This window comes from Heptranchias perlo, chromosome 27, assembly GCF_035084215.1.
Source record: "Heptranchias perlo isolate sHepPer1 chromosome 27, sHepPer1.hap1, whole genome shotgun sequence".
NCBI classification, from domain to species: Eukaryota; Metazoa; Chordata; class Chondrichthyes; order Hexanchiformes; family Hexanchidae; genus Heptranchias; species Heptranchias perlo.
Genome location: NC_090351.1, coordinates 31,503,327 through 31,634,441, shown reverse-complemented (window position 1 = coordinate 31,634,441; position 131,115 = coordinate 31,503,327). Strand labels below are relative to the sequence as shown.

At 41.2% G+C, this 131,115-nt stretch overlaps 1 long non-coding RNA gene across 1 annotated transcript; it reads left to right on the top strand.

Moving 5' to 3' along the window:
- The first annotated feature begins 22,725 nt into the window (after positions 1 to 22,725).
- LOC137344528 (uncharacterized) lies at positions 22,726 to 87,513 on the top strand. Its single transcript, XR_010968377.1, has 3 exons — positions 22,726 to 22,861; positions 23,556 to 23,630; positions 87,399 to 87,513. It is a non-coding gene; the product is annotated as an uncharacterized lncRNA (long non-coding RNA).
- Positions 87,514 to 131,115: the final 43,602 nt, after the last annotated feature.

Here is a 131,115-nt window from a genome sequence, read left to right as displayed (position 1 = left end):
TTCCAGATTTCCACTGCTCTTTGTGTGAAGAAGTGCTTTCTGACATCATCCCTTAATAGCATAGCTCTAATTTTAAGGTTATGCTCCCTTGTTCTGGAATCTCCCACCAGAGGAAATAGTTTCACTCGCTCTACCCTACCAAATCCTTTAATCATCTTAAATACCTCAATTAGATCACCCCTTAATCTCCTACATTCATGGGAATACAGGCCTAGTCTATGCAACCTGGCCTCATAATTCAACCCTTCTTGCCCCAGTATCATTCTGGTGAATCTGCGCTGCACTCCCTCCAAGGTCAATATATCCCAAAGACCCGGGATTCCACTCCATGAATGTGCAGTTGGAGTGTGATTACAGCCAATGGAGAATGCAGGTCTGTGCTTGGTTTCATGGCAGGTGTCATGATGCCTTTGTCCTGTGCCAGTCCTCAATCCCCCTTCTCTTCCACCCAGACTTTCGGGTCAGAGGCTGGCTGCATGGGGACTGAACATTTGGCTCATGACTCCTGTCAGGAACCCAAGCACAGACGCTGCCTGGAGTGATCTGGATGGGTCCTTCAGTACAGCCCCAAGAGAGTCTCCAGAATTGTCCTGGCCTGCAGCATTCTCCACAACTTCTCCCTGCAAAGGGGGCAGTCCTTGGAGCCACCTTGCGAAGAAGATGTGGAAGAACAAGCCGAAGAGGAAGACCAGGCAGCCGAGGACAAAGAGGAAAAGCAAAGGGCCAACAATGATACCAACTACCACAGTTCTGCGTCAGAAAGTAACCAATGAAAAGTTCCATTGAATCATCCCTCACCCCGCAATCTTCACAACCACTCCTTACACCCAGCTGATTAATGCCCTAATCTTGAAGACGAAAATCAATGCAAAGAAACTGAAGCACAGCATCAAACTGGTTGGTCACGGTTCATTGCAAGTTTGTTTACAATGATGCTTGAGAACTAAAAATCACCCACATGCAAACCCCCAGTGCCTGTCTTCTGTGCTCGTTTGCCTATTCTGGTGTTCCTACGAGGTGCTTCCCCAGTGGCAACAGCATGAGATGTGGAAGCTGGTGATCCTCTTCCGACGGCACTTGACATGGGTGTGGTGGGTGACCTTGAGGAGCTTTGGTCTTAGCTGGGCCTGGCTGCAGACTGCACCATCTCGGACATTTCTCCCGGCAGTGATGAGTCAAACAGTGGACTACCTGTAGCTAGACATCATGGGAGGGTGAGGTGCCCACTGCGGGAGCTGCCTCTCTGCTGTAGGTGAGATAGGGATGGCTGGTGGCTGAACTAGTGGAAGTGGGAGAGGGATATCAAAGTCAGGGCAGAGAGGTGGCAGTAAACCTCACTGCCCGGTTTCCCTGCTGTTTCTGCTACTATCCCACCTGATTTTGGTTGGGATAGCGCAGGAAAATCCAGGTCCATGTAATTGGCTACACTATGGAACACATAGCAGAACTGATACAAATAGTCCCTCTGTGCCATCAACAGCTTTACGTTTAGATTACTTTCCTCCTTTCTGCATTCTGTGTGTCGTGTTGATTCAACCAAATTGTGGAAGGGCAAACACAAACAAAATTTGTGACTTTAACTTTTGATGGTGGCGGCAAACGGACAGCAGCAGTTGGCCACCCGTGATTCACCCCACTGACTTTCCTTTCCATTGACTGCAATGTCAATGGGCGGGGTCCGTAACAGGTGGTCAATCCATCACTGCCGAAGGTTACAACCAGTCCTGAGTAGTCGTGGCCAACATTCCACCTCCCTCAAATACACAGAATTACATTGTATTTACAGCACAGAGATAGGCCATTTAGCCCGTAAGTTTTTTGCTGGTGTTTATGCTCCACACGAGCCTCCTCCCACCTTGCTTCATCTCACCCTATCACCATATCCTTCTATTCTTTTCCCCTTCATGTACTTATCTACCTTCCCCTTAAATGCATCTATGCTATTCATCTCAAACACTCCTTGTGGTAGCAAGTTCCACATTCTCACCACTCTCTGAGTAAAGAAGTTTCTGCTGAATTCCTTATTGGATTTCTTAGTGACTATCTTATGTTTATGGCCCCTAGTTTTGGACTCCCCCGCAAGTGGAAACATCTTCTCTATGTCCACCCTATCGCATCACTTCATAATTTTTAAGGACCTCTATCAGTCCACCTCTCAGCCTTCTCTTTTCTAGAGAAAGGACCCCCAGCTTGTTCATTCTTTCCTGATTATTGTACCCTCTCAGATATCAGCAAAAACAGGTTCTCTGGTCATTCATTTGCTGTTTGTAGGGTTTTGCCATGTGCCAATTAGCTGCCAGGTTTGTCTATATAACAAGTGACTGCACTTCAAAAGTACTCCATTGATTATAAATTGTTTTGGGACGTCCTGTGGATATCATAAAGTGCTACATAAATGGAAGTTCTTTCTTCTTTAGTGAAGAGAACACTACCCCTGTAATGGGGTGTTGCTGTTTTGAAATCACAAATGAAAAACGGAAACATAACTCACTAATGCCTGTGATAGTCATGGGTTATTTCTTTCTGTGTCACACTCAGGAGTTCAAGTGAGTGACACACTACCATGGGTCTCACAGACCTTTATATATGTTTACAGCGAGGCTAATTAAGAACTTCCTATTTCCTTAAGAAGAATGTTGTTATAAGTTTGATGTTCTTTTAATATATGCAGAGCGTGCTATTTCCTCTAATGTGCAGTGAAATAAATCTCATTATCAATGCAGTTATGATAAGGGCTGTAATAGCACATGAGGCCCAATCATGTGAATTGATTCATAAGGCCAAGCATCATTGATTTCTGTTATGACAATAGACATCTTGACAAAACTGGAAGAAGACTATGCAGCTATGAACTCTACTTGTATGCTATGAGATGACACTTACTTAATCCAAGATGCATTGGTTCCTTCAAAAGGTTTTCCAATGTACTGCTACGAGACACAAGTAGAAATTAGGAGTTAAAAAATGGTGACAGCAACAATGTTGTTTGGAAAAGTGTTCCTTGGTACTGAAAGCTTATCAATATTTTGTTGGAGGTTGGTGGAAGTGATAACATCTGTGAATTATAGGGTAAAGTTAGACTCGAAGGGAATAAAATTGTTAGAGCTTTCCTGACAAACATTTTATCATACCCAGATAAGAGCTTAATTTATAAGTTGGCACTTATTATGGGTATATTTTAATGTAATACTCAATAAAATATACACCAATAAATACTGTTGAACTCAAATGCATTCATCTTTTTCCCTGAACAGAGACTATTCAGACAGTAAACAATTTACTTGGATCTACTGTTCATCTTTATCTTCACATCTACATTTCAAAACAGGTTAATTAACAACAAGGTGCATTTATAGAGCGCCTTTAACGCAGAAAAATGTACCAAGATTCTTCACAGGAGCGTAATCAGACAAAAATGGATTCTGCACCAAAGAAGGAGATAATAGGAAGGGTTGCTGAAAGCAAGGTCAAAGAGATGGGTTTTAAAAAGAGACTTAAAGGAGGCGAGGGAGGTGGAGAGGCAGAGAGATTTGGAGGGGGAATTCCAGATAGTGGAACCTAGTCAGCCAAAGGCATGGCCACCCATGGTGGAGTGAAGGGAGGGTCGAATGCATAAGAGATTGCAGTCATGGGAATAGTGAGTTTGGGGGAGGAGAGGTGGCCATGGATGGGAAAGACATCAAGGATGAGAATTTTAAATTTGAGGTGTTGGGATAACCAGACCTGTGGGCAATGTCTGTTCTTGAGTCACTGCAGCTTAGAGTGGTTGAGCTGGAGCGTGAGTTAGAGACACTCCGACACAAGAGAAAGGGGGAGGAATATCTGGATAATTTAGTCCAAAACACAGTCACACCACATAGAGAGATACAGGTACAGGTAGAGAAGTGTGTGACTGAAAACATGGTGGGGGGTTGGGGGCAGTGGGGGGTGGGGGCTGCAGGGCTGGAGGAGGTTACAGGGATAGTGCAGGTGAGGCAATGAAGGGATTTAAACCTGAGGATAAGAATTTTAAATTTGTGGCATTGGGAGACTGGGAACCAATCTAATTCAGCAAGACAGAAGTGATGGGTGAGTGGGATTTAGTGCCGGATTTTGATACGGGCAGCAGAGTATTGGATGAGCTGAAATTTATGTAGGGTGGAGGATGAGGATGATCCAAATACAGTTTAATAAAAAAGTGTGTGCGTATGCAAGTCAGCTGCATACACAGAGATTACTTCCTATCAATGTAGTCGCTAGCAAGAAACAATTTGATTACAGCCCCGCCCTCATAAGACTGCCTGGTATGTAGCTATTTCTGTTAAAGGGCTATTGGTCCTTGGATTCTTATTTTTTGCATGTTACGTTTTATGTTGGCAACTAAAATGCTTAAAATGTAGTCATTGACTGTGTTTTAGTGTAACAGGTAGGGTTCTTGTAGGGGAGGGAATCCAAAATGCATCAGTTGTAAAGTGCTTTGGGATGTCATGAGGATGTGAAAAGCTGCTGTATAAAATGCACTCTTTCATATTCAGTAAAGAGAATGTTACATTTGTCATTCATTGTTGATGTTTTGAATTCATGAAAGTCATTCAGAAACATGGCTCACTCACACCTGTGACAGTCATGGGTTATTTTTCTTTGTGCCAAACTCAGGAGTTTGAATGTGTGAGACTCTGCGATGGGTCTCACAGGCCTTTAGGTAATACAGGAGTTGGGATGTCTTGTTGAAGTTGTAAGGCCACACTTGGAATACTGTGTACAGTTCTGGTCACCCTATTATAGAAAGGATATTATTAAACTAGAAAGAGTGCAGAAAAGATTTACTAGGATGCTACCGGGACTTGATGGTTTGACTTATCAGGAGAGGTTGGATAGACTGAGACTTTTTTCCCTGGAGAGTAGGAGGTTTAGGGGTGATCTTATAGAAGTCTATAAAATAATGAGGGGCATAGATAAGGTAGATAGTCAAAATCTTTTCCCAAAGGTAGGAGAGTCTATAACGAGGGGTCATAGATTTAAGGTGAGAGGGGAGAGACACAAAAGGGTCCAGAGAGGCAATTTTTTCATTCAAAGGGTGGTGAGTGTCTGGAACGAGCTGCCAGAGGCAGTAGTTGAGGCGGGTACAATTTTGTCTTTTAAAAAGCATTTGGACAGTTACATGGGTAAGATGGGTATAGAGGGATATGGGCCAAGTGCAGGCAATTGGGACTAGCTTAGTGGTATAAACTGGGCGACATGGACATGTTGGGCCGAAGGGTCTGTTTCCATGTTGTAAACTTCTATGATGAAAGGTCATCGACCTGAAATGTTAACTCTGTTTTTCTCTCCACAGATGCTGCCTGACCTGCTGAGCGTTTTCCAGCATTTTCTGTTTTCATTTCAGATTTCCAGCATCCGCAGTATTTTGTTTTTGTTTTCCTTTAGATAATATGTTTACAGTGAAGCTAATTGAGAATGTCCTATTTCCCTAAGAAGAATGTCCTGTAAGTTTGATGATTTTTATAACAACATGTTTACACGACAGCTTGTTTTTTTTATTTGTTCATGGGATGTGGGCGTCGCTGGCAAGGCCAGCATTTATTGCCCATCCCGAATTGGACTAGCTTGGCTTGTTACGGAGTGGTAGGAGGTGGGCTTCAGGTCTGTAATTCCTCACGTGGTGAGTTATCACTTTTGCCTGGGACTCTGAGGAGTTGTGGGACCCAGGGTCGGCACATGTCCATACGGAGGGAGAGGTAATTGGAGGATGGTTGAATTTTATCTGTTGTTAACTTCTGAGTGGTCACCTCAAGAGCAGGATTGGCAAAGGTAGGTAACTGTGTGCCCTCTTGGTAGGGGAAATGTGCACACCAACATGGGAAGAGATTTAAAAATCAGGGGACAAAGGGAATAAGGAATTAATAATTAAATAAATAACAACACACACTTCAAGATTTTACCAAGTCTACAATAACCTAGCTATTGGAAAACAGGAGCAGACTTGATCTGACACACAAGTCTTTAGGAACTTGCACATTATAAAAATGAGCAGTTAAAGCGAGTATTAACTAATGGTACAGACAAATTCTGTTGCGAATGGCCAAACCTGGTGCCTGCATTGGGATCAATTGCTTAGCCTCAGGGGTATTTCTGAGACGCCATTACACATCCGGGGGCCACAAAAGCCTTCTTTATTCATTCTCGGGATGCTGGCGTTGTTGGCAAGGGTGGCATTTATTGCCCATCCCAAGTTGCCCTGAGAAGGATGTTTTAATTTGCAGAAAATATTTTTGCAGATGTTCTATATGATTGGAAAAATTGAAAGCTTGCGGAAAAATTAAGTGCATGAAGAGTTAACGTCGCAGTTAGTCAAATTGTAAAACGTAAGGTCACAGCCTAGTTTAACAAAATTATTTTTCTTGTTAGCCAGATTGCAAACTCAGCGGCTTCAGTAGTCACTTAAGACAGCGGTGTTTGCCCAAAAATGTCTGACTAATTCTTTCCCATCCAGGTTATCAAAAATACCAATGATCTTTACCGACAATTAAAACAAAAGCACTTCTTTGAGCAATTAAAAAGAATTTCTGCATCAAAATATTTCTTGAAAATGCTGAGCTTACTTATGTAAGTTACTCACTTAAAATATTATCTAACATTTGCATTTCTGTGATACTACTTTATGATAGTCTGTATCAGAAACGTGTTGTGCAGATAAAGTTTTTCTGATGTTATGTGATTGAAATCTGTATTTTGGAACATTGCAAAGTACCTAAAGGGCTAATTTATTCTTTTGCAATTATTATTTTCCCTTCTACAATGTAGTGTTGGATATCCACTTTCACTTGCAAGGACATTCAGTCAGCTACAAATTACCTTAGGACTGATCCTAGTCCACATCCTTCTTAGCCAACATGAAATTTCATGAGATGCCCTATGGATTCTCATGCTCCTTAATATCACAGAAGAGCAAGCTTCTTTTGTTCGCTATGTGCCAATGACATTGTATAAGTGGTAGAAAAATTTAATCTGATTGCTATTACAAGTGAAATCATAAATGTATTTGTTTAATGTTTTATGATTTCACTAGAAGTAGTGCTGCCCATATCCCAACTCACACCAAGTCCTATTCACCCATCACGCCTGTGCTGGCTGACCTACATTGGCTCCCGGTCCAGCAACGCCTTGATTATAAAATTCTCACCCTTGTTTTCAAATCCCTCCATGTCCTCACTCCTCCCTACCTTTGTAACCTCCTCCAGCCCTACAACACTCTGAGATCTCTGAGCTCCTCCAATTCTGGCCTCGTATGCATTCCTGATTTTCATCGCTGCACCATTGGCGACTGTGCCTTCAGCTGCCTAGGTCCTTAGCTCTGGAATTCTCTCCCTAAACTTCTCTACCTCTCTAGCTTTCGCTCTTCCTTTAAGATGCTCCTTAAAACCTACCTCTTTGACCAAGCTTTTGGTCACCTAGTATCTCCTTACGTGGCTCAATGTCAAATTTTGTTTGATAATCGCTCCTGTGAAGTGCCTTGAGATGCTTTACTGCATTAAAGGTGCTATATAAATGCAAGCTGTTGTAGTTGAATATAGGAAATCTTCTTACTATGTTTACAAAGTTGTTGACACATAGCAACCAGAAGAAATCTTCCCCCTAAGTATTACCTGATATTTGGAGGAGATAGTGTTTCAACTCTTTTTCCAACTGTCTCTTATTCTCTCCTGAAATAGTCCAGTGTACGGTTTTATGATGCCAGATACCCAAGTTAACAATCAGACAGTAATGGAACATCTTGCAAATAGTGACCATAATATGATTTAATTTGATATTAAGTTCAAGAGGGAGAAGGGAGAGTCACAAACTAAGGTTTTAAATTTATCTCAAGGGGGTTGGAATACAAAAGTGAGGAAGTGATGCTTCAATTGTACAGAGCCTTGGTCAGACCCCAACTGGAGCATTATGTTCCGTTTTGGGCACCACACATCAGGAAGCATATATTGGCTTTGGAGGGGGTACTGCACAGATTCACCAGAAGGATACCAGGGCTTAAAATGATAAATTATAAGAGGATGCATAAACTTGGTTTGTATTCCTTTGAGTTTAGTTGGTTGAGGGGTGATCTAATTGAGTTGTTTAAAATGATAAAGGGATTCAATAGGGTAAGGTACAGAGTGACTATTTCCTTTGATGGGGGAATCCAAAATAAGGGGGCATAATCTTAAAATTGGAGCTAGGCCTTTTAGGAGTGAAATCAGGAAGCACTTTTTCACAAAAGGGTTGTGGAAATCTGAAATTCTCTCCTCCAAAAGAGAAACCTTGCTTAGTTTCAAATATTTTCCACAGAGAAGAAATAAGTTATATTAACTGAAATATCATGATTAAGGTCATGTTCATACATGATCATGTAAAATCAGGTTTCCTACTCTTCCTATAATGTAATCAAATTGCCTTGTTAATAGAACATGGCTTCAAATGAACTCTTTAACATTTTTCATTGCAAAAGGAAAATTGCTAGTGCTTAGGTGGTGACCTTAACATTATCATTTGTTTCTTTTACTTCCATTCCTTTCCTACTCTGTCCTTTTGTGTTTTTTCTGCTATCTGCTGATAAAGCTCTTCAAACTGTGTGCAATTTAAGCTTGTGGGTGACAACATTTTGGTAGTTTTTTGGGGGAGATAGAATTGTGGATTTAATTACATCTGTGATATCAGTTTTCAGATGGCTGTTGAATTCTTTTTCTGCCTACCACAGGGGTCCTATAGGGACCAGTCTTGGGACATCTGCTATTCATAATGTTCATTAGTGACCTTGACCAAGGTCATCAATAATATTAAAATTGCAATAATTCTTTTAGGCACAACTTCCCTTCCATAAATCCATGGTGGTTTTTGTTTATTATTTTCAATCCCAATAATGACGCTAAATTGCTTACTTAAGGTTGGATTTTTCCCACATTTGAAGTGAACTGACCTATGTGTCCCAGGATTATGCTCCTGATTTTTCTTGAACTTGGGAACCACACAATCAATTAATAATAAATAATAATGTTCTGTTTTGTAAAATACATAATTAAATATTGTGATAAAAAATCACAATATAATTCAAGATAATTCAGACAGCCCACCTCAAAATTATGCCTACAGTCATGTAATAGAGCCCATAATTCTGTGTAGCAAAAAGATGATGTCACAGCCCAAAAGCTTAATCTTAAGTAATATTTTTAGCACTTTATATCAATTGCTTTCCAGTTAATAACACTAAGTGCTATTTTCTATTCAATTGCCCAGGCACTTAATAAATCTATTTAAGTAATTTCCAACTTCTCAGCACATCTTGACAGCCTACACAACTTAGTATCATCAGAGAGCTTAAATATTCTGCTTACAATCTGCTTTCTAAGGTAAAATGGAATGGAAGAGGCCCTTGGACTGATCGGTGTGGAATTCCACTACTTCCGAGTCCAATTCAAATAATTACTATTTAAAACCACTTTCTATTTTCTGTTGTCAAGCCAAATTTCTGTCCATACTTGCAATGCTTCTCTTGATCCTTGTAAACAATTTTACAACACCAAGTTATAGTCCAACAATTTTATTTGAAATTCACAAGCTTTCGGAGGTTTCCTCCTTCCTCAGGTGAATGTGGAACATTCACCTGAGGAAGGAGGAAGCCTCCGAAAGCTTGTGAATTTCAAATAAAACTGTTGGACTATAACTTGGTGTTGTAAAATTGTTTACAATTGTCAACCCCAGTCCATCACCGGCATCTCCACATCATCTCTTGATCCTGTCAGCCTCCTTTTTAGCGATGAAAGTTTTGCAAGGAACTTTGCAACGTGCATTCTGAAAGTGCAAAATAAATAATAGTCCACATTTCCTTCATTCATGAACCTAGTTTCATCCTTCAAAAATTCTAATGTTTGTTAGGCAGCACTTCACATTCATAATACCATGTTGGCTTTTGTTTATTATCTTCATTTTTGATTCATAGTCTGGAATTGCTTCTTTTACAATTGCCTTTTCGCCATGACTGATGTCAAGCAAACTAGCTTGCCTGCGCTTCTGTACTTTGCTGAAGATTGATATCACATTAGAGATTATCCACTCTTCGAGTATTAACTCTGTTCCAAGGAACAATGTAGGACTGCAGCCAAAGCAATCTTTATCCTTTTAATTTTTAAAGCTTATTTTCTCCCCAGATAAGGGATTTTTCCATTCCTCTTTAAGTTCCTTTTCCCACCTATGTCACAAACAATTCTCAAAATGAGAGGTCAGGGAAGATCTTAGCAAGGCAACTTAATTTTCCATACCTTCTTATAGTTTTGCCTCTCAATATTTTCCCACTTTTCTCTGTGTGGTATGAGGCATCGATTCAGAATTTAGAGCAAAGTTATCAGCAAAGGGTTTAAAATGCCTTTGGAGAATCTCTTGCTAGTGCCGATGATTAATAATTTATTTTGTGTGACCTTGTGGCATTAAAGTATTGTGCCAGCTACAGCCGCGATACTGGTGATGGGCGGTGATGGGATGAAAGGGTTACTCTTCTTCTGTTTCTTCTCATTAGATTTGTTGAAAGATGCACAGAATTCTTTGAATAGTAGAAGGTGCCTTAGAGAAAAATATGGAAAAAAATTGAAAGGACTGAAAAAGTTTCTATTCTTAAATTGCCCATCTGACCCTGACCAGCACAACTAAATCGATAGTTCACACTGCACTTTTTTTGATAGCTTAGTTTTGTCACATCAAACTTTTGGTGAAGTGGTGAAATGCAGGAGTTCATCATATACTGTGTAACTAGAATGTTAGCTCAAGTTTGTCTCACCATAATCAGGTTCATGGTTCAGTCATTTTTCAGTCAGTAGAACAATATACAGATGACAAAACATTTGACAAAACCATTACTGTATTAACAGCTATCAAAATAATAAATACAAGTGTTTGTAAATGCTAATAAAACCACAAAGGTCAAATGGGTTTGTTTATAGATCATTAATTTCTTCACAACAATGAATAATGGAACTCCAACCTCATATGTCAAAAATCTAATGAATGAAAAAGGTTTACTGTTACAACCCTATCAGAAGATGTTGGAAGCATTGGTCAACATTTTAAAAAAGGATCTTAATGATTAAGGAAGATTTTTGGTCAGTTTTATTCCAGTTCCTAGTGGCTGTTGGTTCACAGTACAAAATACCCTTAATTCTGTGCTAATTGACACTAAATGAACCCCATAAACTTGAGATCATCCAAAACTCTGCTGTCCATTTCTTAACTTGCACCAAGTCCCGTTCACCCAACACCCATGTTCTCGTTGACCCACATTGTCTCCTGGACTGGCAATGGCTCGCTTTAAAAATTTTCATCCTTGTTTTCAAATCCCTCCATGGCCTCGCCCCTCCCTACCTCTGTAATCTCCTCCAGACCTACAACCCTCCGAGATCTCTCTGCTCCTCCAATTCTGGTCACTTGTGCATCCCTGATTTTCATTGCTCCACCATTGGCGGCTGTGCCTTCAGCTGCCTAGGCCCTAAGCTCTGGAATTCCCTCCCTAAACCTCTCTGCCTCTCTACCTCTCTCTCCTCCTTTAAGACGCTCCTTAAAACCTACCTCTTTAACCAAGCTTTTAGTCACCTGTCCTAATATCTCCTTATGTGGCTCTGTGTCAAATTTTGTTTGATAACGCTCCTATAAAATTCCTTGGGATGTTCTATTACGTTAAAGGCACTATATAAATGCAAGTTGTTGTTGTTGTATCATTCAAACAGGACAAGTGGGAAATTGAATAGCTATTGCAGTGGGGACTGACTTTTGAAGCTGAAGTTAAAGGACATGGTCCATGTTTTTGCTCTGGACAATGTTTCTGCTTGTGCTTTTGTCATTTTTAGAATGCAGCAACAAATAAGGAAAAAGTTAGGTTAACCATTCAGTCCACTTGTATGCATGTGGCCTGGCTAAACAATCTGGACATAATGTAGTTAATATATTGACAACTCTCTATGAAGGACAACTCCCCGGAAAAATGCATCTCCCTAGAAAATGTTTTGTGTATTTGCTTAAAGCCCGGCCCCAAGGCAAAGACAAAAGAAATTCTTTCAAAAGCAACCAACGGAACTCAATTTTAAACTCACAGCACATGGGTCTAACTAAAAATTTATATGAACAGGATATGATATAGAAATATTTACTGATATAATACTGGATGGAGTCTGCATCCATCAGACCGAAGTATATTCTAATTTCCTGGTTAATGGCAGCAGAGGAAATTCTGGAAAAAAGGCGGTAATAGATTTATTTCTGTCAGTAACCTACTGCAAGCAAAATGCAGACCATAGTTGAGAATATAAGGGGTGATTTTAACCCTGTCTGCCCAGTGGAAAACAGGTGGGCGGGAAATTAAAATCGCCCCGGACACTTATATGCCCTGCCCCCTCCCACAGCCTTCAATTTTAACCTGTTGTTTACCAGCAGGTGAGAAGGACACCTGCTGTAACCTGGCGGGGTCCTTCTTTAGATATGCACATCGGGCTCCAATGACACCATCAGGGTCCGACTGCCATTTTGACCAGTGGCCTGAGCAGGGAAGCCATTGTGACTTTCCCGCCAGACAAAGCCAGTGGGAGAAGAGTTGGGCCCAGAAGAGGCCCAAACAGGTAAATTTTAAAACTTTTTTTTTCCCTCTGGACCCCACAAGGGACTTTAGGTTGCTCCTGCCCCGGGCTTCCTCCCCCACTCCCGATTGCAAGGCCCTCCCAAATCCCCTTCCTCACGACTTACTTGAGTGCCGGGCACCATTCCTTTGGTCCCAGACGGTGGCTTCCCGCTGCCTGACATTCCCCTCTCACCCTTGCCAGACAGCTGTCGCTTTCCACAAATTTCAGGTGGGCAACTGACTGGAGACATGCAGATGAGGCCCAGGAATTAAAATCGCCCAGATCTCCCTGAGGTCAGGGGTGGGGCGGGGGGGTGGGGGTTGCTGCACACTTTGTTCTCGCCCACTTGATTCCCACCTGGAGTTAAAATTGGGGCTATAAAGGGAGCTATACCCTACACCAAATTCATTTTCTGCTTGATTTCAGGAATGGTCCACGCTGAATGCATAAAATAGGAAAATATTTCATTCCACATCAGATGCCCTGGGACTGCTGCCTGGTCTTAGTGTGGGACTCCAAGATAGGCATTGTTTGCTGTGTTTTCTACATTACAATAGTGACTACATTTCAGAAGTACTTCATTGGCTGTAAAGTGCGTTGGGACATCCTGAGGGCATGAAAGGCGCTATATAAGTGCTCTTTCTTTCTTTATAATATCATAAAATGGGTCCAGAAGTCTTTCTATTCACAAACCCTTTTATATCTCAGTGGTAGAAAGAAATCTGACACATACTCAGCCATCTTGCTTGCAACCATTCTGCACTATCAACTGAACCTCTTTCAATCCGAACCATAAACACCTTTGCATATACCATGTGTAACAAATCTCAGTCCACAATCATGAATAATCAGGATATTTTAAAAACTTGTTTTTTTAAAAACACATTTGCTGTCGTTATATTGTTTTGTTAGAAACTATCCAACCTTGCCCTTGGATGCATCGATTTTATGTGCATTTGCTAGTTAATGCTTCAGAAAGTCTGGGTCAATTCAACCAGAACCCAGACTTAACTCTTTATAACCCACACTCTTCCTCAAATGAAAAGGACCGACAAACATCTGTCTAAGGTCCTCTAACAGACTTAAAAGCTGCAGCAGTTGCTTGTTCACAGGTCAATTCAGGCTTTCTTCACAACTCATTAAATATCCAATAATCTTGCTTTAATAGGAATAACATCAGAAGGTACCTCTCAGGAGTTAAAATATTGGAAGTAAGTTTAAATGCCTTTGCAAACAAAATAGATTTGGATTAAATTTAAAGGCGGTGAAATTTGTCTTTGACAGCAGCGCAAAAACAGGCGATAGCGAATCGGCAGCCTGCTCTACACCCCAGCTGATTTTCTTTTCCATTGACTTCAATGCCGATTTGCTATCTCTTGTTTTGCATTACCGCGGAAGACCAATTTCACCCCCAAAAAGTTTAATCCTTGAAGAGTGGACAATAGACTTTGAACATGGATAAAACGCTCAAAAGGTGAGATACTGCAACTTCAGAGTTATGTGGAAATATCATACATGAATCCCCAATGCTCACATCTCGGTGACTTGCTACATACAGATAATCTCACTTTCAGTGGCTGAACACCCTCAGAACAAATTGAGGACCTCTCTGACTTCCTTGTGTTGCTAATAATTCTGCTATTGGATGCTTTAAATATTGTTTCACCTCTTCCCCCTCCCCCCCTCCACCTCAACGAAATTATAGGAAAACTTTTGGTCATATGGTTTGTTGTAATGGAGGACAGCAACTTGATTGAAAGACTCAGCCTGTGGTCTTGCCCTCTGGTCAAACTGCGTCTCCTCAATTGCATCCAACTGTAACGCAATTGCACATGCAGTGCTATTTAATTCATATAGTATGGTCTTGACCTGTGAAGTCTTAAAATGTTAGTGGAGTGGTATGGTTTCAATTTTAATGTTTAGTTCTAAAATTAATTTTGTACCTTCATCCATCTGGCGTGCAATTCATAAAATGTATTTTTGAATGATTTTTGTTTTAAATTGTTACAATGTACCTCTCTAACCCAGCTCCTCTCAGATTAACTGTCGTGATAAACCCAATAGTGAGCTATTATGCCCCTTTAGGCAGACTGTGAACTGGGTGTTAGTTAGACTGTCTAATGGACATGCAGCTCCACATGTAGAAAAGGTTGGCACTTGCATGATCGTAGAAATTAATTTAAAACATACCTATAGATTTTAACTCAGAGATTTTTAATTGTCAGATCACTGATAGTAAGATTGGAGTTCTACTGCCAACATTGCCAATTAAAGAATATTGGTCCTTTATGTATGTAATATGATTATAGTGTAAAAGAATAGCACAGATTCTATACTGGAATAAGGAAAAGTTACAGAGCTGATTAAGAACAGGTTGATAGACTCATCTTCAATCACCTCCGGGTTCCATGCTTTAGCAAAGAACCTGGATTACCTTTTCTACAGCTATTTGATAGTTTGAACTGAATAGTCCTTTTTAGTAATGTAGGTAGTACACTTTGATATTTAATGACTATTCTAATAATACAAGACTACCTACTACCTACCAATGAAATAGATGTTAATGGAATATATAAAATTTATTCTGAACCTACTCTAATTGGGATGTAACTTGCACCTATGTGCAACATATGTGCTGAACTTGCAAATGGTAAGTATCTGGTTTCACCCATATAATCCATTTTAGAGATTATAGGGTACATTTTTGATTGCATACACTAGGAGCGTGAGCTTAGTAAGTTTGCAGATGACACCAAGATTGGTGGCATTGTGGACAGTGAAGAAGGTTATCTAGGATTGCAACGGGATCTTGATAAATTGGGCCAGTGGGCCGATGAATGGCAGATGGAGTTTAATTTAGATAAATGTGAGGTGATGCATTTTGGTAGATCGAATCGGGCCAGGACCTACTCCGTTAATGGTAGGGCGTTGGGGAGAGTTATAGAACAAAGAGATCTAGGAGTACAGGTTCATAGCTCCTTGAAAGTGGAGTCACAGGTGGATAGGGTGGTGAAGAAGGCATTCAGCATGCTTGGTTTCATTGGTCAGAACATTGAATACAGGAGTTGGGATGTCTTGTTGAAGTTGTACAAGACATTAGTAAGGCCACACTTGGAATACTGTGTACAGTTCTGGTCACCCTATTATAGAAAGGATATTATTAAACTAGAAAGAGTGCAGAAAAGATTTACTAGGATGCTACTGGGACTTGATGGTTTGACTTATAGGGAGAGGTTGGATAGACTGAGACTTTTTCCCCTGGAGAGTAGGAGGTTTAGGGGTGATCTTATAGAAGTCTATAAAATAATGAGGGGCATAGATAAGGTAGATAGTCAAAATCTTTTCCCAAAGGTTGGGGAGTCTATAACGATGGGGCATAGATTTAAGGTGAGAGGGGAGAGATACAAAAGGGTCCAGAGGGGCAATTTTTTCACTCAAAGGGTGGTGAGTGTCTGGAACGAGCTGCCAGAGGCAGTAGTTGAGGCGGGTACAATTTTGTCTTTTAAAAAGCATTTGGACAGTTACATGGATAAGATGGGTATAGAGGGATATGGGCCAAGTGCAGGAAATTGGGACTAGCTTAGTGGTATAAACTGGGCGACATGGACATGTTGGGCTGAAGGGCCTGTTTCCGTGTTGTAAACTTCTATGATTCTAGGCTCCAAGCTGGGAGTGGTAAAAATTGCCTTGATATCCTAACAGCTGGCACAATGTGAGTTGTACTCAACCAAGTCTGTAAAAAGGCAGAATTTTTTTTACCAACTCTTTTGGTTTCCCCTACCTTTTCTAAAGGCAGTGACTTATGGTGGGGCATTGCTTCATGGAAGTCAGCAGTCCTGTCGTACCTCAAGTAAACTGTGATCCTGGAAAGTGAGTATTGGTTGGCTATTTATTGTTTGGGGCGGAGGGACCTGATCCTGTCTTCACTTAGCATCCACGTAATCACTTTCCATCAAGGAGGTGTGGCAGTTTTTTTTATTATGTGAGGGTATCAAGGGATATGGATCAAAGGCAAGAAAATGGAGTTGAGATACAGATAAGCCATGGTCTAACTGAATGGGGAAAAAGATTTGAGGGACTAAATGGCCTATTGTTGTTCCTACTTTCCTAAAGCCTGCTGCACTTTTACTATTACATTCAGGTAATATTTAATGTAATCTGAAAATAATTCAAATATAAAGAGAAAGAAAAATGTGTGAATCTGCAATAAGACAAATTGGTTCTTATCATTACATGTTTGACTGCTGAAGTAAATATGTGGTCTATACAAATTTGTCCATTAAAACAATGATCTAGATTCCCTCCTCCCTTCTCAAATGAAGATGTTTATCCTTTGAAGGTATGTTTGGCTGAAAAGAAAGTAGTGATGCATAATGCAAGACAGCCTCTAACAGTCAGGTGTAGTGGAGCATGGGATATTGTTTCAGTGTGCAGTCAGCCTACAGAGAGGAGAAACCAAGCAAATAAAAAAAAACACAGAAATCGTTGAAAACCCCAGGAAAAAATAACAATGTGAATTTGTGAGGCTATCTCTTTGTTAAATTGAAGAATTACCAATTGTTTCTCTCTGCCAGTGTGTAATGTGCAACATATTGTAATACATCTGAAACTTTAATAGTTATATTTACATACTATAAAAAAACTTAATTTGTTCATAGTATAAATGTGCAATATTAATTTGAAAAAATAAACAGCAGTTCTTTGGAACTGTATCATCCCTTTCAGTGAAGTTAGGTTCTTTGATCATAGAACAAATGATAAAATTGGATATTTTTAAATATGTTCAGAATATAGAAATATAGTATATTCCTATCCTACAAATCCAAATAGCATGTGGATTAGATCTTTTTAATTACTGTCACTTTAAGTTTAATTTTCAATCCTGATATCTGCTATGCAATGCACTTATGGATATATATATATTATTTTATAAAACCATGCTCTTGTGCATCATTGCTGGAAGTGCAAACTTCAACCAAAATGAAGTTAACAAAATATTTTTTTAAAAATTGCTGTGTCTTTAGAAATTCCAAATAAATTAATATCCATTGGATGTTAGAGAATGGACATAAACAATTTTAGTAATTACACTCTTTAGTGAAGAGAAGCTAAACTTGGTACTTTATAATTGGTTAAATAGTGTGCCATGATAGTCCTTCATCAAACCTTAGGACAAACTCTTTAACACAGCATCCTTCTTGATTTTTTTCAAATATCATCCATCCTATCAGAACCTGCAGGGTAAACTGAATCCCATATGATTTTAATAGGATAACTTGTAAATCGTGTAGAACTCTTTTGAAATGTAATAAATCAAGACTCGTCACAATCGCTCATATTCTTACTCATTCTTGCACAGGACTCAAAATTGTCGAGCTCCTTACCTCCTTCGGTCTTCCCTTCCTCCTAAAGTCTACAGGCTTGATGTCATCTAATCATTACTGCTCGAATTATCTTGTCTTCTACTCCTTCCAACCTCGGTGATGTATTGAACTATGAGCACAAGGCCTTCATCGAGGTTTCTCAATTAAAAATAAAATTAGACTTAAATCCAAAGAAGAACTGTCATACTATTCTATATTTTGTACTTTAACTCACTGTTACTGATGTTGATTCTGTGGCTGGTAGCACTTAAAAGAGTGAATATCACTCACTGTCTGTACCCCCTTTAGAAAAATCAAACACTTATCGTTAATTTTAACATCGTTATATTTATTTCTGTCTGTCTGTTGACTTTTTTGAATATTTTTGTTTAAAGGCTGTATGCTGCTGACATCACTGGACCATTAAGTGGGAGGAGTTTTAGTGTGTGTGTGTGTATGGGGAGTGGAGATGAACTAATGCATAAAGATGATCCTGAAATAGCCTCGATTAATGGAAGCTGTTCATTCAGCTCTTTCACACCATTGGATTCAGCAACTCCTCCCAACAAATCTTTCATCTCGCTAACCCTCAATACTTAAATAAAATCACCTTTTTAAAAAGAAATAGAAAGACAGGATTAAAGCAAAGTTTAATGTTAATTTTTAAAGTTTGTTTTTAAAGGAAACTTGCTCTTTAAATATATACCTTACTACAAAACTGTTGGTTTTATAGATAGACAGATGAATATAAAATAACTGGTTTAAAAGATGATTAAAAATGGAATATTGACCCTTATCTACGGTACTTTTTTTAAGTTAAGATCTATTTTTGAAATACTTTCTCTTGTGTGCCATAAACCAGCTGGTCTTTCCTCCTCACAGATTAGTTCAAGTGACAGACATGATAGTATACCTATCACATCTGTTCTTGTGGCATATGCTCTTTAGGGACATGGGGTCAAACTGTGGTTGAATGGGATCAAATAGCTGCAGTCTGCCAAACCTACCAGATTCAAAACACTGGCACTCACAGGGGAGTAGGGATGGAATTAAAAAGCAAAGATTATTATGAATTGTAGGTTTTTATTTGGCATTGATTGTAGGATCACAATATTCATGATTCTGCTACTGGCAGTGCCAATTGAGCCAGCTGTTCCTTCAACTGGCTGAGTGAATGCACCGTTTAAATGAGGAACTACTCTCTACTGCTTTACAGCTGATCAAAATAAACGATGTGCTGTGTAAAACCCTGCTGTACAGTCCGGTCGTACTTAGTTGAGCCCAGTAGTGATATCGATCCTATTATGGTGAAAAATGAGGTACGGTCATTTAAAAGATAAAGTAAATCTTTAAATATCTTTAATTACTGAGTAACTCACATTACTATTGTTGTTGTGGGCTCGATTTTGAAATGGTGGTGGGTTGGCAGCGGGGGGCAGTGGGGTGGTGAAGGTGCCCGTGGCAAACCCAAATAATCAAAACTTACCGTTTCCGACGCGATCGCATGGATTGCTGATGATTAACGTGTTCTCCGGGTTTCGCGCCCGGCAGCCAGCCTGATTGACAGGCTGGCTGCCGACAGGAGCTGCAACGCGAGGTAGGGGGAGAGAAAGAGAGCGAGACGTCATCCCGCGCTGGAATGAAAGATCGGGGGTCGGGGGGGGAGGGGGGAGAGTGGAAGATCGGGGGGGGGAGAGAGTGGAATATCGGGGTGAAGAGGGGGAGATTAGGGGCATCGGGGGGGGGTGAAGAAGGGAAGATCGGGGGGGAGAGAGGGGAGGATCGGGGAGGAGAGGGGAAGATCGGGGTGAACAGGGAGAGATTGGGGGCATCGGGGGGGGGGGTGAAGAAGGGAAGATCAGGGGGGGTGAAGAAGGGGAGATCAGGGGGACATTGGGGGTGAAGAAAGGGAGATCGAGGGGACATGGGGGGTAGATGGGGAGATCAGGGGATATCGGGGGTGTAAAGGGGGGGAATCGGGGGGGTGAAGAGGGGGAGATTGGGTGGAGATCAGGGCGGGGTGGTGAAGAGGGGGAGATTGGAGAGGGAGGCATGAGACATCAGACATCGGAGCAGGGTGGAAAGGCAGGTTGATTTTGTGTTTTAACTTCATGCAATGGTTTTTTATTTAATTTATTTAGTTTCTTTTTGCCTGATCCGGCCCTTCACGCCTGGTTTCAGTTGGCGGTTGGAGTCGGCTTCTGATCCCAAAGGGAATTTCCCTGATTTTCGGAGCCCCCCGCCCCGAACGCACCCGCAATTTCCTGGGAAAATCAAGCCCTATGTGTTGTTTCATGTATGTGAGTTATTATTTTATAATTTGCATACATATCAAATGTGGATTTCATTCCATCATCCCAGGCTGGATTGAAAGCCATGTCCCAGAAGTGAAAAGACAGTGTGCTAGTATTCATGAATCACCCTGGTGTGGAGTATAGAGGGTGTTACATCCAAACAATCTGCAATAAACATTAGTTAAGACAACATCTACTATTGTTTGCTCTTTCTCTTCAATTTCCTCCTCTCTCCTCCTGAGGATGCTGACGCCTTGTTGTCTTGACCTCTTGCCTTCATACCATCATCATACTGCAGCCTTCATACTGAAGTCTTGTCTGTATTCACCAGAAGGGTGTAACTTTGAACCACATTCGGTCAGCACTCAGTTAGCTGCTCCAAACAGCCCTTTGCCAACATTTTTATGTTTAGTTCTAAACCGTGGCAGCAGTCTTGGATGCAGCTACATTTTGGAGGCTTGTTCCCTCTATTTCTTGGTTTTGCAACCCTGTTTCTGACAACTTCATGCAGGCAACGTGATACTTTTTAAAATTAAAGACACACCTTTTGCACTTTCCTAATCAAATTTGTTCCTTACGTGATTCCTGCCTGACCATTTCACTCTTGCTGTAAATGTTTAAATGCTGCATATTTGCACAGAAGAGATACAAGAAGTAATTAATAATGACAAGCTATTCCCATATTACTGAAGTAATTATGTTAAATTCTGTGGTAGTTTGTAAATTCAATTGGTAGAATTGTGGCGAATGAGCACAATTTTTGGATATTATTCATGAATCACCCTGGCATGGGATATAAAGGGCATTACATCCAAACAATCTGCAATGAGCATTAACTATGACAGCATTTACTATAATTTTCTCTTTCTCCCTAATTTCCTCATTTCCCCATCTCCCCTGAAAATGTTGACTCCTTGCTCTCCTGACCTCTTTCCTTCATCATACTGCAGCCTTCATACTGAAGTCTTGTCTACATTCACGAGAAGGATACTGCTTTGAACCACATTCAGTTGTAGCCTTGGAAACATCAACCCCCAAAACAACAAACTATCATTTTTTTTCTCTTGTCAATTTCGTTCCCTTTCCTTCTCTCCCGCAGCCATTGACTCCTTGCTGGGATGTGGTCCCATGGACACTGACTACCCTCTGGTACCCTCTCCCAAATGATCATTATTCAAGTGTGAGCCTCAATAGTGGGTGTCAGCCAGCTATACAACCACAGGACATCATAGCCAAGCCTGATCCTATCCTCATCTGTGCATTTCTGCCAGAGATCACTGGATCAGGAAAGGGAACCCTAGCTGATTTTCTACTCCCTAATGCAAGGGGCATTGAGACCAACTACAGCATAGACTTAACTCAGTACAAATCAACCTGCAAGTTTCTTGGTCTGCATGGTTTATCTCACTGAATAAACTAATTAAGCCATCAGTGGAGCCACAAATTTTACTTCAATAGATGAAGTTTTCAGATGTGACTTTAAATCGAAGCCCTGTCAGCCTGTTCAAGTACAGGGAAAAGGTTCTATTGCACTTTTTCGAAAGAGAGCCACAAGTTCTCTCGGTGCCCTGGCTGATATTTATGCCTGAACCAACACTACCAAAACAGATTAATTGGTCATTCATCTCTTTGCTGTGACTACACCTCAAAAATAATTCAAAAATACTTTGGGAAGTCCTGAGGATATGGAAGGTGCTATATAAATGCAAGTCTTTCTTTTTCTGACATTACATTGAGGTGACCATTAACAGTGAAGTTAAGTATATCAAAAATTGAACCATTGCCATGAACTTTACTGGTCTGTTAGAATTTATAAAATGATACAAACTACTAAATTCATAATTTTTACCTTACTCCCACCCATGTATACATTATCATGTGTAATAACGGAGTGGATTCGATGATATATTTGAAACTGTGCTGTTTCTTTATCTTGTGAGGCAGGTCACTTGTTCAGTGTGTGCCTGACTTTTTATTCCTAAACTCTTTTCAACAAGCAATAGCATTGTGAAGAAATAAACAGAGGGATAGAAATAAAAACCCGAATAAGATGTAATGAAATTTGAAAACATCAGAATGTTTCTGTTTAATATTAACGTGTCTGGTTTCCTCTTAGCGCACTGCGAGTGCATGAACATTAAAAAGTTATTTGCTGCTCCTGTTTCTTTAAAGCAATGCCTGTTCTGCATAATTTTACATAAAGGACTATCTTTGAACTCGGATGTGTTAGTCCCAATGCAAAATGGGGCAGCCAGTTTGATCACACCTGCTACATGATTGTTTAATTGCTCTTTAATCAGAACAATTGGGATGTAAGAGTTACAAATACTGCACAGTGAGTAACTAAAGATGTGGAACCAGTAAATTTGAAATGCAGTGGAGAGACGAAGTGTGAAAAGGCCTGCAGATTATGTTTAACAGTGTGAAAGGGAAAAGGAATATCTTTTAGGGGTCTGAAGGGCATCCAAAAAAGCAAGCAGTGGGTCCAGAAGGCGTGGAAATTAATCGACAACAGGAGCCATGTGATTTCTCACAGCCACTGCACGTGGGAGGTATAAGGAAGAAGGCAACTGGTCTGAAGAACAGTACCAAAGTAAGTATGACTGTCGATTATCTTACACTACTGTGGGGTAACAATTCCTCTGATTATTTTGTGTAATGATGCAGTAAATCTGTTCACGACAATTTTCTCTGTTTTGGCACTTCGCACAAAGTGATAAACACGTTCCTTTTCAGAGTAACTTATCATTTCGCTAGAAATAGTAAACAGAAGAATTTTTCTTGAATGGATGTATGATATCGCTATTTATATAGTGACTAGAGGAAATTCCTACCCTCTATATATGGGTCTGAGTCACAATTATTTTACTTAGTATTATATATGTTTCAAGGATAATCACCTTATATTGCAATACATGGATCTGATTTACAATTAAGCAACATAGCTATATTAGGGCATTGCACATATTTGTCAATGGCAATCCAAAGAGATAACAGGTCTCAGCTTTGGTTTAATGATAAGTTTCATTAAAAATTATTTTCAACTTGACATTATCTGCTAATATAATGCAAATGCAACACAAAAGGCAGGTAAGGAAGATATTGCACAAGAAGAAACATCTTATAAAAAGCATGCATGCAAGCTATCTATACGTTTTTGATTTAGTATCTGCAGGTAGTGAGGTATTTCATGTAATTTACTAAGGCTAGCAATACATACAATGTGGTGCCTTCTCTACTCTCTGTTAAGATTTAATCTCATACATAGTATTCTAATCTTTTTGCAGGAAAAGATGTGATTCATCGGACAATATCATCAGACCCATCATCCTTTACGAGCATCCCTGACTGGAGGTCATTGGGTAGGTGACAGTACATAGCCTGGGTGATACAGAACTTCATGTGCACTCTGACATTCAAGGTTTGTGCTACATTAATTACATACATGCCTCAGGAAATGTTGAGTCCTGAAGATTTGCCTCCTATGCCATAGCCAATATTTATCCCTCAATCAACATCACTAAAACAGATTATCTGGTCATTTATCTCATTGCTGTTTGTGTCACCTTGCTGTGTGCACATTGGCCATCACATTTCCCTACATTACAACAGTGATTACACTTCAAAAGTACTTCATTGGCTATGAAGTGCTTTGGGACTTCCGAGGTATGAAAGGCAAGTTCTTTTCTTCTTCTACCTACAACTTTGGACCTGCCTGGTGATGGGTTCCTGCTGTTCCCACATGTCCATCAATAGAATTGCTGATACACCCACACTGCTTGAAGTCTCCTATTGCCAATAGCCCTGTGCTATGTGGAAATTCTGCATGCTGCCTCCACTGCTTTAACTCCAGATTGAAATGGAAATAAATAAAACAACTTAAGAAGCAGTAAATCTGGAGGAAATGTGCATGTTGCTCTTTCATTGCTACTTAACAAGCAACGAATATGAAAAAGAAAACTGAGTTAACACCAGGTCTGTACATTACTGTGCATTACACTATTTTATTTTCAGGTGGTACTTTTGGAACTTGTGCCAAAGTTAATGTACAGTACTTTGATGCAAGCTGTTAAATTTAACAATCATTTAGTGCATACACTACCACTAACTCTCGGAGATCCTAAAATCCCTCCCATCAACTCTTTTGCTCTCCTCGCCTGAAGATGCTGATTCACACTGGGATGTAGTTCTGCCAGTGTCAGCTGCCCTTCAGAACCTTGCCCAAATGGCAATTATAAGCCTAGATAGTGAGTGTTGGCAGAGTATTTGACTGTGAAAGGAATGACAGCCAAACCCACTCCTGTTCTCACTCAAAGTTCATATGCTTTCCAGCAGGAGTTTTAACCTGTTGAAACAATCTATTTATTTAATTGCATTCGAAATGCATATTCTATCCAGATTCAGTTAGAGCTCGTCATCATATGGATTGCTATAGGACAATAGGTCTTGCCTTATTTGTGTAAATCGAGTGATCAGGTGATTAATCCTGTTCGTTTCTGTGTATTCACATGTCAATACGTGTGGGTGTTTTGCATGCTTGTTAGTGTGGGAGTGTGTTTGTGTGGGTGGGAGGGATATGCTTGCATGTGTGGGTGGGGGGGATATGTTTGTATATGTGTGGGAGGAGGCAGAGGTTGGATTTGTGCATCACAGCAGGAAATCTCTATAGTTTCACAACTGGGAGATAATATGCAGAAATAAAAGTAATTCAATCAATATATTGTTTAGTATTGAATTGGAGAGGCTTGTCAACGTAGAGCTAATTTCAATTTCAACATCGAGCTAATCTCAATTTAAAAAAATTCCGTTAAACCGGTTAAGTTTGCAGAAAATTTGGTGATAAGATCATGAAACTGCAAGGAAAGTGGGTGGAGAATGATGTTTTACAAATACCTCTAATTTATTCATGTGGAAGTACAATCTTGATGTATAAGCAAATAAGGTAAAGCCACCTTATAATTCATCAACAACAACAATTTGCATTATATAGCGTCTTTAATGTAGAAAAACGCCCCATTGTGCTTTGCAGGAGCGTGATTCTAGAGACCTTGTGAGGCCCAAGATGTTGGAATGTGTTAACAGTCCATTTGTATCACTGTGAGTCTTGCTCCTATCTTAAAATGTGTTCAAGAAAACCAATGAAAAAATGTCTACTTTAAGGCCTTGTCACAGGCCAGTCAAAAGAAAATGATGCAGAATTTGCAGGAGAGGTAAAGGGGCTAATTTTAATGCTTTGCATTCAGAGTAGGTTTAGTTCCCAGGCACAAAGCAGAGGAACAAAGGCCAGAGACCCACCAAGCTGGGACTCTGCCCCCTTTGCCCTTCGCATGTGCTTGTGGGAGTTTTTTTGAGAGGGGGTGTGGAGTAGGGTTACCATCCCTCCAGGATTGTCCTGGAGTCTCCAGGAATTGAAGATTAATCTCCAGGACACTGCTGAGAGCAACCCAGGAGAAAAATCATAGGAAAATCAGGGGTGTTTAAAAAAAAAAATTCTTTCAACACTTTAGTTTACTAGTTATAAAAATGTTGGAGATGGGAAAGAAGAGGCAGTTTAACTGACAGTCAAGAATCATCTGATCAGGTCATGATGAATCTGTTCACTTTCCAATTGGCGTGGGAAGGCAGTGCGCCATGAGAACAGACATATCGGACGACCAATGGGGAAAGCATGGGGTCAGGGCAATTGAGGGGAGGAGGTTGTGTGATGAAACTGCTAGGAATACATCCAGCCAGAGTTCGCAACCCTAGTGTGGAGTGCTTTTGCGTGGAACAGGAAGAAGTCCATAAATGTGATGGTAATGAGGTGGGAATAATGTCAGCACCCATCCTGCTTCATTTTCCTGGGTCCCTGCCTGGCAGAGGCCAAAACAGAGCTGTGTCCATAGGAAGCGAGCCTCAGTGTTTCCATCCAACGCTCTCAGTCTGCAATAACACTACAATTTCCTCCCCCCACCCACCCCGCCCAACCACTCCCCTTTGACTGCAAGCCCTTTCCAAGGAGTGTTCCTGTCCTCGGGGAGCTTCTGGGCCATTATAATTCCCGAACCCACAAATGCAGGTGGATTCAAGTCCTGTCAGGTGGACGCACGTCGGGTGCACGTTGTTCAACGTAGCCTGAGGAAGAGGACGGGAGGGGAAGGAAAATCGGCCCCTAAAGCAAAAAGTGAGTTGTGGACTCCAGATCAGACCTGGAGTTACTGCTACATCACCTTGGTTGAGATCAGCTAACTCAGCGCAGATTGGCGATTGAACCTGCGACCTTCTTGCTCTGTATGGCTCATTTCCACATTAGGTGGTGTTTGCATTTACAAAACTGAGCCACTGAGCTAAACTCAAGAACTTCCTTTATAGAAATAGAGAAACCCCTGAGGAGAATCAACTGTTAAAAACGTTGTTAGAATTTTAAAAAAAATTTACTTTGAGGCAGAAGGGAAAACAGAATCATACTATTGCGCAGACAGGTATACAAATCTGGTACAAAAAACACACAGATGAAGGGCAGAGAATACCACTTGCATCGCTAAATGTCACCAATGCTTGCACTCAAGGTGATGACTAGTTTTCAGGAAGTAAGCACGTGTTTAAATGCTCACATGGCCCTAGCCACAGAAGAAGTTGACTGTGTGGTATTTAAAAAAAAAAATCATGCTATAATTGAACAAAAACAAAAGCTGGAAATCTGAACTAAAAAGAGAAAATACTGGAAACACTCAGCATGTCAGGCAGCATTCGTGGAGAGAGAAACAGATATAAGGTTTCAGGTCGATGACCTTTCATCAGAACTGGAAGATGTTCAGAGATAAACAGCTTTTAAGCGAGTACAGAACCACGGAAAAGTGGGGAGGGAGGTGGCGGTGGGAGGCAGGAGTGATTAAATGACAAAAGTGATGGTGGTCTGAAGACCAAAGGAGGTGATAATGAGACAAGTAGAGAAACAAAAGATGGGTCCAGAGGATAGGTAAATGGTTACAGCAGAAAAGGAGAGGAGGAGAAATCTGGCATAGCGGGGAAGGTTCCCGTGGCCCAGGAATGTAGTGGAGGAAAGGCAGGTAGACCACCCTGCCGGCCGTGTACCGATAGGGGATTCCCACCCCAAGCACCGGCCCACACCTTCTCCACTCCCAGTGGCTCTGGTGCAGAAGCTTCCATTACTAGCACCTGCTGTCTGAGAGAAAATGGGAGCGGTGGTTAAGGTCTAAAGTTGTTAAACTCAACGTTAAGGCTGAAAAGTGCCTGGTAGAAAGATGAAGTGCTGTTCCTTGAGCTTGTGTTGAGCTTCATTGGAACAGTGTAGGAGGCTGAGGACAGAGAGGTCAGAATGGGAGTCGAATGGAGAATTAAAGTGGCAAGCGACCGGAAGCTTAGGCTCACACTTGAATGAAGGTGTTCAGCAAAGCAATCATCCAATCTGCGTTTGATCTCCCCAGTGTAAGGGAGACCACATCGTGAGCAGCAAATACAGTATACTAAGTTGGAAGAAGTACAAGTAAATCGCTGCTTCATCCAGAAGGAATATTTGGGGCTCTGGAAGGTGGGAAGGGCGAGGTGAAAGGGCAGGTGTTGCATATCCAGTGCTTTCATGGGTAGGTGCCAGGAGAAGGGAAGAAGGTGATGGGAGACAGAACTGGAGTGTCACGGAAGGAATGGTCCCTTCAGAATGTTGAAAGGGGAGGGGAAGGTTGGTGGTGGCATCACATGGAGGTGACCAAAATGGCAGAGGATGATCCATTGAATTGTGGTTCTGGGAGGGGGGGACAAGGGGTGAGGGCGCAAGTGCAGAGAATAGGACATACATGGGTCGAGGGTCCTGACAGCCACAGTGGAGGGGAATCCTTGGCTGAGGAAAACGGAAGACATTTTGGAAGATTTGGTGTGGAAGGTGGCATGTGAAGGTAATGGAGTGGTGGATGTTAGATGCAAAGTTGATGAAATGTTCAGTGGTGGGGTCATGGCTTGCTATAATTGAGTTTTAGAGCAAAGAATTGGTAATACACATGTTTGCTATAAAATACATACAAAATGCTAATACCCAGCATAAAAAAAAATTCATACAGGTGTTACCTGATAATATAGCAGAGACGACATTAAAATCCAATAAATATGATTATTTTAAAACCACAAAGGTTTTGCAGTGGTTGATGGTTCCACTCTCTCAAGTGACATTAAAAAGCAATGCTGATTGGGATAAGTGGGTGTTTATCAGTGGTAATAGCTCATGAGCAGTGAGATATTTAAATTGTGTTTGGTGATCTAAAACCAAGATAAACACCTACAGCGTCAGCTCGATCATGTTCCCAGTGAATTTTTCACAATCTACTTGTCGCTGTTAGGGATTAGGGGACCTACATTAATACTGAACCAAGCCAATATACAGAGTACTACAGGACCCACACACTTCACAATGAGGTGCTTCACAAGGATTTGTTGGGTTGTAAGAAATCAGCTAAACTAGACTGGATATGTTCAATCCAGTGTAAATTCATGGCCGGGGGAATCTTTAGGATATTTACTGCTTCTTTTGTTTTTTTAATTCTCAAAAACATTGACTTTCGAGAAACAATAGTCACTGTATCCTGAAAAATATTATTGAGGCTTTGTACTTTGAACCCTGTAGGCCCTCAGTCCCAATTTTGTGCCAACCAGTTGAGTTGCAGTATAGATTTGTTGATGTTTTGTGACCGGGACCCTAATTTTGGAAAAAAAAATAGTGCAGTGCAAACAGAACTTGCATTTGGTATTTTGGGGGAATTTACATCTATTGTGAATCATTTGATACTTCCATTTTCTTAGATAAATATCCACTGCCTCTGATTTGTCACCCTGCTTGTCTGACATCCAGTACTGGATGAGCAGAAATTTCCTCCAACTAACTGTTGGGGAGACCGAAGCAATTGTCTTCAGTCCCCGCCATGAAATCCGTTTCCTAGCCATTGACTCCATCCCTCTCCCTGGCCACTGTCTGAGGCTGAATCAGACCGTTCGCTCCATTGATGGGCTGACATAAAAGGAGGCAAGGGGTGTGCCACCTTCTTAAGTCCCGCTGCTACTGTCTCGTTTGCTCCAAGCCACCTGAATTATTGGCAAGCTACTGCTGGCCAGGTCACCAGAGGTGCGTGTGTCCAGGCCTAGAACACCTCCAATTATTGGCTGGCATAATGAAAGTGGCCTTCTTTTATAAGGAGGGACAGAGTTCCAGATTTGAGACATCTTCAGTCTGTCCCAAAAACTTCTCCCTAGATGCAGCATTTTGCACCCCTGCCCCTTCTAGCAGGCGAACAAGATGCACTCATACTGACGCAGTCACCTATCAGATTTATTTAAATTACGCCACCCCGGATACTCCAGTGTGTTCAGGAATACACATCACCAATGAATCGCTATTCCTGCTCTGCCACAATTACATAGTGGGGATCACAGATTTTCTGTTCTAGCATCTGTTGTTGCATAAACTTGGTGTGATAAGCTTAAATGATTTAGTGGCAGTGGTATTTTCAGAGCAGGGTACTTGCGGTTGTTCCAGGAACCAACTTGAAAACTTACCATTTATGGCATGAAGAGGCAGAGAAGACCCATGAGACTCATCCCAAGCACCAGAGGACTGAGTTATATGGCTACTTGGGCTTTTTGGTCTTGGAAGGAGATGACTGAGAGGTGACCTTTTAAAGGTATATAAGATAATAAATAGTATAGAAAAGGTTTGACTGTTACACAACTTATTTAGCTTCTCAAGTCTGTTCCACCATTCAGTGAGATCATGGCTGATCTGTGACCTAATTCCATATACCTGCCTTACCCCCAAAACCCTTAATACCGTTGGTTAACAAAAATCTATCAATCTCAGATTTAAAATTAACAATTGAGCTCGCATTAACTTCCATTCGTGGAAGAGAGTTCCAAACTTCTACCACCCTTTGCGTGTAGAAGTGTTTCCTAACTTCGCTCCTGAAATTTCTGGTTCTAATTTTTTTAGGCTATGTCCCCTAGTCCTAGACTCTCCAACCAGCAGAAATAGTTTCTCTCTATCTACCCTATCAGTTCCCCTTAATATCTTGAAATCACCCCTTAATCTTCTAAATTCCAGGGAATACAACCCTAGTTTGTGTAATCTCTCCTTGTAATTTAACCCTTGGAGTTCATATATCATTCTAGTAAATCTACACTGCACTCCCTCCAAGGCCAATATATCCTTCTTAAGGTGTGGTGCCCAGAACTGAACACAGTACTCCAGGTGTGGTCCAACCAGGCCTTTGTATAGCTGTAGCATAATTTCTACCCCCTTGTATTCTAGTCCTCTAAATATAAAGGCCAGCATTCCATTAGCCTTTTTGATTATTTTATGTACCAGTCCATTGACATTTTAATGATCTATGTACTATGTCACTTAGGACCTCCACTGTTTCGAGCTTTTCACCATTTAGAAAGTACTCTGATCTACCCTTTTTAGGTCCAAAGTGGATGACCTCACATTTGCCTACATTGAAATCCATTTGCTACAGTTTTGCCCATTCAATTAATATATCTCTTTGCAATTTTATGCTTCCATCTACAATGCTGCCTATCTTTGAGTCATCGGCAAACTTGGATATCTATCCCGTCATCTAATTCGTTAATAAATACAGTGACTAGTTGAGGCCCCAACACCGATCCCTGTCACATCCTGCCAATTTGAGTACCTGTCCATTATCTCTACTCTCTGTCTCCTGCTGCTCAGCCAATTTCCTAACCTGGTCAATAATTTGCCCTCAATTACATGAGCTTCAACTTTAGCTAACAGTCTCTTATGAGGGACTTTATCGAATGTCTTCTGGAAGTCCATATAAACAACCTCCATAGACATTCCCCTGTCCACTATTTTAGTCACCTCTTCAAAAAATTCAATCAGGTTCGTCAAGCACGACCCACCCTTTACAAATCCATGCTGGGTCTCTCTGATCAGCTGAAAATTTTCAAAGTGTTCAGTCACTCTATGCTTAATTATAGACTAGTAATTTTTTAACAACAGATGTTAGGCTAACTGATCTATAATTCTATGGTTTCCCTCTCTCACCTTTCTTAAATAGTGGAGTGACATGTGCAATTTTCCAACCTAAAGGAACAGTTCCTGAATTGAGAGAACATTGGAAGATTATAGTTAGGGCATCTGCAATGTTCTTATCTACTTCCTTTAAAATCGTGGGATGGAAACCATCTGGTCCTGGGAATTCGTCACTTTTTAGTGCCATTATTTTCTTCATTACTGTTAATTTGCTTACGTTAATTATGGTGAGTCCCCAACCCTGATTCAAAATTAGTTTCCTTGGGGTGTCCGGCATGCTATCCTCTTCCTCTACTGTAAATACTGATGCAAAGTAATTATTTAACATGTCCACCATTTCCTTATTTTCATTTACAATATCATCATTATCAGTTTTTAAGGGGCCCACATTGCTCTTGACCACCCTCTTTTTCCTAATATAATTGTAAAAAATGTTGATGTTGATTTTGATATCTCTTGCAAGTTTCTTTTCATACTCCCTTTTTGTAGCTCTTACTATCTGTTTTGTCACCCTTTGCTGTTCTTTGTATCTCTCCCAGTCACCAGGATTTGTGCTATTTTTTGCATTTTTGTATGCTTTTTCTTTTAGTTTTATGTTGTCCTTTACCTTTTTTGTTGTCCCTGGCTTTTTTGGCAAGTAGAGCTCTTGCCTTATAGGGGTATAAACTGGTTCTGTATGACGTTAAATTCGTTTTTGAACACTTCCCACTGATCTTCTGTCGTTTTACCCATTAACTGATTTGCCCAGTTTATTGTGAACAGTCTCTGTCTCATCCCGTTGAAGTCGGCCTTACCTAAGTTTAGAATCTTAGTAGCTGATACAGGTTTCTACCTTTCAAACAAAGCGTTGAACTCTATCATATTATGATCGCTATTAGATAAATGTTCACGCACTGTTAGGCTGTTAACTAAATCTGGCTCATTACTCATTATTGATTGGCACCCCATTCACTCCCTTCACCAAAGGCGCACAGTGGCTGCAGTGTGTACCATCCACAGGATGCACTGCAGCAACTCGCCAAGGCTTCTTCGACAGCACCTCCCAAACCCACGACCTCTACCACCTAGAAGGACAAGAGCAGCAGGCACATGGGAACAACACCACCTACACGTTCCCCTCCAAGTCACACACCATCCCGACTTGGAAATATATCGCCGTTCCTTCATCATTGTTGGGTCAAAATCCTGGAATTCCCTTCCTAACAGCACTGTGGGAGAACCTTCACCACACGGACTGCAGCGGTTCAAGAAGGCGGCTCACCACCACCTTCTCAAGGGCAATTAGGGATGGGCAATAAATGCCGGCCTCGCCAGCGACGCCCACATCCCATGAACGAATAAAAAAAAATTAAATCTAATATGACTTGCCCCCTTGTTGGTCATCAGGTGGAATGGACTTTTAGGAAGAATAGAGGAGGTGAAAACACTGGAATTATTTACAAAAGAGTCAGATGCCTTGATGGAGGGGGTTGTGTTCTTTTTCGACGGATGAGCTGAGATGGATACAATGGTCTTCCTCAACTGTGAAACAAAAAGCAAAATTTTGCAGATGCTGGAAATCTGAAATAAAAATTAAAGTGCTGGAAACACTCAGCAGGTTAGGCAACATCTGTGGAGAGAGGACGATAGAGTTAACGTTCAGGTCGATGAAAGGTCATCGACCTGAAACATTAATCCGATCTTGCTTTCTCTACAGATGCTGCCTGACCTGCTGAGTGTTTCCAGCATTTTCTGTCCTCTACAAATGTACTTATCTTGTGATTTTTATGAAACGTGCTCAAATTACCTGGAACAATCAAAGGCTTTAATTTGTGGACTTAGTTCTTGACTGGAACAAAAACCTAGAATGTGATCATTGGTAATCTAAGTGTGAGCGTTTTTAAAAAAAAAAGTTGAAAGACACATCTCATTCTACACTCATGTTCAGCAATGATCTCTTCTTGTAGTAAGGGTGACAATCTAAGAAAGTACATATAGGCTAATCCCTGATATCCATACTATATTTTATAGTTGAATTGTTTGAGTCCTTCTGCGCAGGTTTGTGGGTAGGTAGGTGCTGCACTCTATCTAACACAGTCAATACCTGCACCTGGAGCCCACCAATCTCAACAGCATCTCAAGAAGAAGGCATAACAACATTTTCCAAGACTTTGGGAGCTGGTTGCTGATTCCAGTGGTAGTAGGTTTATGGTTAAGGACTATAAAAGCCACCTCTTAGCCTGAGCCAACATGAAATTATACTTTTTTAAAAGGGCAGAGTCATCTTGTGGCTGGCCTGGAGATGTGAGTATGGTGTTTATAGTAAATTGTAAGAGCCCAAAATCTTACTGTGCTGTCATTTGCTATGCTGCCATGTACAGTCTACTGAGTATAGGCACATCTCGTCCATGCTGTGACCTGAGATGTAACACACATACCAAATGACACGATGACACCAGACGTTCGAAGGTTGTAAAAGAAATGTCTGAATTGCAGGTTTAAAATTGTTGACATCATAGCCCTCTCAATCATATAGTCACAACTGATGAACTTAACAATTATTTGAATTCTATTGTATGAATTCTTGACCAATAAACAGGAGGAAAATAAATGGATTTTAAAATGATTTCCAAAATATTTTGTTTTATTAGATCCCATGGTACTTAAAATAGAGACTTGCCTCCAATATAAAGCAGTAATTATTTATAGAAGGGAAGCATATGATGTATTGAAGGGAGTGGTGACAGATTTCTACTTGACAAGTAATGATGGTTAACTACATTTTATGGATAGTGTGGAATTTTTCCCACAGTTTTGTGTTACCAGGTTCAGATTTGATAGGAATTTAAACTTTGTGTGTGAGGCTTTGTCTGTTCAGCAGAAGTAGATAATGGTCTTCTGGTTTAAAGTAGCCAACATCAAGAGCTGGACAAATTTTACCGTTTAATGATCTTGTTATCAAACAACAAAGTACCTACTCCAGGTTGTTACCTCGGATTCTTCCTGCGCTACCCAAAGCATCCCCCTGTCAAACTTTACACAGAACATTTATTATGTGTTTTCTTCTCTTTTCTCTCTCTCATCCTTCAGAGACTATGGTTCCACAGACACGAGCAACCCTTTGGTAACTCACCTAAGGGACCATTCTTCTGCTGTATGTCTAGACAATGACCGCTGCCAGCCTATTCTACCATATAGTGCAGCACAAATGAGTTCAATCTTGTCTGCACTTAACACGTGCACACACACTTTCCAGTAGTGATCACTTGGTACTGATCAGGAGCCAACAAACCTGGCTGACCTTTCCTCTTCCCAGCCCAGGGGACTGAGATCAATTTTAGCATACCAATTGGTATCCCGACTGAGACCAGCAAGCAGATAGAACATTTATAACACTGGGCGTGGGCACCGCTGACTTCTCTTTTTGACGTCCTCGGTGTTTGCCAGTGGTAATTATTCTAAGTGAAGCCTGAAGGAGATCCCTGTTCAGATCACGGAGTAAAATGGTTCTAACTCCAGGTAGTGATTGCTTTGCCAGGTCCACAATAGTCCTTGTTAACCTGCAGTGCATGCCATGAATGCAGTAAAAAAACTCATCCATAATGACCAGAGATATTATTTAGAAGAAAGTCCTTTACAGTAAAGTGGGGGATGGAGAGGGGGTCCCCTCAAGTACTGTTCTTGCATCAACTTAATGTCTTTAGGAATATGTAAACCTTTAGCATTTAAGCTTTTCAGATGACATTAGGAATACTTTTACATGAAAAAATATTAAGGAAACCAGATAAAATTATTATCCTGTGGTAGTTGCATGAGGAATTTCTGTGACAAACAAGTTATAACTAGAGGAAAATCAGCAATTTAAAAAAATCTTTGTTCCAGTTTTGCTTCAGCTATACCTTAGAATGAATGCACCGTATCAACCAATAGCAATTGACCTATTTGTCCTGACCTAATGGTTTTATTTTCATACACTGATACTGTATATATGATAGTTCTCAATAGTCTAAAAATTACCGTTGGCAATATTAGTGGACAAAAGCTTAAAGCATTCTCTTGACATTCCGCTGGCCACTAATTTAGTGGCGACATTAACCCATTTAAAATATATGGCATAATGCCTGCGTTATGCAGGAATGATACATTACCAATAGCAATTTCTCGGCTAACATGTAATTGGTGCACGATTTTCAACGTTCTGCCTCAGTATTTTCTCTAGTAGCAACATTCTCTGAGACGGTGCGATTTTTGCCCCCAAAGTGAAATTGCTATCAGTAAATTTATAATTAACTGAATTTTTACAAAGCGAAGGATGATTTTTATGTTTTCTACAGAATGCTTTTGGGAGGGGAGGAGAGCGAGCAAAAGGATAGTCTTTGTATTCTTGTGAAAGAAATCAATTTTTGCGCATGGCCTCCTTGTAAACTATGAATAGATTCAGCAGGCTAGTGACGGGACGTCTTAGTTTGATGTGCTGTAGCCTAGGAGAACTGGATTCATGCTTGGGCTTACTCCAGGTACTGAGTTATCATTCAGATGAATTGTCAGCCATAGTGCTAAGCTGAAGTGATCTGATGGAAGGGTGCAAAATGTTATTTGTGTGTGTATTTGCTCTGATTGGGGAGTCAGTTATCAATTTAAAATTGTCCCTGAGAAAATGAGGAATTTGGAGAAACATTTTTTTAAAGACAGTTGTTGGAGCATGGAATGCTTTGCCCTAAATAATGGTTGAGGTAGAGACCATTGCATCTTTAAAGGGAAAATCAATAAGTATTTAAAGTATAGGAAGATACAGGGCTATTAAGAAAGAGTATGGCAATGGGATTAGTTTTAGAATGCTGTTGCAAAGAGCCAGCACAGTCGCAATAGCCTGAGTGGTTTCCATCTGTGCTGTAAACTTCTATGGCCTTGTGTGTGTACATGTACATGGGGGGGAAAGGGCAGGGGGTGCCATCTCAGAATGCACTTCAGTATCCCTACTGGCTGGCTGCAGAATGACAATGGCAGCACCCAATAGGTGCCAACGCTCACTACCCACGTGAAGAGGATGGAGATAAAACAAGTTAAAAATAGACTTTAAAAAGTAATGGTTTGGGGTTTTGCAAAAAGAAACAAATGGTAGTTTTGGCAGATAAGTAACCTTCTGGGAGATTATCTTCGACAAACTGTTTTCGTTTCAAATTGTCCAAACCACACTTTTGAATTACATATCAATACTTGGAAATTTTATGCTTGGTTAATGGTTGAGAAGCCTCAAATCTTTATCAGAAGTAGCATGCGCAAGTGTTTGGCTACAGTATTATGTATATGATGGCCAGCAACTATAGCCTTGTCATCAGAGCACCCATTGCTAAATTGTGGGTGTCCAGATTAAATATAAGAACTCAAGTACGGCACAATTTACAAGAGCATATTATTTTTGGTTTAGGCCAAGTGATGCTCGGAAAATTTGTAGCCCTTTAAAATGCAATAATTCCTTCCCTAAACAGAATTAATTTTTAAAAAATATAATGGCTGCTTTGTAGAGTACCAGTCTTACGAAACCAGTTTTGTAAGTTTCTCTTCACTTTTGAACAAGCTATGAGGTAACCAGTTCCTTTCAGCTGGTATACAGCTTTGCTTGACGTGTCAATCCTTAGCTGAAGCAAAGGCCAGGAAGACATCTATAACAGTTGGCAAGTTGAAATAAGAAGAGAGGAAGTTAGAAGCGGCAGCTGGCAAGTATCCTTCCTGCCGCCGTTCTAAACCAGCCTGCAGGTTACAGCATCAATGCACTCAAGAGGAAAGTGTCTATTCAGTCAATTCCGCTTAAAGAGGCAGTATTCCTTTTTGTCAGTCAACACAGGCTGTATTTCAAAACTGGTAGAATCAAATTTACACAATCTCTTCTTCAGTGCACTCAGAACAGAGTTCAGTAGTGTTTCCTGGAGTCTTTCAACATTGAATTCTTCAGGGAAACCATTTTATCATCAAAGATCTTGCTTTATTTTACTTTTAATGAATGCATTAAATCTATAATTGATGTGTAACAATTTTTTTTAGCTTTTTTTTTCCTTCTCCCCCATTTGGCTATTTTTGTCTTGCACAAGTTCTCCTTCCATGACAATGCTTTCTTCCTGAATTGGGTGGTCCGGACATCAAAGTTCAAAGACATCTCCAGGGGCACTTTAAACTTCACTCCTCGGTCAACCTTTCACAGGGATTACTTCCATGTTATGGGAAGAGGTGAGGGGGTGGGGTTCACACTTCCACAAACAACCCACCAGAGACTGGCAAAACTCACCCTCTGGGTTCGGGGAAACCGGAGTGCAGATACGAGTTGAGACTGGGAATCAAGCTCAAGTTTCCAAGTTGAGAGCTGAACTTTTTAGCATGGTTGGTGCCAGGCCACTATTTGAGTTTCTAATGCAATATAATTGTGAGGTGAAAGTGAGTCTTCAGGCAAACATTTTTATTTTAAGGGAGATAACAACAACTCACGTAGAAAGAGGTGGAATTTCAAATTTCTGTGACATGTATAGCACAGCACAGCACAGCTCCCTTTCCCCGTCTGAACCTGCAATCTACCTATTGGAGTTAAGGTAAGTTCAGGCTGTTTTTTGATCTGGTGGAGAATAATAGGGCAAGGAAAGAACTGACTAGATCCATCTTACCCCTTTATAATTGTGTCCTCAACAGCAAATCATTGGATAGTATTAGCCCCAGATATGAAGACTTGTGCAAAAATGGAACGTCCTCTCTTTCTCAAATGTCTGTATTGATATTTTGCTGATGTCATTCCTCAAACATTACTTGTTTTCGAATACAGGATGCCTGGCCCCGGCCTCTCTTCCCACCCCCCCCCCCCCACCGCCAATGTTAGGAGAGTGGAACAGTCTAGACCGCTGACTTTCATACAGCCTTTATTAATGGCATTAGCAGTGTTAGGGGTTATGATTCATTCAGGCATTGGTCAGCGCCAGCTTCCCTTCTCGCAACCCCCCCCCCTCCCCATGCCATCCCCACCCTGGATGGACCCCTTACATTGGCATGAGGTTCTGTGTAGTAGTGCAGCTGAGAGCAAATAGAAACTTTTTACCCTCTTATCTAATACAGACTGAAAGAAGAAAAGCAACCCATGAGAGGGGGGGAAATTGGGGCAAATGTTGGACAATAAGTTCAGAATGAAAAAAAACAGAAAATGCTGAAAACACTCAGCAAGTCAGGCAGCATCTGTTGAGAGAGAAATATAGGGTTAACGTTTCAAGTCGATAACCTTTCGTCAGAATCAAGCTGTCTGTCTAAAAATCAGGGATATCTAGTCTATTGATTTTTTGATAGTAATTTATCCATGTGGGCTTTGAAAAGTTAAAATGCCTACAGCTTGCAAAAGAAACGGTGTAAAGTGGTCTTTAGTTAATAGGGTTTCTGAAATCCCTTATTCTAATACTAAGATTTGTTTACCGTGAAGTTGTGTTTGAATTGTGGTTGTTAATTGTTTTCTAGTTTTCTCCGATGGAGGTTTATTGAATTATCTATTTTTCGCGTGCATTTCACACATAAGAATGCAACAGAACAAAGTTCGATAGCCCATATAATCATATAACATACACCATCAGTAATGGATGAATACGAGTATTCTTTCATGCGAATGAAAGACTCATCGCGAACAAAAGTGGCAGTAAGTCGCTTGTTAGCCCCACTGGCACTGTAGAACTAAAGAAATACTTAATTGATTCAAAGCACCATATCAGCTTTGTGCGTTGCAGCATGCTGGTGGCTGGATATTGTCATCAGCACACTATAGCCACTGGGAATATTTCTGGCAGTGTGAATTGCTCTTGGGGCTTTTGGGGAAAGCCCTATCAATATTTCACAGTTGCTTTTTGCTGTGCACTGGGCAATCTTTTGCTTTGTGTCCATTAGCCCCTTTTATCTGGATTCAAAATAAGTGGACACAGAAAATATTCAAAAGCACAACGGCAGTTTGCTTCAATAAAGGTCGATTGTTTTAACCCTTTCCCCGAGTGCGATGTAGCTGTTTGCGCAAGAATATGGTCACTGGTTCTGAGGGAGTCAACAGGGACCAACATTTTTTTTTTGAAACTTCCAATAGGAGCTTTGATTTTGAAGACGATTGTTTTTAGAAGTTGAGGATTAGATTGCTAAGTGATGGAGGACGCGAGAATAACATCCAACGTGGACCCATGCTCACCATCCCCGAATCTCAGCAGTACCAATGTGGGGATGTGCTGGGCAGAGTTCGATACCACAGTATTTCCTCGGAGAGGGAGGGAAAACCAAAGGGTGAGTTAACCCAGAGAATTGTTGCATCCTTTCTAGTGGCTTGTTACAGAACAGTGTTGGTGGAGGACTTGGAGTAAGTTACCCACCTGCCCCCTCACTGTGAATGGTGTATCGTGTGCCAACAGACCAATAGAAAAGCAAATGGGAGAAAATATGAAATGCCTGAAAGTCTGAGGCTCAATCTTGTTTTTCAGCCACCAGTAGCTGGGTTTGAATATTATAGCCCTGATTTTAATCTAATTTGTCCATCAATGAAGCATAGAATCAGATGGGGTGTAAAATGGTGGTCTGGCCTGAAACCACCCTGTTCCCACTGGGCGGGTTAGGTAAATATCAGGGCTAATAATTTTTCCACTAAGTAACCTGGAGTGAGGTTAGATTGACTGGGTCCATGCTGTGCTGGACCAAGTTTTAAAATATTTACAGGTGTTTTTATATACACTTATTTATGTGTGTATATGTATAATTATTTATGTACATTTAAAAGATTACATATATATGCAGATTTACATTTAAAATCAGTTTTTAAGAAAAAGACAGTACCATCTAGGGGGATATGACTATATATTCCCTTTGAAAATAAATATCCAAATAAAATTAAGCATTTGACACATGCTGTGATAATCTTAATCCATTCCCCTGTGGACATGAATCCATAAACAAACAAAAAAAATCTAAAATTTGGCACTGCTTGTCATAAATTCTAATTTGGAAATCTCTCTCAGAGAGGCTGTCTGAATAAAGAGTGTGGAAAATGGAAATGTCACACAGTCGCAATATGGGGTTGGATGGAGGCACGTTACTGGAGCAGTGTAGCGAATGAAACCGCTTTGGCTGCGATTCACACATTGTACCTGACCTGAGAATGTGTGATGCTGTCACTTGGTGCAACATGGAAGCAATTTCCAATCCCCAGTGCTGACATCTCTCACCTTGATGAGCTCGAGGACATAATAGAGCAGCTGACTGTTCTTTGGCCCTGATCCGATGGTTTTTCAATCATGTGCCTGTAACGACTTTGTTTATCAGTGTCAGCTTAGAAGATTTTTTTGATAGGATGTGGCAGAAGTAAACTTAAATTAAAAAAAGTGAATTCAGAAGGAATCGAAAAAGTCTGAGTCCCCGCCCTGAGAATGAAAGTGTTGTTGCATGTTAAATGTAGTCACGTAACTTCACACAAAAGAGGAAGGAACTTGAGTGAAAGTGGTGCACATATAAATAAAGACAGGCAGAGGAATTAAAAGACAAAGTGAGACAATGAGAAAAAAATATCACAAAGCACCATATCAAATTTGACAGCCAAGGATGAAAATCTTCAAATGGCACCCCTCCATTTCTATAATGTGCTCAAAGTGGTTTGATGTCATGCCAGCACTACTCACTAGCATGGCAAGCTCCAACTGCAAACCATTGGTAGCTTAAAATGGGAGGGCAATTTCTAAATCCACCTTGTCCCTAACCAATTTAGTTCTGCTTCTAATGCATAAATAGAAAGAAAGCACATGCAGAAATAGGAGTGGAAGTAACTAAAGATGTGCATTTCTCATCAATAAAGGTTGTCTTGCTGGCTTTTCAGCCAATGGTAAAGTTCCAAACTTACATTCTTCGACTCAATGGCATCATGCACAGGTCTCAGTGAATACCTGTACTGCCACCCTTACTGACATTTACTCAAATGTAGGGAACTCCTTAACATCTGGGCTTCAGTCCCGCAGCAATTTCCACATAACTTCCTTTAAAATCTTTAATAGCTGATTTTGCAATCCATGGCTGATGGAGCAAATTACAAACGTGAATCTCAACGGCAGTCCTTTCTTTCATTAATTCAAATAAAATAAATGCAGAGGAACTATTGTTTTGTCTCAAACTAATAACACTGATGGGCACTGGAGGGTACCAGCTTGCAAAAATCTTCATAAACTTCAAAAATGACTATGAAAAGAACTATTAGTGCTACATTAATTTAACTCCAGGTCCATATTTTTACTAATTTTGGTACTAATAAAATTCTTAAATGTCAATACTTGATATGCTCCTAAATAACCCCATTCTCTCAGCATCAGTTTGCACCTTTGGTTATACTGAACATTGTGATACTTTCAGACTATTAAACTATGTTGAGTTCTTTTTACCTTTTTGCCACTTTTGGTACCAAAGATGTCTTAAACATCTTGGCATTGCAAGCCCTCCACTGTTAGGGGATTTTCAACATTTCAGTTCCAACCCTATGTTCTTCTTGGTGCATTATCCTAGTGCCCCAATGCACAGTCCCAACTTTAGTGACATTTTTTAACATTAACCTCTTAAGACCAATTCAAGGTAAACCAATCCCTTTAAAACCTCATCAACATCTACCCAGCCATGAACATCATTCAAGAGAAATAGCAAACCAAGATATAACTTACTTTCTGCCTCAGCAAGTTCTTATTTAACTTTAAAGTATTACATCCATGGTCAATCTCAATTAAACACACACACACACGCACACCATTACACCATTTTAGTCACGAGTTGTTTAAAGCCTCGCTGGAAAAGAAATTACAAATGGAGGTGAAAGTCAAGAGAGAACGAGTAAAACAGCCAAGTGAAAGAAAGAAATTGCATTTATACAGTGCCTTTTAAGACCTCAGGACATCCCAAAGCACTTTACAGCCAATGAAATACTTTTGAAGTGTCATTACTGTTATAATATAGTAAATGTGGCAGCTAATTTATGCACAGCAAGATCCCACAATCAGCAATGTGATAATGATCAATTAATCTATTTAATGATGTTGGTTGAGGGATAAATATTGGCCAGGACACCAGGGAGAACCGCCCTGCTCTTCTTCAAATAGTGTCATGGGATCTTTTACATCCACATGAGAGAGCAGATGGGGCCTCAGTTTAATGTCTCATCTGAAAAACAGCACCCCCAACAGTGCCTCAGTACGGCAGTGTCAGCCTGGATTTTGTCCAATCTCGAGTGGGTCTTGAACCCACGATCTTCTGATTTCAGGGGCGAGAGTGCTACTACTGAAGCACTGAAGCAGCAGATCAGTATTGACCATTAACCAGCCAGTGCATTTTACTTTCGCAGTCCTTGTTTGAAGGTGAATGCCATTGATATAATTTGGATATAGTTAACTAAAAATTAGAATATCAGACCCCAATGTGCTGATGATAATATAAGCCCATATGTTTTACACAAAATACACACCACATTATCACAATTAGTGCTTGATTTCAGCAACTCAGATTTATCCAAATGTTTAGAAAGTGGTTGAATTTGGAACAATTTAAACTTCTAGTTGGGGTTAGACCTCATAGCCTTTGTAAAATCTGAAAGTATTAGTGATTGATGATACTAAGTACCTGAGCTATGCACAAGACCGGTGAGAGTAAAATGAACCCGTGTCTGTGTATTAACAGCTTGTGTAACTTATGTTGATCATACCTTGTCTGGTTTCTACCTTGTTTACAGTGAGACCTGGGGTTTAATTCAATCTCTGAAATCATTTTGCTGGTACAGATTAAAGTGGAGTTACCTCCTCATGCACAATGCTCCACACTCTGAGAGGGGGTGCACTGATACTGATCATGATTCGCCAGCCTGGAGTGCATGCACACTGACTCTTTCTAAGCCATCCACTGTCTGTGTCCAGAAATACTCTCAGTATTGCTTTTTGAATCCCTTGTCCATTCCCTAATTTTTTTTGGCTATAGGTACTATTCTTCATATCCTCTCTGTTTTGTATTTTATCATTGAGTTTCTTTTTATTTTCTAGTTAACAAGTATTTCTATGAAACATTGGTTAAGGCATTCTTACAGTTCAACATGTTTTCTAATAGCACATTAACAAGATCTATGTCAGTACTTCATGCACTTTCACCATTTATCCTTTATCTTCCATTCCTGCGGTTTGCTCTCTTACTTCCAGCATCTCTTTTCCAGGGAATGACTTGATTGACTTACCACCTGGCAGATTGGTAATGTTTTACACAATAGCAAGCTCCTAACTCATGCTGGCATCACATTTAATCCAATGGGAAGTGTGTTTTCTTCCAAGTATGAGATAGGATTATACAAATTGGTGGACTTACAAAGCTCAGTTCACTCCTGGATTCCTACAAATAATGGTATAGTTCCATCACAAACTTGGCAGTATAAATGGGGTAAAGAGTGATACAATAGCACCAAAAAAACCCCAGCCTAGTCCAATCTATGTTCCATTCATTCTGTAAAGGGCAGGTCCTGTATCAGTTTCATTCAGTCACTTTATTCTACGGCTTGGAGTTAAAATATCTCAATTAAGTCAACAATGTCATATTGGAGATTTTTACTCATGACCCCTATGGCTCCCAGTGCAGTTCCTGCACCAGTACCAGTCTAGTACCTCTGTATCACTGCTGCCTATCAGTAATTCCTTGTAAATACGCTTATCCCAATAAGATAAAGCTACAGTTCAGCTATCTGATTAGTGGCTTCTGTGCACTGGTAAAAAGCAAGCGTGGAAACCGCATGCCAGAGTTTACAACACTCCATTTGCAACTAATTAAATGAGAAACACAGAAAGCAGTTTTTGGACTAAAAACACAGATCTGTGAGGATATCACTGTATAGGGAGCCTGAAATCATGTGATAACATTTTATGACATATGTACAAAGAAATGGAAAGTTTGCTTTTACACTGCAAAAAGTAATCTTGTAACAGTCTGGGTTCTCACTACTCAGCTTGCTTAGTTTCATCACAATGCCTCTCTCATCTTATTTGTCTTGATGTGGAGATGCCGGTGATGGACTGGGGTTGACAATTGTAAACAATTTTACAACACCAAGTTATAGTCCAGCAATTTTATTTTAAATTCACAAGCTTTCGGAGACTTCCTCCTTCCTCAGGTAAATGTTTCAGGAGCTCCTTGAAGCCTACGCATTTATACATATAGAACAATACATGGTGTTTACAGACTGCCCCTGCAACTGCCCGTTGCCAAGGCAATCACCGTGTTCAGACAGAGAGGTGTCACCTGCAGAACCCCCGAATACACATTCAACAAAAAAACAAACAGGGAAAAAAAAACAGAGAAAAAAAACAGAGAGAGGCAGAAACATCCGGAAGGCAGAGAGAGCCAGCAAATGACCCATTATATTAAAAACAGATAACATTTGTTCGCTGGTGGGGTAACGTGTAGCGTGACATGAACCCAAGATCCCGGTTGAGGCCGTCCTCATGGGTGCGGAACTTGGCTATCAATTTCTGCTCGACGATTTTGCGTTGTCGTGTGTCTCGAAGGCCGCCTTGGAGTACGCTTACCCGAAGGTCGGTGGATGAATGTCCATGACTGCTGAAGTGTTCCCCGACTGGGAGGGAACCCTCCTGTTTGGCGATTGTTGCGCGGTGTCCGTTCATCCGTTGTCGCAGCGTCTGCATGGTCTCGCCAATGTACCATGCTCTGGGGCATCCTTTCCTGCAACGTATGAGGTAGACAACGTTGGCCGAGTCACAGGAGCATGAACCATGCACCTGGTGGGTGGTGTCCTCTCGTGTGATGGTGGTATCTGTGTCGATGATCTGGCATGTCTTGCAGAGGTTACCGTGGCAGGGTTGTGTGGCGTCGTGGACGCTGTTCTCTTGAAAGCTAGGTAATTTGCTGCGAACGATGGTCTGTTTGAGGTTGGGTGGCTGTTTAAAGGCGAGTAGTGGAGGTGTGGGGATGGCCATAGCGAGGTGTTTGTCCTCATTGATGACATGTTGAAGGCTGCGGAGAACATGGCGTAGTTTCTCCGCTCCGGGGAAGTACTGGACGACAAAGGGTACTCTGTTGGTTGCGTCCCGTGTTAGTCTCCTGAGGAGGTCTATGCGATTTTTTGCTGTGGCCCGTCGGAACTGTCGATCGATGAGTCGAGCGTCATATCCCGTTCTTACTAGGGCGTCTTTCAGCGTCTGTAGGTGTCCGTCGCGTTCCTCCTCGTCTGAGCAGACCCTGTGTATTCGCAGGGCCTGTCCATAGGGGATGGCCTCTTTGACGTGGTTAGGGTGGAAGCTGGAAAAGTGGAGCATCGTGAGGTTGTCCGTGGGCTTGTGGTAGAGTGAGGTGCTGAGGTGCCCGTCTTTGATGGAGATTCGTGTGTCCAAGAAAGAAACTGATTCTGAGGAGTAGTCCATGGTGAGCTTGATGGTGGGATGGAACTTGTTGATGTTATCGTGTAGTCTCTTTAGTGATTCCTTGCCGTGGGTCCATAGAAAGAAAATGTCGTCGATGTATCTGGTGTATAGTGTTGGTTGGAGGTCTTGTGCAGTGAAGAAGTCCTGCTCGAACTTGTGCATGAAAATGTTGGCGTATTGGGGTGCGAATTTGGTCCCCATGGCTGTTCCGTGTGTTTGGGTAAAGAACTGGTTATCTGGTTAACTGGTTATTTGTCTTAGTCACAGTGTAGTATCTCTGGATATCAACAATGAAAATATTTGCCTTTTCGTTTCTTTAATAGTATAGATGGCACAGCATCAAATGCATACAGAAATGTTGTGTCATTTTTAAAGCGTTGCCTAAAATTGCAATTGTATATGTATATCAGTGTATTGTGTAAGATGATCTCTACTTCCTCATTTATCCTGTTTTCTCTTTTATTCTTTTCAGCCTCAGTAGTGTCCAGTGCTGTGGGTCTTTATCCTTCACCTTGCTTTCTTAATTTTCTTCAGTGAGGATGAATTCCACATGACTCAATGATTTGAGATGTGTTTTACGCCACTCTAAAAGGTTCTTGATTAGTTAAGTAGACCACGATGATTTATAATAGTTATAAATTTGTTAATATAGCTTGAAATTCGTTCCATTTCTCAATCAGATAATTTGCAGATATCTCCCCTGTCTTCCAGTGATCACATCACCAACAGAAGGAAGCTTATTTTAAGCAACAATAATTTCTCTTAATTCAGTTTTATGTAGCCCTTCCCTCAAGCTACAAATATTTATCTATTTATTTACCAATCTATTTATCTTCTCTCTTGCTCTCTAACATTTGAATCCTCCACACTTCAGACAGCACAGTTCAAAGTGTTAAAAGCAACAAAAAGAGAAATAAAGATAGTTATTTCAAACTACTTTCTTCTGACCTGGATCCAGAAATTTGCAAGCACCTGTCAATCTGCAAACTTCCCTCACCAATAACAATTAAACTCTAATTGACTCAGGATGTCCTGCATAGATAGTAATTAGACCAATTAGCCTTGAAAGGACAGACGAAGATAAACACAGTTGCCTCCAAGCGCCAGGTATCGTTCATTTCATGGTGTGATGCTCTTGTCATTATAAAACAGCGTATCATCTAACTTACCACGAGCAATGACACAGGCGATCTTTAGTTATTATTAAAATAATAATTAGATAAGCTTTTTATCCAAAGGTCCATTGCTTTGACTCATTTTCCCCTCTTCTTCCAATATCCTATTCATCTTTTCACATCCTCCTCCAGCCTAGAAAAGCCATTAACTTTTCTGTTTTTTGATGCAGGAGTGCTCTAGCGAGACACACAGTCAACAATATAAGGACCAAATGTTTTTATCCTCCAGGATGAAGCTTTTTCTTCAACTATTGCTGAGAATAAATGGGTTGAAGTGTCATTTTCCACTGAGATTCTAAAATAAAACTCGAGTTCCCAACTGATTGCAATACTGCCTGCTTTTAATGACCACTTTACTGGAGGTTGAGAAGGCTGGGTCACACTGTACTTCAGGGTATTGCCTTTCAAATGACCAATGATCAAATACATTTGTTACATACACAGTTTCCTCCTTCTGTGGAGCCTAAGTGAAGTGAGACTGGACAATCTCAGTTCAGTTGCTAGTAGGCATTCATTCACTGTGAAAACCTTCCTTTTAATTTTAGAAGTAGGTTCTTTTATAATACTAGTTCAGGGAGGTCATAAAGATAGCCACTGTGGAAAATTTGAATTTTGTACTGTTGTAGGATGATTTTTTACAATTGGGGTTGAGGTATCAGCCTTGGCTCAGTGGTAGCACTCTTGCATCTGAGTCAGAAAATTGTGGGTTCAAGTCCCACTCCAGAGACTTGAGCATATAGTCCAGGCTAACATTTCAGTGCTGTACTGAGGGAGTGCTGCATTGTCGGAGGTGCAGTTGAGACATTAAACCAATGCCCCGTGTGCCCTCAAGCGCAAGTGAAAGATCCTTTTCGAAGAAAAGCAGGGGAGTTCTCCCGATGCCCTGGACAATATTTATCCCTCAACCAACATCTAAAACAGATTATCTGGTCATTATATCAATGCTGTTTGTGGGACCTTGCTGCTGCGTTTCCTACATTACAATAGCGACTATACTTCAAAAAGTACTTAATTGGCTCTAACGTGCTTTGGGATGTCCTGAGGTCGTGAAAAGGCACTATAGAAATGCAAGTTCATTCTTTCTTACACTGTGGGAGAAGTTGTGCCTTTTGTCAAGTGATGTGCAATCACAGGTCAGCGAGTATTTATGCTGTTTTCAGGTACAAAGTTTTAAAAAAATTACCATTCCTGGCATTGTTTTCCTCTTCTTGATGTACATACAAGAATTCCTACACTGTTTGATGGTTCACACCATTCTTTCAGCCTCCTGCTTTAACGAATACGGTCTAGTTGTTGCTGAAAACTCTTTCACTCGTATCATGGCAATACCAGTTTTATTCTTATTACTTCTTAAACTGTACATTGTTAGGAAAACAGGGGAGAACAAGTTCTGTTGACATTGTAAGGATTAAGTTGTCAGATTCCTTATCTCATTCATAATGTACTCATTCTTCATTAGAAGGAAATGTCTTAAGTGCTCATCCATAGAAATACATATGAAATTGTTAGTGATGTTTTTCATAGGAATGAGTTGAGTGACAAGATAGTGGGAATTGTCTGTCTCCTTGGAACAGTTGTTTTTAAAAAATAAGTTCAATAATATAGAAATAAACTTACAAATTGAGAGTGACAGAGGAGTTGAGAGCTAAAAATATACACCTATTTTACCTGTTTAATATTTGGACTAACGCACAATATAGTTGTAGCATTGTTTTCCTTATTTGGTGTTTTGGTGATTTTTTTTTTCTGCCAGCATTTCTATGAGAAGGTCAGCAAGGAAGGCACAGACCTATACATGACTTCAGGGGAATTGAGGACTACAGGCATGTGAAGTATGGGCCAAGGCAGTATGTGCTAGTTTTTCCTTTCCTAAGGCTATTTACACAGGTAATATTAGGTGTCCCCCTTGTGGCATGGTTAAGAACTAACTGTACCCATCACGAATGTGACTGGTAGATTCAGGTTTCAGGCCATGCTGGGACTGAAGCATGTGACCACAGAGCTGTGAAATCCTATCCGCTATACCACTGAGTTGCATGCACAATTGCTGCAAATTACATATTAAGCAGAGTTTACAGACACCCACAAATTGCTGTGCGAGAAGGGAGGAAAAGCAGGAACTCGACAGCTTCATAGCCTTTAAGAAACAATAGAAAGTTTGTTCTTAAAATGAATTCTCCAAAAATTATTTGCTTTCAGTTTTTCTGTAGTGCGTGGAGTTGCATACTGATGCTATATTATAAACTAAACATTATGGTTAGATCTAGGCAGAAATGTATATATTTCAAAAATGTGCTCAATGTGTAGGATTGTATCGGTAAAGGACACCAGGGAGAACTCGCCCGCTCTTTTTCAAAATAGTGCCAAGGGCTCTTTTACATCCACCGGAGAGGGCAGACAGGGCTTTGGTTTAACGTCTCATCAGAAATACGGCACTTCCAACAGTGCAGCATTCTCAGTACTACACTGGAGTGTCAGCCTAGATTTTGTGCTCAAGACTCTGGAGTGGGACTGGAGCCCACAGCCTTCTGACTCAGAGGCAAGAGGCCTCCCACCGAGCCATGGCTGACACCTGTTTGCAGATAGATTGGTTTGTTTAAGCATCTTTTTAGTGTTTGAAGTTACAGTTCCGTTGTAGACCATAAGTATCAGTTTTGGAAAAAATCTAAATTATGCAGTGTCAATAGTGAATGTAAAACAGCAGTTTTTAAACTTAGGTGCTGGGTCAAAAAGTGGTATCCCATAAATATAATTTCTAATTTATTACTCCAGTGCAGGTCAGCTAGGCACGACTGACATTGACACAATAATGCAAGCACTGAAAAAAGCAACAAGTGGCTTTTTTTCTCTAAGCTTTTAACAGGGTGAGAACGACATCAGCACAGTTGTACTTTGGGCTGTGTTTACTGGAGAAACTGAAACTCCAATCAATTAGTTTCTTTATGACTTTAATAAGAAATAGCGTACATTTGCTGTTCTTGGCTGTGAAGTTGCTGATTCATGTTGGGATATGAATCCACTGGAACTGGCCACTCTCTGGTACCTCATCCAAGCGTCCATTCTTCATGCATTAGTCTAGACAACAAGGCGTAGACTTTCAACTTGCTGTCTGGGTGTAAAACTGGCGTTGTGGATCGTTACAGAACCCACCAGTTATGGAAACCACCCAATTTTCATTGAAATCAAAAAAATGGGCGGTTTCTATAATGGGCAACCGATCTGCAAAGCTAGTTTTATGCTCGAGCAGCACATTGAAAATCTATCACCAAGGGTTGACAGGCTACTTGGCCATAGGGATGGTGGGCATCCAATTGAGGCCAATGTTGTCCTCACCTGATGTCCATAGATGAATTTTCTAACAGGAGGCACTGGGCAGCAATCAGAAGGAGGACCCCTGACTGTATTCTTTCCCTCCCTGGACCAAGGATGCTGAAACAAATTTTAACAACCCTGAACATATATTTTTTTCAACTCAAAATGCAGACAAGTTGGAATCCAGGTGACTGTTTATTCAAAGAGCTTAAGCATGACTCATAACTTGGTGTACCAATACCATAGTTAAAACTGTGAGAAGTTAAAAATTATTACTACATAAAGTCCAATGGCACAAGAATAATTGTTTCTCAACCATAGATTCAAGTCACAAAGTTGTCTGCCAAGCAAATTTGCCTATTTCATGGAATTTCAACAGTTCTTGACTTGCCAAATGAAGCATTTTATGGAAATATAGCATTTCATACAGTCAGATTGGTAGAGCTCACTGTAATTCTATTTATCTAAAGGTATCCGGGAAGGACTAATCTGTTAACAACCAGTTCTTTGCCTAATTTCCCTGAACTAGAAACCTAAGCACATGATGTGATTTGGTGGCAAGGACAGAATTATTCTATCACTTGCTATATTTTCAGAAAATTAGGCAACATCTGCCTCAAAATGGAAGTCCTGCAAATTTGCAGTCACCCAATGATTGAAATACTTATATCAAGGGCACCGCAGTGGGAAATCCTGTATTTGATATCAGGCGACAGCACATCACTAAGTTTATACAGAAAATGCTGGGAATGTTCGGCAGGTCAGTCAGCATATGAAAGAGAAAGATGGGTTAATGGTCTGGGTAGGATGCGCCATCAGAACTGGTGAAGAGTTGGGCTTCAAATATTGACTTACCATTCTCTTTCAGATGCTGACTGACCTGCTGTGCACCTCCGGCTTTTTCTGTTTTTATTTGATTTCCAGCGTTTGCTGTTTTTCTTTTGATCTCTTTGATTCTGCTGCATTATATGAGTAAATTCCAAGCAATGTTCGAATATATATGCAAATAGTTTGCCAGTTCCAATTTTTGCATCTAACACTGTCAGTGATGGTAACTGTCTGTAACAGCCACTTGTTCAATATACAACTCTGCAAGTTTTTGTGGAATTTTTGCAGTATGACTAATTTCACAGGACAAGATTTGACTGTATATGATAACCTATCTCTGCCAGCCAATTTTTTTCATGTCTATCTCATCCAGCTACCTGTCCTAAATATGAATACTATCATTAGGTTGTGCCATTTTCAAAGCCAGTTTATGAGGCTTATTTATTACATACTGATTGCATGCGATGAATTTGTGAAGAAATTCAGTTTTCAATATTTTGCCACTAAAACCGCCTAGGAAATGGTTACTAGTAAATAGTTCCATTTTATTGGAACCTTACCTGCCTCTAGGTCATATGGCTTTATGTAGCAGACAGTACTAGCATCTATATTTGTACCACCCCACCCGCCCCAAACACGGACACTGCTACTTTAAATAAATCAAACTCCGACTGGTTCTGAGAAAAATCAATGTCTCACATAGAGTCTACAGCATAGATACAGGCCATTTGGCCCAACTGGTCTATGCCAGCATTTATGCACCACACAAGCCTTCTCCCACCCTACTTCATCTAACCCTATTCCTTTCTCCCTCATACTTCCCCTTAAATGCATCGATGCTATTTTTCTCAACTATTCCTTGTGGTAGCACGTTCCACATTCTTAAGACTCTTTGGTAAAGAAATTACTCCTGAATTTACTATTGGATTCTCATCCTCGTTTTTAAACCCTCCATGGCCTTGCCCCTTGCCCCTCCCTATCTCTGTAACCTCCTCCAGCCCTACAACCCTCTGCGATCTCTGCGCTCCTCCAATTCTTGCCTCTTGTGTATACCCGATTTTAATCGCTCCACCGTTGGCAGCTGTGCCCTCAGTTGCCTAGGCCTTAAGCTCTGGAATTTCCTCCCCAAACCTCGCCACCACTCTACCTCTCTCTCCTCCTTTAAGGTGCTCCTTAAAGCCTACTTCTGTGACCACCTGTCCTAATATCTCCTTATGTAGCTCAGTGTCAAATTTAGTTTGATAATCGCTCCTGTGCAGTGCCTTGGAATGTTTTACTATGTTAAAGGCGCTATATAAATGCAAGTTGTTGTTGATTTATTAGTGACTATCTTATATTTATGACCTATAGTTTTGGACTCCCCCCATAAGTGGAAATATTTTTCTACATCTACCCTATCAAACCCTTTCGTTATCTTAAAGACCACTATCAGGTCACCCCTCAACCTTCTCCTTTCTGGAGTAAAGAGCCCCAGCCTGTTCAGCCTTTCCTGAGAAGTATATCCTCTCAGTTCTGGCATCATCTTTGTGACTCCTTTTTGCACCTTCTCCAATATTTTTTATAATATGGAGACCAGAACTGTGCACAGCACTCCGAGTATGGTCTAACCAAGATTCTAAACAAATTTAACATAACTTCTTTGCTTTTCAATTCTATCCCTCTGGAAATGAACCCCAGAGCTGGATTTGCCTTTTTTTATGGTCTTATTAACCTGCGTCGCTACTTTTACTGATTTGTGTTTCTGTACCCCTAGATTCCTTTGCTCCTCTACCCCATTTAGACTCTTATTATCCAAGCAGTATGTGGCCTCCTTATTCTTCCTACCAAAATGCAGCACCTCACACTTACCTATATTGAAATTCATTTGCCAATTACACGCCCATTCTGCAAGTTTATTAATGTCTTCTTGTATTTTGTAGTATTAACTACACCTCCCAATTTGGTGTCATCTGCAAATTTTGAAATTGTACTTCCGTTTCCTGAGTCCAAATTGTTCATGTAAATTGTGAACAACAGTGGTCCCAGCACAGATTCCTATGGAACACCACTTCCCACCTTTTGCCAGTCTGAGTAGCTACTCTTAACCCCTACTCTTCTTTTTTTTAAATTATGTTTTGTAGCCAGCTTGTTATACATTCTGCTACCTGTCCCCTGACTCTACCTGCTCTGACCTTAATCATGAATCTACTGAGAGACCTTATCGAAGGTCTTTTGAAAATTCAAATATATTACATCTACAACATTACCCTTGTCTACTCTTACTGTTACTTCTTCAAAGAGTTTAATAAGGTTGGTCAAACCTTTTGAAATATGTACTGACTACTATATTTTCGGTTTCTAGATATTTTGCTATTACATCTTTGAGTGAAGATTCCATTATCTTTTCTACCACTGACATTAAGCTAACTGGTCTATAGTGCCCTAAACTTATTCTATTTCCCTTTTTAAAACATAGGAATAACATTAGCTGTCCATTAGTCCTCTGGCACTATCTCCTTTTCTAATGATTTTTTATATATATGTAATAGTGTCTCTCCTATCTCTTCCCTAACTTCTTTTAAGATGAATGGATGCAATCCATCCGGACCAGGGGTTTTATCCTCAATTTATCTGTTTTATTGAACACCGGGTTTCACTGTGTACTTACTTTGAATCTTAAGTTATCCTTTAATACTTTCTATGTCTTGTTTGTGCGCCACTAGTTCTGAAAGTTACCACCAAATCCTGGTGTTCTGTTCATGGGAACCACATGAACTTCAGGCATGGGCAAAAACACACAAACTTCCTTTGCTAAGGCAAAAAAAAAACAGTTCTCCAGGACTTCAAAACCTGCATAATCTCAGGAAACAGTGTCACAGGACTGTCAATACAAAACTGATTTATTGACCTTTTAAATATTTTTCACCATTAATTCACTCTGAAAGACAACCTGGCCTTTCACCTCTGTGACAAATCTCTCTTTGAAGTCTGGCTGCTGTGCAGGAATCCACTTGTCCCGGAGATGGATGCAGCTCAGATCCTCAAAACTATGATTCTCTAAATGTGGTGTGCATCAACAGACTTTGACCGTACCTGACATATTTTCACATTGTTTCTAACCCAAACAGATGCCTGCTTTGGCAGGTTTTTACATTTATTACCCAATGATGAGGGTTGAATTGCAGGGTTGCCACTGATGCGAATTTGATGAGTTAAATTGTTCGCATACTATTGTGACTTGAATGATAAAGGAAGTGGCCACAAAATTATTAACCCTCTGAGGACTATGTTGCAGCAGCTTTGTAGCAAAACCATGTACAGTATAATAAGTGTGTCTAAAATTCAGAACAGACTAGAAATGGAAAAATCTTGCTGTGATTCTATACATTTTGTAAGTCATTACCACAAAGGGTGGTAGAAGTTTGGAACTCTCTTCCGCAAACGGCACCTGATGCTAGCTCAATTGCTAATTTTAAATCTGAGATAGATAGCTTTTTGCCAAACAAAGGTATTAAGGGATATGGGCCGAAGGCAGGTATATGGAGTTCGATCGCAGATCAGCCATGATCTTATCAAACGGCAGAGCGGGCTCGAGGGGCGGAATGGCCTACTCCTGTTCCTATGTTCCTATAATCGACAGTGCTATTAAGCAGCACTTACTCACCAATAACCTGCTCACCAATGCTCAGTTTGGGTTCCGCCAGGACCACTCGGCTCCAGACCTCATCACAGCCCTGGTCCAAACATGGACAAAAGAGCTGAATTCCAGAGGTGAGGTGAGAGTGACTGCCCTTGACATCAAGGCAGCATTTGACCGAGTGTGGCACCAAGGAGCCCTAGTAAAATTGAAGTCAATGGGAATCAGGGGGAAAACTCTCCAGTGGCTGGAGTCATACCTAGCACAAAGGAAGATGGTAGTGGTTGTTGGAGGCCAATCATCTCAGCCCCAGGACATTGCTGCAGGAGTTCCTCAGGGCAGTGTCCTAGGCCCAACCATCTTCAGCTGCTTCATCAATGACCTTCCCTCCATCATAAGGTCAGAAATGGGGATGTTCGCTGATGACTGCACAGTGTTCAGTTCCATTTGCAACCCCTCAAATAATGAAGCAGTCCGAGCCCGCATGCAGCAAGACCTGGACAACATCCAGGCTTGGGCTCATAAGTGGCAAGTAACATTCGCGCCAGATAAGTGCCAGGCAATGACCATCTCCAACAGGAGAGAGTCTAACCACCTCCCCTTGACATTCAACGGCATTACCATTGCCGAATCCCCCACCATCAACATCCTGGGGGTCACCATTGACCAGAAACTTAACTGGACCAGCCATATAAATACTGTGGCTACTAGAGCAGGTCAGAGGCTGGGTATTCTGCGGCGAGTGACTCACCTCCTGACTCCCCAAAGCCTTTCCACCATCTACAAGGCACAAGTCAGGAGTGTGATGGAATACTCTCCACTTGCCTGGATGAGTGCAGCTCCAACAACACTCAAGAAGCTCGACACCATCCAAGATAAAGCAGCCCGCTTGATTGGCACCCCATCCACCACCCTAAACATTCACTCCCTTCACCACCGGCGCACTGTGGCTGCAGTGTGCACCATCCACAGGATGCACTGCAGCAACTCGCCAAGGCTTCTTCAACAGCACCTCCCAAACCCGCGACCTCTACCACCTAGAAGGACAAGAGCAGCAGGTACATGGGAACAACACCACCTGCACGTTCCCCTCCAAGTCACACACCATCCCGACTTGGAAATATATCGCCATTCCTTCATTGTCGCTGGGTCAAAATCCTGGAACTCCCTTCCTAACAGCACTGTGGGAGAACCGTCACCACACGGACTGCAGCGGTTCAAGAACGCGGCTCACCACCACCTTCTCGAGGGCAATTAGGGATGGGCAATAAATGCCGGCCTCGCCAGCGACGCCCACATCACGTGAGCGAATATAAAAAAAAACAAAAAAAAAATCAGATCAGCCATGAACTTATCGAATGGCAGAGCAGGCTCGAGGGGCCGAATGGTCTACTGCTTTTAATTTGTATGTTCGTATTATTAGAAACAAAGTTTTCTCTTGTTTGAAGGAATTATGTAATTCAGAGCTATCAAATAAAATTTCTTCTTGCACCAAATTTCTCCTCTCCTCTCCCTGTCCCTCTCTCTCTCCGCGTTGGCTCCTCGCTGGAGTACAGTTCCACATGTGAACCTAGACAATGAGTGTTGGCAGACGATTCAACCATGGGGAGCATTACCACCAAGTGCCACCAACACATGTACTTACAGCAGGAATCATTAGATAATGATCAAAAGCATGAACCCTGGCTGATTTTTCTCCTCCCTAACTCAGGAGAATTGATGTAAATTATAGCAGACCCCAGCTGAGGTCAGTGACTCGTCACAGACTGGACAATGAACCTGGGACATGCCTGGTCCAATTATAGTTCAGCTACTCACTGGATAAACTCAGAGGTTAATTATCATTGGATTAATTATAATTAATTATTGGGGCAGATATTGATACTTCCAAGTTTGGCTCAAACTTATTGTGCATTCTTCAGTAACTTAGCAAGCTGGGCTCAGTATATTCTCCTAACAGTTACCCCAAGATCACTTGCTTGTATTTTCCACAGCTTCTACTTTTGTTCCTCTATCCTAGAGAGACTACATTTTATGGAAGTAACTGTCAAGATTATTGTTAAGGTGAAACATCATAATTTGAATATTTTTTTTATAAATCATTTATCATTATACTGTGAGAAATATAAATCCAATAGGGAATTCATGAGAAACTTCTTTACCCAGAGAGTGGTTAGAATGTGGAACTCGCTGCCACAGGGAGTAGTTGAGGCGAATAGCATGGATGCGTTTAAGGGTAAGCTAGATAAACACATGAGGGAGATAGGAGTAGAAGGATATGTTGATGAGGTTAGACGAAGAAGGCGGGAGGAGGCTTATGTAGAGCACAAACACCGACATGGACCTGTTGGGCCGAATGGCCTGTTTCGGTGCTGTACAATCTATGTACTTCTATGGAAATATTGAATTTACTGTGCATTTTGTATCTTTAATTGAATGGCAAACCATATTTGTTGTTCAGAACTTTCCCTCAGGAGATTAAGTACTTGGATTAGAATTCAGGTCGGGCAGTTTGTACGTGGTTTGTAGAGGAGCAGGCTGAATGGGCCAATAGCCTTTTCACAATGCATCCTTTCTTATTTTATATGTCAGTATTAGATCAGTCTGCTTACACCAATTGAATATCAATCTTTTTGTTCTTGCGCATCCCCGATTTTAATCTTTCCACCATTGGCGGCCGAGCCTTCAGCTGCCTACACCCTAAATTCTGGAATTCCATCCAGAAACCTCTCCGGCTCTCTACTGCTCTCATCTCCTTTAAGATGCTCCGTAAAACCTACCTTTTTGACCAAGCTTGTCGTCACCTGTCCTAATATTTCGTTATGTGGCTTGGTGTCACATTTTGTTTGATTAAGCTCCTGTGAAGCACCTTGGGATGTTTTACTAAGTTAAAGGCACTATATAAATGCAAGTTGTTATTGTTGTAGTTGGTTTGAGACCAATATTAGGAGGTTGGAGTTTAACTCCAATATATCTTTGAGGTAGATAACAGTGACACTTTGTAAAACACCTGTTTCAAATTTTGTGTACCTGATATTCTCTTGGGTTCAGCATCTTTGGTCACCCTGTTAGTGGGCTCTGCATTCCCTACAATCAGTGTATACCTTCATTGCCCAATATCTAGTTATTTGATATAGCCCAGGGACAAAAACAATAAGACATGTCTATTGGATTCCATGATATTACATATGCCCCATGTGCCTTTCACATATATTCCGTGAGATGGACTGATAAGTACTCTAGTGAGATAAGGCCAACTGTAAGCCAAAAAACTGTTTTAATTGAAGTACATGACTGAATTTAACTAAAAGCTATATTCTGTTCAATCTAGTTCACATCTCTACTCGTAACTTGGAAAATGACAAAGTACATCACAATGTCACTGTTAATTGCGCTAATCTGACTTTACAGGCTAACAATCCCTGAAACTACCTGGCACTAACCTTCTTTTACAGTACATATGCGATCATAGTTCAGCCAGCAGACTCCATCTCTCCCTGGCTCATCAAAACGTGAGACTTCACTGATTGTTTCCAATTTAAAGTTACTTCAGACTTGCAATTTTTCCACCCAGAAACAACAGATAAATAAAAGTTTAATCACTGTCCCTTCTGCAGCTTTGTGTGTGGAGAATTGGCTCGTTTTGCTGCCCGCCAAAACTGCCACTTCGAATGAGGAACCTCCTCTTCATAGCACCTACATTGCCTAATCAGCTAAGACATCTATTATGCTCAAATGAATAAAACAATTCCAGCATTATATCCAATTCCTCTCTCATGTACAAATGGACCCCAATGTCTCAAACTGATATGGTATGCGAGAAACTCACTTCTGTTAGCTACTTCATCTGATCCCAGCTGATGGATCTAAGCCACACCTCAGTGTATTGATGGGAGTTACCCGCTTATGGATTGATTTGACCGTAATAGTGATATCATATCCCAAAATTCCTTCTAGGCCAAATAAGCAAAAACGTTGAAACATAACAACGCCCTTCATTACAAATGAACACTTGGAGTGACTTGGAATCAATACTCCGTTTCTTGGCCCTCTTAAGTTTTAATTAGGAATTCTTTGTGAACTCAACAATATTCTGCTGCAGGATAAGGCTTTTTAATGCACAACACCTGTGCCAAAAACCTGTTATTTGTAAAGCACTAATGATGACCAACTGTCATCTAAAGTCCAACTTGATCTATCCTTTCAAAGTCACCCAATTTAGATAGATTCTAATTCAGCGGTAACTTTAAAACTCAATTGGTCTTCCATGAATAATGCAAATCCATACAAACATAGTGGAGGGGACGTGTGTAGAGAATTTGTCAGACACAAAGCCATAAAGAATACTTTATGCTTGAGATTATGGAACTGTATATCAAATGGTTTTGTGATGACTAATGTAAATTGCATCTTATTCACTATGTATCTGGATTCTAAACAGTTGTGAATTTGAAACAAATACAAATTTATAGCAGTAGACTGAAGGCCTAAATCATGCCAGTTGTCCTGGCCATATTTGGCCAAATTTGATCAAGCGGCTGGTTTCATGGAGACCCTATCCTCGGTATTTAATAAAAGTCACAATTAAGATCTGTTGCCTTCAGACTTACTTTAAAATGAATTCTATTGCAAGAACCAGCAGTGGATTCCACCAGTATCCTGGTACGAAAGCACTTGCCAAAGATTTCAAATGTTTACAGTTTTCTGTCTCCTTTGTGTCTCGTTAGTATTCAGTATTCAACTGTACCAGAACATAGCATCATGGAAAACCAGCAAACAGTAACGATGACAGCAAGTTACTGAAGCAAATAACACTTCAAAGACTGCAAAATTCTGAACGTTTAATTTTTTTTCATTGAAACATAGAAAAATTAACAGCACAGAAGGAGGCCATTCGGCCCATCAATTTTTGATTGACATAGTTTTTTCTTCCTGTAAAGCTTTACAAACATTTCAATAATTGGCGTTGTCTGCATTCCCCCAGTCCTACTTTGACAGCTTTGAAATCATCTTACCTCCTCCTCCACTATTTTGTAATGTTATTTTCTCTCACTCTCTAAGCTCCCTCCACAGCATCCATCATCTCCCATCTGAGAGTAGACTTAGATGACCTACTCCATGCCGTATTGCTAAGACGCTTTTAAGCTAGCCATATGTATCGGAGAAATATGTGCTGACTCACAATTTAATTTTCACTCCAGTTCTTTGGGGAAATGTCTTTACTCTGTTCAAGGTAGCTCAACAGAAATTGGACATTCATATTGTGAGGAACTGCAGTCGGAAAAGCACTTTAGCTGAATTTTTGGATAGCTCTAATTATTTCACCCTATTTTTCTTTTAAATTGCTAGTTAAGCATTCCTGTTTGAAATTTGACTATCTCAGAATTTGATTGTATGCAAATTATTCAATTTTAACACCATTATACAGGAGAACTTAATTTCATTTAGAAGATGGAACATCTGAAAAGTTTACACACAAGCCTGCGGGAACATAGAATTACATAGAATGTACAACACAGAAGCAGGCCATTTGGCCCAACAGGTCTTTGCTGGTGTTTATGCTCCACACGAGCCTCCTTCCACCCCTCTTCATCTAACCCTATCAGCATAACCTTCTATTCCTTTCTCCCTCATGTGTTTATGTAGCATCCCCTTAAATGCATCTATGCTATTCGCCTCAACTACTCCTTGTGGTAGCGAGTTCCACATTCTAAACATTCTCTGGGTAAACATTTCAACACACAAAGGGTGGTAGAAGTTTGAAACTCTCTTCCACAAACGGCGATTTGATACTAGCTCAATTGCTAAATTTAAATCTGAGATAGATAGCTTTTTGGCAACCAAAGGTATTAAGGGACATGGGCCAAAGGCAGGTATATGGAGTTAGATCACAGATCAGCCATGATCTTATCAAATGGCGGAGCAGGCACGAGGGGCTGAATGGCCTACTCCTGTTCCTATGTTCCTAAAGACGTTTCTCCTGAATTCCTTATTGGATTTATTAGTGACTAATAAATCACTATGGTCCCTAATTTTGGTTTCCTTCACAGGTGGCAATATCTTCTCTATGTCTACCCTATCAAACCCTTTCATTATCTTAAAGACCTCTATCAGGTCACCCATCAGCCTTCTCTTTTCTCGAGAAAAGAGCCCCAGCTTGTTCAATCTTTCCTGATAGATATAACCACTCAGTTATGGTATCATTCTGTAAACCTTTTTTCCACGTTCTGCAGTGCCTCTTCATTCTTTTTATAACATGGAGACCAGAAATGTGCACAGTACTCCAAGTATGGTTTAACCAAGGTTCTATACAAGTTTAATGTAACCTCTCTCAACAAAACATTATATGCATAAAATTAGTGAAACAAGTTGAACAATTGAAATGCACAGTAATTTTTTTTTGCAAGAAAATTAACCTCCTTTCATGATTCCCCACAGGTCAGGAGAATCTGAGGAAGTGAACAAAATAGCAAAGTACGTCTGTTTATTAAATTTTCTCCCTGCCGCTCTTGAAGATATTGGGCCAGATTTTCCTGTTATTGCACTTGGTGGAGAGCATAGAGGAAATTCAGGACAAGGAGGATTGCACACCCATAACAGAGCCCATCTGATTTTCTGTTCATTAATTTAAATGTGTGGAAAATGAGGGGGTCAATCTTTCCACTTTATTTTCCTTTATGTGATGCACCCAAGAGACCCTTTACACTAATGAAATAATGGAAAAATATGCTCTATTGGCTTTTGAAGAGGTACAGTTACACGGATAAAATACACCTTCCGGTACCACACACACATGGCTGTTCTCCTCATGCAACTCTAGACAGTGAATGTCAGCAGAATTTGATTCTATACAACTGTGATAGGAATCACGACCAAGTTCGATCCTTTTCTCCGTTGATATGTACACACATGCGCACACACACACATACACTTTCCAGCAGGAGTTACTCGATGAGGAATGGGAGCACTGTTTTTTTTTCCCCCCTCCCTAGCCCAAATACTCTGAGGCCAAATGTAGCATAGAAACATAGGAACAGGAGTAGGCCATTCAGCCCCTTCAGCTTGCTCTACTATTCAGTTAGATCATGGTTGATCTGTACCTCAACTCTATTTGATGCAAATCCCTTGTTCCCCTTCCCTAATAAAAATCTGTCAATTTCAGTCTTGAAAAATTCAATTGACCCAGCATCCGCAGTCATTTGGGGGAGAGATTTCCACATTTCCACTATCATTTGTGTAAAAATGCGTTTCCTGATTTCACCCCTGAATGGCCTAGCTCCAATTTTAAGATTAAGCCTCCTTGTTCTGGATTCCCTCACCAGCGGAAATAGTTTCTCTGTATCTACCCTATTGAATCCTTTTATCATTTGAAACCCCTCAATTAGATCACCCCTCAACCTTCTAAACTCAAAGGAATGCAAGCCATGATTATGCAACCTGTCCTCATAATTTAACCCTTTAAACTCTAGTATAATTCTGGTGAATCTGCGCTGTACCCCTTCCAATGACAATATATCCTTCATGAGGTGTGGTGCCCAAAACTGAATGCAGTGCTCCAGGTGGGGTCTGATCAAGTCTCTGAACAACTGAAGAACAACTTCCGTCCTTTGTAATCCAGCTCCCTCGCGATAAAGGCCAACATTCCATTAGCCATTTTGATTACTTATTGTACCTGTGCACTAACTTTTAGTGATTTGTGTACCTGGACACTCAAATCCCTTTGCTCCGCCACAGTTTCTAATCTCTCGCCATTAAGAAAATATTGGATCCAAAATGGATGACCTCACACTTCCCCACATTGAACTCCATCCTAATTGCTGTCCCAGGTGGAATGAGCTAAATCTATCACATGCCAGGCATTTACCTGCTAGACAATCAAGGGAGGAAAGCAGTTTTGAATTACAATGACCTTTTTTTCCCTCTTGCGACTTCTAAATCATCAATTCAGTTTTTGTCCACTCTCAGTGGCTTAGTACTCCTCTCTGATTTGTTTGCCTTTTTCAAATTTATTGGATAATATTGATAAGAAGCTTCAATTCTTGACTGTTGTACTTGTGTATCAATAATAGATTCTCGGTCAGAGATGTTGACCAAATTTCCTGAATAGGTGTGAATTTCTGTTCCAAAAGGAGAATTATTTAACACTCAAGCACTTAGATCTTAACTCATGCCTAGGACTTAAAAAAGGCTACACAAATGCAATAGTCATGGATCAAACTGTAATGTCAGTTTATTAGAGAAAAGTAAGCAAACTTGAGGGAAGTGCCAAGTTACTCAGAATTCAGCAAAAGGGGGCTGGGTGGAGGGGCAAGTGGAGCAGTTAGAAAGGCCAGATGTTTGATATGTAGAAGTTCAGTGTACAGTTGTAATTTTGATGATAAACTACATCCAGTAATTATATTTTGCTAAAAATATGCAAAATACTCATCTAAAATTCTCTGACAGGCCATAAATGTAAACTGCATATTATGTGCAATCAAGGGGCTACATTTCTTCTTAGATAAATTGTTTTTTACAACATGGTTTTGCTCTGCTGTGGGTAGTACTGAAAGTTCATTGCCTGATATTTCATTTGAAGCAGAATGTTTGAGCGGATTATTAAAAATATATTTATTTAAGTTGCACATAAGAAAATATGGAGCAAGGCAAGGTTACTCTGCTCACCAAGCCTGCTCCATCATAGTCCACCTCCGATTATTATGTGATGGACTTCCCTCCATACCACCCATTAATCCCCTACTTTAAGGAATGCCAAATTGCTTCTCCAGATAAAAAAAATTCAAGCAATGCTAATAATATCTCTACAACCTTTCATCTAAGTGATTGCTTGCTAATCTTTCATTTCTCATTGTAATAGTCTGCAAAAATTTGGGCTGTTTTAATGAAATGAATTTACATCAGTAGTTTTAATTGCATTTTTAATTTTAGTTCCAATAGTATATTTATTTAATTTTCTTAAATGATGAGCTTGAATGTACAGAAAATGCATATTTATATCTAAATATTAAAATTCTTGTGTCTGCATGCACATCCTGTCAACTTTATCCATTATAAATTCCTACGTTCACATTTATAATGAAAACAGCCTATGTAAACTTATGCTGGAATTACATGTTCCCCCCATGGAGAGGTGAGAGAGAAAGAGACAAAATCAGGAAATACATGCCAGGTCTCATCATCTGAAAGGGAAAAGGATGGTTGGTTCAATTTGAGCCTAGGTAATTAACTTGAAATTAATAGAGATCTAAAAATTATATGTTTTTTTGGGGGAGGAGACACTTTAATCAAAGATGTTTTTAGACCTTTAAAATAAATGTAGTACAATAATAAGAATTATTACAGAGTGAAATGCAATACCAAGTTTCCTGAGTGATTCTAATGATTTTTGAAGTATACTAAAGTGGGAAATTTGAAAGAACTCTTCCAGGCACAGAAATAGCTTCAATTTCCTGACTCTTCAAGAGATTTAATCAAACTGATATAATTGTTGGATCATTTCCAGGGCCCATAGGTGGAGTGCTACCTATTTCAAGTGCTAATCGATCAACTAGTTCCACTTACTATCAACCAATGAGGGTGGGGATGGGGGTTTGGTGGGATCACCTTTTTTTTTCTCTGTGGAGTTACAAGATTATCCAGATTAGCTAGCTCAGGCTATTTAATACTCAAACCACAATAATTAGGGAGGGAACTCTTTTATGATTGTGCTCCAGTAAAAGAGGGGGGGGGACAGTTCGGTATAAATTGATTCTAAAGAAGATAAATCACAAAATCAAATTCGATTTCAATTTTATTGTCAGTGTCTATTATGCACTCCAGTCCCTGTGGTGCCAACCGGTCGTGGAAAACCTCAAGCGTACCGGCAGATACCACGTGCTCCTTCTCCAGGGCCACCTGGGCACAGAGAATGCCGTGGAAGAGAAACAGACAGTCGGAGTGACTGTCCTACGGGTGTCACCTAGCCTAGACCTGTAGATGGTCACCTTGATTAGAGAGGGAACAGATTACTATAATCCTTAAATTCTGCTTTATTGAACAACACCAATATACATGTGGATTGTTAATTCATAATCTTGTAATGCATGAGTTTTAGGGTATTGATGTGCCATTAGCCAGTGATTGCAGGCTAATCTTTTCTCTTTGTTTCAATTCTGAAGATCCAGATCTATGCAATCATTTCCATATATTTTAAATTAGGGCCTGATTATTAGGTAGTCTGAGGTTAGAAATCTGGATGATCGACTGCTGAATCCAGAGGTTGCCTTAATGAGAAATAAAAGGTAATGCCAAGAACTTCCAGTGCTTTTACCTCAGTTAACCTAAGGTAACACCATGCACTGGGTCCATGGAGCAGGGATGAAAAACTCCACTAACCTATTAGCCAGAGGCAAATGACATTCCAGCTTTGGTGAGCTAAACCACCAAACAGCTCATGATCTTATAAGTAGCACTAGTATCTTTATCTTTCCATTTCTAACTCCTCATTGTTCTTTCTCCTCTTTCCTGCTGGCTTTGCTTCTTTTTTGTTTTGCCACAGCTCTTTCTTGTACCATGCTCCTTTTTTACCCCCTTTTTTCTCTCTCTCTAATTTAAGGTCAAGCTCCAGTTTTGGGCAAGTGAAAAGCTAATTTAAAAAAAAAATCCAACTCATCAAGAGACAAGTATAATCATAACTTTGAAAATCTGTTCCCAGTATATGTACTGCTGTGGCCTTTTCTGCATGTCGACAATTACATTGCATGCTTCATTCTCATGGCTACAATATCCTTAGGTCAGGCATAAAGATGGATACAATTGCTTTCTTGAAGTGGTGAGAGAAGATAAAAGCTCAATTGCAGGGAATCAGGAGGGAGTTGAAGACAAACCAAGTCATTAACATTTCTGATGATTAGAATTCCAAGTACTTAGCAGCTTGTTGACTGTTTATATGAAAAGTGGAATAAAAGCTGAGCTTTTGTCATCAATTTTACCTCCAAAGAATATTCCATTAGAATTGATACATCTCCACTGGTTGTGAGATGATAGACCATTTTTACTCAAGTAATAGGAGAATGCAATGGCTGCAGCAAGTGGCACTAAGACTAGAAGAAACTAAAGGAAATAGGCATAAAGACCACTGTATGTGGTCTTCCTGCCGGTGGAAAGGATACCACTGATAAGAACACAAGCCTCTTGGCTCTAAATGGTTTACACCAGCTTCATAAAGGAAGGTCTAACGTTGAAATATTTGAAAGTAAATCGAAGGAAACTTCACCTCTCTCTTAAAAAGATTTTTCTTCAGAAGAAGAGTCTTATATTGAGTGTCAGCCTTGGCTCACTGGTAGCAATCTTGCCTCTGAGTCAGAAGGTCATGGGTTCAAGTCTCTAGAGTGGGGCTTGAACCCATGACCTTCTGACTCAGAGGCAAGATTGCTACCAGTGAGCCAAGGCTTGCACTTCAGTGCAGTACTGAGGGAAACTGACGCCTGTTGCCCTCTTTGGTTGACGTAAAAGATCCTATTTGAAGAAGAACAGGGGAGTTCTCCTGGTGTCCTGGCCAAAATTTATCCCTCAACCAACAGCTAAAAATGGAGGATCTGGTCACTTATTTCATTGCTGTTTTCGGAACCTTGCTGTGCACAAATTGTGTGCTGTGTTTCCAACAGTGATTACACTTCAAAAATTCTTCATTGGCTGTAAACTGCTTTGGGTCATCCTGGGGTCATGAAAGGTGCTGTATAGATGCAAGTTTTTTCTATGTTTCTTTCTTTATCTTGGATGCTGCAATATCCCAATATTCCAACTTGAAGAATTTAGTCTTCAGGTGAAGTCAGTCAATAAAGGGTATCATATATGGAAGTATCTGTCATAACTTTTACTCTTTCAGTGAGGTTGCTTCAATTACTAACAACTGACATTGTTTATAAGATATACCTAGCTATCTCGCAAATAGATTCAGCATATACTAATAGAAGCTTCATTGTATTGTATTCTGTTTATATCATCAGTCTATCTTGCTTTGAGTTAATGTAATTTCATTTTCTAGATTTTAAATCCATTCCACATGGTGTTACAAATGTTAAGGCCAGTGATTTCCTCTGAAGGCACGATAGGCTGATTGATGCAATGTTTATGCAATTGAGGGTCTAAGTGGTGTCAAAAACAACACTCGTGATGAACGTATGAGAACAAGAATGATCACTGGGAAGCTCTTCCAGTGTGCATTGGTTCACTTTGGCGGCAAGAAATGGCACACCGATACTGATGGCCTGTTGTTGTTGATGGTGTAGGCAGCATCTTCAATGGAAAAGGATTTTTCAGACACATGTGTGCAGTGGTGTACAAAATGATGATCCTGATGGTTTGGAAGTTTCTCATTACTCCAGAGATATAACTTGACTAAGTAATGGCTGAAATGAGGGCTTTTGAGACTGAGATAGATAGATTTTTGTTAGATAAGGTTATATAGGGGTATAGAGGAAAAGGTGAGGAAAATAGGTTTGAGGTGCAGATCAGCCATCATCTAATTGAATGGCCTACTCTGTTCCTAATGATCAGCTGACTGGTAGAAACATAGAAGAAAGCTGCTGTTCCTTCTGCTCATATTTCCAATTAGTTTTTTTTTTAAGCCCAAATGTTCATTGTTCCTCGTGAAGTCAAGGCTGATATTTGGGCTAACTTGTCGTCATTAGTTGAATTTATTTTTTGGTTTCCAATTTTCTGCCCTCCTTTCCTCCATACTCCTACTGCAGTATAGTTCTACCCTCTGGTATCTCATTGAAGTTTTTTTTTGGTCAGTTCTTCTCTAGGTTACTAGATGTAGCTTTGTTTTGGCACTGGAGCATTCAGTCTTGGACAGAAGAGAAAAAATTGGGAAAATGGTCCTGGTCCCCAGCAAAGCACCAACTGTTTGCCAATCATTAGCGTGTTAATGATACTAGGTTTGACAAGACCTGTGTCAGGCTGAAGGAAGGAAGAAAGAATGACAAATGACAGCAAGGAGGCAAAAGTGTGGACAGGGCAGTGCACATTTTACAAAAAAAACCTGCACTGGTAAGTTTTAAAACTTAATTGTTTTGGAGATTAATTTTATGAAACAGTTTACAGGAATATAAATATGACTAGCTTAAGTTGTAGCAGAGTCAAGTGTGTAATCAGATGGACATGAATATCACTTTGAAGAAATTTCCTTCGAAACCTTTTTGGTTACATATGGGAGAATTGACTTTTTAAAAAAAAAAGCCACAAAGTTTAATGTGATTTTAAGAATGCTCTTGGGGCAACTTCATTTGTTGTACATAACACTGCATTGTTTCTTTTCCCCATTTTTGCTCCATTCTTACCTCCCTCAATTTTATTGAAGAGCGCCCTTTGTGTTTCTTGTAGACTGTTACTGTTTTGGGTTATTTTCTACAATTTTCTTGTTCAGTGACCTAATAACAGTTTCTGTTAGCAAACCGCACACCCTACACTCTGAAATCTGTGTCTTTTCACTCTCTGTCCTAGTAGAGTGCGTGAACCCGGGGATTAACTCAGCATGTCAGGGAGAATACAAAGGAAAATAATTTACTAGATGTAGTTCTTTGTCGTGACCCTGCAATGGTATCTGACCTCCATGTGGGGGGACATCTGGGCAACATGATCATAGTATCATCAGATTTCAGTTGATTAGGCAAATTACTGCTGCAGATAAGTTAATGTTAATGCCAGATTTCAGAAGGCTAACTTTTAAAGAATGAGAGAGTATTTGGGGAAGGTTAATTAGGGAATGCTGTTGAATAGGAATAACTGCAGTACAGAAGACAAATCGAGTTCTTTTTAAAGCTAAACTCGGACTGGGAAGCCATGTATGTGCCTCAGATTAAATGACAGTTACATGGTGAAGTGAAACCCAAATGGCTTATTGGAGGTATTCAAAGACAATTAGTCTTAAAAAGAAGCATTTTACCAGATATAAAGAAAATAGATCCCGAGAATACGGATAGGTCTTTTCAAAGGGGCTCTTTTCTCTAGAAAAGAGAAGGCTGAGGGATGACCTAATAGAGGTCTTTAAAATTGTGAATGGTTCTGGTGGGGTAGACATGGAGAAGACGTTTCCACTTGTTCAAAACGAGGGGTCATAAGATAGTCACTAATAAATCCAATAAGGAATTCAGGAGGAACTTCTTTACCCAGAGAGTGATTAGAATATGGAACTCTCTACCACATGGAGTAGTTGAGCCGAATAGCTTAGATGCATTTAAGGGGAAGCTAGATAAGTACATGAGGGAGAAAGGAATAGAGGGGTATGCTGATAGGGTTAGATGAAGAGGGTGTGGGAGGAGCTGCATGTGGAGCATAAACACCGACACAGACCAGTTGGGCCGAATCGCCTGTTTCTGTGCTGTAAATTCTATGCAATTCAGTTGAGGTTAACGATCTACTATTGAATGTCCAAAGGAGCAATGGGAAAGAGAACTGTGGTCAGGTATGGTAGTTACAATGTGGTGTTTTCAGTTTATGTTAGGAATCAAGGAATGCAAAGGTCCTTTTAAGAGATTCTGCAGGGCAGATTGGGCTGGAGAACCAAGATATGGCTGAGGTGTTAAATGAATATTTTGCACCCGTTTTCATTACCAATGATGATGCTAAGTTACCAGTGATGACAGATGGCTTTGTTATCAGAATTGAATCCTTGGAAGTCAACTCAAAAACAGTCCTTGATAGAATTAAGGCTCTTAAGGGAGATCATGACAGTTGAGGTCATCTTGAGTTGTAGAAGGTAGGTGAGGATTAACTGTAATTAGTGATATCGGTTGTTGCTCTTGCACTTTGCTTGATTGCCTTTGTCGGTTGGAGAGGAATTTTTTTTATTCGTTCATGGGATGTGGACGTCGCTGGCGAGGCCGGCATTTATTGCCTATCCCTAACTGCCCTTGAGAAGGTGGTGGTGAACCGCCTTCTTGAACCGCTGCAGTCCGTGTGGTGAAGGTTCTCCCACAGTGCTGTTAGGAAGGGAGTTCCAGGATTTTGACCCAGCGACGATGAAGGAACGGCGATATATTTCCAAGTCGGGATGGTATGTGACTTGGAGGGGAACGTGCAGGTGGTGTTGTTCCCATGTACCTGCTGCTCTTGTCCTTCTAGGTGGTAGAGGTCACGGGTTTGGGAGGCGCTGTCGAAGAAGCCTTGGCGAGTTGCTGCAGTGCATCCTGTGTATGGTACACACTGCAGCTACTGTGCGCCGGTGGTGAAGGGAGTGAATGTTTAGGGTGGTGGATGGGGTGCCAATCAAGCGGGCTGCTTTGTCCTGGATGGTGTCGAGCTTCTTGAGTGTTGTTGGAGCTGCACTCATCCAGGCAAGTGGAGAGTATTCCATCACACTCCTGACTTGTGCCTTGTAGATGGTGGAAAGGCTTTGGGGATTCAGGAGGTGAGTCACTTGCTGCAGAATACCCAGCCTCTGACCTGCTCTTGTAGCCACAGTATTTATATGGCTGGTCCAGTTAAGTTTCTGGTCAATGGTGACCCCCAGGATGTTGATGGTGGGGGATTCGGCAATGGTAATGCCGTTGAATGTCAAGGGGAGGTGGTTAGATTCTCTCTCGTTGGAGATGGTCATTGCCTGGCACTTGTCTGGCGCGAATATTACTTGCTACTTATGAGCCCAAGCCTGAATGTTGTCCAGGTCTTGCTGCATGCGGGCTTAGACTGCTTCACTATTTGAGGGGTTGCAAATGGAACTAAACACTGTGCAATCATCAGCGAACATCCCCATTTCTGACCTTATGATGGAGGGAAGGTCATTGATGAAGCAGCTGAAGATGGTTGGGCCTAGGACACTGCCCTGATGAACTCCTGCAGCAATGCCCTGGTGCTGAGATGATTGGCCTCCAACAACCACTACCATCTTCCTTTGTGCTAAGTATGACTCCAGCCACTGGAGAGTTTTCCCTCTGATTCCTATTGACTTCAATTTTACTAGGGCTCCTTGGTGCCACACTCGGTCAAATGCTGCCTTGATGTCAAGGGCAGTCACTCTCACCTCACTTCTGGAATTCAGCTCTTTTGTCCATGTTTGGACCAAGGCTGTAATGAGGTCTGGAGCCGAGTGGTCCTGGTGGAACCCAAACTGAGCATCGGTGAGCAGGTTATTGGTGAGTAAGTGCCGCTTGATAGCACTGTCGACGACACCTTCCATCACTTTGCTGATGATTGAGAGTAGACTGATGGGGCGGTAATTGGCCGGATTGGATTTGTCCTGCTTTTTGTGGACAGGACATACCTGGGCAATTTTCCACATTGTTGGGTAGATGCCAGTGTTGTAGCTGTACTGGAACAGTTTGGCTAGAGGCGCAGCTAGTTCTGGAGGTTTTTCTGAAATTGATCTAAGGTTTCCTCTTTTTTTTGCCCCTCAGGATATTGCATGACTAGAGTGGAGGGAGGAGCTAAATGTTGCATGTAAGCTGCCACTTGTTTGGATAGCACGAGCTGGATGGATCAGTACGCCTTTTTTTGTCCTTTTTCATATATTTTATTTCCTACTTACAATTCTGCTACTGGATTAAACATAGTCTTGTGCCATGATCACATTTATTTTAATTACGTAGAAATATTACACACAGTCAGGAAATTCCACAGGTTAAAACACCTAATCAAATTTATTAACAAAACCTGGTTGAGTAATAGAATACAGAAGAATCAACTAATGTTACAATTTTAACACCCAGATACCTCACCCATTCTTCTCCAGAGGTTGATCGGTGTCTGGGAATTTTAAAAAAGTCCTTATTACTGACACAGTAATGTACATTGGTAATGGAATGTCATTCCATTTGTGGGAACTCTCTTTCACAAAAAGCAGTAGATGCTAGCTCAATTAATAATTTAAAATCTAAGATCAATACATTTTTGCTAGTCAAGGGTATTAAGGGATATGGAGTTATGGTACAGATCAGCCATGATGTCATTGAATGACAGAACAGGCTCGAGGGGCTGAATGGCCTACTCCTGTTCCTATGTTCCTATTTCAACCCTTATCCCTCAGATATAAAGTTTCCTGTGGAGTATATAAGCCAAATATTCACAAGCTTTTTAGCCTGAACTGATTTCAGAATCCAACAAAAAGTAAAGAACAGCAGATAAACTCTGGATTTTATCTGATTAATTTCTTTGATGTGCGAAGGAACAAGGCCCAGTGTATGATGGCCCAAGGCCATGATGGTAGGCCCACGGTAATGGTTGTACTGGCCCCACATGCATCAAGTGAAGGTAGAGTACCAGAGACTTTCTCTTCCTCTGATTGCTCACCTAGTGAAAGCCTTAGTTTCACTCGAGGCCTTCGGTCTCTGAGCTCCTCCATTCCTTGAATACCTTTAATGTCAGTCTTGCCTCTTCAGGTGAGGTAATGGTGGTCGTGCTGCAGCATTGCCTGGATTCCCCATGGGTCCACTGGCCAGAATCCTGCCTAGAGCCCAACGTGAATAGCTAATGACCCCTGACCCAGGAAACCGGGCCAGTTTAATGGTGTGGTCGGGGTGGTGGGCAGAAGTCCTGCCCTGACCCTTTGGTTGGTGGGACCAGTAAATCCCACCCTTTCAGCTTTTCAATCTTGAAAGGAGGTGTCTGAGAGGTGATATTACAGAGGTTAATAAGATAGTAACTGGTTTGGAAAAGTTAAATCCAAACAATTACTTTTATATTAAATTGCGAGTGTAGGAGAAGTCGTCCCAGGGTCAAACTGGAAAAAGGCACATTTAGCATTAATATCAGGAAGTTCTTCACCACAAACAGTGGTCAATAGACTGAATGGACTCCTGGATAGAGAAGTGGGGAAGTGGAATCATTAAAGAACCAATTGGAAAGTTTAGGGTCATTCTGGATGGATGAGATGAAATGGCCCTATTGTTATCTATAATTATCCTGTGATTTTATGACCCCACACACAGCAACTGAGTTCCAGAAAAAGTTTCATAACCATACCAGGTCTGGCAAAGTAAGAGGTCAGCCATGCTTTCAAAAAAAACACACCGTAGCAAACATGCCTGCATCTTACAATTACCCCTCCGTGTTAAAGTGCTTGAATAGTTTTCCATCACTGTCCATGAGGGAGCACGGTACCCCTTACACCCCCAGCCTTCACCTGCACATATTCTTTCACTCACACACTTACATTCTTTCAGCCCACTAAAAATCTCACATGGTATCTAATTGTTTGGTTCATGCACCTCGCATCAGCCCCATTCTAATCTACATACTGAGACCTGGATTTGACTGACTCTTATAGCAACTAGAAGTTATTGTCACTTTTTGCATTCATTTTAAAGGAGAAGACAGTCCATAACAGCAGAGACATTGATAAATGATGAGCCCTCAAAGCCCCACTTTCTCATACGTACAAGGGGGAAACATTTGAGCTTCTAGGGAGTGAGGCTATAGAAGGAGTTGGAAATGGGGAAGTAGGAGGGCCAATACCAGCTCCAGGTTCATTGTGGAGTTCTGCTTGTCTCCTTTCTCATCCTATTGCACCCTGCATTACCCATCAGGAAACTATCATTAAACCTTCATATCACTTCTACTGAAAGTGACATATGAAGGGGTATTTTCCTGGGTCTGTGCCCAGGTGCATTGGATTACCTGAACGCACCAAATACCAGAAAATCAGGCAGGTCAGAGCACATGCCTGTAAAGGAACCCATCTGATTTTCTTTCCATTCATTTAAATGGAGGAAAATCAGGTGGCCTCCTTTACAGCTGCCCGATTTTCTGCTACTCAGTGCATGTGGAAACAGGCCCAGGCCGACCTCTACTATGAATACTAATTCTCATAGAACCGATTCTAATCTCTCTTCCTCCTTGATGTGGCCTTGGAGGAAGAAGAAGCAGAAGAGGAACAGTCAGGTCCCTCTGCATCTGGCCTTGCCAGCACTTCAGAATATGCATGTTACTCACACTTTCCCTCCCAAGCACCGGTCCAGAGACATTAATTGGGGTAGATTTTCAACTTGTCGCCCAGATGTAAAACGGACATTGCGAACTGTCTACCTGTTATAGAAACTGCCCAATTTTTTCACTTTCACAATGGAAATGAAAATTGGTCGGTTTCTATAACGGGCAATCTGCAACGCCAATTCTACGCCGGGGTTAGCACGTTCAAAATCTACCCCTGTCACTCTTGGGGAATTAAAGTATGAGCTAGAGTTGAGTACGTTGGCTGAAATACAAAGCATGTTGGACAGTAGCAGCTCGGTGTGAGATGTGAGAAGGAAGATGTTACTGACCAGAGAGTCAGGAGACATTGTCTGGGAATCCAGATCTCACAGGTCCTGTATTTAAAAGAATGACACTTGCAAAGTATCAAGCATATGTGCAGGCACTTGGGGCCATGGCAGACAGTGTGCCGTAGATGGCAGAGCAAATGGAGGAATCCACAACTGCATGTGCAGTGTTGTGTTGAATGGCTTTGCAGCACTGCACTGCAGTGTACTTGGAGCTTGTGGCAGCTCCAGGCATGTCTGCAGTGGAGTACTCAACACCAGGGACCCTGGGGTAGTCTGTACTTTCTCCATGGATGCTTAAGTTGATGTCAGAGGTGATGGTTGGCAGATTGGTGAGGGCCTAAACCATGTATAATATATAGGTGTGATTACCAGCAAGCATACATGAGGCCTTAATGATGGAAAATGAATAATGGGCCATTTAAGTATGGATGCTTCCGCCTTCCTCCAGAAATGGCAGTAGATAATTGGGTAGACTGCCCCATAAAGGATCCCTGCTCCATCTCCCATGCCAACCCGAAATTGAGGGCGGTAAGAAGAGGAACATTTGGGCTCTAATGCTTTAACCAAACTAATAAAGAACAAACCCAGACTCCATTTTAACCCTTGTTTGGAAGGATATATACTGCTGCTACATTTTAAAATTTTTATTAGAAACAACACAAGTTTCATAATGTCTAACCTGGACTGTGCAGAGTGACAGCGGTGATATCCAAAATTTTAGAGGAGACACATTGAACTGGTTGTATCTTGAGGTGAAGAGTGGAGAAAAATCGGGAGTAAAACAAACGAGGAAAGATCACATTTTCCTCACTGTCCCAGCATCATGGGAGTAAAGTTCTGTCCCTCAAGCACATTGTATAGGGTTTGAACTGCCTGTCACCCCTGATAATGAGTTTCACCAGCTCTTGGCCAAATCACTAGTTAAAACAGAAAACTGACACCATCTATTAGGGGGATTAAAAACAGTGAGGGTCAATTGCCCCTATTTCAAGTCTTCCTTTTGTCCATTGGCATGATTTGTGCAAGGGTCTGCATTCTGTATCAGGGGTACCACCTACGTGACTGAATGCACAATGCCAACCTCCTGGAGAAAGATATGGGAGAAGGCAATATCTACATATTTTTTGGAAATATATACTATTGTCTTTCTTATGATTAACATGGTCACACCATCAATTACGTATCTCAAAGCCATAAATCTTGTTAATGGTGCCGAACAGTATAAATACTGTTGCTGAGTGACTGCAAAAGACATGCCCTCAAGGTTTTATGACACATTCTAGAGTTCACGTTTTTTCTGAATGGTGTTAGAATAAATGGTTTACCCAGGATAAACACTTATTCAAGAAAAATCAAACAAATGTGCTTCCATTTTTACTGATGGGGAGAAAAGGAGGGAATTAAAATTTTGGAAAATGTGGCAGACTCACATGAGGGAAGAACGCTGAGGGCAGAATCTATTACAGCTTTTCATAAAACTTTATAAAATATTTCATCCTGTGTCATAAAACTTTATAAAATATTTCATCCTGTGTCCATAAGAAATGTCATGAGACCTTTTGTGTTGCTGTTGTCAAAACAATCTCACCCTATTGAATCATTAATGGCAATGGGATCAGTAATATATTGGAACTGGACAAAATAGTTAACATTAAACACTACGTGGAAACATCACATTTTCCCCACATTCCCAGTATCATGGGAATAAAATTCTGTCTCTCATTGTGAAGGTAAGAATAGCAAAAACATGTCTTATTAATAGTTTTCATTCACAAGAAACAATGCTGTGTCGTTCCATTGCAGCACTGCTTGAGTAGTTTGCAAGGAAGGTCAGTCTTTATCAGCAATCCCGATTAGCCACTAAGTTACAAATGGGGAAATGTAGGCTCTTCATACAAATGGCCTGGGATCGCAGAGCATCAATTTTGTTTACATCTGATATCAATTTACGCAAGGTTTCAAAACCTTCCTTGTTACGTGATGAATTTGTTTGATTGGTGCCCCTGGACTCAGTATCCACTCCCTCCATCACCGGGGCTCTCTAGCTGCATTATATATGATCTACGGGATGCAATTCCTTAACTTACCAAGCTTCCCTCCTCTGTAACCTCTACTGCTGAGAAGTACAAGAGAAGCAATGTTGTGGGAGCATCATTACCTCCAAATTCCACTCACAAGTCACAAACCATTTTGACTTGAACATATATCGCAGTTCCTTCATCACTGGGTCAATATTCTGGAATTCCCTATCTAACGCCATCATGGGAGTACCATCACCACAAGGAGAAGGCCCACCACCACCTTCTCAGGACAACTAGGGATGGGCAATAAATGCAACCTCGCCAGTGTCACCCACATCCTGAAAATGAGGGATTTTTATATCGTATGTACAGGTCAGTGTATGGTATTACTATACACAATGTGAAAATAATACGATACCTTTAGGCTAAAATAAATCTTGTAAGAATACTTCAGTATCAGGAGATAGATAATCAATATCAAGAGAAAAGTCAACATTAAAAATGTCAAAATACTAAGATTTTTCCGTGGATGGGAGATCCAAGGACCATGAATCTTGCATCCTATGCTTTGCACTAGTGTCCAGAAAGAGAAATACATATGCAGAGATTTCAAGTCCGTTTGATTAGAATGAATTGCCCCAATTTTTCACATTCTATTCATTCACTAAAGTTTCAGTAATTTTAATGTGTTAAATTGCAACAACAGTTTTCCAAATATTTGTCCTGGATCCATGGGCGTGTTAAGTGGTATCACTGCAAAAATAACTGTAATGGAATACCAAACGTTCACTTTTTAATGGTTTCCACACTGCCAGGAAGGGTTAAGGGAAGATTCCTGTGTCTGACAGCATTCCTCTCAGATCTTTACTAACAGAACAATGGCATGAATTTTAACAATAAAACAGCAATCTGTGTGCCCAAGCGCACAATTCCTCGCAGCATTCCTTTGAAGGAAATCTTCAATCTCTGCTATGTCATACCATCACCTCAGATGTTCCTTTGATAAGTGGGTCCCCTTACATTCCCAAAAGCTCACATTACAGTTTAGCGCTATCAGTGACCTGTGTCCATTTCGAACCAGCAGCAACATACCATCCTTGTACAAACTGAGTTCAGGCACTCTTTACCTTAGCAGTAGGGTTCTAGAGGTTCTCATTAGCAGTCAGATCAGGATCGGGCAGTGTGCAATGTCCTTCAGCACCAGTCTGGAAATTACAAAAGATGGAATTGTAACCATATTACAGGGAAGCACTTTTTTAATGACAGTTTTTGCCTGTTTGTCCTCCTCCCTCAATATTTTTTGAGAATTTTCCTTCTGGTCACCATGCCAACGAAATGTTAGCTTTACATGGAGTGGTGGTGCTGACAACTACAGAGGCAGGCAAGTAGCTCCAGCTGCAGAATTGGGCAGCAGGTTCTCGGTGCAGCATCAGGTGGGTGGCTCAGTGGGGTGAACACACCTAATTTTGATGGAGCAGAACGATATTTTATTTTAATTTTTTTAAAAATCCATATCTTCTCGTGGCTCACTCTTGCCACGTGTCCTTGACAATAAAAATAAGCAAAGACAATCTAATTCAGCCTGGTCTGCATGTCAGTGTTTGCTGATAATTAGTGCAAATCAGGCCCCTGTTTCCCCCTCCCCAGTGCCCCCTGTACCCGAGCCCAGCTTTTAAAGGCAGGAGCTATCGTGAGAACAAGAATTTCCGACTACATTGTACAGACACTCAGTTATCTCTTCTCTTGCATCAGCAGCGGCATGGAGAGGAGAGGGCGACTCAGGCTGGTACATTAGCAAATGGGCTCAGATTGCAGGGGAGAGGAGAACTAAGCCGGGGGGTGGGGGGGGGGGGGGGCGGGAGGAGTGAATGGATATTGAGTGCGGCAAATGAATGACAATGAAGGGAGACAAATGGATTGTACATTTATATATACATTCCTTGGTACCAGTCTAATCCATTGTTCTAAGCTAACACATCTAAATACCAATCAGATTTGTTGCTTCTGTATGCTTCCATATCTTGGTAATGTTTTATTCTCTATTTTTGCAGTAATAGGTTTCAACACAATTTCTAGTTCTTCTTTGCCATCTTTGCTCACCTCAACTTTTCAATAGCTGCAGCAAAAGAAAGAAAAAACTTGCATCTTTCATGTCCTCATGACACCCCAAAGTGCTTCGCAGCCAATGAATTACTTTTGAAGTGTAGTCACTGTGTAATTCTCCTTTTCTCCCTTGTCATTTTCATCCCCAGAACTTGACTACTGACGAAACACGGTGAATGGGAAGGAGCAGGTGTCATTACCACCACACAGGGAGTGGGAGGGACCACACTGTGACTGGCAAACTCCTAACTAGTGCCAATGCAGTATGCCTTTCACACAGTGCAAAGCAGCACACTTTAGAAATAGAGGGGTTGAAATTCCGCAGTGCTTTCACCGGTCTCCCATCGTAACCGGTGGAGCCTGTGCAGAATTGCAGCCCCAGAACATTTTCTGACCCACTTTGCATTGTGGTACTTACATGCCTCCATTGCTGTCCCCCTTCCTAGAGGCTAAAATCTGCAATGCAACATTCCAATTTCAAGATCACAAGTTCAAAAAATGGATCTGCTTCACAATACAAACTCGGAGAAACTCTGAGAAAACTCAGAGATTCTGAATTTACTGAAAAACCAACAATCACTGACTAAATATAAAAGGTTGACACTTCTGTGTCACACACTTTGATATAATAAAGGCTTCAAACATGCGATGAGCTGACTCAGGCTAGAATGCCAGTGAATCACAAACATTTACAGCTTCAATGAATAATAATTAAGAATGCTGGAAAAAAAATACGTGCCAGGGGATAGAGATGGAGATAGTAACAACATTTAGTCGGGTCTTGCTTCTGCAGTTTCTGACATCACCAGGAATCTTTCTATTTCTGATAATTATACACAGGCTTCAAGCATTTATGACACCAGCTGTACCTACTCCCGGTTACTGACCCAGGAAATAATCCCCAAATGGCTGTACTACAGAATAACTGGCCCTGCGGAAGAATAGAAATCTAAATGCCAGAATCAGTGATGGAATTTCCACTCAAGAATCCAAATCTCCGTGCTACCTATCAATTGATCTAGATATCACTTTCAAATTTACCACGCATGTTGTATATAAATAGAATGCATACCAGTCGTAGTTTACAAAAATCCCACTTGCTACACAAACCATTTAATCTACTCTATGGCATTTGATTGAATGGCTTTTTAAACCACTGATCAGTTGAAGCACATACTTAACTTAGGGATAAAAGTAGATTTGAAATCTGTCTGTTGAATTAGCAGATAGTTACAGAATATTAAGACGATGTGATCGCTGATCATTTTTGCCAGTTTTTCTTTACCTATTTATGCTTTGGTGACAATGCAAAATGGAAAAAGTGAGAACTGAGATTTTCCACTTCCTTCAAGTGAATGCAAATCAAAGCAGAAGGAACAAAGCAGCAAGATTATATTTCTGTAAGCCTGGAATTATAATAATTTTCACGAGTCATTCAGTTAAGCAAAGTCTAATTTTATACGCTAACTCAAAAAAATTCAATCACAAATAATTATAATTGATTCATAATGCTGTTTGTAATATAGATATTCAAATAAATACCAACAGTAATATGATTATCATATTTGACAGATTACAAGTTGTAGATTGTTTTGGATGTCACCAGGGATGAGGGCTTTGAGTTATGAAGAGATACTTCAGAAGTTCGGGCTTCACTTACTGGCACTGAGAAGATTGAGTGGTGACCCGATAGAGGTCTTCAAGATAAAGAAGGGTTTTGAGTTAAAAAGTGGCAGATTATTTCTACTGGATTGAGAGGACATAAACTTAAGATAAGCACAAGAAGAATTAGAGGGGAGGTTTGAAGAAACAATCTTTACACCGAAGTTTGAGTGTGGAATTCTCTGCCATAAACTATTGTTAAAGTAGAGTGCACAAATAAAGGGAATTAGATAGTTGCTGAACAAGAGTATGGGGAGTGAGGAGGAGAATGAGATTACACTAGGTGGTTCATGAGGTGAAAAACAATGGTGCAGAGTTGGTGGTCAAATGCCTTGTTACTGTACTGCAACATTCTATGAATCTATGTATACCCTTCCAATAGCATCTCTGGTTGAGGTGCATCCTTGAGTGAAGAATTCACAGATAAAATTGATGACTTCTACTGCAGCTCCCTGCACTTACATCACACTGAAATTAATGTGTGGTATTTTGGAAACAAATCCTGATAGTGGATTCTTTACATATATATATATATATATATATATATATATATACTCAACACACACTGTCATTGTACACACTCTGACCAGTAGAAATTCTCATTGTGCACATTTTCAGCATTGCTCATTCTCACAATTGCACTCAAGTGAAATAACACAGTATGTGATTCTCCTATTTCTAATTTAGAAAGCATTGTACTAAATATTACAAACAGTTGTGTAAAGTGTTTCTTTATTATAGTAACACCGTACATTTAAAAACCTACTTTCATGTCTACAACACTCCCTGCTGATATCCCTTTAGAACAATAGGGGACTGGACAACACAGTTCCAATGCAGTGTGCTAGGGAGTACTGTACAGATTTGTGCTCATCGCTCCCCACTTGGTTAATTTCCAGCCTTAGTTAATTCTGAATGAAGGTCAGTCACTTTTACAAAGAGAATGAAGCAAATATTGGAAGGACCATTGACTATAGTCCGCTCTCAAGCACCACCCAGCAAACAGTTAAACAACAGTGACGGAGGTAAGGGAGAAGATGTCCAGCTTGTGGTCTTGGCTGGAGAAGATGGGTGATGCAGAGAGACTAAGGTGGAAAGAAAAGAAAATCAGCTAAAAACATTTTTTTAAAAAACACTCATATGGTGTCACCAGGACCAGCTCTATTCAGCTTTGGTTGAAAGCTTACTTTAAAGTACCCAAATACGTCCCATTGTAGAGTACAGATCATGCCTTGTGTATTAACTATATATTGACAGTGTGAGCTAATTAATAAATTGCGCTTGTCAGCATGCTCCACAGGAATCCAGCATGAAGTCTTGAAATGGAAAGTACCCATTTCCCACATATCCTCTACATTGTACCTGTATAGGTCCTGTCAATTTCTGTGTAGCCTTCATCTGTAAAAGATTTATAATTTAGGGTAATTTAGATTGGGATTTTATACTCAGCCAAACCTTTGAACAATTATTCTTTGTGTCCATTATCTATTCGGTTGCAAAAAAAGTACCTGGGATTTTCTTTTAACCCTCTCAGGACTGCAGCACTATTTCAGCACTAAGGTCAAGGCTACAAGTTATTTGTTCCATCCAAGATTAGTATCAATCACAAAATTATACCACATGTAGGTGATATTGTAGCAAAGCATGTTGGAGGTCCAATGCACTGTGCCATGGAGTACAGTGTGTGATTCCCTACAGTTGAGTCCTGATCCTGGAGGTGCTAAGGAAATGATGCCAATTGAAGGGAAGCCATTGCCAGATACATGGATGTTCAGTGTAATAGTTGTGAAATGTTTCAGCGTATCAGTACACTGTGTCACAGAGTGGGTGGACGTGGGCATACAACCACGGTTCCCACATTTTTGAGTTCCTGATCTTGGCTGTGCCATTAGTGGGAGGCATTTAGCAGAGGTTAGTCACTTCCTCACAGAGTGGAAGTTGGCTTCAGCAACTTCAACCTAAACCACTCAAATGTTCCTCCTAGCGCTGGCTAAAGAGTGAAGTGGATGAAGAGATCAGGAGAAATTTGATTGCCCATATTCGATGCAACTTGGAAACATAAAATAAGATCGAAAATCTTTATAATGAAGAGTTTTGTATCGGGTGTGTGTCCACTGAGTCTATAGGACATAGGGCAATGTCTGAAGCAGCAGTAAGATGCCAAGCATGCTGATTGGTTTTAATTAATGGGAAATTTGAGCCAATCAAAAGCACTACATGTAAAAGAATTACTATCTTAGGAAAAAATTTAAATATCTTTTTTTAAAAATCTATGCACTAAGAAGTAAGCAATGACCCTGAAAATTAAAATTTGTAACATAATAAGCATAACAAATTGAACAATTCACTAAAGAAAAGAAAACTTACCCATAAACATATCCATCTCATCTTCCAATGCTTACAACAACTTTCCCTCTCAAAAGCCTGCCACTTCCTTAAGGGTATTGGTTTTGTGTTCTACTCATTCCCAGGCCTCTCATTCGTGACCTGAGCATTTCCTCTTCATTTCCCTCCATACCATTCTGATCTTATTAGGGCCTCATGCATTGGCCTTTCATTCCAATGTTAGGAACGCCACTCCTCTTTCTAAAATGCAGTTATTTTTACTTACTGCACAAAGCGCTGGAGGCTGCACTATCCTTACTGCAAAGCCTGGCTTTCCAGCTCTAAGGGCAACATCCAGTTAACAGGTCCTTCGTGGCCCAAAGACGGCAGAAGGAAACCCAATGCCAATTATTACAAGAGTCCAAAAGTCAACAATATAAAGTCACTAGGCCTGACACTTAATCAGGTTCATGTCAACTGAAAGGATGAAAACTACCACTGCTTGGCTGCTTCAGTAAAGTTCGATATAGACAGAGAAACACAGATGGAAATAAAGTGAAATGAAGAAATATATATACAGTGGGAAAAAAAACGGAGAAAAATATGAAGATAAATAGGTCGAGAGAAGAATGTATATCATAGAATCATAGAAGTTACAACATGGAAACAGGTCCTTCGGCCCAACATGTCCATGTCGCCCAGTTTATACCACTAAGCTAGTCCCAATTGCCTGCACTTGGCCCATATCCCTCTATACCCATCTTACCCATGTAACTGTCCAAATGCTTTAAAAGCGCAATTTTCGTCCCTATATTAGAGAGAGAAATTATAGAGGCAGAAAAAGGAAAGTAGAAATAGATAATGAGAAAAAAAAAAGAGACAGACAGACAGAAAGAAGTGAAATGGAAAGAGAGAGATATGTGTAAAAATAGTTGGCGAGATGTCAGGGAGGTAAATGGAAATTGGGGCCACGTCAGGAAATTAACAGGAGTTGGGGCCTCATCAGGAGGCCAGCCCATTGCCAATTAGGGTTGGAGCATGGATTGCCTGTGAGCAACAGAACATTTACTAGTAGTAAGTTAAAAATAGGAACACAGATAAGTTATTTGATGGAAAAGATATGAATATTTTGAAAGGTGAAATGGTTGAATGGTCAAAGACTTGATATAGCACTATTTTAAAAGGTGCTGTGTACATTGGGAAAGTGCGTGTGTGTGAATATTAGATGAGGACGGAAATAGGCTCGACTCTATGCATTCTTGGCACATAGGAATTTGGGAACAGGAGTAAGCCATTCAGCCCCTCGAGCCTGCTCCGCCATTCAGTTAGATCATGGCTGTTCTGTACTTCAACTCCATTTACCCGCCTTAGCTCCAAATCCCTAACGTAACAACAATCTCTTGATCTCAGCCTTGAAAGCTCCAATTGTCCCAGCATCCACAGCCTTTTGGGGAAGAGAATTCCAGATTCCCACTCCTCTTTGTGTGAAAAAGTGCTTCCTGATTTTCCCCCTAAAATGGTCTAGCTCTAATTTTAAGATTATGTCCCCTCATTCTCGATTTCCCCCACCAGAGAAAATAGTTTCTCTGCATCTACCTTATCGAATCCTTTAACATTTTATTTTTTAGAAAGTGAGAGACTAAGAAATGTTGATAGTTAGGGCGATTTGGGTGTCCTTGTACATGAATCACAGAAAGTTAACATGCAGGTACAGCAAGCAATTAGGAAGGCAAATTGTATGTTAGCCTTTATTGCAAGGGGGTTGGAGTATAAGAGTAAGGAGGTCTTGTTGTAATTATATAGGGCTCTGGCGATACCATTCTTGGAGTACTGAGTACAGTTTTGATCACCTTCCCTAAGGAAAGATATACTTGCCTTAGAGTGGTTGCAATGAAGGTTCACTAGATTGATTCCTGGGATGAGAGGCTTGTCCTATGAGGAGAGATTGAGTAAAATGGGCCTATATTCTCTGGAGTTTAGAAGAATGAGAGATGATCTCATTGAAATATATAATATTCTTAGAGGGTTTGACAGGGTAGATGCTGAGAGGCTGTTCCCCCTGGTTGGAGAATCTAGAACCAGGGGTCATAGTCTCAAGATAAGGGGTCGGCCATTTAGGACCGAGATGAGGAAAAATGTCTTCACTCAGTGGGTTGTGAATATTTGGAATTCTCTACCCCAGAGGGATGCTCAGTCGTTGAGTATATTCAAGACTGAGATCGATGGATATTTGGCACTAAGGGAATGAAGGGATTTGGGGATAAGGCAGGAAAGTGGAGTTGAGGTAGAAGATCAGTCATGATCTTATTGAATGGCGGAGCAGTCTCGAGGGGCCATACGGCCTACTCCTGCTCCTATTTCTTATGTTCTTAAACACTAACTGCTACGCATTATGAAATGTTTTGAGCATGAGCAGATGAGGAAACTGCAGCTGTTCCCTCCTGACCACCTGATCCTCTCCCAGGGGCAGAGTGTGACTAACTTATTATCGTGTCCGTCAGTCACATGGTGTTGCGACAGGATGTGGTCGGGTTATAGGTGCATTTCGATATAAATAAAAAAAGGCATATTGCAACTGGCAAACAAGTAATGCGGTTGAAAACAGCGGTCAGTTTGGGATATGGGTCAAAACCCTTAAATGTTCAACCAGATTGTCCTTTAATGGAGAAGAAAAACACATTGAATGAATTCTATAGCTTCAACTGTACCTTTTCTGTACCCTCGCAATAAAAATGATAGATTGCGAGGGTACAGTACAATGGTGAATAGCGCCATTGGTGAAGTTGTTGGTGCCAGCACAAAATTATGCTTTCATCTCCCAGGGTGGCCCTACATCCTTACAATATCTGATATAACTGGTGTGCAGAAACACAGCCTTTGCTTTGCTCTGCATCGGCAGCCATGTTGGAAGCAGCAGTGGAAAATAGGAATCGGGCATGGGACTTCAAGGGTTAAATATCTTCATTTTCATTTCTTCCCCCCCAAACAGAGAAAAGAGAAGTCACACTGGACTCTTGTCTCGTTTGGGAAAGAGGACTGTGCGTTTAGTTTGTTTTTGTGTTTAGATATTTGGGGTTGTTTCATTGCATTGCTCTCACATGCTGTTAGATCAAAAGGCCTTTTGGTTCTTTGCATTGAAGGGAAAATCAAGGCACTCAGCACAATATGTCTGGCCTGGACATCTACCAAATAGCCTGTGTAGCACAAACTTTAGCTCCCAAGCATTGTTATGAAAATGAGGCAAAGGTGTCATATCAGACTATTTTCTCCAATACAGGCCTATAAACATTTGCCACTGTGCTTTTGCTACTACCTCTCCATTCTTTCCCTCCTGTTCGTGACCTCCCCTGTCTCCATCCACTGTACCCCCAACCCCCCAGCATTACAGTCTCTCTTCCATTAACTTTCACTATCTCCAAGTTTATTTTTTCTGTGAGAACCCATTCCCTTGATCCCATCCCCACTCAACTCTTGTCCACTCAATGATCGCTCCTAGCCCCCATAGTTGCTTATATTGTAAATGGCTTTCTCTGCTGGTTTCTCATTCTCCAATTTCCATAAACTCCCAACAATGGAAAGTTTAGAGATGGGATTTTTATTGACCTGTTAATTTTTTTAAGTTTTTGTTGAAGAAATGGCTGATTAGTGAAGAGGAATTGTTTAGTAAAAAAAATACAAAAACATGTTGTAATGTAATTGTCTGATGAATGAACCCTTACATGATGTGGAGTCAAGAAGTGTGGACATTAAGATATCTCGGTGGGCTTGATTTTAACTCCCGGGTGGGAAATCGGCAAAGCGAGCGGCGTGCCCGTCCGGGAGTGGCAGTGGGCAGCCTCAGATGATTTTAACAGCGGGCCTCATTAACATGCCGTTTCCTTACCAACACGGCCGGGTCAGTTAGTGGGAAGCGGCTGTCCAGCCACCAAAATAGGGCAGCAGGAGGCCGCCTCCCGGGGCACCCAGCGGAGCCATCCCCAGCACAAGGTAAGTTCTCCGGGAGGGGAATCCCAGTCGGAGGAGGGGGGTGGTCTGGGGCATGGGAGGCCCGAGTTTTCCTTGTGGATCATGGAGGAGCATTCCTGCTTCTCCTGGCCCACGAGGAAACTGAAATTTTTAAAAAAATACTTACTTGCTGCTGTTCCCGGCAGGTTTTGAATGCCAAGAAAGCCACCACTGCTCCCTTGCTCAGGCCTCAGGTTAAAATTGCAGATTGGGCCCTGATGATATCATCAGAGGCCATTCTGCATATTTAAAGCGGGCCCTGCCAGCTTGTGTCAGCTGTGGCTCAGTTGGTAGCACTCTTGCCTTTGAGTCAGAAGATCGCGGGTTCACGTCTCAGAGACTTAAGCACATAATCTAGACTAGCACTCCAGTTCGGTACTAAGGGAGTGCTGCATTGTCGGAGGTGTTGTCTTTCAGATGAGATGTTAAACCAAGGCCCTGTCCACCATTTCAGGTGGACATAAAAGATCCCATGGCACTGTTTCGAAGAAGAGCAGGGGAGTTCTCCCCAAGTGTCCTGGTCAATATTTATCCCTCAACCAACATCACTAAAACAGATTATCTGGTTATTATCTCATTGCTGTTTGTGGGACCTTGCTGTTTCCAACAGTGACTACACTTTAAAAAGGTACTTCATTGGTTGTGAAGCGCTTTCGGATGTCCTGAGGTTGTGAAAGGCGCTCAATAAATGCAATTCGTTCTTTCCTTGCTGCCTGCAATTTAAGGTAATTCCCCTGCTCCATTTTAACTGCCCCTCTGCCTGGTGGAATGGAGGGAGTAAAAATCGACCCCTGTGTGTCTAAAACTTAGCTACCATATTCTGTTCTGCACTGAGTCTGGCTTGCCCATCACCCCCATCCTCACTGACCCCCGATACATTGAATTTAAAATCCTGGTCCTCATCTTCAAGTCCCTGCACAGCTTCACTTCACTCTATCTCTGCAACATCCTCTAGCTTTATTTCCTTTCCCACATCTATTAGTCTTCTGAATCTGACATTTTGTGTATCCTTCCCTCCCTTCATCCAACCATTAATGGCAGGGCTTAATGGCAGGGCCTTCAGCTGATAGCCCTATTCTTTGGAACTCCCTCCCTAAAACTTTCCACTTGCCTCACCATCTTTAAAAATCTTGTAAAATCCCATCTTTATGACCAAGCATTTGGTCACCTCCCCATACTCTTCCCACCCCCCCCCCCCCACCAAAGCTCGGCCCCTATTTCTTTGTCAATTTAGTTTCTTTTCTCGGGCCCAGCACCCCCGCACCCCCACACAATTTCCACAACACACCCTGGAAGGTTTTTTTTACATGAAAGCCACTAGTTAAACACAAATTGAAGATTTTAGCCAAACTGTTTTTCAAACTGATTCTCCTAAAGTGAACCTATTTGTGCTTTGCAGTGAAAGACTCACAGCTGTGAAGAAGAGTCCTCTCTATGAAACTCCGTGCTTTTCATCTTATACTGAATGTACTGAGGTACTTTCTGTACCAGCTGTGTTTGTCACAATGGAAAGTTTAGAGGTGGGTGTTTTTATTTACCAGTTGAGAATTTTTTTTGAATTTAAGAAATGACTGATTATTCAAAAGGGACTTTCAGTAAAAAATACAAAAAACATATGTTATTTTAATGTAATCTTCCGATCAATTAACCCTAATTTGATGTGATGTCAGGAAGTGTGGGCACTAAGCCTCTGTGTGTGAAAGACAAAATTTTTGGTATGTTATTAATAGACACTTAATTTTATAAGGATGTTTTTGTAGACTGTTTTTCTGTAGCTACAGCATCTAGTATTCACATTATACACCACTAGTCGATCAAAATATACAGCACTCACCAATCATATTATGTGGTGTTTGGCAGCTGTACTTTACATCATCCAGCGATCACATTATATAAGCATCCAACAATCATAGTGTTCAAAATCCTATAATCATTTTATAAAGCATCCAGCAAGCATGCTGTACAGTACCGAGCAATCATTTATACAGCAGCCAGCAATCACATTATAGAACATCCAACAATCACATTATAGAACATTAAACAATCACATTATAGAACATCCAACAATCACATTATAGAACATCCAACAATCTCATTATAGAACATCCAACAATCACATTATAGAACATCCAACAATCTCATTATAGAACATCCAACAATCTCATTATAGAACATCTAACAATCACATTATAGAACATCCAACAATCTCATTATAGAACATCCAACAATCTCATTATAGAACATCCAACAATCACATTATAGAACATCCAACAATCTCATTATAGAACATCCAACAATCATATTATAGAACATCCAACAATCATATTATAGAACATCCAACAATCACATTATAGAACATCCAACAATCATATTATAGAACATCCAACAATCATATTATAGAACATCCAACAATCATATTATAGAACATCCAACAATCATATTATAGAACATCCAACAATCATATTATAGAACATCCAACAATCATATTATAGAACATCCAACAATCATATTATAGAACATCCAACAATCATATTATAGAACATCCAACAATCATATTATAGAACATCCAACAATCATATTATAGAACATCCAACAATCACATTATAGAACATCCAACAATCACATTATAGAACATCCAACAATCATATTATAGAACATCCAACAATCATATTATAGAACATCCAACAATCATATTATAGAACATCCAACAATCATATTATAGAACATCCAACAATCATATTATAGAACATCCAACAATCATATTATAGAACATCCAACAATCTCATTATAGAACATCCAACAATCACATTATAGAACATCCAACAATCTCATTATAGAACATCCAACAATCACATTATAGAACATCCAACAATCACATTATAGAACATCCAACAATCTCATTATAGAACATCCAACAATCTCATTACAGAACATCCAACAATCACATTATAGAACATCCAACAATCTCATTATAGAACATCCAACAATCTCATTATAGAACATCCAACAATCACATTATAGAACATCCAACAATCACATTATAGAACATCCAACAATCACATTATAGAACATCCAACAATCACATTATAGAACATCCAACAATCTCATTATAGAACATCCAACAATCACATTATAGAACATCCAACAATCATAATGTACAGAATCCAGCAATAATGTTACACAACATCTAGCAATCACACTATACAGCATCCAATAATCATACTATACAGTAGCCAGTAATTATATCATACACCATCCTGTGATGTTATACAGCATCCAGCAATGATAATATACAGTGCACAGCAATCATATTAAACAGCATCCCTGCTAATTATCCTTGCTTGTTTGCCAATGTAATCTCCATTCCTCCTAACTTTTCCCAGGGTGATGTTCCTTTTTTGGGAGGTGGGGGTGGAGGCAGCAACCTTGCAGTATTTTACTGAGATGTAAGCCTAGGCAGTAAGTGCTGGCAGGCTATTTCAGCCCAATCCTGTCGTTGTGTGACATCCATACACACACACTTCAAGAGTCACTGAATCGCTATTAGGGGTGGGAACCCCAAGTGATTTTCCCAGCACAGTGGTGACACACCAACTGCTATCGCAGCTCAGATCGCCTCACTCGTATTGGTATCCTAGGATCTCTTGATTACATGTGACTTAGTACCACATTACATTGTTTATTTACTCAGTGCCGTCAGGTCCCTGTAATGCCATATATCTGTCTCAAATATATTTACTGTAATCACTTATTGTTTCAGTGATATCAGAGTTCACACATAACTGCATATTAAGCACAAAATATCTATCAATGTGGTTTTAGACAGTCAGTGGGGTAATACCAAAGTATATATAATACTATGCATTGATTTAAATAGAACAAGTTATTTTAGCCCCATATCATTGTAATTGGACTTGTACACCATCTCTAACTCTGAGGAATTGTGCATGTGTACTGATCTGTCTACACCTTGTCCCTGAAGGGGTCGGAGATGCAGAGTTATACTGAACTGTTTTAGGGGGGGAAGAGAGGATGGAAACATTTTTTAATACTCGTGGTTTGCGTATGCATGACGGAAGGTGAGGGCTCACAGTCTTTGGTAACGGACCTTTACTTTCCATTTGTCACACAGTGAATGCATCAACTACAATAAACGTAAGCTTAGCACAGGTGTTCCTACACTACTCTGATAATGAATCTTAACCACAGCTTCAGAAGAGACCAATTACTTCATTATTGTAGCACTCCATTTCCCACCTGCTTCATCCTTGTGGTCTCTCAAAACACTTTTATATTTACTGGGGTTTTTTTTTCTTGTTTGGGGTGAATAATCTCTGTACATCACTCGTCTCCTTTTACATCTGGAGGTGTGCGCCAGTCTTTGTAGGCATACCCGTCCCCCCTGTATAATGGAGACCCACAGGTGCAATGTGTGGGATCAGCTACTTAGACTTAACCTTACTGCCACAGGCAGCCATCACTTGATTGCAGATTCGTAGAACCCACGTTTGTATGAGTGTGCAATTTGCTCTATGTCCTGCTGTTTATACCCAGTAGTGAAGATGCCAACTGGAGAACAGTGTGTCAGGAGTTGGCTGAATTCGGGTAATGTAAAAGTGTACATCCAAAACTGCTGCCTGTATCCTAACTCGCACCAAGTCCCGTTCACCTGTCACTTCGGTGCTCGTTGACCTATGTTGGCTCCCGGTCCAGCAATGCCTCAATTTTTAAATTCTCATCCTTGTGTTCGAATCCCTCCATGTAATCTCCACCAAGATCTCTGTGCTCCTCCAATTATGGCCTCTTGCACATCCCCGATTTTTATCCCTCCACCATTGGCGGCCGTGCCTTCAGCTGCCTAGGCCCAAAACTCTGGAATTCCCTCCCTAAACCTCTCCGCCTCTCTACCTCTCTCTCCTCCTTTAAGTTGCTTCTTAAAACCTACCTCTTTGACCAAACTGTCCTAATATCTCCATGTGGTTTCAAATTTTATCTGATAACGCTCATGTGAAGCGCCTTAGGACGTTTTACCATGTTAAAGGCGATTTATAAATGCAAATTGTTGTTGTCTTAAGATGACACAACCAAATTATCATAATAACAGAATTTGGCACTGATCTGTGTTATGAATGCCACAGTAAATAGATCCAGACTGTGAAAACTGGCTTTAGTTTCTGTCCACAATGACTGAGCAAGAGTATTGTTCCTTCTGTTTGGTCAGAACTTGTAGTCAAATCCCAGATGTGAGAAACTAAAAGCAACATTGTGCTTGTTGTGGAATCTTGTTATTTGCGAAGATCAAACCAGAAAAAAAAGTTACATGAAATAAACAGATGCAGTCCAACTCAGTTTGCACAAACAATTTGGGAATGCCTGGTTTTATTATGGATTTCATGTTGCTGGATTAACTATCATCCTCCCCGCCACCCTCCCCACTGCTCCCCCCCCCCCACCAACCCCGCTTCCAGTTCCAGGCACCATGGGTCTGGAATTCCCTCCCCAAGCCCCTCCGCCTCTCCACCTCCCTCTCCTCCTTTAAAACTCCCCTTAAAAGCCACCTCTTTGACCAAGCATTTAGTGACCTTTCCTAATATCTGTTTTCTGGCTGGGCATCCATTTTTTTTTGATTATGCCGCTGTGAAATGCTTTAGGATGTTTTTCTACATTAAACGTATTCTATAAATGCAAGTTGTTTATTTGATCATAATGATTCTGAGCAGCATGATCAGTGCAAACTATTAAGTGGTTATCAAGTGCCAACGTTCATCAGAGTGATAGTCCACAGCTGAGTCAATCCAATAGGTTCACTGGCGTTAACTTTAAGAGGTAAAAACAATGGAAATTGATATTTGCTGCTTATTTTAGTCAATTCCAATTTGGATTAACCATGTAAAAAACAATGGTTTAATTTGACAAGAAAGCACACTCATGGATTCATAGACACAGAAACTAATTAATGGGTCATAGATTGAAGAGGTCTGATTATGTATTGAATAGAAGAAAGAAAAAGCCTGATTTGCATTGCAGTAAAACTAGCTTCTATGATGAAATGCAATGCAAATATATTTCGGTTGCGATGCAAAATGGAATAAAATGTTCCCTTTTAGTCTCTGTGCACCATTTTTTTTAAAAGGCACAAGACCTGGACCCTAAGTTATCCAATTTGGATAGAATTTGGCTAATTGTAAGTTAACCCAAAATTTGCCACATTTGTTACATTAGCTTCTGAACTAGGTTCAGGTCTCAGTTTTTATGCACACTCGCCTTATTACTCATTAACGCAATAGTAATTTTGACTTGTTGCCAGGAACGTATAGTCATGACTTTTTATCTAAACTATGTCTGTTCTGTTTCCATTCAGTTAGTGGCTCTTTAACTGCTACAGTTCTACAACTAAAGATTAATGTGTGATTCTGAACTAAGAGGAGTTACTGTCTGTTGATTTAAAAAGTTGAAAACAGAGGGTCCAGAGATGTTGTTGAAGGCGCATTTCAGCTGGGTGTATGAGAATATTTTTGATGATAATTCTTTGTAAAGCTCATGCATTGCTGGAGAGTTGGGCACAGGATCATGTCCTCCATTCCCTTGAGCAGTTGTTTTTTCACCTGTCCTCTGTTCCATGTCTCCCTATAGAGAGTAATCATGCACTACAGTCGGGCGCCTCGTCATGCTTGGATTAGAGAAACACTGAGAGTAGGCAGGAGGACTTCTCAACAGAAGAAATGGCATGGCCCAAAAACAATGCGGTATGAAAGGGGAATCTGACTAGATAAAAAAACAGGCTAGACACTCTGTCTTGACCAGCTGTTTCAACTCTCTCCAAAAACACCCCCAATTTTTTTATGTGGTTGGCTGTGATCTGCCAGTGGAAACACTAAACCTGAACAGAAACCATAAACAAATTTGTGTACATCCATTGCCCTGACACGACTCTGACTACCCCACCCTACCCCAGCCCAGCCCACTCCACCTTCAAACAGATTTCAAAGTACTGTTACTCCACCCGTGCTCTTTTTAAACTGAATTCAAAAACAACCTGTTACTCTTTGTCCCACTTTTGCAAATTTGAGAATCTAGTGAGCGTAACGTAGTGTGAATGTTTTTGGGAGGCTTTGTTGGATCACAGCACGTTGGATTGAATGACTGTTGAGTCTGCGTCAAGAATCAATGGCATCCTGACAGTCGAGTGGGTGAATGCCTAGTTTCTGACACTTGCAGTGAAGTTTCTACGTGAAAATCTGGTGCAACTGAATAGATAAAGTGTCTCACCTCTTAACTCTCATAAAGTTATTTTGTTGCTGGGCATTGCAGAGTTTAGCTGGGTTTTTTTATTGCTTATTAAAGTTTTGCAAGGAAGAGATTTGGTTTACTAGGACCCTAGTCAGGTGTCATTGGGTGGTGGTGATCTTTAGGCAGGTAGAATGGTATTGCTCTTTGTTTACTTCTTTAATAATTCCCAGTGTTTTGTTTCTAGTGTTCTGCCTGTGGATGTTTAGTGTAATATTGCTGCAGCGAAGGGAAATACCTTTATTTTCCAATTTTCTCCTTTACTCCATCTTTCCTGAAGGCAGTGACTCCTATTGGGATATAGTTCTATAGGTGATGGTGGTCCTTAGGGATCTCTTGGCCATTCTATTCATGCGAGCCTGGAGTGAGTTTCCAACGGGATATTTGACTGTTGTGTTAGCACATCCAAACCTGATCCTGTCCTCACCTAATTTTCACACAGCGGGGGTCACTGGTTAGTAATCAGGAACCCAGGGCCTGATCAGACTTTAAGCCGAAGTCCCGCCTGCCCTCTTTGTGGACGTAAAAGATCCCATAGCACTATTTTGATGAAGAGCCGGAGAGTCCCTCAACCTACATCACTGAAAAACAGATTCTTTTGGTCATTATCACATTGCTGTCTGTGGGACCTTGTTGTGGGCAAATTGGCTGCCGCATTTCCCACAATACAACAGTGACTACACTTCATTAGCTGTTAAGCGCTTTGGGACGATTTGAGATTGTGAAAGACGCTATATAAATGCAAGTTCTTTCTTTCTTACAGGGATGTTGAGGCAATTTGTAGTAAACCATTGCTGCTCTGGTAGAGATTGGCTAATTTAGCACAGAGGAGAGACAAATGACCTATCTGGTCTGTATGGCACAGGACTAGGCAAGATTATACTCATAGCCACTAGGCTGATGGGGAGCCTTATGTAAATTTAATGTTAATCATTTTTTGCTAACATTTATGAGCTGCGTGGCTGGCACTACTCAGTAGTTTATTTTCTATAAACCTCCGGTAAAATTTATTTCATGGTATGTTACAGCAGAATTTGCATATATTACATGTTGATAACACACAGGATAACTTTGCTGATCATTAAAGCAAACTGCTCAATAAAAATCAGGGAGAAATGACAGAAGGAACGGAGAAAAAGTCTGTGCAAAGCTAGATTCAGGGAGGCTAAGCTTGATATCCTGTCAGATAAAGCTTGACGTAATAGTGAAACCTTTTGGAACGCACTTAAGGGACCCCGCCCATCACTGAGGAAGAAGAGAATATATATTACTTTTGGGTGACAAGGGCTGGGGCTGACTATCAGATGAAGTTCAATAAATTTTACAGACAACAGATCAAGAGGCTTAACGTCAAGTAAAGCATTATGATCAAGACTGTGGTGGGGGGGTGCGGGGGGAAATCAGGTAACCGCAAATCTGAACGCACTGCTACCTCTATCTTCTTTGGACTTCACAGTAATGGATATTGTGTGTCCTGGGCGCACACATAGCGGCTACGTACATGTAAGAGATTGAGCCACTTATCTTTTTTTCTCTCTCCATCCTACTTCATGTGCCTCGGATTTTTCCTCCTGCTTGGTTCCTTTGTCTCTAAATTGCAATTCTTCCACTGACTAGTGCACTTTCAGAGTATGAGGGAGGTTGGGATGGCCCTGCTTCCTCATAGTGTTGCCTGAATCCAAATCTCACTGCAAACTTAGGAGGCGGAGGGAAGAGTGCTATTTTATAAAGACAAATGAAGCACCCAGGAGTGGTGCAGGAGGCAAATCAAGCAGAAGGGGGATATTTAAGAGATCAGAACTATAAGAGACATGGGATGTATCATGGGGTGAGATGGGGAAAGATTAGGCATAAAGAGGAGTAGGACTGGGAACATGAAGGGGTGAGGATGGGGTCGAGGGTGGGGGGGATATTGAGCAGACAGCATTGCTTATTATTTTTTGGTATTGAATTATATCCTAAGATTTAAATGTTGTAGTTACACAAAAACGATAGCCACTAGATGGTGCTGTAATTGGAGTATTTGAACCCTGGTATTTAATTCATTTTGGAGAAGTTATAAAATAGGCAATGGGACAATTCATTATTATGCTGGGGAGGCTATACAGGAATTAGCACATGCATGATATATTGAACACTTCCTTGAAGGACCAATACTCAAAAAGTTAACGTGAGTCCTGGCTGTGGTGTATTGAGAGGTGATGATTCTCACCAAGCAAACTCCTCATCAATTTTATTCATGCTCCATTTTCATGTCACTATAGTCAGCTGATGAAAAACATATGTAATCTAGTCAAAGGATGCACAGTCAATTGATACATTAAGAATTGTAGTATATTGTTCAACATGGAAATAGAGCAGTTGGTCCAAATTGCCTGTTTCTGTGCTGTAGATTGTGTATAATTCTATGTACTTTGACAGATGCCATATACCATTAGGGAGATCTGTCTGCAATCAATAACCAGGGTAATACTTCACAGAGCGGCAGGAGAAGTCCTGGGATGAGTACAACATTTTCAACATGGGGCTGTCATTGATAAATGACATGCAGGACACATGCAACCATTGACTTCACTAGTACTGACCAAGGTGACCTAACTGCAGACTGCCTTCCTTATGACCGCCCTAAACCAAATTGCAGGTCCAGGACAGCCAGCTGCTAGAAATAACAGTAACCTAAATATTGCCTACAGTGTGTGAGCACAATGCAAGAGAGTCAGCCTTGAAGATATCTCTTCCTGCCTACTCATCACCTCTTCTTCCAACAACAGGGCCCATACTTTAAGACTGGGATATGAATTGGTGTTATGCTTCCCTTTTGGACAGTTTGCTCTGCATTAATACCAGCCATAAGCTGGTGTTAGGTATTGCAGAACTTTCCTGAACATTGGAAAGGAGAAATTAGTGCATTTATATCTGAGATGCCCTCAGTAGGTTTTCAGAAATGAAGAAAACATGCAGAGCAAAGACTTTGTACCATTCCAAGGTTTGGGGTTGAAATTTCAGCACAACCCAACACTATCACAAATATATTTTACACAAGTAGGCCTATGTAGCAACGTGTTTGTGTCTGCATCCTCTAGCAAGATGATAATTCTGTCCTAGTATAAAAGAACTGCATCCCATAATTTGCATATTGTGCTATAATCAATGACAGTGACATCATATGTCCCACTTGTAGGAAATCAAGTTCTGAGTTTTTTTTTTAAAGTGTAACAAAGTTTGCTTTTTATCAAATTGTACACATGAACCAATGGTATACATGGAACACTCAATGCCATTTGGCCCCCTCATATTCTTAATTGAATACTTTTCATGTAGTCTTGCAATAATTAAGGCATTTAAGAAGACAGCAATAAGCAAAGACCATCTATCCTGTCTCTTTTTAAAAAAAATTGTTCTTGCGATGTAGGGATCGAAGGCAAGGCCATATTTATTGCCCATCGCTAGTTGCCCTGAAAAGGTGGTGGTGGGTCTTCTCAATGCACCGCTGTAGTCCTGTGCTGATGGTACTCCCATCATAGTGTTAGGTAGGGAATTCCCAAATATTGATTCAGAGACGATATATGTGATATATGTCAAAGTCAGGATGGTGTATGACTTGTAGGGGGAACTTGGAAGCGACGGGGTTCCCATGATCTTGCTGCTCTTCTCTTCTAGTTTATAGAGATACTTGTCTGGGAGATGCTGTTGAAGTAAGCTTGGAGGGTTGCTACGGTAGATATTATATACTGCAGCCGCAGTGCGCCAGTGTTGGAAGGGGTGGGTATTCAGTCCAGTGGCAGGGGCACTGATCAAATGAACTGCTCTGGCCTGGATGGTGGTTGAGCTTCACGAGTGTTGTAACAGCTGTACTTGTCCAGGTGAGTGATTCCACCACACTCCTGATTCATTTGTTGATTAGATCTGTATATAGGGTCCGATCAGATGTTTTCAACCCCTGCTTCCCTTGTCCCCAAGATTATATTCCATTACCCCTGTTGAACTAGGACTCTATCCATTTCTCTTCTGAATGTATTAACCAAGTCTGCATTCATTATGCTATTTGGAAGTTAATTTCATAAATCAACCACTTTAAGTGATTATTCAGTTCAAAGTGTCCTCAATTTAGAATGATGTCCTTTAGTTATCTTATTGAGCATAAATAACTTCCACATCTATCTTACCACTTCTTTTAAAGAACTTGGCACAAAGATGCCTCCTCACTAATGGCTCAGTGGGTTGTTGCATTATTTAGCATAGCACAAGCAATGTAGACCAGAAAGGACTTACGCTTCATCCCTGGTCTGCACTGAGTAAGCAATCTCAACTGTTGTGATGGAGGTGGGGTTGAGGGGAGGTGGGGTGGTGGGGTGGGAGCAGGGCAAGAATATAATGTAGGTCTCCATGTCCCTGGATGAGGAAGGTAAAAAAAATCAGCCAGTGTCGCCGCTGTGGTTAACGCAAAATGAGAGTGAGAACCTTAATTTCTATAGCACAGCTCATGTGCAAAGGTTAGGATAAGGCTCACCAGTGAAAGCTCCTATAGTTGAATAACCTTTTAATACCTACTGTCCAAGCTTATATGAAATCACTTGGGTAAGGTATTGCAGAGCCACTGATGCCTGTGAATTTATACCCCAACATGAGATGCCACTGTCAGGAGAGGAGGGATATTAGGAGGTGAAAAATTGACTTGGATCATTTTCCCCCTTAGTTTATTCATCTAATGAGAACATATTTATCTTCTTGTAGCTTAATGATTTAAAACCTAGTATCGATCTTGTTGGCCTTCTGTGAATCCTTTTTGTAAGTACAGTGACTGAATCTGCAAGAGATACTCCAAGTGCGGTCTTGCCAATGGTTTACATCATATGTAGCTTCCTTGACTTTATAGTCTTTCGCCAACTTATTTTCCTAACATTCAATTTGTCTTGGCATTTGCTGCTCCACAAGGTGGTAACACTTTTAACATATGGTCAACTGGCACATACACTCTTCAACCTGCTGTACTTATAGAATCATGGAAGTTTGCAGTACATATAGAGGCCATTTGGTCCATTGAGTCTGTGTTCGCTCTTTGCTAGAGCAATATAAAACGAATCCCACTGCTCCGCTCTCTCCTCAGAGCCTTCCAGTTTCCTCTGCTTGAAATATTTATCCAGTTTTCTCCTAAAAGATGCAATAGTCTCTGCCTCAACTATTACTTTTGGCAAAGCATTTCATGTTCCAGCAACCTTTCACACAAAGAAACTTCTCCTAACGTCTCTCCTCACTCTCAATGAAAATTTTAAACCGATGACCTCTTATCACTGACAGCTCAACCAGCAGAAATATTCACTGTATAAAAACTGTTCATAATTTTAAAAACCTCTATTGAATCTCCTCTTAGCCGTCTTTGGTCCAACGGAAATAGTCTCAGTACCTTGAGTGTCTTTTCATTCCTATAGATTACCATCCCTCGCATCATTATGGTGAATTTATGTTGTACACTGTCTATGGCTTTAATGTCCTTTCCACAAATGGGTGCTGAAAACTGCACACAATAGTCTAACTGTGGCCTCACCAATGTTTTGCATAAATTCATCATTACTTCTTTATTCTTGTGTTCCATGCCTCTACTTCCAAAATCCAAATTGTTGTTGGCTTTGTTTATGGCTTTATCTACCTGCTTTTGTACTTTCTGGGAATTATGTATTGAACCCCCAGGTCTCTTTGTGATCCATTCCTTTCAGCATCTCTCCATTGAGTGTATATTTCCATTCCATGTTTTTCTTCCCAAAATTTATTACCTCACACTTATCCATATTAAATTGCATCTGCCCATTTCGCTAATCTGTCTATGTCCTCCTGAAGTCTTTTATAGTCCTCTCTGCTGTTTGCCAAAGCCCATAATTTTGTGTCGACAGCAAATTTCGAGATTGTATTCCCTCAGCGCAAGTCCAAATCATTTAGATTTACCAAGAACAAAAGTGGTTCCAGCACTGACCCTTGTGGTAAACCACTTCCAACCCTTCTTCAATCTGAGCAACACTCATGTACCCTAACTCTTTGTTTTCTGTCCCTCAACCAACTTTCCTCTTACCATATGCCTGAATTCTCTTGTAGAAACACCTTATCAAATGCCTTCAATCCATATACACTACAACTACTGCATTCCCTTTATTACTTCTTCAAAACATTCTGTTAAATCTGTCAAGCACAGTTTGCTTTTAACAAATCTATGTTGGCTGTCCTTCATTAACTCAAGCATTTCCAAATGCTCTATAATTTTATCATGAATTGTCGATTTTAAGAGCTTGCTCACAACCGATGTTAGACTAACTGGGCTATAGTTACCCAGTTTGTCATTCTCTCCCTTCTTGAACAAATGTGTCACATGGGCTAAACTCCAGTCTCATGGCACAATTTGCATAGTTAAGGAGGATTGAAAAATTTTGCTCAGAACCTCTGTTCTCTGACTTTATTCAGTGATACACCATCCACTGTGTAATCTTATTTGTTATTTTTAGCAAGACTTCACGTCACTATACACTTCTCAATGTCCAATGCCATTTGCCATTTATTAGCTCGGTTGCTAAGTGACTGTAAGTCTATTTGAACAATATCAATATCCTAGTGACATCCTGCTTTCCATATATGTTTGTGTTATCCACAGACCTAAACATTCTACTTTTGCATTGTTAATGTCATTACTAAATATGATTAATTCCAATCTCTGGGGAAACTGGACTTGCTATGGCTGCCCAATTAAAACTTACACCATTGATAACTACCCTCTGTTCCCTATTATTTAGTCAATCAATCCTGTGGAAGACTTTATCAAATTCTTTTTCAAAATCAGGTTACGATATAGGCCCTGAAATTACCTGTGGGATACTAGTGTAGGAATACTTAACTTTTAAAATAATTGGCAAAAAGCTGAATTTCAGGTGAACATCTAGCATTCACATTGTAGTATCCCATTGCATAATTTCAGGGCCATGTGCTATTCAACACCTTGCCTTCATCCGCCAACACTCATGCATCCTCAAAGATTCATACTCTTTTTTTAACATTGGATTCATATTACCTAGAATCATAGAATCTTACAGCACTGACAGAGGCCATTTGGCCCGTCATGCCTATGCCAGCTCTTTGAAAATGCTGTCCAATTTAGTCCCAAATTAGTCCTCTTCAAGTACATATCCAATTGCCTTTTGAAAGTTCCTAAGGAATCTGCTTCGAATACCCTTTCAGGTAGTGCATTCCAGATCTTAACAAACCACTCATTTCCCCTCTAGTTTTTTTTTTGCCAATTATCTTAAATCTATAACCTCTGGTTACTGGCCCACTTGCCAGCGGAAACAGTTTCTCCCTATTTGCTCAATCAAAACCCCTCTTTATTTTGAATTCCTCTATTAGGTCTCCCCTTAACCTTCTCTGCTCTAAGGAGAACATTCCCAGCTTCTCCAATCCAGCTTCCACATAACTGAAGTCCTTTATCCCTGGTATCATCCTGGTAAATCTCCTCTGTACCTCCTCCAAGGCCATGACATTCTTCCTCAAGTGTGGCGTCCAGAATTGTACACAATACTCCAGCTAAGGCCTAACCAGTAATTTGTAAAGGTTCAACATGATTTCCTTGTTTTTGTATCCAATGCCCCTATTTACAAAGCCAAGTATCCCATATGCTTTCTTAACCATCTTATCAACTTGCCCTGCCACCTTCAAAGATTTGTGAATATGCACCCCCAGATCCCTCTACTCTTGCACTCACCAACTGCACCTATCTTCCAATCCTTTGGTAACACCTAATGAACTTTGCTACATTTCTGCCACCACACCCTCAACATCTATCCTGTTTCTTATAGCATTTTGTTTTCAGTTTGGTGTAGAAATGTTACTGCAGTACTAACAGGTTGATGTATGTGACCTGAGTCAGTAGCTCAAATTTTGACTGCTCGACAGGTAGAAATTTATAAACTCAAGTGTTAGTTTTGCAGGCCTGCTGCTTACCTTAGTTGTAAACAATTTTACAACACCAAGTTATAGTCCAGCAATTTTATTTTAAATTCACAAGCTTTCGGAGGCTACCTCCTTCCTCAGGTGAACGATGTGGAAATGATTGAAAACAATTTTACAACACCAAGTTATAGTCCAGCAATTTTATTTTAAATTCACAAGCTTTCGGAGATTTTCTCCTTCCTCAGGCAAATGTTTCAAGAGCTCCTTGAAGCCTACGCATTTATACATATTGAACAATACATGGTGTTTACAGACTGCCCCTGCAACTGCCCGTTGCCAAGGCAATCACCGTGTTCAGACAGAGAGGTGTTACCTGCAGAACCCCCGAATACACATTCAACAAAAAAACAAACAGGGAAAAAAAACAGAGAAAAAAAAACACAGAGAGAGGCAGAAACATCCGGAAGGCAGAGAGAGCCAGCAAATGACCCATTATATTAAAAACAGATAACATTTGTTCGCTGGTGGGGTAACGTGTAGTGTGACATGAACCCAAGAACTTTGCTACATTTCTGCCACCACACCCTCAACATCTATCCTGTTTCTTATAGCATTTTGTTTTCAGTTTGGTGTAGAAATGTTACTGCAGTACTAACAGGTTGATGTATGTGACCTGAGTCAGTAGCTCAAGTTTTGACTGCTCGACAGGTAGAAATTTATAAACTCAAGTGTTAGTTTTGCAGGCCTGCTGCTTACCTTAGTTGTAAACAATTTTACAACACCAAGTTATAGTCCAGCAATTTTATTTGGAGACTAACACGGGACGCAACCAACAGAGTACCCTTTGTCGTCCAGTACTTCCCCGGAGCGGAGAAACTACGCCATGTTCTCCGCAGCCTTCAACATGTCATCAATGAGGACAAACACCTCGCTATGGCCATCCCCACACCTCCACTACTCGCCTTTAAACAGCCACCCAACCTCAAACAGACCATCGTTCGCAGCAAACTACCCAGCTTTCAAGAGAACAGCGTCCACGACGCCACACAACCCTGCCACGGTAACCTCTGCAAGACATGCCAGATCATCGACACAGATACCACCATCACACGAGATGACACCACCCACCAGGTGCATGGTTCATACTCCTGTGACTCGGCCAACGTTGTCTACCTCATACGTTGCAGGAAAGGATGCCCCAGAGCATGGTACATTGGCGAGACCATGCAGACGCTGCGACAACGGATGAACGGACACCGCGCAACAATCGCCAAACAGGAGGGTTCCCTCCCAGTCGGGGAACACTTCAGCAGTCATGGACATTCATCCACCGACCTTCGGGTAAGCGTACTCCAAGGCGGCCTTCGAGACACACGACAACGCAAAATCGTCGAGCAGAAATTGATAGCCAAGTTCCGCACCCATGAGGACGGCCTCAACCGGGATCTTGGGTTCATGTCACGCTACACGTTACCCCACCAGCGAACAAATGTTATCTGTTTTTAATATAATGGGTCATTTGCTGGCTCTCTCTGCCTTCCGGATGTTTCTGCCTCTCTCTGTGTTTTTTTTTCTCTGTTTTTTTTCCCTGTTTGTTTTTTTGTTGAATGTGTATTCGGGGGTTCTGCAGGTAACACCTCTCTGTCTGAACACGGTGATTGCCTTGGCAACGGGCAGTTGCAGGGGCAGTCTGTAAACACCATGTATTGTTCAATATGTATAAATGCGTAGGCTTCAAGGAGCTCTTGAAACATTTGCCTGAGGAAGGAGAAAATCTCCGAAAGCTTGTGAATTTAAAATAAAATTGCTGGACTATAACTTGGTGTTGTAAAATTGTTTACAATTGTCAACCCCAGTCCATCACCGGCATCTCCACGAAATGATTGAAAGTCACCCTTAGTTGGGGTGACTTTCAATCATTCTCAATCAGGCTGTTAGCAAGATAGCAATGAATTCTATTTTCTTGGAGTTAAAAGTGACACTTTTTTCTGAACAGGAAGATGGATAATCTTGCACCATCATTCACAGAGTACACACTCAGATTGTCCCAGGTTGTGGTTAATTTGCCTGCAGGTGATAAAAATGGTGATGGTGGGGAGATGCTTCATGTCACCGTCACCAATGGCTTATGCTGCTTGCTGCTAACTGATACTCTTATATTACTGATAAGGGTCATCATTTTTCAAATGAACTGGTAGGTATGGCAAAAATATCAAGGTGGAGGCAATATGCTTGTGTAATTGTGCAATCGTGATTGTTAGCAGTCTTCTGGATATTTTGGCTTATGTAGAAATCTTCCAGGTTGCTGATTGAATGATAGGGAAAGGATACATCTTCACCTCTTTAAGGAGTGGAGGTTAAAAGGTTGGCGGGGGTGCGGGGAGCAACCTTAAGGCAAAACAATAACAAATAAGGATGGGTAAAACCATTTCAAATTAATTGGAATCTGCTGTCCCCCATAAATATCTCCCAATCTCAATGTTAAAAGGCAAAAAAATGCCACGCAATAATGGACATTTATGTTGAAAACATAACCTGATCACAGAAAAATTGACAAAATTCTTTCCTGACAGCACAGCTGATAGATTTCTTCCCACTCTCATTAGTCTGTTCTCACTAGGCTCACAGCCTGTGTCACTAACTGCCTTTCACCATCAATTAGTCTGCTTCCTGGCTGAGACAGGCTGCTGATCAAAGGACACTCGACTTGACAGGTATAAAAGGTCCATCTAAAACCGAGGCAGTGCTCAATTCCAATTTCAGTACAATAGAGAATACCAGAGTCATTAAGCAATAAATATAAAGCAAGCTTGATCTGACAGCAAAGGCTGCAAATTCCACTGATAACACATAAGACTGCATCCTATTATTGACAGTGGAAAGTACAACTCACTCCATTTATCAAGTAGTTGGACTTTGCTGTATATTCTATAAAGTTTTTATAGCAAAACAGGAGAAATATTTAGTGGCTGGCAACAGCTGCATTTAAATTTGATCACTTTGGTTAAACTCAGAGGAATTAGAAACAAAAGTTTTCAAAAGTGAAAAGTGCTGGTGGCACAGTGAGGTCACAGGACATTCCAGAGAGGGGTAGTTGATGATATTCTGTCAAAATAAGTTGTTCATACAAAATTCCTAATATTGGAATATTTTGGTTTCTTGTGTTCAGGACAGAATGCCAGGGTAATACACTGGAAGCAGGCCATAACGGCTCTCGAGAAAAGGGCCCCACTGTCCTGCCAAAATAGTTAAGGTAACACAGTGATTTACAGCACTTTTACCTCTAGGATGCATGTTCAAATCCAGCCCAGGGCAATGGGATGAAAGTTTACTGTCGTTGTGGGGGATGCTGTTATAGGTCTTAATTAAAATGAACTTGGTCAGTCTCAACACGACTGCCTGTGGACACAAATCTACAGCATGTTTGTCCTCAAATTGAGTACAGTTGACAAGTACCTGGCAATCTGACCCAGAGGACACCCTGTCCTGTAGTAGTAGGTGGCAGCCTGTTGAGGCAGTATCATGCTATTGCATCTAATGTACCATATCAGTGTACTTAGCACTATTACTGTGTGTAAAGTTTTGAAAAATACTGTTGTCCAACACCTCTCACTTTTATGGGTGGAAAGAAACAAAAAAGAAGTAGACTACATGATACCCAAGCTACCTGCCATCTGTTGTCTATAGCACTGTTCTTGTCCTTATTTGTACAGGGTCTACAAGGAGCCTATGCATTAGGACCCATTGAACTTGATAGCTCTGCCTGTTTCTGCTTCATTTGATTCAGCCCTGTAGAGAAGATCTGTTTGGGACAGACAACTGGCTTGAGCTTTAGCAGGGGCTAACATTCCATTGCAATGACTTTCAGTTATCCAAGTAATATTTGTATTGCACGATATTTGGGGAGCTTCCTTTAGGTACAAACATAGGTACAAAAATGGCAGGATAAAATAGTTACAGATATAAATCTGAATCATAAAGAATTTTGATAAACTGGAATTCAGATCATTGGAAGATAAATAATTCTTACTAAAACTTGGAAATTTCTCAGGTGTTAATCCTGCAAGGAGATTCTTCCATCAGTAGCGACAGAACAGTTTTACACTGGCCCTAATGTAATTACCTGATAGTAGTGGTAAAAGTGGGTTTCTGAGATAATGTAGTGACATAGTGTGTTGGTACTGTAACACTCATTTCATTTTCTTCCCATTTCTTTGGGCCTTCCAGAGCCATTTATCATTCCTGGCCTTTGCAGGCAAGTGACCCTCTTCCAGTCCTCTGCCAATGCTTCTATTGGCTCCTTGGAGGTGTACTAAAAAAAACAGGTGTAGAAAGATAGTCTTAAGAAGCAATTCCTTCCCCTTATAGGGAGATGCTCAGTGCAAAGTAATCATGCTTCTTAACAGTGTAAGTTTTATCCGGAGAGAGGAATTCTCTTCTGTTGAGTTATCCTGACCGATCGTTTATAGATATAGATGCATTGGGGGTGATTTTAAACCCCAAGAACGGGTTGGTTGGGGGCGGGTGGGAGTTGAAAATAGTTGTTTTTTGGGTCGCGACCACAGCCCGGCTTTATTTCCGGGTTTAACGTCGGCGCGGAAAAGTACAGGCTTCCCACTGGGAATGCAAAGTCCGAAAACTTTGCGGTTGCCACCCAGAAAGAAACAACTATTTTCATCTCCCACCCGTCCCCAACCCACCCGTTCTTGGGGTTTAAAATCGCCCCCATTGTGTCAACCCTAGACATGTGAACCTTTGCAGAGTGAGTCTGTTCACTACAGGGTAAAGCATAGCTAGACTCTGTAGATAATTGGGAGCCATTAGTTTAGTTTTAAGCCTGTCTTAAGGTTTGCAACATTATCGGTAAACTATCAATTTTAGAAAGAAAATGAGGTAACCTTCTCACTTAAAATTGAACTTTCCTCTCCTTTCTATCTGCACGGATTCAGCAATAAAAGAGTTAATTAGAAATAGAACTGGGTGATTGAATAATAGAGTTAATAAAAGTTTGTGTACGCTGAGAACAAAGCAGGCAAAGGTTCCAAGCTGTCAAACTAATAATGAGCCACAAGAAGGGCAGTAAGGTGAGCAGTGTATTAAAGCACCAGTGTGCAGCAACACAGAGTGGTGAGAGACAAGTTGGATTCCCCACCATGTTCTTGTTTGTCCATTTGATTGCTATCTGCACTGCCAAGTGGAGACCAAGGGGGGGTAATTTTAACCCCAAAGAACGGGTGGGTTGGGGGCAGGTTAAAAGGGGGCAGGAAGGTTAAAATAATAGCTTTTTGAAGTGCGACCATAACTCGGCTCCAATGCACCCACTTCCGGGATTAACCCAGGCATGTTTGGATGAGCGTGTGCATCCGAAACCAGGAAGTCCTGTCTCCACTTAATGCCGGCGGGCAGATATTTTGTTGATTCTAACCCTGAAACTAATTTAACCTCAGCTGCATGGGTTTCCCATGGCTTCTGAATCAGGTGAAAGGAGGTGAGAAGGGCCGATCCATGAGGTAAGTGCCTTTATTGCACTGCTGGTGGACCAGGAGGAGCAGAAGTGTTCTCTCCAGGCCCAACCAGCTTACCTGCTGCGATCGGACCCCCGCGATCAATTGACTCCCCCTCAGATGGGAGACCCCCACCTCTCCGAAGGCCAAGACTCCATGATGGTAGACCACCCCCACCTTTGAATCTTCATCTGATGTCCGACCTCCAACTGCCGACCTGATCACCTCCCTGCCCGCGATGTTCTCCAAGGCTCCCCCCCACCACCGAAGTTCTCCAAGGCGCCCCCCACTCCGATGTTCTCCACGCACCCCCCCACCCCGGATGTTCTCCACGGCCCACTATCTATCCCTCCCTCCCTCCTCTCCAATTCCCGGCTCCATTCCCTCCCTCCCTTCTGACAGTCGACAATCTGGCTGGCTATCGCGCGGGAAACCCGGAAGCAAAAATAATTACCTTCAGTTGAGTTGCAATTGCAGATTCCAACACACTCACTTGAAGGCCTAGCTTTACTCATGCAGCATAGTGTCTTGTTATATAACACCGTTCAGTTGTATTGTCTCCTTGTGTGGGCTTTAGGTTAGTGAGAAACCGAAAAGAGGCCATTTGAAATCTCACCCGAAAATCTATCTACCCACTGAGTTCCCGGCTCCAAGTTAAAATCATGTCTCAGGTTCTTCCCAACAGAGAGAGCAGGGTAATCAAATGCAGGGTCATCACTGGGGTACCCTTGTGCGCCTCTTACCAATCGGATCAAGGGTGACATTGGGGGGGGTTTGCAAACAGGATGACCCCTGCGATGCTCCTTAAATGTCCCAGTTTAATCAGAATATCCTGATCTCAAACAACATCACTGTGAAAAGCAACAGTATTCCAAGCAAGCAAAATCATCTGATTTGCTTGTTCCACACAAGCAATGCTTCTGCACTAAACACCAATCAGAATCCATCCATTTCACACATTGTAGGTTGAGAGAGATGACACTCAGGCTCAATGGGACCAGAAAGACAAAAAACTGGGAAAAACAGAGGGTAACATAACCTCGAAAAAGAACTCTTAAAAGTACGAATGCTAATAAGTTCTTGGTGAAGCTACCACAGTTGATATAACAGGACTGAAAGTAAACAGAAAACCTATTAGTAGGATAAGATCACAGAATTAGTTCAGTAAAAGTCCATCCCATAGTCACTCAAGGACCACCCTCTTTAACTGGAATGCCTCTTGTACCCTAGAGACACATTTTAAAGTGTAAGAGATGAGACAGTGAGATTTCAAATGGCCTCTTTTCGGTTTCTCACTAACCTAAAGCCCACACAAGGAGACAATACAACTGAACGGTGTTATATAACAAGACACTATGCTGCATGAGTAAAGCTAGGCCTGCAAGGGGGTGGAAAAGACCCACTTCAGACAGAATAGTCAATCTATGCAATGTATTTCTGTGACATTATACATAATTTTGAAATCTTCACTTTAATCAAAGAATCTTGGCGTGTGAAGATAACTACAAAATTTATCTGAAATTGATTGGAATAAATGCTACAATGATTAGCCCTAATCAATAACGAATAGAATTGCCATTTTTTAAACAGTAAAACTAAACTATACTTAAATTAAAATAACAGTAGACTACTGGATTTACTTTTTAATTATATGATCCATGACTAATTCTCTGCCCAAGAAAGATCTGGTGCTGATTAGTAACTGATCCTTAAGAAGAGACCGTCTTGAATCAATTGCCCTTCCAGTTTTCCTTCCCTCTTGTGCTGTGCCTCTGCTGGCACTGCCGGCAACTTCCATGACTGCGTTTGAGAGCACATGATGTGGGTAATTGTGTGTTTTAACCCACTTTTCACCATTCCGTCTGTTAACACAGTGATACACCCCACCCTGTGTCATAAGGGCGCTGATAATTATTGCTTTTTAAATTTTCTTCCGTCAGATAGTCAACCAACCTACTTCCTAGAAGTGGATTTCTTGAGTAGAAATCCTTGGTATCTACCCAGTTTGCCTCCTCAATTGCGTCATTCCAATTGAGCTCCATCCTACTATCTGTGTACCATATATTTTATTATCAATAGCACCCACAGCAAGTTTATAAAGAGTAGAACATTTGTTCATGATTGAAAGATATTCACAGTCCAAGTCACAGCTGATGCAAACCGTAACTTGCTGAATAGTGGATACATCGAAGGTGCTTCAGGTAAACTGCAATTAAATTGCAGCTGGCCTTTGCTTGAGCTTTTTGCTTTAAACTTTCCGATTCATATCCAACAGCTCTAAGAGAAACACATACACCAGCCTGAATGGGTATAAAATGCTTTGTGATTAGTTCAGTTTGCGGACCTCGGCTAGCTTTGATTTGTTCCTGAGTACTATCTCTGGTGAAGAATAGTTGTCACTGAACTACTAAAACACGGAAGATGTAATCTCCTAATTAAAGCACCTTCCCTTATTATTACCTTTCACGATATAATGAATTGACCAATTTATATGGAGATAAGGCACCAGTTTCTCAGGGCCATTATAATCTTACCTCTATAATTCTGGCCAACAGAAACTGCAACAATTTCCTAGAAAAATTTGAATTTGCAACACTATCAGCTGATGGATTTTATACCCTATTTTTCAGCAAAAAATAATCTAGATGATGTTAATAACAGTGAAGTCGCAATATCCCTTTTGGTGGATTTGTCAAGCTGTATTGGAGAAGTATCAACTTCCCTTTTAACAGACTTCAGTCTTTTAGAAAAAAAGATAATTTTTATAAATTTTAACTCTGTGGGTACTGAAATGAGGTATCAAACTGCAGTAGAATTTAGTTAAGGATAGCTTCCCCACCCCTTACTCCCCATTGCAAATTTTCACCAGATGTTCTCATGGGTTCAGCATCACCATTCACTCCCATAAGCAGACCTTGCGTCCTCCACCATCCGGCATTCACCTTTACTGCCCAGTATCTAGTTAAATTATAGCATTAGCCAGGGTTTATAACATAAAATCCTTGTTGCACATACTGGCTACTGTGCATTCCCCTATCTTTATGGAAGGCACTCTAACGAGACGAGACAGGGCTGCAAACCAACAAACTCATTTATTTGACATAAAATACACGAATAAAGAAAATAACATTTTCACGGTGAGATCTATCAAATCCCTTGTAACATGAGAAACAATTAAGATGAAGCTTTACTGATGCTTTAGGCAGAAGCCCAATTTATAGCTAGCTTTTCATTTCTCTTTGGGTAGCTTATTAACACTTAACATTACCACAGTCATCAGCCTAGTATCATGCCTGCAGGTTGGTGTTGAGTCAAAAATCCTGCAAAAAGCATTATAAATGAACAAAAATTCCATTCAGGCAATACAGGCAAAACCCAAAACACAACAGCCCCATTAGCACGTTTTCAAAAATAGTTACAAATAGGTCAAATCCAAACAGAGCCAAACCCAATCAGTGTGAAAAGATACTGCCTCTTGTCATAGAACTACAATGTCCAATCTATTTTTCACTTTCCACCCCCACTTCCCCATTGAATTATCGCCCTTGCACTCCCTCCACTACCTCAGCCAAACGGCATTCTTCATGGGAGAGCCCAAACTATAAGTGTAAGGCAGGTTATTTTAAAATGATGGGCATCACAGCCAATCCTAATACAGTCTTGATCCAATGTACCTATTCCAGCAAAGACCATTAGTTAAAAGAAAGAAAGAATTTGCATTTATATTGTGCCTTTCAGGATGTCCCAAAGCGCTTTTCGGCCAATGAAGTACTTTTGAAGTGTAGTTACTGTTGTAATGTTGGAAATGCGGCAGCTAATTTGTGTACAGCAAGGTCCCACAAACAGCAATATGATAATGACAAGATAATCTTTTTTTTTTAAGTGATGTTGGTTGAGGGATAAATATTGGCCAGGACATCGGGGAGAACTCCCCTACCTTTCATCGAAATAGTACCATGGGATCTTTTACTTGAGAGGGCAGACTTGGTTTAATGTCACATCTGAAAGACGTACACTCCCTTAGTACCGCACTGGGGTATCAGATTAGATTTTGTGGCTTCTTGTACATCTATCGATCTCAGTTTTGAATATACTCAATGAATTAGCATTCACAGCCCACTGGGGTAGAGAATTACAAAGATTCACAACCCTCTGAGTGAAGAAACTTTTCCTCGTCTTGGTCCTAAATCGATCTTGTGAACCTTTGTTGCACCCTCTCTAAAGCAAGTATATCCTTCCTTAGGTAAGGAGACCAAAACTGTACACAGTACTCCAGGTGTGGTCTCACCAGAGCCCTATATAATTGCAACAAGACATCTTTACTCTTATACTCCAAACCCCTTGCAAAAAAGGCTAACATACCATTTGCCTTCCTAATTGCTTGCTGTACCTGCATGTTAACTTTCTGTGATTCATGTACAAGGACACCCATATCCCTCTGAATACCAACATTTCTTAGTCTCTCATCTTGCCTGCCAAAGTGGATAATTTCACATTTCCCCACATTATTGTCCATCAAACACTATTTTGGAACTCAAACAGGTGTGAAGTAGAGGGGTAGTGGATCTCCTACCTCAGGGTTTTAGTGCTTTCATTAGTCCTCTGCATTCTATTACTATTTTTGTGTTGATGCTTAGCCAGAACTTCTTTGACTATAAATGCAGCCAAAGGCACCAGTCCGTGAGCTGTGAACAAGAAATGTGAGGCAGATGTTCCATTTATATAATAGACCTTTTGGAGGTCCCAGCTCCCAGGGGTTATATAGACCCTTCCCCATAGAATCCTACAGGATACTTGCATTCGCAATTTGTACCAAACTGATAGGACTATTATTCACAGCCTTGGCCAAACCTACTCTTAAGTGGTCAGACGTTTTACTCTGAAGCACAATCACAGTTAATAACTCTACATTACCTCTACTTAAAGGAAAGCTCCAGGAGAATGACCCAAAAGGCAGTCTGCTGAAGCTTATTTACAATCCTTGGTTGTCCAAATAGTAAAATAAAAGTCCACTGGTTGTTTAAATTCGTAAATGGGCGGTCGTGAACGGGGTGCATAATGAGCAGCCAATCTGCTGTCACCTGTTTTGCGCCCTTGCTGAAGTTGAATTTTACCCCTGTGATGTTAGATAGTTAGTGTGAATCACTTTGCACAGTTACCGGGCGTTTCCTATAAACATTTACCATGAATCAGTTCCAAGTTCACAACAAATGAAGTGAATGAATGAAAGAAAGAACTTGTACTTATATAGCACCTTAGCACATCTCTCCCAAGGCACTTCACATTCACTGGATTGCTTTGAATGCGTTGGTATCTGTCCAGGTTCATCCCCAACAGTTGAGTAACACGGGACGCTGTGCTCTGCGGGCTGTTCCCCGGGACGCACACCGAGACAGACATCACCTACGGCTGGAAGACCATCAACTTGGTGAAGGAGGCCCTTTGGTCCGCTCGAGACCTGCTGGTCTTCCAGCCGAAGGAGCTGTCCATGGCCGAACGTTGCCGACTGTCACACTCCAAGGTCCAGGAGTACGTGCTGCAGGATGCACTGAGGCGAGGTGCGACCCACGCAAAGGCTTTATCAGGAAGGGCCATGGTATAAAGCCACCCCACCTTGTATTATACAGAATGTATTAGAAAATATGTACTGTGTTTTAAAACTGTAACAATAAGATCATAGTGCATACAATCTGTACTGCATTGCTTTGAGCTGCTGTGCTGCTTTTTGTGCCAGTTATTTGAACTGTTTTACTTGAACTGAAGTTTTATGGAATATTTTGAAAAAAAACTTTGAATTGCAGTCACTGCTTTATGCAGGTGAATGAAGCAGCTGGTTTGTGCACACCAATGTTCCGCAGTCAGCAATGAGATCAACAGTCAGTTAATCTGGTGGTGATGGTTGAGGGACAATTGTTAGCCAGGACACACAAAGAACTCCCTGCTCTTCTTCGAATATTGCCATGGGATCTTTAATGTCTCCTGAAACATCGCAACAGGCAGATGGAACCTCAGTTTAATGTCATCTGTAGGATGTAGGGTTGCCTGCAGGATTGCCCTGATCTCTAGGAATTAAAGATTAATCTCCTGGATGCTGCTGCGAGCTACCCAGGAGAAAATGTATAGGTGCATTAAAAAATTGTGTATGTTTTCATTGAACACTTTTGTTTATTAGTTATAAAAATATTTGGGATGGGAAGAAAGGACGTTTGACTGGGTGGAGCGGTTGGAGATGGGAGGTCATGTAATGAAACCTTCAGGAATATGTCCAACCAGAGTTGGCGATCCTGGTAGGATGGCTCTTCCCACAATGCAGCACTCCCTCAATCCTGCACTGAAGTGTCAGCCTAGACTATGTGCGGGAATCCTGGAGTAGGGCTTGAGCCTACAATCTTTTGAACCAGTGCTAGCAACTGAGCCAGCCTGGTGAATGAATGGTGGGGGGGGGGGGGGCTGGGTCAAGGGGTCGGAAGAATAATTCTCTGATTCTGAGGATGAAAACTGTGCTTTCATCCAGCAGCCTGACTAATGAGCCTCTTCACTCTGCGGCTGGCAGATTCAAGTGGCACATTGCCCTGAGACTTGAATCTGTGACTTCCTGCTTGTGAGGTGATTATCTTTGTCAGTTTGTTACCAGAGCTCACTTTATCCTCCCAAGTTTTCTTAAAGCAAACTTGTTTTTGTACAGTCACGAGTAAATAATGAGTTTCAGATGAAACAGTCCAGAGGTTTCCAATGAAGCCAATATACCCACATATCAATGTACTACAAATTAGGCCAGCAAATTACAAAATATATTGAAACTACAGGATACGCCAAAGCAGTGGCAATGGCAAAGTGCAGGTTTTGCGTACGCTAACAGCTTCTAGCCAGTGCAATACTTTCACAAAGCTATTGCTTTCACCTCCTAGCCATGCAGGGAACAGTAAGGGAGGAAAAAATAAGTACACGACTGGTACGACCACAGTTGCAGTCAACCAGCAGGTTAATAGTGCCAGCAGGAAGCTAACAAACCACACAGATCCTCAAAACAATATAAAACCATAAATAAAGTTCTTAAATCAGTTCATAAAGCAGGGGACTGGTTTGCAATGTTGTTGTAAGCCAGTTGTTAACCTTTGTGCGGTAAACAACAACTTACATTTAGATCAGATCATAACTACTGCTCCAATTTTATCGGTCAGCAAGTGCTGGTAATGGTTCTGCTTTTGCCACTTACAGCTCCTCTGAACCCATCTTTTGTTTCTTCACTTGTCCCATTACTACCTCCTTTTGCCTTGCACCATCATCCATTTGTCATTTAATGAGTCCTGCCCTCCACCCTATCACAGACCTTCCCTTTTGTTCTTTCCTCCCCTCCCCTTCCCCCTCCCCCTTTCCCTGGCGCTGTACTTGTTTATAAACTTGGTCCAGTTCTGACGAAACTCTGACGTTAACTCTGTTCTTCTCTCCACAGGTACTGCCTGACTATCTGAGTATTTCCAGCATTTTCTGTTTTTATTACATTCATATAGCACCTTTAATGTAGTAAAACATCCAAAGGCGTTTGACAGGAGTATTATCAAACAAATTTGATACCAAGCTTACACAAGGAGATATTAGGAGAGGCGACCAAAAGCTTGGTCAAAAAGGTAGGTTTTAAGGAGCACCTTAAAGGAAGAGAGAGAGGTACAAAACCGGAGAAGTTTAGGGAGGGAATTCCAGGCAGCTGAAGGCACAGTCACTGCATTGTTGATTCAAGAGATAGGGTCCAAGGAGTGTTCCTGCAGTAATGGTTAAAATATATGGATCAGAAAGGATGCAAATCTTTAGCTGGGGCTGCTCTCCGAATAAAAAGAATTCCATTGTAAAAATTAACTACCCATTACATTTTCCTATTTTCTTTCCTTCCCTTTCCCTTTGGTCTCTCTTTGTGTTGCACTGCCCTCCCACAATCAGGTGATATGTTCCCAGACCTCATCCAGCCTTAAATGTGTTGTACGTGTTTATCTTTGTAGCAATCAATCAACCTCATGGACAGCTCATATGGTAAATAAATAAACATTACTAAACTATACAAATTAAACAGGCTTGATGACCTTGTTAAATATCATATTACAGTAAGCTTCTTACAGTATGACTATCTTATGACTTGAGTTGAACTTGAAAGTACCAGGAATTAAGTAATCATCAAGATGGTCATTGGATGCATCAAGAATGTGCATACACTGGATTTGATGCTGCATTTGATTGATGTGGTGGAATAAATTAGTTCTGATGTTTATGAGTTTACGTGAAAGCATTAAAATAAGTTTTGTTGTGAAAGCGAGAGAGAGAAAACCATTTCGGAACACGTTCACAATGAATTTAATAAAAAATTTTGTGAGGTCACTGCACATTCATTATCTGGAGTTAGGGATGAATGTATTGGAGGTGTGAGATGTCAGGCAGCTAAGTGTGTCTGCGAGAGAACCTGTATCAGACACAGAGCTGGAGAGTAATCAGACATGAGAAAAATCTGTTGCAGAATTAAGAGAGACAGTAACTGAGGCTGGGATACTGGAATGGCTGGTGTCCCTCGCCACTGAAACAAATGCCAGGTAATTTTCTGTATTTCCAAATGGTTTTGCGCGTATTTGTTCTAATTCATTGTTTAGAAAAGTACTGATCAAGACAGCAGGAATAACCTACAAATTTAATCTTTTTGAATTTATGATAATTTTGATATTATGAATTTTGTTCATTGTATGTCATGTACGAGAGATCTACAATTACAATGGTCACTGTTCAGAGTTTTCAGTAGATGTTTTAAAAAAGATATATAAATCAAAGTTGTACTTCTTGGGAAAATGCCAGACGATTCTTACACTTTGAGATTTTTTTATTTCTGTAAACATAAAAGCATTTAAATATTCCTTTACCACCAAACATTAATCTTCTGTCTTTCGTATTCTGTCACAGACATAACATTTTGTCTCTACAACGTTCCTTCTATTTTTACTTTAAATAACTTGGAATTTTTGACACAGCTACAGTAAAGCTACCTTCAAACTAGCAATCATGGCCCCATTCAGACCTCTCAGTGCTTTGATTCAGGTTAGAGTTACTAGTGTCAGCCGTGGTTCAGTCGGTAGCACTCTTGCCTCTCACTCAGAAGGTTGTGGGTTGAAGCCTCACTCCAGAGACTTGAGCACAAAATCCAGGCTGAGGGAATGCTGCACGGTCAGAGGTGCTGTCTTTCAGATGAGACATTAAACCGAGGTCGCTCAGGTGGACATAAACGATCGTGGGAGTTCTCCCAGTGTCCTGGCCAATATTTATCCCTCAACCAACATCACTAAAAACAGATGATCTGGTCATTTATCTCATTGCTGTTTGTGGGACCTTGCTGTACACAAATTGGCTGCCGTGTTTCCTACATTACAACAGCGACTACACTTCAAAAGTACTTAATTGGCTGTAAAACGTTTTGAGATGTCCTGAGGTCATGAAAGGCTTTATATAAAGGCAAGTTTTTTCTTTATTCTTTTATTTCAGGAAGTGCATTTTGGTTAAACCCTGTTTAAACACTGGGAAGAATGATACCAGCATGAATGTGTTGCTACTACTATACTCTTCCTTGTTCAAGCCACTAAGGTACTTCTGAAAGTGCTGAGAAAATTTACCTGACCAACCCTGTGATTCAGAGCCATATCAAATGTGGGCATCACATATATGTAAATTGGTCTCAAAACCAGGCAGGCTTGCCTACCCAATCAATCAAAACTGAAATAGTCATTCTCAACTGCCAAAGAGCATTGTAAACAATTTTACAACACCAAGTTATAGTCCAGCAATTTTATTTTAAATTCACAAGCTTTCGGAGGCTTCCTCCTTCCTCAGGTGAATGTCAACCCCAGTCCATCACCGGCATCTCCACATCATGGCCAAAGAGCATAGCATTAACCAAAAGAATATGGTGTTGTGTGAAAACTTGGTTGAGGAATGACTTAAAAAGACAACTTAGGTCATAAGATAGTCATACTGTCAGAAGCTTACTGTAATATGATATTTAAAGAGGCCAACAAATCTGTTTAATTTGTACAGTGGCTAAATTGGCCTTAAAAGGTGTTCTGGAACTGTTGTAATGTAAAGGGAGGCAACTTTCCACTATAGAAAAAAATATTGGAAGGAAGCTTGAGCTTGTTTGAATATATACATGCTGGTTTAAGTTTATTTTTGAAAAACTGCAGCACCTTGGCACTTTAAATGACTCTTTGTTTAAGTAAAATTTTGTCTTATTAAATCCTCAATTATTTTAAATTGATCTATTTCATTCTGTGTCAGTGAGCCACAGTCATGAAATAGATGACTGCTGTTTGGAATCAAATCTCAAGTCTCTAAATTGACTAAATAGGATGCGGACTAGATTAAAGAGTGAATGTCACCATTAGGACCCATTTAAGAAAAAAATGAGTTCTTAAAAGTAGTGGTGAGTAACAGCTTTGGGTTTTTCCTGTTGAATTTTTCCAGGTATTTTTGTTTAACTGGTGCAGACAGCATCATCAGAACTAACTGATGAAAGTGACTGTGCCTGACAGTGTGAGGGAAGTGAATTAACATCAGTAAATACAGTATTAACCCAGTGAACTGTGCAATTTAATTTGGCTCTCTCACACTCTTGGATATTATAACTCCACCAGACAGCAGCTCTCATTAGATACAGAGGGGTGGAAAATCCTTGGTCCTTCCTGTGCAATCCTGCCAATATCTCCAGTAGGAGTGTGGATGAAAGGCTATAAATTAGGCATGGGCCTGGATGTGTCACCTGGCCTTCCCTGGTAGATCCTCTATCCGCACCAAAGAAGGCCATTGGTGCAAGAGAGAGTGTGGACAGAGATGGGCCACAGTCACTTGGTAGCATTCCACAACCCCTCTCCCACTGTTCTCATCCCTAAGATCCCCTCCCAATACCCCAAACACTCCCCACCACAATCCTGGTGCTCCCAAAGCCCAAGACCACCCCCCTCCCACTTCCAAACCCCATCATTCCCTTTTCACTGTTTTTTGTGTTACCCACTCCTAGACCCTGGAACCCCCTTCCTACCAAAACTCAAGGACACCTTTCCCTGATAATCCCCTACACCCTTCTCTTGTCCCATATTCCACCAACCCTACCTACTGCTCCCACCCTCTAGATCACTTTCCAGACACTACCAATCTCCCCTAGCACCTCTACATGTCTCCTACTTACCTTTAACCAACAGTATATTATACATTATATGGCATACAACACCTTAATGACTTGTAGGAAGGCTTGAAATTTTAATATTGTTAACATTCAGACTACTCAAAGTAAAAAAAAAATGAGATCAGAGGAAATTGCTTGGGTCTAGTAATTGGCATGAAATTGTGAACCAATGGGAGTCAGTCTCCTAACACCTGACTACATGGAGACAATTGAATGAGGAAAATTGTATGGTAATGGGCTTTAGTACAGGAATGTGAAATAGATGTAGACATTAGGTTGATGTCGAACGATGAAGAAAAAGGGATTGAAGGATATGGGAACAGGGTGGGTAAATGTAATTCAAACCATTTGCTGATGTGAAGGGTAAATGTTAACACGAGTGATTGGGCCGAATGGCCTGTTACCATGTTGTAATTCCTAAATATTTCTATGTACCTACATTGTCACAGGTCTCCAGAGCGTCACCTCAGCCTAAGATAAGAGGCGCTGTGGGAAGGCTGGGGAGAAGGGGGAATAAAGACATAAACATTTCCAGGGAAAATTTGAAGTCTATGCTTCTCTGAACAGTCATTCCTTTCCATCTGATTGAATACAAATCCTTAACTGTGCCACTGGGGTCTAACTTTGCACAGCCCGGTTATAACTGGGAGAAAAAGTATAGGCATTCCATATAACACCTTTGTCTCCCCTCTCTGGACGTAAAAGATCCCTTGGCACTATTTGAAGAAGAGCAGGGGAGTTCTCCCCAGTGTCCTGGCCAACATTTATCCCTCATCACTGCGACAGATTAACTGCTCATTACCTTAATGCTGTTCGAGAGACCTTGCTCTGTGCAAATTGGCCGCCGCATTTCCTACACTTCAACAGTGGCTACACTTCAGAAAGTATCTCATTGGCTCTAAAGAGCTTTGGGGCATCCTGAGTGGTCAGGCAAGCTGCTATATAAATACAAGTTTGTTCTTTCTTTATTTCTTTCTTTATCACATTGCACAGTCTCAAAGTGCTTCAGATACAATGGGCCTGATATTACCATGGCGGCGGGGGGTCGATTGGGCACCCGGTGAAATCAGTCTGCTCCGTGCGCAATCGCAGGCTGATTGGATCCACTTACCTCTTGTTCCAGGTTCCCCGCTGCTGAGCTGCGCGGCGGGTGAACTGCGCATGCACAGTAAGGTCCGACAGCTGGAGGAGCTCTATTTAAAGGGGCAGTCCTCGACTGACTGATGCTGCAAGAAATAGGAAAAATTACAGCATGGAGTAGCCCGGGGGGGAAGGCTGCTCCCAGGTTTAATGATGCCTCACTCCAGCTCTTATTGGATGGGGTGAGGAGGAGGGGGAGGACAGAGATCTTCTCCCTGGCGGGTGGGAGGAAGGGCCTGCCTCTGCCACCATGAAGGCCTGGCTCAAGATGGCAGAGGAGGTCACCAGCACCACCAACATATCGCCCACCTGCATACAGTGCAGGAGGCGCTGCAATGACCTAAGTAGGTCAGCCAAAGTGAGTACACTTACTCATTCCCCTACACTCCGTCTGCCACATCACCGCCCCCACCCCACATCTCCTTCTGCACTGCCAACACTACTCTGTCACATCACCCCTCATTCCCACTCAAAGCTCATCCTCATCTTACCTGCACTTACTCACCTCGCCAGTATTCATCCCGCCACTACCACTCAACCCAATCCTCATACAATCTCATGGCTCTATCTCATACTCACCCTCTCATGCATCTCTTTCACAGTCAGCCTCACCCAACCTGCCACTACCTGTGCTGCAGCCACAGGGCATGCATCACATATGTGCAGTAGGAAGCGTACGGCAAACGTGTCGTGAGCATGAAGGGGATGCACAAGGGTGTTTGAGGGTTTGTCATGGTTTTTACTTATATTTGATTTCTGACCAACTCACATTACATATTATATTGGCACCACTACTGCCACGTCTTTGCGAATCTTGTCTGGTTTGTGCAATAATGCCCTTTCCTGAGGATCAAAATGAAGACCCACAACTGATGCCACCCATTGTGTCACTGCAGAGTGGGTGTAGGTGTATTTGCAGGGCTCTTTTGTGCAGACGACTGAGAGACGTCGGTGATGTCCCCGGTGGCACCCTGGAAGGATGTGGAGGAGAAGTTGTTGAGGGCAGTGGTGACTTTGACAGCGACAGGTAAGAAGATGGTGCTCGGGCCAGCCGGGAGCAGCTCGGCATGAAGGAGGCTGCAGATGTCCACGACGACATGTCGAGTGACTCTGAGCCTCCGTGTGCACTGCTGCTCAGAGAGGTCCAGGAAGCTGATCCTCGGTCTGTGGACCCTGTGGCGAGGGTAGTGCCCTCTGCGACGCATCTCTCTCTGCGGTAGCCCTCCCTCCTGCTGTGCAGGTGGATGTGTCACAGCACTGTGTTGTGGAGCTCCATGTGTCAGAGGTGGACGGCGAGGCTGGTGATGTTGTTCGCCCTCCGAGGAGGTCATGACTGCAGCTACGGCGGCCCCCATCCGCATGATGTACATCTGAGGGGGTCCGCAAGGTAGGTACATGTGTCTGGACCCCGGGGTAAGTGTGCAAGTTGGTGAATTTTATTGTTAGGAGGAGGGTGGTGGAGGCCAAACATTGTCCAAGGTGACAGAGTGGCCTCCTGCAATAAGTGAGGGTCTCCCCCCCCAACCTGTCAAATGGACCTTTGCAGCTGCCACAGTACGGGAAACAGTCCCAGTTGTTTGCAAAATCCCACCCCTCCTAAAATATATCCTTAATCAGGTTTGTAAACGACCTGAAATACCTAAATAAATACCTTAAGTGGCACCCCACTGGTTTTAATTGCCGGCGGGAGTCCCACATGTGGGGGCTGCGCGCGCATGTCAGTGAGTCACTGGGGAACCCGGAAATGGGGCGGGTTGGAGCCGGGCTCCCGCCCCGCCCCGGGATTCCCCGATTTTCGTAGCCATCCCGCCAGGAACGCACCCGATCGCAGGTGCTAAAATCGAGCCCAATGAATTACTCCTGAAGCTCAGTGACTGTTGTTATGTTGACAAATGCAAAGCAATTCTATCCCGGACAGGTAAAAGCCTTCAATAAATGCTGAAATTCCACAGGGATACCAAAAATGGGAGACTGATGGGATCCCCATGGTGTAAACAATCATTTTTGCCATTTCTCTGTGGTTTCCATCAGTTTCTTGCCAGAGTTATAATGGGAGACCAGTGCTGGCCCCCTTGTAATTTCAGGGTCCACAACTTTAGGTTATGATTAGCAGTGCTTTACTGCAAGATCTGGTGGTGGTCTTTTCACTAAAAAGAAATTACTATTTTATTGGGAACATATTGACTATTATAAAGAAGTTAAAAAAGAAATTGTGGGTATTTTTAAAATTTGGGATGAGGGTTGAAATATTCGTTAACTAATTATAAGTATTGATTTTGGCATCATGGACCCCTTTTGAATCCTTTCCCATTCAAAATGGTCAAGAAAGATCCATCAGCTGTATCTTTCCAGCTGCCACTATTTCCAATCAATTCCAGTATCAGCTCTCCATTAATCATTAACCTGCTGCCAAGGAGTGTATGTGACATTTGCTTGACTGCATTCTTTGCCATTATACAAGTTTCAACTTTCCAACTGCATGGCTGACCTGGACTGCAGACTTTATACCCTGTGGGACCGAAGGTGAACTGATTACATTTCTGCTCAGCAATAATTGTGACAAAAATCCCAAATTTGCACACTGTTAAACAAGGATTTGGATCAAGTTCAAACTTTTCCCACGTCTGTACGTGTGCACCTTGAATGCTGGAAGCTGCAGTCTTCTGAACATCTGCGGTGTTTTGTTGCAGACTGGCTGTGCGACTGAGGGAGAGCTGTTGTTGATGGGATTGTAGGATAGTAGTGCAATCGTGACTGGCGTACTGACTGTCAAACTCCCAGTAGCAGTCTACAGCAAAACGAGTACATGTGTGTCCATTATATATTCAGCAGTATTGAGGTGTGCTGAAGATGTGCACTGCATCTCCAAGTAATAGACCTTTACTGAGTTGTTGAGTAGTGGGAGTTCGTTTGATATCTGAATGTTTTTCTTTATTGTAAAAAAAGAGCCTCGCATTTTCTGAGACTGCTAGTTAAAGCTTAATTAAAAACAGTAAGAAATATATCAATTCCCCTGTTTTTTTTTAGTTTAAATAATAGTTGGGCAGCCTTGGCAGGAGGTTGGATTACCAAAGTGTTGCCTAAAGGAGAAGTGGAATGCAGATTCACATCAGTGTCACCAGGTGGCAAGTTGCAGATAGTAAGTTCTATCATCAGGGCATTTCACCACAGGAAAAAAATCACCAGGCAAGTCATCACAGGCCAAATATACAATCCAAGATCTAATTTGTGCGTAAGTTTCCATTTTGATTTACTGCAAGTCTTTCTCCTGCAGCTTCATTTATAACCACTAAGCCCAAGTTGTTTTACTTATTCCTCTTGACGTCCTGCTAGATGAAATTGCTTCCTCAACCAAACTCATTTTCTTTTAAAAAATTATATATAGTTTAATATATTTAAAAATGAGTACATAAACATGACTTGGAGACACTTCTGTACAGGGTAGGAGGTCTCTGAGACCCTAAATGTTTAAGGAAAAGAAAAAGTCAATGTGACATTTGCAGTCCCACCCCAGCTATCCTGCTTGCCTGTCTGAGCAAGACTGACTGTGCTGAGTTAGTGGTAATTTTGTCCCATGGACTCATGCCCACTTGCAACTGGATTTCAGCAACCCAAACTAATTTCACTTAAGACATTTATATAGATCAGAGAAATTAGTTTTTCACCCAATCACTCTGATCGGGATTCAAACCCAGGTCCCAGAGATCGAAAGGGAGTATTTTCACTCACTGCACCTGCCGATCCCTTTCCATTTTCCTTTTGACTGGGTTTCCAGTTCAACTCTCTGTCACACGACAGCTACCAACAGGAAACTATGAGGTCTGATGAATTGTTCCAGGAACGTTTCATCTAACATCAGACCAGTGTGTCCACATCATGCTTCCTCCCTCAGCAGATAAATCCCTGCAGCATCTGCTATACAATTCATGAGATATCACCTATTTTCTGTTCTTATCCTCAGTCAACACATTTAGACTGAAAGCATTTACAGTCAGATTATACAATGTGTGAGAAAGCAGCCTAATCATAATTCTATGTGGGGGGGGGGGGGGTGGGGAGGGATTATTTGAAATGAGATTTTTTGAAGTTTTATGGATTTAACATTGGCAGTGATTCAGAGCAATGAGTTTACTGTCTGTAAACAGGGGCAACTGCTTTCAATAACAGTTAGAATAAGGTTTAAAGGCTTTTATAAGCATGACATTTAAAGACTAAGTGATCCCAACTGAGCTAGTGGTGGGGCATTACAATTGGTCTCATTGTCCCTTTTTGATTATAAATCCCTCTCCTGTTCACTAGTGACCCCACTGGAAATGCGTGTGTGTGGATGTTGGGTGACGATGAGATTGGGGTGATCTGACCTCATCTCTGCCCTATCATTTATTTCCCACTGCTAACACTCGCTGGCTAGAATCACATGAAGAAAGGCCTCTGGAGTGAGATACCAGTACAGTGCCTGAGCATGAATTGTTCCCTGCCGCAAAAAAGAGATATCTGGGAAAAGCCACCTGACTCAGGGTAAGTAATACTACAGGCAGCAGCATACAGCTGGTAGTAACTTTTTCTGGGTCGGGCAGTTATATATTGACTCTTAGGCCATTCTAAAGTGGTAGCTCCCATTGAAGTCAGCATGTTAACTCAGAACTAATACCTGCTATCCTCGTAAGCTATGTTACAGTGATCCATGAGCCCCAAAAAAATAATCTACAAAATGTTAACACAGCTATGGCTGTAGCAGAGCTCCAATCTTGCTTCACACTGTAAAATTTCTGGATTGTATCTTTTTTGACCTAGAAATTGGATCGCGCTGCGCCCGTTAAAGCGGGCGCCCAAGTGTCCAATATGGCGGGCAGAGTGCGCGCGATCATTCAGACGTGCACCGCCCGCCATATTGGTTAGGACTCCTTCATAGACATTTAGGCAGTGTGCCTGAAACAGGCGTTAGTTCCTTTGCATATGCAAATTGGGGGGGCCTAATACCCGTTTCAGGTCCCCTTTGCAAATTTGATTGCGAGTGGCCACAGCATGCGCCATGTACGCTGCGGTCAGTTTCTTCAAGCACTCAGCAACCAGTCCTTAAAGTGACCGCTCGAAGCCTGCAACCAGAAAGGTAAGTTTGAACTTTTTTGCCTACCTTATTGTGGAGCTGGGAAGAACAGGACAATGAATGTGGAGAGGGGAATCTGTGGACAAATGATGGAGCAGCACAGCACCCCAGCCCCCTGTTTGATTGCTGGAAGTCGAAGCTAAATGCATGAAGTGGGTGTGAGGAATGTTCCCTGTTACTCCAGGGGACAGCACTGCAGCATGCCCAGTAAAGGGTTGGGGGGGCGCGGGGAATGGACAAAATTGAGGGAAAAGTGACCTTGAGGCTTACTGCAGAGGAGTAAATAAACATTTAATACAGACGGAGATATAGGAGATTAATTTTGGATTGCTCTAGCAAAAAAATGGCATAGTCACAATTGTTTCCTTCTCTGCCTGTTCTTCTATGGTTCAGTTCTGGGATCTATGGGAACCTGAACTTGTTCTTAAGTCCACGTCATTTTTGATCCTCACACATCATTGAAACCTAGCTGTAAATTGGACAAGAATAGAAAACAAACATATCAGGATATAATATATTTAGGAGGGTAAAAAAAGATGAGAAAGGAGGTAGAGTGACAATATTGGTAAAAGAGGGAATACAGGCTGTAGAGAGGGTTGATGTGGACAAGGATGGGGTATATACAGAGTCAATATGAATGGATCTCAGAGATACCTTACTAGGGGTCTATTATAGACCTCCAAATTGTGGGATGGAAATGGAAGAAGAAAGCCTCAGTTAGATTAGAGAGATGAGTAGGAATAACAAAATTGTTGTTCTGGGAGATTTTAATTATCAACTTATCAATTGGGACAGAGAGGGAGTAAATGGAGAATCACTAAAATGTGTACAAAACTCCTTCCTCAAGCAGTATGTTAGTAGTCCTACAAGGGAGGAGATCTGGTTATTAGTATTGAAATAGATCATGTCGGTGAGAACCTTGGGAGTAGTGACAACAATATGTAAGTTCTAACGGGAAAGGGAAAAATTTAAACAAATATAACAAATTAGAAGCAATCTGGATTTCAAAAGGGATGATCGTCTTGACAAATCTCATAGGGAGATATTTTCACCCCAACGGCCTTTGGGCGGCTAGCCTGCAGAGCGCACCAGCCGGCCGGCCATTTTGAAGGCTGGGCCTTGTTAACATGGAAAACGAGTGCCCTGGGAACAGCTCGCCAGCTCGGGGCAGCTGCCATATTGGGTGGCTCGGCCAGCCTCCGTTGGAAGAAGGTAAGGGTGGGAGGTCGATCTCAGGATAGGGGAGGGGCGGGACCTGGAGCGGCAGCGGCCCAGGCTTGTTTTTTTTTGAGCTTGGAGGAGCTCCTCCCGGCCCCACAAAAATAATCACCAACTTACCTGCTGGCTCCTCTTTGGCTGGACCGCCAGCAGATGCTGGGTGCAGCATTTGACGTGGGCCTGCTGACTGGCTCGGGGGAGCTCCAGCCGCTCAGCGGTAAGCCCGAGGGAAGATTGTGGTGGTCAGAGGGACGGTGGGAATGGGTTGGTAAGTCAGTCTCCACCATTTTTGGGATGCTACCGCCCCATTTTCGTCAGGTGAGAGGCCTGAAAATCTACCCCATGGGATTCTTTGAGGAGACGACAGAGTTAAGGGCAGTTTTTCCAGAGCGTTTGGAAGTGGGTAGTGGTGTCCCGCAAGGTTCACTGTGTATATCAATGATTTGGATATAGACCGAGAGGGAGTAGTGTCATAAATTTGCAGATGATACCAAAATAGGAGTTATTATAGAAATCAAAGAAAGCTGCAAAGAGATTTTGACAAAATGAGGGATTGGGCTAAAAAATGCCAAATGGAATTCAGTCAGTAAGTGCGAGGTGATACATTTTGGTAAGAAAAATAACAGCAGTGATTATGCTCTGAATGGAAGGCTTGGTGCTAGAGAAGTGCAGAAGGATTTGGGATTACTGGTTCACGGCATATTAAAGGCAGCATCTCAAGTTAATAAGGCTACAAAAAAAAGCTAATGGAATTCCGGGTTTTATCACAAAAGGTATAGAATATAAAAGCCAAGAGTCAGAAGGTTGTGGGTTCAAGCCTCACTCCAGAGACTTGAGCACAAAATCTAGGCTGACACCCCAGTGCAGTACTGAGGGAATGCTGCACTGTTGGAGGTGCAGTCTTTCGGGTGAGACGTTAACTGAGGCCCTGTTTGCCCTCTCAGGTGGACATAAAAGATCCCATGGGAATAATTTGAAGGAGAGCAGGAGAGTTCTCCCCACTGTCCTGGCCAAATTTATATCTCAGCCAACATCACTCAAACAGATATTCTGGTCATTATCACATTGCTGTTTGTGGGACCTTGCTGTGCGCAAATTGGCTAATGCGTTTCCCACAGTGCAACACTTCAAAAACTGCTTAATAGGCTGTAAAGCACTTTGGGACATCCTGAGGTCATGAAAGGCGCTATATAAATGCAAGTCTTTCTTTTTAATGATGAACCTATATAAAACCCTAACAAGACCTCAGTTGGAGTACTGTGTGCAGTAAGGGGATCCACACTATCGGAAGGAAATTGAGGCTTAATAGAGGGTACAATGCAGATTCATGAGGCCGCTGCCTGGTATGAAGGAATACAAATACGAAGGAAGACTTGAAAAACTGGGACTTTTTTCATCAATATGAAAGATGTATTTTGAAAGATGTGTTTCCAATTATGAAAGGATGGAACAGGGAAGATAAAAGCAAACTATTTCCAATAGTTGAGGGGTCTAGAACTAAGTGCCATGGATACAAGATTAAATGTAAGAAATTTAGAACAGAGAACTTCTTTACGCAGAGAGTTGGGAGGATGTGCAAAACAGCTCCAGGGTTAATGGTTTAGGCAGAAACTATGTCAACATTCAAGATTAGATTGGATAAGTGGACGAAGCAAAAGGGGATACAGGGATATGGGATCAGGGTGGGTAGATGTGATTCGGACTATTTGATTGTGTGGAGGATAAATGCCGACAGGGACCGTTTGGGCCGAATGGCCTGTTTCCACATTATAATTTCTACGTATTCTATGTATTTCTATGAAAATTGCGCAACCGTTTTCATTTGTACAGCACCAGCAAAAGTCATGAGTAAATTTAACTCGAATAATACAGCCACGTCAACCATATGTCTACCACAAGCGTACGTTCCTTCAGTCCTCCTTATCACAAGATAACTAGGGTTCAGACACAAAAGGACCAAATTTTGTTTCTTTTTTTTGCTAATGGTTTCAGCCACAGACCTAAACTGCAGCCACCATGATGGAGGGAAGTTTTGATGAGAGACTAAAACTGGCAGTGTACAAGTCTTGGTACTTTAATATAAACTGTTTAAAAAAACCTGATGGATGCAAGAAAAAGTTTGTATTAGTTTGTTTTAATTGAACTAAGCATAGTCAAATGCAGTCAGCTCTCTTATCACATTGATTGTCATAGTGTTGCATAGTGTCTACAGCACAGAAACAGGCCATTCGGCCCATATGGTCTATGCCAGCAATTATACTCCACACAAGCCTCCCCCCACCCTTCTTCAACTAACCCATCAGTATATCTAGGACTAGGATTAGGGGACATAGCCTTAAATATAGAGCCAGGACTTTCAGAGGTGACGTTAGGAAACATTTCTACATGGAAAGGGCGGTAGAAGTTTGGAACTCTCTTCCGCAAACGGCAGTTGATGCTAGCTCAATTGTTAATTTTAAATCTGAGATTGATAGGCTTTTGTTAGCCCCATATCCCTTAAAACCTTTGGTTAAGGCGGGTATATGGAGTTACATCACAGATCAGCCATGATCTCATTGAATGGCAGAACAGGTTTGAGGGGCTAAATGGCCTACTCCTGTTCCTATGTTCCTATCCTTTTATTCCTTTCTTCCTCAAGTGCTTATCTAGCTTCCCCTTAAATGCATCTATGCTATTTGCCTCACCTAGATGCATCCTAGGCTGCTGAGGGAAGCAAGGGTGGAAATTGTGGAGGTATTGGCCAAAAATCTTCCAATCATCCTTAGATACGGGGGTGGTGCCAGAGGACTGGAGAATTGCAAATGTTACACCCTTTTTCAAGAAAGGGTGTAAGGATTAACCCAGCAACTACAGGCCAGTTAGTTTAACCTCGGTAGTGAGAAACTTTTAGAAACAATTTTGTCCTGGATTATCAACAGTCACTTGGACAAGGAAAGCCAGCACGGATTTGTTAAAGGCAAATCGTGTTTAACTAACTTGATACAGAGTTTTTTGATGAGGTAACAGAGAGGGTCGATGAGGGCAATACGGTTGATGTGGTGTATATGGACTTCCAAAAGGCGTTTGATGAAGTGCCGCATAATAGGCTTGTCATCAAAGTTAAAGCCCATGGAATAAAGGGGGCAGTGGCAGCATGGATATGAAATTGGTTAAGTGATAGGAAACAGAGTAGTGGTGAACGGTTATTTATCAGACTGGAGGAAGGTATACTGTGGTGTTCTCCTGGGGTCGGTACTAGGGCCATTGCTTTTTTTGATATATATTAATGACTTGGACTTGGGTGTACAGGGCACAATTTCAAAATTTGCAGATGACACAAAACTTGGAAGGGTAGTGAACAGTGAGGAGGATAATGATAGACTGGTGGAATGGGCGGACATGTGGCAGATGAAATTCAACGCAGAAAAGTGTGAAGTGATACATTTCGGTAGAAAGAACGAGGAGAGCCAATATAAACTAAAGGGTTAGGGGTGCAGGAACAGAATGATCTAGGGGTATATGTGCACAAATTGTTCAAGATGGCAGGGCAGGTTGAGAAATCGGTTAATAAAGCATATGGGATCCTGGGCTTTGTAAATAGAGGCATAGAATACAAAAGCAAGGAGATTATGTTGAACCTTTATAAAACAATGTTTCGGCCACAACTGCAGTATTGTGTCCAATTCTGGGCACTGCACTTTAGGAAGGATGTGAAGGCCTTAGAGAGCATGCAGAAGAGATTTACTAGAATGATTCCAGGGATGAGGGACTTCAGTTGTGTGCATAGACTGGAGAAGCTGGGGTTGTCCTCCTCAGAGCAGAGAAAGTTGAGAGGAGATTTGATAGAGGTGTTCAAAATATTGAAGGGTCTGGACAGAGTAGATGGAGAGAAACTGTTCCCATTGGTGGAGGGGTCAAGAACCAGAGGACATAGATTTAAGGTGATTGGCAAAAGAACCAAAGGCGACATGAGAAGAAAAATTTTACACAGCGATCTAGAATGCACTGTGATCTGGAATGCACTGCCTGAAGGGGTGGTGGAGGCAGATTCAATCGTGGCTTTCAAAAGGGAATTGGACAAGTACTTGAAGGGAAAAAATTTGCAGGGCTATGGGGACAGGGCAGGGGAGTCGGACTAGCTGGATTGCTTTTGCAGAGAGCCAGCACAGACTCGATGGGCCAAATGGCCTCCTTCTGTGCTGTAACCATTCTATGATTCTATGATTCTAACTACTCCTTATGGTAACGTGTTCCACATTCTAACCATTCCTTGGGTGAAGTTTCTCCTGAATTCCCTATTAGAATTATTAGTGACTATCCTATATTTATGACCTCTAATTTTAGATTCGCCCACAAGTGGGAACATTTTCTCTCCTTCCCCAGTCAGGAGAATGTTTGCCAGGTGATGTATGTAATCCAGAGGTCATTTTAAGGGTTGCATGAACCTCCTCCTTATAGGAACAGGAGTTGACCATTAAGCCCCTCCGGCTTGTTCTGTCATTAAATTAGATCATTTCTGATCTCTACCTCAACTCCATTTACCCGCCTTCGTTCCATATCCCTTGACACCATTACCCAACAAAAATCTATCAGTCTCAATCTTGAAGTTTCACTTGAACGAGCAAGTTCCAGATTTCCACTACCCTTTGCATTAAAAAATGCTTCCTGATTTCACTCCTAAATGGCCTAGCTCTAATTTGCTTATATCCTGTTGTTCTGGATTCCCCACCAGAAGAAATAGTTTCCCTGTATCTATCCTATCGAATTCCTTCATCATTTTAAACACCTCGATTAGATCGTCCTTTAACCTCCTAAACTCAAGGGATAACAAGCCAAGTTTATACAACCTGTCCTCAAAATTCAACTCTTTAAGCCCTATTATCATTCTGGCGAATCTGCGCTCCAAGGCCAGTATCTCTTTCCTGAGGTTCGTTGTCCAAAACCAAATATACTGGGGTCCGACCAAACCTCTGTACAACTGAAGCATCACTTCCTCTCTTTTGAATATCAACCCCCTTTTTGAAGCAATCTCCACTTTGCTAGGATTGGTGAAATTCATTTGCCCACTTATATATGTCAGTTGAGACGGTCATTTGCTGTCCAGTCTGCTGCTCAAGGGTCCAAGCCGCTAGAGCTGTGATTAATGCCCCACCTTTTTGATGGGATTTGAATAATTATTGGTGTCTTGTTTGTAGCCCTCATGTATCATGGTCCCTGCTCCATTTGTCCGACACAAGTAAGTGTCACAACATTGGGCCTGCCATTAGCGTTTCCAGCTGGTTACTGGTGTGGTTTCCATGATATATCAGTGACCCCGCTGCAAAGTGTTACTTCGCTGAAATAACGCCCTCGTTTTGCAGTGAAATTAACATTAACATTCATGAAGTAAGATGTTAAATCTGCACGGCAACCGACATAGCACTGAAAACCACAGGTGTACATTGCACTACCATTCCGTTTGTGCCAATACACGAAGGGAAACGTATTGCAATTACTACTTAAATGACTGCTTTTTGCCGATGCGCTGCCTGATGCTGTGATGGTGGAGTCAGTTACTCCTTCAGACTGCAAGTGAACCACATGTATTTGCCTTAAAGCCACATCTGCAGCTGAATCATTGTTGGTGTTGAACTAACACTGCAGCCTGGGCCTGTACATCACACGATTCCAACAAAATTCAGCTATAGTAACTGGCTAACTGCCAAGCAACAGTTATCGTTTAAAACTTTCCAGTACAATAACTACCTGC